General features: G+C 36.4%; 2 protein-coding genes across 7 annotated transcripts; one reads left to right on the top strand and one right to left on the bottom strand.

Annotated features, from left to right (window-relative positions):
- Positions 1-25,604: 25,604 nt before the first annotated feature.
- Positions 25,605-34,237, bottom strand: Pop4 (ribonuclease P/MRP subunit POP4). 6 transcript variants are annotated; one of them, XM_089098043.1, is made up of 4 exons: positions 34,199-34,237; positions 30,380-30,749; positions 29,482-29,657; positions 25,605-25,826 (listed from the first exon to the last, which is right to left on the bottom strand). In XM_089098043.1, the coding sequence occupies exons 2-4, from the start codon at positions 30,742-30,744 to the stop codon at positions 25,684-25,686; spliced, it is 684 nt and encodes a 227-aa protein (XP_088954169.1). In that variant the 5' UTR covers positions 30,745-30,749; positions 34,199-34,237; the 3' UTR covers positions 25,605-25,683. The 6 variants fall into 6 exon arrangements, with proteins under 6 accessions (XP_088954169.1, XP_088954170.1, XP_088954172.1 ...); XM_089098044.1 differs by having other exon boundaries at positions 34,204-34,227; XM_089098046.1 differs by lacking the exon at positions 34,199-34,237 and adding an exon at positions 34,122-34,143.
- An 85-nt stretch (positions 34,238-34,322) lies between these two features.
- LOC148946067 (ribosome biogenesis protein BOP1 homolog) lies at positions 34,323-104,012 on the top strand. Its single transcript, XM_089098040.1, has 14 exons — positions 34,323-34,411; positions 51,060-51,161; positions 59,414-59,719; positions 70,334-70,485; positions 74,171-74,288; positions 76,534-76,688; positions 81,434-81,605; positions 82,878-83,045; positions 87,465-87,639; positions 89,166-89,378; positions 93,911-94,188; positions 98,185-98,284; positions 100,507-100,702; positions 103,826-104,012. Exons 2-14 carry the CDS (start codon positions 51,120-51,122, stop codon positions 103,977-103,979), a joined length of 2,229 nt encoding a protein of 742 aa, XP_088954166.1. The 5' UTR covers positions 34,323-34,411; positions 51,060-51,119; the 3' UTR covers positions 103,980-104,012.
- The last annotated feature ends 40,167 nt before the right edge of the window (positions 104,013-144,179 follow it).

The raw sequence follows: 144,179 nt of genomic DNA, 5'->3' as shown, positions 1-144,179 counted from the left end.
AACAAAATGTAGGGTCTAAACAGACAAAACAGCGGTACTTCAGAATAAAAGATGAAACTAATCAAACAAAAATACTTCTAATTTCTGAACTGATAAAAAAAGAAGATAAAACGGAAGAGAAGGGTTCGAATCTTCCTCTGTACGTGGCTGGATTATAGCCACATAAATGTATACCCACGGAAGCTTACACTCTAAAACGTTGTCCCCTCTGAAAATAGTAACCATAAGAAAATACGTTTACTAGCATATAACATTTCCCACACGACTCTTTTGTCGTAGTTTTTTGTTTCATTGATTTTTTGGTCATCGCCAAAAGTGTCATTACTGTGTCACTTTTTTTTGGTCACTGGGGAAATTGACATTTTTTCTGTGTCGTGAAAACTAGTCATCGTTACTGTATGAAATCATTATGTCTACTGATATTAAGTTTGGCCCCGAAAGAGGTCCAATTCAGCCCCCCGCCAAGCAGGATTTTGCTTTATACAAATAATCCAAACCAAGCACAAAGGCACAATTTTTACGGTTCAAGATAAAATGGCATCCATTCCAAATAAATAAATAGAAGATTGAGCTGGAAGAAATTGCAGTGGTGCATAACAACAAAGACGAGGATTAGACTGACAAAAAGGCATATGCAAAGAATCACTTATAGTCAGTGGCGTAATTTCGTCAAAATCCTGGAGGGGGGGGGGGAGTTGGATCCAATTTTTCTAAATCAAGTGAGAATGAAAGTAAAAACTAGAAAATGAGTCATATATTACCATAAAGACAAAGACATATAAACAAAACTGACCTGTTTCTCTGGATACTTGAATTATGCAGGCTTATCTTAATTTTGACAAGATTTGTTTTTTGCAGAAACTAAATTTCATCTGGGAGGACAAACTGACGTTGGGGGGGGGGGCTTGGGCTTGAAGAGGACAGTTGCCCCCCCTGCACCATATAAAATTCCGCCCCTGCTTATAGTGATTCGAAACCAAAGAGAATTTCAATAAAGAGGAATTGCTGTCATTGGAGCATTGGAGGATGCAATTGTTCGTTTGTATCATTTCCTGTATGTGTAATATCCTTGAATAACAACTTCCGTAGATGTAATTTGGTATTAGAACTGCCTTGTCCTTCCAAAATATACGAAAAAAATATTCCACGAAACAATTACTTTTTTTCAAGAACGGCAGACACAGGCGGTTATTTCGACAATACAATGTCACTCTCATAAAAACTGAAAACTAAATAGATACCAAAAAATACGACTCGATTAACACTATACTATAAAACAACATTAAAAAAGCCTTGACATCGTCACTCCAAGGGTGTTCTGTCAAACGAATTATTAGGTAATATATAACGTTTTGACCACCGCTAGTGTTTTATTTTCCCATTGTCTTTTAATGCAAAAGATCCAAAAATTTCAGCTTTTCTACAGAGTAGGCTTACACTTTTGAAAGTATTTTTTTGAGCACAAGTTAAACTTTAGCGTAAACCGAAAAATAGTTGACCCTTTTCCCTCCTCACTGTTGCAGCAACTTTTCTTCTTTTTGTTGCCACGTCACTCTTTACTTCTATGTAATCAAAAATGTGTTATAAAACTGGATTTTACTCTAAGATGATGACAATTCTTGCAATAATACATAAAACCAATCGATGGTGTCAATTAATTACTAGTGTTTTAGGTACTGTTCTATTAGCCGGGCAACACGCGAGAATTGAAGTTTGGTTAATGCTAATGAAATAAAACAAAATAGGATAAAAATATAATAGTTTGTGAACAAATTTGGGCTATATTTGTACATTAGAGGGGAGGGGTAGGGGTAAGGCATAGCATATATTAAATACGGAACCTAACCTAACCTAGGTACCTTTATCCCCTAAACCCCCTAAACTAAACTTTAAATATAGCTTTTGATATGAGAAACCCTTGTTTATCGTCACGCATCCAATTACCGGGTTATGGCTTGAGGCCAATCAATGGCCTCAATTCAAGGGAATTTTGGAGGGAGAATATATTTTTCAAAACCAAGGAGCGCAAATTTGTCATTTTTTGCAATGAAAAGGCAAAAAATCTTTTTAAAATGAAAATACCCACAAAAATGGTATTTTTGAAGACTTAGGGGGAGGGGTAAATACAGTACAATAAGGGAGAAAATTTTTACCCATTAAAACAAAAACATTCATAGCTGTAGCAATAGTTACAGGCTAAAACATCAAGCCCTGGTCCAAAGTGAGTGAAAAAATAATAAAAATAACACATATTTGAAGCTAACTACCTATTGATCAAATTTCCAAATTGACGCTTGTTTGAAAATTATAACTATAACTTGGAGCTGACTCAAAAATATTTTATGTTCAGGATAAAAAATTTCCAAGTTTCTCAAAAAGAAGGCTGAAATCCCCCTAAAAAGGTTCCCGACCGGATATTTTTACATCTGAAGCACTATAATTAAAAATTCTACAATCGAGAGCTATAGTTCATGTAGCATCAGAAGACACAATTTCTTAAAAATTAATTTATTTTTATTATTCTAATTGTTTGGGTTGAAATTAAAACCAGATTAATCAAAACTAAACCATTAATTCACTGCCGTCTAGTCGGTTACGTGCCAGCGTACCAATGCCTTGGTTTTGCAAAGACACAATGTTAAATCTAACTGTTATTGCTCTCTTCTTACTCTACAACCACGTTTGTACATGATCAAGTTTACTGAACAGCATCTCTTAGTATTTATTGTATTTTTTCTGGTGGAATCTGTTTTTCCTCACATTAAAACACCAAATAAAAAATAGACTATTAAGACTATTTCCTCTTTTTCCAATAAAGCAAAAGTGACAATTTGTCCCTCCTGCATGAAGGAAGCCCCTCTCATTTGTGGCACAAACAAAAATATACAATACAAAAAGAATAAGAAATTAAATTTTTTAAATAAGTTTTGTTTTAAATACACGAAGAGAGCAACATTTAAATTTAAGGCGAGTATACACTACCTAAATAGAAAAGTGTTTATTCCTTCCTCATTCCCATTTATAACATTCAGAGAGTTCCATGTGCTATTTGAAAACTTACAGCTAAACAACGTGTACCTAATCGATCAGCGCAAATGTTTATAGATTTTCAAGACATAAAAGTGCTTTCGTGTTCGCAACGAAAATATCGGAAAAGTGTTGTTTCATGTAAAGTGCCAGTAGCCCCCTCGACATTACAAGTGAGGGATTAAGGGGGCAATAGTACCTCCATCTTGGCTTAATTTATGTTTTAACGCCAATCGTCATTTGTATTCGGGAAATCTTGTTATTTTAATTTTGCCAACGAAAAAACAGCACTTTCAGAAGAGACCCACAAAAACTGATGGCACTGTTTAAGACCATGGAAAAAAACACAGACCTTGTCTGCAAAGACCGATTCCTTTAGTCCGATTGCAATGATACAGAAAACATTTTAATGTGTACACGTTGGTAAAAACCTTCCCGTTGCGTCATTTTTGTCTCTATCACTCAAAAAATGTTTGTTTCATAGTTATGCAAAGTCACTACAAATAGAGGCATTGTTTTCTTCTGTACATGTAAAAAGTGTCATTGGTTTGATATGTTCAGACTACATTGTGTTATAATACGTCAACATTTTCATTTGTCATTGGGAAAATGAGTTTAACTTCTCAAAAAAAAAAAAAAAAACAATTACATATAAAATGATGACACTTCTTTGAAATGGAACATAACAGCAATGACGCTTGGACGGCTTTTTCATGACTGATACTTTTTCAATGTATGCAATGACACTTTTCCAATGAAATAAAGGAAAGATAACATTTTTATTTTTACTTATAAGAACAATGACAATTCGTCTAATGACAAAAAATGAGGGAGCTTTTTCTGTGAAAAAAAAGAAAACAAAAAACGACAGCATTTTGTCTGATGGTACAAAAACGATGGCAGTGCTTTGTCACAAAATTTCACAACACCACACCATATGCTTTGACGTGTAGATTAGATAGCATTCAAGTGCATGAGGTCAATGTCTATTCTTAAACAGAAAAAAAGGCTTTTAATTAAACAAATACATTATTTTTAAGGTAGAAAAAACAAATGGAATAGGAATATGTATGTTTTATATATATTTTGAACATACGGAGGTGCACAGTAAATATCCAGCTTCTTCTTAATTGCACCGTTGTATGTGGGTCATAAATACACACAGCTTAAAAACGACTAGAAGATGCGGAGGGTTTTTCAGAGATCTGCTTGAAAACGATTGCCAGAAAAAAAAACTCTTGGTACCCAATAGAGAAGAAAGAGAGAGGAGGAGGAGACAGGTTATGGATAAACATAAGTTCCTTTCATAAGAAAATGGGACACTTAACTGAAAGATTTATTTTTCATCTACAAAAAGACAACTGTTAAAAGCTTCTGTTAATAACATTTATTTTAATTTAATAATAATTTAATTGGTTTTTAAGTAGTATAAAATACAGTATTGTGGTGAACTTTCACCCATACTGGGTAATAAAAGAAAATGGAACAAGACAATTTACTCGTTGCTGACAAACCGTTTGTGTTTAGTTACTGAATAAAAGCAAGGTTGCCAGTTGCTTATAACTTTTATTGAAAATGAATTCCTTTTCACATTCAAACGCAAAATAGAGAATAAGGACTTTTTCAAAACAACTAGTTTATGTCTTTTTAATTCTGAAATTGACTCATACCACAAAATGAACGATAGAAAGATTTCCAAAATAACATTTGCCCTATTTCTCATATTCAGTCTTTTCATATTCAAAAACAAAACGGAGAACCAGGTTTCCTTTTCAGAACAAAAAGTTTATCTGTTTCTTTTTTTATTTTTAATCAGCCTTAAGTGAAGATACATCTGAAAAGAACAAAACAAAATCTACCCGAACTTCAGACACCGAAGCTTAGACGTTATCTTTTCAACCAAGATTTGTCCGACGGTCCCTTCCTCAAGCAAAAGCTGAAAAACAAGCGTAAAATGCTATTTTATTAATTTTAGACCCCCTGATTTAATATCTCTGCATTCACAAAAATGTACAAGGGAAGAGGCAAGGACTTCTTTCAATTTTTTGTTGAGGGAAGATACAAAAGTGTTTTTCAAAATCAAGAGGGAGTGTGATTTTTTCTTTAATGAAAATACCAAAAAAGTTGCTTTTAAAAGCTGGAGGATATTTGCCCAATGCCCTCCCCCAACTGGCATCCCTGTTCCTCTCATATTGATAAGAAATTGTTTACTGGCTTGCACCTCTGCCGGTCTCACAAAAAGATATAGTGAGGTCTCTGCTGCATAGCAACCTGTCAAACTCATAAATAGGTCATAACAACGTCATATACATAACTTTATTTGTTTCCATTTTCGTATATACATTTTACCTATTTTTCATTGGTAGGTTTGCGTTCTCTTAAAGTAGGCCACATTTACTACTATAGGCTCACACAGCCAAACCCATAAAGAAGAACTGCGACAAAGCTCTTCACATGGGTCTTAGCTTCAAATAATTACATTATGGAGTTATTTTTTTGCGATTTCATAATGATTTCCTTTTACTTATGACATTGTCAGTTTAATGTACATATACTGATATTTAGTCATCAGAATGTTAAGATTATTTGATTTATTAAAGTTATAAAAGTAAAAACATTTATATTTTTTTAAATAAAGTGCAAATTATGTTCTGGCCTTGGGAAGGCATAGGGGTTTTGAGCACAACTTATGTTAATTTCTGCTCGTTAATTTCACTTTCGACTATTAAAAAGGGCAATTTCAATTTCCAAACAAATGAGTCCTTTTTGAAATTTTTACAACAAATTTCTATATAAACCTTATATGCCCCCAGGGCATAAGTTACAACCCTTGCACTGAGGGCTCTGGGGGGGGGGGGCGGTACCATTCTAAAATACCTAATTTCCAGAACTTTCGACTACGCTGAACAAAATGGATATCTCAAAATATTGATTGGATGTGTTTGGGGAAATGATAGGCGTGAGAGGGGGGTTCGTTGCCCTTCAATCACTTTCGACAATTAAAAGGGCACTAGCCCTTTCAATTTTCAATTGAATGATCCTTCAAGACCCGATTTCCAAAACTTTTAACTACGTTGAATAAAATAGCTGTCTAAAAATCTTGATTGGATGTGTTTGGGGAAAATGTGGGCGTGAGAGGGGGGTTAGTTTCCCTCAAATCCCTTTCGACTATTAAAAAGGGCACTAGACCTTTGAATTTCCAATCGAATGAGCCCCTTTTCAAGTTTCTACGACAAACATTTCAATAAAAACTTATATACATCAGGACATAAGTGACAACATTTACGCTGAGGTCAGTAGGGGACTGACCACTCTGTAATTCAGTTTTCTGCGTGAGAATCGACTACGCTAAACAGAAGGGCTGTCTCAATATTTTGATTGGTGGTGTTTCGGGAAATTGTGGGTAGGAAAGGGGTGTTAGTCACCTTCCGTTACATCTTGACTATTAAAATTGGAACAAGCCACTCCAATCTCCAATTGAATGAGCTCTTTTCGAAGTTTCTACTACAACTTCTTCGATACGACATGCCCCGCTCTAAAGGAAAAAATATTAAATAATACACTGTGCCAACGTCGTTCTTATATACCCTCAGGGCATAACGTAAAACCCTTGCCCGAGGGTTGTGGGGGAGTGTCCTCCTCAAAAACATTTTCTATCTGGAAATCAACTACGCTGAACAAAATGGCTATCTCAGAATTTTGATTGGATGTGTTTGGGGGAATGATGTGTGTGGGGGGGGATTATTTGCCCTCCAAATACTTTCGACCATTAAAAAGAGAACTAGGCCTTTGAATTTCCAATCGAATGAGCCTTTTTTGAAGTTTCTACGACAACGCCTTCTATAAAAACTTTATATGCCCCCAGGGTATAACTTACAACCTTTGCCCTGAAGGCTTTGGGGAGTGTCCTCGTCAAAAACATAATTTCTATCTGGAAATCAACCACGCTGAGCAAAATGGCTATCTCAAAATTTTGATTGGAAGTGTTTCGTGAAATGGTGGGCGTGGAAGGGGTTTTAGTTGTCTTCCAATCTCTTTCGACTATTAAAACAAGCCACTCCAATTTCCAATTGAATGAGCCCTTTTCGAAGTTTCTACAACAACTTCTTCGATACGAAGTGCCCTGCTTTAAAGAAATAAAATAATAAATAATGCATTGTGCCAACATCTTTCTTATATGCCCTCAGGGCATAACTTAAAACCCTTGCCCCGAGGGTTCTGGGGGAGTGTCCTCCTCAAAAACATTTTTTATCTGGAAATCAACTACGCTGAACAAAATGGCTATCACAAAATTTTAATTGGATGTGTTTGGGGGAATGATGAGCGTGGGGGGGGGGGGGTTGGCTAGTTGCCCTCCAATCACTTTTGATTATTAAAAAGGGCACTAGCTCTTTGAATTTCCAATCGAATGAGCCTTTTTTGAAGTTTCTATGACAACGCCTTCTATAAGAACCTTATATGCCCCCAGGGCATAACTTACAACCCTTGCCCTGAAGGCTGTGGGGGCTCCTCAAAAACATAATTTCTATCTGGAAATCAACTACGCTGTACAAAATGGCTATTTCAAAATTTTGATTGGATGTGTTTGGGGAAATAGTGGGCGTGGAAGGGGTGATAGTTGCCTTCCAATCACTTTCGACAATTAAAAAGGGCACAAGCCACTCCAATTTCCAATTGAATGAGCCCTTTTCGAAGTTTCTGCGACAACTTCTTCGATACGAAGTGCCCTGCTCTAAAGGAAAAAAAAAATGATACATTGTGCCAACATCGTTCTTATATGCCCCCAGGGCATAACTTAAAACCCTTAACTCTAGGGTTGTGGAGGAGTGTGCTCCTTGAAAATATATTTTCTATCTGGAAATCAACTACGCTGAACAAAATGGCTATCTCAAAATTTTGATTGGATGTGTTTGGGGGAATGATAGGCGTGGGGGGGGGGTAGTTTCCCTCCAATAATTTTCGACAATTAAAAGGGGCACTAGCCCTTTGAATTTCCAATCGAATGAGCCTTTTTTGAATTTTCTACGACAACGCATTCTATAATAACCTTATATACCCCCAGGGCATAACTTACAACCTTTGCCCTGAGGGCTGTGGGGGCGTGTCCTCCTCAAAAACATAATTTCTATCAGGAAATCGACTACGCTGAACAAAATGGCTATCTCAAAATTTTGATTGGATGTAATTTGGGAAATGGTGGGCGTGAAAGGGGTGTTAATTGCCTTCCAATCACTTTCAACTATTAAAAAGGGCACAAGCCACTGCAATTTCCAATTGAATCAGCCCTTTTCGAAGTTTTTGCGACAACTTCTTTGATACGAAGTGCCCTGCTTTAAAGGAAAAATAATAAATAATACAATGTCCCAACATCGTTCTTATATGCCCTCAGGGCATAACTTAAAACCCTTGCCCCGAGGGTTGTGGGGGAGTGTCCTCCTCAAAACATATTTTCCATCTTGAAATCAACTACGCTGAATAAAATGGCTATCTAAAAATTTTGATTGGATGTGTTTGGGGGAATGATGGGTGTGTGGGGGGGGGGGCTAGTTGCCCTTCAATTACTTTCGACTATTAAAAAGGGCACTAGCTCTTTGAATTTCCAATCAAATTAGCCTTTTTTGAAGTTTATAAGACAACGCCTACTATAAAAGCCTTATATGCTCCCAGGGCATAACTTAAAACCCTTGCCCTGAAGGATGTGGGGGAGTTTCCTCCTCAAAGACCCAATTCCTATCTAGAAATCAACTACGCTGTACAAAATGGCTGTATCAAAATTTTGACTAGATTTATTTGGGGAAACGGTGGGCATCGGAGGGCAGTTAGTCGCATTCAAGTTACATTTGAATATAAGAAAATTCAAACTTCTCTCAAGTTCTGAACTGAATAAGTCCTTTTTGAAATTTCTACTACAGGTCTTACGATACGTATTGCCTTTCTATAAAGAAAAAAAAATAATAAATAATACATTGTGCCAACATAATTCTTATATGGCCTCAGGGCATAACTTAAAACCCTTGCTCCGAGGGTTGTGGGGGAGTGTCCTCCTCAATTTTTTTTTGTATTTGAAAATCAACTACGCTGAACAAAATGGCTATCTCAAAATTTTGATTGGATGCGTTTGGGGGAATGATGGGCGTGGTGGGGGGGGGGGCTAGTTACCCGCCAATCATTTTCGACTATTAAAAAGAGGACTAGCCACTCCAATTTCCAATCGAATGAGACCTTTTCGAAGATTCTACAACAACAAATTCGATACGAAATGCCTGGGAATGGAAACAAAAAAAATAATACATTGCGCCAACATCGTTCTTTACTTAGGCAGCACTATTGCGCTGCCTATGATAAGAGGGGTTTATCTCCCATGTTTATTCTTTACAGGTCTCGTTAAATAGAACTGATAATCATAGAAAGCCGAGGAAGGGTTCATTCAATAGTAAATTAGAAGGTCTAGTGCCATTTGCAAAAATTAGCTTAGCTTTAGTAGTATTACATGGTAGTAGCTTTCATCAATATTTCACTCCTATTAAATCTTTTCATTTTGAACGTACACAAAATCAGTCAGTTTAATATCACTTTCGATTTAAGAAATATATTTATGTTTCAGTAAAACCAAAATGAAACAAACCTCAAGCAAGGGGAGTTTTTGAGGGGGCGGCAACATCCCACTTGTTTGTGGTAATTCTTGTTCACTATAAGTTTGATTTATCATTGGTGTAATTTCTGTTCGTTTTATGTTTCACCTTCTAATGTGAGTTAATTTTGGCTCGCTTTTCTTTTTCTCTTGGCTCTTTTCTCTTTATAGGAAGCAAAACTTTTTTTTTTAATATAAGTTGGCCACAGCACCGCGTTCATGACAATACTAAATGCTTGTTGCTTTCAAGTGACTTGAGTATTTTTTTATATCGCAAGAATATGAAATTTTTTTAACTTAAAATATATTTGAAAAAAAAATAAAGTTACTGAAAAGAAATGAAACTAGGATTTTCAAGGTGAGATCTCTCCCTCAAACCCTGACACCCTTGCCCCCCCCACTCTAAAAATAGATAAGTTCCTAGTGACTTTATTATGAGTATTTGTAGTAAAGCTTTCTAATTTAGTTAATTATTAATTTAGTAAAAATATAGAAGACGCAAATATGAAGTTTTGAAATACCACTTTTTATTAAGATAAGGAACATATCCTGCTAAGTTCTGTTTAACGGGAAATTGAGAAATTACCACTTCCTAGCGATTACGTGGGAAGGTGTGGTTGATAAAAATGTATAAAAGATACATTTTATCGGAAGAAAAAATCTTATACTAACTTTATGCCGGACTGACCTCTGGTCCGTGGTTTTAGAAATACTTTGGGACTTTGTCTTATCATTGTAAGTGTCTAAGTATCTATTTATCTATTTAAGTATCTATTTTTTGAGACTTGTGGTCTACTTGGGACAGCCAGTCCCAGTAGACAGAATATATCCGATTATATTATATGTTAAATGAATAAAAGTATTGTATTTTAGACAACCTTTCTACAATCTACTTTTAGCTTCTCGAACATACCCAGTCGGTACGCCTCATTAGTTCGGTCATAGCCTAAGGCACGCTACCAAAGTTTAATTACCTTAGGGCCAGAGTTTATCTCCCCTATAAAGGGAGAATAAATGCATCTACGACTACAACCCCCAAATACCTTAAATAAATTCACAACAACTGGTGGTCGCTAGAAAAACTGGGTCGAGAAGGCTAGATAAAAATAGTAAATTGAAATAAAATGGCTTTACCAGAGGAAAAATTGACTTCTTTATCAACACAACTTGAAATTGCAAACATTATGCCGAAGTACACCGGGAATTCAGATGTAGATGAGTTTATCGAAAAATTAAAAATTTCGAAGAACTAACTGAATCTTTTGAGCACAAGGTCAAAGAGCAATGAGTTGAAGCCAGATTAAAGGGAAGCGCCGTTAAACATTTTGAGGCAATTAAGGAAAAAGAGCCCAAGAACATCAGTACTCTAATTAAATCATTTAAAACAAGATTCATAGAGACAAGCATCTCCGAAAGGCTAAGAACAGAGGGAGTCAAATTCGATACCTCAACTAGTATCAGAGAATATGCGGACAAAATTTTTAGATTTATGTGTATACAATTAGAGAAAGGAGGATATGACGAGACAGTACAAAAAGTAAAACTACATACTTTTACCCAAGGGTTACCGAAAAAGTTATTAAGACTAATATTATCACGGAAACCTGAAAATTTAGAGCAGGCTATAATACTAGTCGAAACAGAGGTAAAAATTGACGAGGCTATGAAAAGGTTTGATCAGATGTCAATAAATAACAAAGGAGCCCAAGAAAGTAAAAAATATGGAAGGGGACAGAAGAGGATGAACTTTGAGGAGCCGAATCGTGAACCAAAAAGGCATGAGGAAGGCCAATCCTTCCCACCATGGACTGACCCCTCCCCATTTGACGACCAATCCCATGGGATTAGATCCCTAATGACTTGGAATACCAAGTATTAGGGATACCCACCTCCTCCTCCCGAGGAAAATTATAGAGCACAAGGTGGTAGGCCAAGAATATATAGAAAGAGATATAGACCCAACGTGAGAGGGCGAATTACCAAGCAATATAGGAAAATATTCAATTGCTATAATTGTGGCAAACAAAATCACTATGCGGCAGATTTCTGGCATAAAATACCCAAAGAAGGTGAGACGTAGAAGATAAGACACCACTTCAAAACGAAGGAGGACAGAAATTTAGGAAGACAGGGAGCAAATAATAATTGGCAAACACATAACAATATTCCTGATTTTAGGCCTAGAAGGCAAAAAGTTAATAATATTCAGGGTCAAAGTAGCAGCGCTGAAGAAGACTGGGATAATCCCATAAATTTTTTGTCAAAGAGTGGGCATTTAAACGGAGAAACCAGCCTGTAAGGGTCGACAGAGCTGTTTCCTTACAAAGACCCCTATATAGTCTAGAATGTTATGATACAAATGCAAATAATAATAATCTACCAATTCTGCGTTGTTTTAAAATTGAGTGTTTTCAAAATTTACCATGTTTACTATATACAGGTGCATCTAAATCATTAATTCGAGAGAAAGTTTTTAATAGGTTTCCTCCTAGTGTCAAAAATCGAGTAAGCAGATGCCAAAATACCCTAAAATCAGTGGAGGGGCACAAGCTGACAATTTTAGGAGAATGTCCACTAAAATTTAGTGCGGGGGATAAAGAAATAACAGTAACAGTAATAATATGCAAGCAGCTACCATTTCCTTGTATTCTAGGAGTAGATGCCATCAGAAAATATGGGATTGTATGGGAACCCATATCCAATACAATTACAATAAACCAGGCAAATGAAAATAATAGGCAAATTTGTGTAACAACAAATAAAGAAAGTGAAGATTCGAATTATAACCTAAAAATAAGCGGAAAAATCACAATAGAAGGGGGAACGACATCTCAAGTTCTAGCTACATTAAATGAAAAAGAAGGAAAGGTTAAAACAATTAATGCCGTGATAGGGGGGTACACCATAAAAGAATACCCAATGATTTTCGTGGAAAATCAAGTTATAAAAATTAGAAAGGGTATAAAATACTTAAAACTATGAAATCTATGTAATGATAAAATAAAACTGAACCAGGTAGAACTTGGATCAGTAGAAAAAATTTCAAATTCAGAAATAAAATCTCTAAACAGTCCAGAATTAAGCGTAAACTTCACTTCTAGCCACGAACATTTATCCTCATTAAAACCGCAGCCACAAGAAGAGTATGGAATGTCGAAAACGGATTTTTTGCAACAATTTGATTCAAAACATTTACCGGAAAACGTAAAAACTAGGGTGGAAAATATTCTTTGGGATTTTAAATGGACTTTTGCAAGACCCAAAGCAGATTACGGATTAACTCACTTAATCACCCACAAGAAATCAACAGAGGACCCTCCAATCAAAAAGTCGCCGTATAAAACACCTTATCATTTAAAGCCATGGCTAGATAGCCAAATAAAAGAAATGGAAGATCAGGGTATAATTAAAGAAAGCAGTAGTGATTGGTGCTTTCCATTAGTAATAGTCAGAAAAAAGATAACACCTTTAGATTATGTATAAACTTTAGATCACTAAACGCCGTCACGGTTAAAGACGTGATGAAGCTACCAAGAATTGATTCGATTTTAGATTCCTTGGGGGGTTCAAAATATTACACTGGTTTTGATTTAATAGCAGGATATTGGCAAATCGCTTTAGATGCAGAAACTAAGCATAAGGCTACAGTAATCTTAGACGATGGCAGAACGTTCACATTTCAACGTATGCCATTTGGCTTATCATTTAGTCCAAATTGTTTTAGTCGCCTAATGAATTTGGTGTTAAAAGATATCGAACCAGGAAGGAAAAAATATACTTTGGCTTATTTAGATGATGTAATTCTGTTTAATGAAAACTTGGAAGACCACTTGGTCGGACTTAGAAAAATACTGGAAAAGTTTGAAAAAGCAGGCTTAAAATTAAAACTAGAAAAGTTAAAAATAGTAGTACCAAAATTAGTATTTCTTGGACACCTGATAAACCAAGGTACTATTTCACCAAATCCAGAAAAATTTACAGTCATAGAAAATTTACAGCCTCCTAAAGATCAAAAAAGCTGCAGATCAGTTTGTGGGTTGTTAAGCTATTTTAGACCATATATTAAAAATTATGCCACAATAGCACAACCTTTGACGAACCTTTGAAAGGAATCAGGTAAATTCGAATGTCCAGAGGACGCAAAACGAGTGCTAAATGAAATAAAAAGGCAATTATTACTGGCACCAATACTAAAACTACCAGATTTATCACAAGACTTCTGTTTGCAAACAGATGCTTCGGGGTACGGTACAGGGGCCATATTATTAAACATTAATTCTGAAGGAGTAGAGTCAATAGTTCAATACGCCAGTAGGTCACTGACGGAAGCAGAAAAAAATACTCGACAGTTGAAAGGGAGTGTCTAGCAGTTGTAGTATTTAGAGAATATTTTCCACAATTTTTACTTGGAAAAAAATTTATTTTACGAGTAGACAAAAAATCATTAGTTTGGCTACATACGATGCAAAATACTTCAGCCCGGCTGACACGGTGGAAACTACGTCTGCAAGCATATTCATATACTCCAATATATATAAAGGGCCGTACAAATATTTTACCAGAATATTTATCACGAAATCCAGATAAGAAAGAAAATGTAATAGCAACCATCCAGAACGAACTGGAAGGGATAGAAATACTGTCTAATGAAAATATTTCAAAGCATCAAAATAAAGATGATTTTCGTTTAGCAATGAAATCCTTTTTATCAAAAGGACTTTAAACATTAAATATTTTTTAAAGGACTTAGATAATTTTGATCTGGACGAAAGTAAAAATCTTCTAGTAAGATACCATAGACCATCTCAAGAATATAGAAAAATGACTTAAAAATTATTCCAGTAATTCCAAAATGTCTGGAAGGAGAAGTTTTACAGATGGCACATGCAACGATTGGCTGTCACATGGGAGAAGCAAAACTATGGGTAGACTGAAGGTAAATTTTAATTTTCCAAAAATGTACTCAAAAGTAAAAGCGTTTATACAAAGCTGCCACGAGTGCGCCAAACAAAAGTCGCCACCAAAGACCCCTAGGGCTGAATTAGGTCAATACCCTACCCCTTCAGGGGTAGGAGAAATAATGTCAATAGACATTTGGCGATCCGGGGAAGTTTACCATTTTCCAGGGAAGGAAACAGGTGCGTACTAACCATAGTAGACCATTTTAATTCATATTTATACGCTTTTCCAATTAAAGATGAAAAGGCAAAAACCATTGCGAAAGTTTTGGTCAATCGCCTATTTTTGAAACACGGGATTTTCCCTAGATTTTTACTTAGTGACAATGGGCCATGTTTTAGAGCCAAATTATTAGATGAAATTACAGAATATCTGGGGGTTAGACGATGGTTTACCTCGTCTTACCTGGTTGCAGCTAATGGGAAGGTTGAACGTAAGCATAGGGAATTAGCTTACATGCTGGGAATACATGCAAGAGAGGAAAATGAAAATTGGGATGAACATTTACCGTTTGTAATCTTTGCAATAAATACGGCTTTTCACGTACCTTAAAAGAAACGCCATTTTTTTGCAACACGTAAGAGATCCCAGAAGTTGTTTAGAAGAAATACAAAATGACAGAATATATTACAACCTAGACCAATATAAGCAGGAGATGGTAATGCGAATGAAAAAAGCTATGGAACAAGTTAAAGATAATCTGGAAGATGCGAAAACAGAACAAAAAGACAAATATGACAGAACAAGCAAAAATAAAACAAGTTACTGTTTAGGAGATTTGGTTTATGTTTTCAAAACGTATCTGGAAGGAACAAAAACGTTAAACCCAAAATGGGAGGGACCCTACAGGATTATAAAAATTCAACCAAATAACTTAACATATGTTCTAAAGCATCAGCATAAGGAAAAGGAAGAAATAGTGCACCATAATAGAATGAAAAAGGGATATTTTTCAAAACCGTGGAAAACAGAGCCTATACTTTCAGAAGAAGAAATAGAAGACACGATCTCATCAGTATATATCAGAAGACCATATGAATTTTATGACCTTTTTAACGACCACAACAGTTGGGAGAAGTGGAAGGAATATTTAGCCCAGTCTTGGCTGCAAACTTTCCACAACAAACAAAATAAAAAAGGAAAAGTTCAATATTCATCGGATACTAGCGATGAAAGCGACAGAGAAGAGCCTCAAACACAACCTACTGGTTTAAGACATAATAAACCAGAGGTTAAATCCAAAAAGGAAGAAAGATTGGAAGAAACCAAATAATTATCTTATTTTCATACAGTAGACTCACCAACAGTCTTAACGCAAAAATAACTTTTGGAAGAAACGCCATCTACCAGACGCGAGCTAACAGAATGCGACACCGAAAGTTCTTCTACAGAAACCGATATAGCTAAATATGGGCCATCGTCAATAAAACCTTCTTTGATAGAAAAATTATGAAGAACAGTAAAAAAACCAAAGGGGCAGAAAAAAGTTCCTTTGTCAGCAGCACAAGTCGCTAAAAGCCTCATGAAAAAGGCCAAACATCAAGAGAAACAAAGATTAAAGAGATTTGATGAGGCAATAAAACAGCACTCGGACTCAGAGCCTTGTAAGCCACACTATAGAAACCACGATAAAACTTGCCAATATTATTAGGAAAAAAAGCAAAAATTTGGAGTCCAGAGCTCGGACCAGGAAACGGAGAAAGGCAGAACAAGCACAGCCCCCAGCAGATTAATATTTGAATAAAACAATAATAACAAAAATATAAATAAATATTAAATAAAAATCAAACGAGTATAAAAGCCACTAAAGAAATATCTATATTTTCTTTTTTAATCGGTACATAGATAACATCAAGTTTTCCTTCAAATATATATCGCCAGTAAAAATTATGAACGTCACATTCCAACGCTAAATTATTAGCTCCGATCTGAAGTGACATCATAGGTTCCTGCAAAAAGTTTGTTTCTGATACGAGATAAGACTTCCCGAGTGGTATAATGTCAAGACTTGTCAAAACAAATTAGGCTTCGCTTCAAAAAAAAGGAAATAAGTAAGACCTCGTAACGTTTAAAAGAGTATAGTGAACATGACTAAATTATATATATTCAGAATTAGCATTAAAAGGCGATACTTTTGATATGTATAATGAAAAAAAAAACATTTTTTTTCTTCGGGGGGGGGATAATTAAAAAAAAATCTTTTTGTTTTGAAGAAATTTAAAAATAATTATAATTGGAAAGGCAGCGAGGGTTTACATGAATCCGGACGTGTATAAGCTAGCAGTAATCTTATTATAATTAGTTATAGTCTAAAAGAATATTTTTTTTATTAGTTACAAATGGTAAAAAGAAAAAAAAAAGAAATTTTAAAGAAGCGCTATAAAGGTTTAAGCAAAACTTAGAATAAGCTTAGAAAGCAAAAAGAGTGCTAGGTAAAGGAAACGAAAGGCGATAAAAAAATAAAATAAATTATAACCTAAAATAAAAAACTTACCAGGAGGTAAAAGCCAACGAAAAAATCCATTAAAAATCAGCCAAAAATTAACCCCATGGTCACAAGAAAACCACAGTAGTTCAAGATAATATTTTTAACTCTAGCGATGTATTGGATCTGAGAAAACGAATTGGCACAGAAGATCCCTAGTTTAAACAATCATTTTTCACCTGTGCCAACCCCAACACTCAAATCCCAAGCCGTCGAACCTCAACAGAAACTAAACGTATCCATGTTTTATTTGAAAATAAAATATAACCTTTCAGAACAAAAAAAACTCGCAGTAATGAACATAAATTCATTCTTGTAATTCTCCTAGATTCAAGCTTATCAATAAACCGCAGATAATGAGCACCGAATTCGAAGTTATTTAGCCTTACAAGGGAATTTTTGTCTTTCTTTCTTTGGCAAATAAAATAGTAATTAAAGCTAGGATAAAATTGGCAACCAGTATATCGTAAAAATTGCATTTTAAGGAAGAAATGAGAACTAGAAATTTCGGAGCAAAACTTAATTAAAAGCATTCAAAAAAAAATTATCTGAAAAACTACCGTACGTAAAAAAAAGAAAAAAATATGGAGATAAGGATGCATTCCTTGGAAAACAACCACCTTTTTATTAAAGGGAAGAGCCTATGGGTAGATTGTAGCTACAAATAAAAAGTGCAGATATACATAATATATTGTTGTGTTTCGTGTTCTTAATAAACCTATTAGATTGAACAGAATCTCAAGGAAAACTGCTGTTGAACCTACGAGACACTTTTTATGGTGATCAAGCACCAAATAGATATTACTGAGGTGAGGGCACAACAAGAAGGTAAAAAGTCAGAAAATTCCATCTCAAGCTTTTTCAAACTGATTCGCAAGCTACAAATTTAGCTATTGTTGAATATAATTTTGAAAAAAAGATATATATTCTTTTAGAAAAGGATAAACCTTGCATATGTGAATGACTACTGTTAAACCTAGTATTATGCAAAAAAAACTTGTCTCAGGGTTTTGACAACCCTTGAGCACACGTAGCGCGTAGCGCATAGACGTAGTGTGTTGCGCATCATAGCGCATAGAACTGTAATTATATTTGCAAACTCGTGTTACTAAGAAATGAACAATAAATCGCTCCCCGGAAAAAAAGACTTACCTAGATGGAAATAGAAAGAACCGCTTATTATAAAGGCTTATTAGCCTCAACTTGGGGATATTTCATAACTGCTATCGTGATCATGGTATTAATTCTGTCTGCAAAAACCATAATATATCGCAAAGAAACTAATTATTAAAAAAAAAGAAAAAAAAACCTATCTACAATCGCAGACAATTCGATTGGCACTATGATTTCATGAATATGAAAGTAAAAAAGAAATCTATAATTGATATTGAAGAGATTTTATTACTGTGTCAGCAATAATACTTGTTACTATGTAAATAAATTCGCAATTCGAGTGTTTACGGAAAAAAAGAAGAGTTATACAACTTTTTAAGTTGCTTTGCGAAAAATCGACGTTAAAAAAAAAAGAAAAAAAAGTTGATTCTTTAAAGTATTTTTGTTACTAAAGTATCTCAATTACTTGGACTATTTGTCTTGGCTTTTCTCTGTCTACAATTACCCAGCCCAGTCTTGATGCAACCTATTGCCCAAAATACTTGATAACTTCAATTCAACCCGTGCCCCAGCCATTTAAACATTTGCCTCTCAATTACTTGGACTATTTGTCTTGGCTTTTCTCTGTCTACAATTACCCAGCCCAGTCTTGATGCAACCTATTGCCCAAAATACTTGATAACTTCAATTCAAAATCAACGGATTTTTATTACACATAATTATTACACATTTTATTACTTCAATTACACATAATTTGTGTAAGTTATTACACAATGCTTATATATATATATATATATATATATATATATATATATATATATATATATATATATATATATATATATATATATATATATATATATATATATATATATATATATATATATATATATGCTATGTTTTTATCAACTTTAAGTTTTAACTAGTGATTTAATGTTATATGTAAATGTTTGACCTCGAGTCAAAGTATTAATATTTTTATTTTGAAAAGAATGATCCAGCAAGAAACATAACATTTCGATTTAAGCGAGATATTATTTTTGGAGTAATTAAAAGAGAGAAAAGTAATGAAAAGAATTAAACTTTAAAAAATTGAGTTTTTCTTTCTACTATATATGTAAAATTTCATGCTTTATATGTATATTAATGGGGATATTTATTTTAGATACAGCCTTAGCTAATTTTTTTTTTGGAAATCAAATTTTTCATAACATCTTTTTGGATCCATTTCTCAATCATTTCTTTGACGCATTTTTGGGAAGTAACAAACTTTGAAGACACTTCAAATATATCCTGATACTATCATCGCATACTCAATCAACTGAAATTTTGGAAACTATAGCAGTAATACAGACTTTACTACAAGTTCGTCAGAAAGTGAGATAAAAACAGAACTTAATTTAGGCCTAGAAAATGTACTACATAGCCAAATGGCTTATGTTATTGAAATAAGTGAAAATGCTTTGTGCTGAAAAAAAAATATATGTGAAAATTTAAAAGTCAATAATGAATGAATGAATGAATTTTATTAATAACCTGTCTTACAATAAACAGAAAAAGACAGAGCAGAAACTAGAAAAGAAAGAAAAAGCAAAAACTTGTAAGAAAAATAAATACAAACAGAAAAAACTATATAATAACATATCTATTTGAGAAGGTAGGCCCATTCGTGATCCAGGAGCTCTAGTTTTTACACATAATTCTGAATTACATCCTCCATGGCCTTCAGATGCTCAGCAATTCCATATTTCTCAACAATATGGCGGTTTCTAACAAAAGGCAGCACTAGAAGCAGATATCAGGCATACTTGAAAAATACCAACCTTATGTCTTTCTTATTTTGTGCACTCAGGAGCTTCCAAAAAGGAGACAGGTACAAGACATGAGGCAAAGCTATTGCATTATAAAGACAAGCCAGATATTTACAGCTTGAATTGCGACGGCTAGTGACAACACCCGCATAGGCAATGCGCACTTTTTTTAGAAAGGTGTTCAATAAGCAAAGACTGGGTCTCTCGAAGATTACGACCAATCGGGAGGCCAAGGTACGTACTGTGACTAGATGGTGTTACCGTAATTCCACCAAGCCTGACTGTAGCATTATCTTCAGGGCAATTAAAAAACAAAACGGCAGACTTTTCTACATTTAACTGCAAACCAATATCAGCATAACTTTTTTCAAGACACGAGAAATTATTTTCTAATGAAGAAAGCAACCAAGACAGATTTAAAAGATCATCTGCAAAACCCATAAGTGACAAGTCAATAGGCTTGCAAATATAACTCGGAGAGATAACCTGTTGTGCATCATTAACACTGTTATTATACAAAGTAGGAGACGTTATAGCCCCTTGCTTAATTCCCTTATGTACGGATATCTCCCCACTAAGCTCGCCATCTTGCAAAGGAACACGAAACTTGAGGTTCCTATACATATCACGTAGTGACCTTACAATAGAAGAACGCACGCCTCGCTTACACAGCTCAACCAAAATCTGGGCATGAATCCCAAAGTCAAAAGATCTCCTGACATCATACTGACCTAAGATCAAAGTTTCTCGCGAGAGATGAGCATCAAGAAATATGTTAGCAAGAAGATAAAGTACATGGGTGCACCCAAAGGCCTTTTCGAAAACCAAACTGGTGTGGAAGCATCTCAAACTTATCATAAATCTCATCAAACAAAACAATCTCGAATACTTTACAAAATACCGAAGATATCGTTACTGGCCGATACGAAGAAGGCTGTTCGGCTGGCTTCCCCTTCTTTAATATCGGTATAACCATACCCAGACTAAAGCAGCTCGGGACTATCCCTTGTGTCAAAATCATCTGAAACAGTAGGGCAATATGATGGTAAAGAACATAACCTCCTAAAGAAATATGTAGAGGACAAATACTATCGCAGCCTTTTGAGTATACCTTTTTCAGCTTTTTAACGGCCTGGCAAATTGTGACCGGCGACACTAAGAAATCGTCGAAGGTGTCGGTAAGCATAGAAGTCAGCTCATTCTCGTAATTAGACTGCAGAACTGGATCAGGCGCTTTGAACTCGGACTCAAAGTAAGCACTCCACTGATTAGCAGAAATATTAGACGTAGGCTTAGCTTCTTCAGGCTTAGACCGAAGCGACCAAATAAGGTTCGGATTCGTACTGAGCTTTTGCAAAAAAATTTCTTTGAGGGTTGCACGGTGGGCATCTAACGCTTAATTGAACTTTCGTTTAGTATGGATTCGAATCTCGTTCACTATTCCACTCCGTGGCTATCATACCAAACTTTCAGCCATAGCTTCGCTGACGCACAAGCCACCGCTAGCTCCCGATTTCTAGACCACCCTTTCACCTGCGATCTGTTACGGATACGCTTCACAGGAACTGCTACACTCTGAACAATCCTCAGAGCATTCGATATTTCTGCACAATACATGTTTATCTGCAGACGTATTTCACTTTCACTTCAATACGAGTTTGCATTTCTTTGCAGTAGATGGAAGTGAACTTCTATCTGACTCAGGATATCCCTACAAGTAGCTACAAAAAGATCACTTGGAATTTCTTCTTGCCAGTTTATGCTCTCCCGTGAGATTTGCATGGAACCAATACACTTAGACATTCCAGTCTTATCGACGAAGACAGAGGGAAACGGTCAAAGTATGAACCGTCAGCTGCAACTTTTACTTTGTCACTCACCGGGAAGTTCGTTAACGCATGGTCAAGATTTGAGACGGTATTGGGAACACTGATAAATGTGTAAGCTTTGTCCTTATCAACGACATTTAACTGATCAGGAAGGGAGCCTATAGCGATTTGAGTCCTTTCAGATTCGGTATTAAGTAGGTCGCAGTTGAAGTCCTCTATTAATAGAACTTTCGTTGTTCCAGAAATTTGAGCCTTCACGAAACGGCTTAGCTGAGTACATGCACCCGTAAACTTGCTATCCGAGAGGCTAGATCTATAATTAGTAGGAAGATAGATGTTTATTATGACAGTATCGCGCACTTTAACAGCGAGGAAGTGTTTACTTGATGCTAAAAGTTCAGCCTGAAGAGACTTTCTCTCCAAAATGGCTAAACCACCAGATAGCAGACATCTGGAATTCACACATGCAGCTGGCCGAATAAAACACAGGAGTGAACTTGAGAACTTGAGCAGGTTAGTATTGTCTTCGGAAAGCAGATGCTCTTGTATACAAATTACTTCATTTGTTAGGCTCATAGTATCAAGCAGAACTGTTTTCTAAAGTGCTTTCCCATTTATATTCCAAGACAGAATACTACACATTTTGGGAGCTTGATCCATCGTTCAAATTTTTTCTGTTACCAGGACAGGTAGATTAATAATATGCGTGACTAGTCAAAGTTAAATTCATGCACCGAGTAGGATTTTCACAAGGGTTATCACGGGAGCTTGTGTGGCCAATTTCTCCACAGCGGCTACAAGTTTCAGCTTCCTTACAGTCCGCCGCTATGTGTCTCACCTGATGACACAGATAAAACCTTCGAGGCAAAAAGTGGAATTCTTCTAGACGGAATAGTTCGAAACCAATTTTAATCAGGTTCGTTAAGGCAGCGGACAAATTACTTTTAGAGGGGTAATACATTTTAAACGCTTGCGAATTACCACACTTGATTGCTTTTTCACAGTCTTTTGACAGACGTTTCACTATACCGATGAGCTGGGAATTAACAAGTCGATTGTCAATTTTATGGCTAATTTTGAGGGCGGCCGAGACTTTTTCGGCGGCCTGCTTCGAAGAGACTGACAGTTGCCATTCCTTATTTCTTCGCCTGAGCACTGCATCCGCTAATGTTGTATCACCCGGTGCCAAGCTTGTTATAAAGGCCTGACGCTTTCCCGGATCGTCTAACTCAGGAGGTATATTTTTCACGACAACCGAGAATAGCTGTTTTTCCATACTTGGTGTTTTAGATACTGACGAGGAGGCTGTAGGCTGATTCTTGGAATCAGCAGTAATTTTCAATTCATTGTTCAGAGTATCTAACTTGCGGGAAAACTGTTGCAGCTCACTGTCCATTTTTCTCGTCATTTCGCTCACTTGGGTAGTAATACAGACTGCAATTTCGTCACCACACGTGGGAACAGACTCCGGTTCGAGAATAACGAAAGTCAGAAGCTCTTTACCGTCCTTAGCACAGCGCCATATGGCTTTTGCGATATCCGTCAAGTTATCACAGTCTTTTTTGCATTCGCGTAACGAACATATCAGTCTTAATACCCTTTGTCGTGCATCTAGATACAAAGTTCAAAACTTGGTTCAATACCAGCATAGTTTTCATTTCATTAATTTGGATTAAGTCCATAACGTATTCACCAATTTCTTTAATAATTAATAATATCGAAATCTAGGCAGATATTTAAGGGTTGAGCTATGTATTCAATGTTTTTCTGGTGGTTGCCTTGCGGGACCAGTAAGTGAACCGTTGAAGGCTGTCTACCTTGTCCCCGCAATTTAAGGGGCGAACCCAGCGGGTACCACGGCTCTTGCTAACAACTCTTCACCCCCCTCTGCTCACTTTTCTTTCACCAACTCAATTGAAGAGTAAATGACTCTAAATATCAGATGTCCTATTTATTTCAAATCACACTGCTTGGTGGCTAACATCCAATATTATCAGTGAAAAAAATTTCAAATTAATACAACTTTTACAAAATATAAATAAATGTCCAGAAACTAGGTTATAGGTCATATATTATAGATTATAGGTCAGGAACTATAATCCTTTGACAAATATTGCGAAATCCAATAGCTTCACTAGGATTATAATTCACTGAAAAAGCTTACTGGTTTGATAATTTCCAATTTATGACAGATACATTCACTATGAACTCTGAATCAATACTGCAATGTTATATGTAATTTACACAAGGCATTTCTAAAACAAAAAAATAAACGGTATATCAACCACATCACACAGATAAATTAAATTATTAATGGGAATTAAATTTGAACTAAAAAAATTCATAAAACTTTTCTAATATAAATCTAATTTAAGCAAAACCACTAATATTATATTTAAGCCGCTTGGGGTCAAGTAAAACAGAAGATGCATATGAAGAGGGTAAAAGAGTAATTGTCAGTCCTAGAGACAGAGAAAAAGAGAAACAAGGATGAATTTCAAACTGAAATCCTTCGACAAAAAAAAGAACATGGCCTATATTGGACTAGAAACATAACCCTAAGGAAACCCATTGAGGGTAGATGCATATAATGACCAAAGATGGCAGCATAATAGCTGTAAACGAAATTAAGTTGTTATAAAAGTGAAATATTGAGAATTGGGACAATTCTTCTTTAAATGGGGAGTATTGTGGTAAAGCTTTCTAATTTAGTTAATTATTAATTTAGTAAAAATATATAAGACGCAAATATGAAGTTTTGAAATACCACTTTTTATTAAGATAAGGAACATATCCTGACAAGTTCTGTTTAACGGGAAATTGAGAAATTACCACTTCTTAGTGACTACGTGGGAAGGTGTGGGTGATAAAAATGTACAAAAGATACATTTTATCAGAAGAAAAGATCTTATACTAGCTTTTATGCTGGACTGACCTCTGGTCCGTTGTTTTAGCAATACTTTGGAACTTTGTCTTATCATTGTAAGTGTCTAGTTATCTATTTATATATTATTGTTGTTTTTTTTAGACTTGTGGTCTACTTGGGACAGCCAGTCCCAGTAGACAGAATATATCCGATTATATTATAGGTTAAATGAATAAAAGTATTGTATTTTAGACAACCTTTCTACGATTTACTTTTAGCTTCTCGAACATACCCAGTCGGTACGCCTCATTAGTTCGGTCATGGCCTAAGGCACGCTACCAAAGTTTAATTACCTTAGGGCCAGAGTTTATCTCCCCTATAAAGGGAGAATAAAGGCATCTACGACTACAACCCCCAAATACCTTAAATAAATTCACAACATATTGAAGTAAACAGATATGTTAGATTTACACGTTGCTCAGAACTTCTTGTCTAATACGTTAGCTACATCAACACGGGTGCTTTTTTTTATAACGAAAATCTCCACTATCCATAAAGTTCAGATTCTGTATCGATCGGATCTGTCCGTTTTTTCGTATATTCTCTGATTCTCAAGATACCATAGTATTTTTTCTAATGCATTCTACCCCTCCTTTTCATTCGTATGAATAGCTATAAAATGGATTTTCTGACAAATATTTGCTGTATTCTGCACGATTAACAAAATCTTTCTTGTACAAACAAATGGATTAATATCCAAAAAAAAATAATAAATAATATCCTAACAAAAATTTGCAACACTCTTCTTAGTTTTGCCGCTCTCCTTTAAAGTTTATGTCCTACACAACACCATTTAAATGATCAAAGCCAACGTGGCGTCAAATACACGATACAAATTTAATTAGAAAACAATGTGACATATTGTAAGTTAATTTTATAAAGACTTGTTTGCATATATTTTCTTAATAAACTGAGATAGTTTTTCCTTTTTTGACCTGTCTTAAGTTAGCTCTATTGCCAGGCTTAGTTGTCATGTTTCGTCCAAACAGCGTAACTTCAAGACCAAGGAAAGTGAATCTGAAATTCGTATATAGTTTCGGTAGAACTGAAAAAAAAAATCGGATGAAGACGATCAAAGGAACACATATGTATAGAACCTTTTTTGTTCAGTTCATACAAAAAAAGAAGAAGAAATAACCGTTACTAGAACGAATAATTTCACGAATTAAATATTTTCGTAAAACTGAGAGAGGCTGCCTTCTATACTTAATCAATTCGATTGATTGATTTAGTCTGTTTTACCATACCTTATTTGGCTCCTAGGCTACAGAGCCTGGTGTTGAAAACTTACAGAAAAAGTTTAATTCTCACAGAAAATATCGCAAGAATATTTTCCCCTTTGAATGCTAAAAGTATCACCTTTTAATTACTATAGCTGAATAACGGTAGGATAATTAGTACAAACACATTTGAAAAACACTGCGAGAAAGTATAAATAAGATACATTTAGACCGTAAAGCTAATTCACGTTAATTAATGAGGATTTTCCAACATGAAAAGGCAAGTATGTAGGAAACTGTGTTGGTGGAACTAAATTTGAAAGGGAGGGGGGGGGGGGGAAAGAGTTTGTCAAAACACCATAACACATCCTATCTAAATAGAAATAATAGTCTTTCCAGGACAATTTTATGCACCATGTTTCCAGAGGAGGGTGTGGTTGGCTGCATCCCCATCCCCTACATAATCGACTGCACATAGCCAGCAATTGAAACATCAATTCAAAGCCATCGATTCGACGCCATCAATGGCCCTGGAGAATCTTTATCCTTCTTTTGCATGGTTATGCGATTCTAAGGTGTTCTCTGACAAAAGGCATTTTCTGTGGCCCAATGTGTTGCTAGTAATTGTTAGCAACAACTTTTTCGTTTTTGGACAAAACAGATTTATTAGTACGAATTGCTAGCAACAATTTTTCTTTCTCCAAAAACTTTATAAAGTTGAGTCATATTATTGCCATAGCCCCTGTAACACATAAAACCGCACCGGTGGGTAAATTAGTTACTTGTGTGTTCCGCCGGAGAAGGATGAACGCACAATGACAATAAAAAAGAATGTATCTGGAAAACCGTCACTTTAGTAGGAAATTTCCAATCTGAATCAATTTCCAACAAAAACGATCAACATTAGCGAATACTCGCTTCTGATATAAACCAAATTTAAACAGTAAACCATCGCAAAGAGTCTTGCAACTTAAAGCGATAGTCTCTCAGAACATTCATTAACTAGCGGCCTCTTTCTTCTAGGCACTTAAAATAATGCATATTGACTTTAACCAACCATAGTTCATACATTTTAGTGTACGCAAATTTTTAGTTCATTCTAATAAAAGGAGACCTGGAATTATGTCTTGGGGGAGGGAGGGACAGGGGCCTAAAAAGACAAGAAATTTGTTTTTCTCTTATCATTGCGAAAACATATATACTATCAACAGCTAAAGTAAAGGGTTTTCAAAGATGAAAGAAAATGAGTGCCCTTTTAAAAAGGCTAAATGGGGCTATCTCGGGAACGACTGGGGTAATCAACTTCAATTTTTCATAAATAAATTCCTTTCGTCCGGGGACTCGGAACATATCCCTCTGGACCCAGTTGGAAAGAGGGGGTCATAAGGTTTTCTACTTTTTTTCTGTTTATGCTGAGAGTTTAACCTGAAAATGGGTTATTTATTGGCATGAAATTCACTTGATTTTGAGTATTTTTGAAACATAGTAGGTTATTTAAGCAAGAAGAAAAATCAATGTTGAAAAACTAATAACTACCCAAATACTTCTGCCTTTGGTGGATTTAAACCTGGACAACTCTCACTCTCTGAGCACAGTTTCTATTTTTATTTATTTAGTTCAAGCGTAATGCTGTTTGAAGTTTTTTTAAACTCTTAAATGCCGATTCTGTTAAAAGCTTATTTTCATCTTATGAAGGATAAGTAAATAGATCATTGGAACAAGCATACAACTCCAAAATAACTGGAAAAAATTGATACAATTTTTACAAAATCTTACAAACTCCATAATAATTATAAAGGTTTCAAGCTCGAGTCCACTATCAATATTTGAGCTCAAATAATGAAGTTAGTCAGAGTAATATCTCATCTTTGACTGACAATTATCCCATCCATTTGCTTCAATCGACAATTTTTATGCGTATAAATAGGATAATTTATAGAAAATGTCGCAAATCACAGAAAAATACAATTACAACCAGAAGCCAATACTTTAGTAGTCCCTGAAATAAGCCTTGAGATCTTAAAGGGTGTCAGCATGGAATGCAATTATTAAGATCAGAAATCAAATGACATAGCTATCCAACTTGTTTAATTGCTGGTTTTGTTTGTCTGAGTGAATGAAATTTTATTTTTTTGGCCAGTTATTCGCTAGTAGCCGTCATGGCAGTTCTAATTTTGCATTTTGGGCAAATCGCGGATATTGGTGAATGACTTGCTTTAAGGTAGTTAAGTATTTGGTTTTAATTCTTCTAATTTTTGGCTTTTATTGAATTTTATTCAACCTTTAATTTTGTTTTTATGCATTGGTTTTTATTGGTTTGTTGCTTTTGGTTTTTTCTTTGTCTTTTTTGGCATTTTCCTTAAATACGTTTTTTAATTCGCTCCTTTCGAAATATTTGTTTTGTGTGTTTTTTCAGTATTTTCGTTTGGCCTTAAAAAAAAACATTTTTGATCGTTTCTTCTTTATACTACAACCAGCTTTGCTAGGGTTAAATGTAAAGGTCAACTGCCACTCCTGATTGATATTAAATGCAAAAATTCATTTCAAATGAAAACAAAGAGTGACACTAAAACTTAAAATGAAGAGAAATTATTCTGTATTTGAGAAGGGCTGCCCCTTCCTTAGCCATCTGCTCTTTACACTTAAGCTTTATAGTGCTTTACCGAAAACATTTGTAAGCAAAGTACATAAATTTAATGGGTAATTGCAAAGTCTTATCTAGTAACCGGCTTTTAAACATTTGAACTGAAAACTGTTCTTTTCATACTGAATGCAAGAATTGGAAAGTTATCGCTTCCCCATATTTGAGCTTTCTAATCCCATTCCAATTGCTTCTGTGTTTGAGCATACATTCTTAAAGCATTAGAAACGAAAAGTTAAAATTTAGCATAAATAGTGGGAGGCTATTGACGAAACAGTCCTTTCTTATATGGAATATTTTCTGGTCGTTTTAAATTTCAAAGTCACTCTTTAATTTTGTTTAAAAATAATCTGTTTTTCTTTTCATTTAATAATAATAGGGAATGATAAGTAACCTCAAACTCGACTCCAGCCAAGATGGCAGTAGTCGTCTTTTTCCGTTGGAGCCTAGTGGTGTCTATAAATGATTTATTTATTGATAAATAAGCCTTTAAACTTACATATTTACATATCCACCAGGATATGTAATACATATTACATATGAACCAGTTTACATATTTAGAATCATCATAATAGAATCATCAATAGCTGAGTCTTTTGATGCCTATATTGTTATCAAAACTTGTTTTTGCTGAGTTTCGTTTACTATTAGCACGAGTTGCTCCTTACTTACACTTTGTCCCAAAAACTTCTTGATTTTTGATGAGCCAATGTTGTCATGGGACATTGTGATAACTGTGTTGTATGGACAAACAACCCATATACTTTGCAATTGGGATGAAATGTTATGTGGAACGAATGGTACTAAAAAAAGATGCCGCAATGAGACCAGATACTAACTTCGAATTTGGTTATCCTTGGAGACTATCTGTATAGTATTTCTTGTTTCCAATACAACAATTCCAGTTTGGCCAAGAAGAGATGAGTTTCTTGCTTCACATACAGTTAAAAGACAGCCTTGGAAATCAGCAAGTGGGAGCACCTCATAGATCTTTTCTCGTCTGGAAACTGGGAGTCTATAAAAATCATAAAATGACCAAGTTTACTATTCATTGTTTAGATATTTTAGTTTCAATGTAACTTGATTGTACCTTTATTTTGTACATTTACAACTTCCCCAAGCGTACAGATACAAAAAATGACGAGAAAACTATTTTCTATTGAATATGATAAAAAATATTTTTTAATAAGCCAGTTGACTAGAACTCTTAAAGCCAGGTACACCATTTCTGCCTAGCTTTCAGTCAAAATTCTTTGACTTATACATTTTTCAACCAATAAAATTGAAATCTTGTTCAGCCCATTTAGGTTAAATCAAAATATACTTATCTGATTAATCTGATAATTTATCTGATTAGCTCCTTTGGCGAATTTTTCACTTCATAAAATGAGAAAGTTTTGTCAACTGCACTCGGCAAGTGCAGTTTTTTTTTCAAATCAAGGTTTTATCAAATTCAAAATGACCAAATAGACTGGACGTCAGATATAATGTCTAGGGCAGATTGAGGAGGCAGCAGCCCAATCTTAACTGTTGTATTTCCAATTGATTTTCAGCTTGGCTTAAATAATAACTTTAAAATTAATTCATTTTAAGTTTTAGTTATTCACTCATAGCAATTATTACTCATTTTAAATGTGACTTGTATGACTGTTTCTGTTTGTTTCGGGTTTTATTATTACTCAATACTTCTTTTTTTATTTAGTCTATTTAAAAGAAAAAAAAACTACGTCTACTCACTCCTTAACATCTCCTTCTATGCTCAGTAAATCTTTGAAGTAACTACACCAAATACTATGCATTTCAGTTGCCTTCTCATATGTGATAGCTCCAGTTTTAGGAAGCTTATGCAGTCCTATTTCCCGCTTCTTTCTGGAAGTAAGCTTCTTCTTCTTTTTTTTGAGGGTTGTTAGAGTTTTGCTTTTGTCATTGACAGACAAAATGACATTAAAATCATAGTAGTTGTCAAGCCCACTAGGCTGAGGTATTCGCGGGGCTAGAAATTCTTTTACTTTTTTTAAAACCTCATTTTTATCATTTGTGTTCACCAAGTATTCTGTTTGTCTTGTCCTTAGTGGCACTGGCAATTTTCTAGTTGGATCCATGGAAACTAGAAAAATATAAAAAATCCTTATGGGTGCATTGAGATTAAAAAAAAAAAAAAAGGAAGAAAAAGTTCTGTTCTCTTTTTTATACTATAGCCTGAAATTCTCCTTATGAGAATTCATTGTAGTTCTGCATTACTTACACCATTTGAAGACTTATTTTCAAATCAACAGGTCTTATCAAGATAACTTCACCAATGGCGTCGTTGGGGGGGGGGGGGGAATACCCCTCAATAATTTGGAAAAAAATTATACAGCCCATGCCCCTTGACTATCTACATATGAATCCCTCTTGCCCCCTAATAAAAACACTGGAGATTTGCCCATGAACTTCACCTTTTCCTTGGTAACATCACAAAACTAGGAATGAACTTGTGACCTTATCTATAGAAGGAAGAATTTATGTATCCCCTCGTCAACATCAAATGTGAAATTTGCAGTGAGTATTGTATAAAAAGAATATAAACCAAATTTTAAACACAGAAAAAAGAAAACAAGCAAATTAGTAGAGTTTAATTTACAACAGCCTAATCCAATTTGACATGATCTTGTTCTTTTCTGATCAGTGACAGAGCTTTATTTGATTACACCCTACTGTTTAGAATATTTCACTCTTAGCTATCTTCATCAATCCTTCTGAACATTGATTTAAAAACTTTTTCCACAAAATAAGTTCTTCAAAGAAAAGTAAAGAGCTCCATTAAACCAAAAATGAGCATGAGTAGAAATTAACATGAGTAGGACTAGAACATAATTTGCACATTACTGAAAACAAACTACACTTTAAATGTTTTCACTTTTTAAATTTTAATAAATTAAAAATTATTAAGACTTTAAGGAATAAATGTCAACAAATGTATGTAAAATTACAAACCTACATTTACTTATATTTCTTCTTTCAGTGGACTACACATCAGGTTCTCGTCTTTAGAAGGCATGGGGGGGGGGGGGGGGGGTGTCAGCCCTAATCATTGTTAATTCTGATGATCTGAAAATAAATTCCCTTATAATAAAACAGATAATAAAAATATCAACAACCAAGAAAATTCTACCCTTAGATTTATTTGCAAAATGATGCATACTTCTTTAGAGGAAAGCCTTCTAAAGAAGTAGCTTTAGAGCCTTCTTTAGAGGAAAGCTACTATTTTGTTTATTAATGAAATCATTTCTGTTACTGAATTTTCTTATCTACAAATTCCCAATGATTCCAACAATCTTTCAAAACCTTTGTTGTTAATTGGTAAATTTGTTACTGGCAACATAATTTAGCTAGGGTGAAATTGATTACATCAATTAATCCTCTTTCATAATTGCTTCTGAGGGAAATTAAATTTTGAGCCCTTAATGGGGCCCCAACTGATAAAACAGTTTATACTCCATAGTTCAAAAAGTTCAGAAGCATGTTAATAATAAAAAAACTGTCTGGTGAGCAAAAATTGCCATTTATAGCTGATTCAGGAATGGTGCCATAATTATTAATTTCCTTAGTCTTAATAGTAAAATATTATTTTGAAAACAGTTTTGTAGGAACTTTAAAGAAGAGCCTGAAACCCCTCAAAAATGACATCACATCAAAACTAATGTTATTCTTGAGGGGTTTCTGGCTCTTGTTGAAAACTTCTGTAAACTGTTTTCATAACTTATATTTTTTAAAGTAAAGGTAATCTCAAATGTTGGCCATGGCCTATTCAGAAACTTTCACTCTACATCCATCACTCACCAAGGGTGGATCCAGGATTTTTTTTTTGGGGGGGGGGGGGGCACAAAATATGTTGATACAATAAACTTGCATTAGAAGCAAGTTTAAGTAATGCAAACTTGCATTAATTAAGTAAATTAAACTAGTTTAGACTATGTTAGTGGGGCGTGCACCCCCTTGCCCCTCTCCTGGATCTGCCACTGTCATTCACTATCTTTTACACTTTCATGTCACAAAATGTAGACTAACAGTATTTTATATTTTACCTATTAGGTAGGACTGACTAGAGGTTGAGAGTAAGGGGGAGGGGGTATAAATTTAGGACCAGTCCTCATCATAAGGAGACATGTTAAAAAAAACAATTCTTACTTCATAATATGCAAAATTACCCTAGTTAACATATTTTTCTGGGGGAGCACCTTTATTCTCACTATTTTCCTTGTTTTTCAATCACATTTTTCAATATTTTGTCATTTCTCCAAGTCTTGAAAATTGTTTTATAAAATGAACACCCAAGAACCATCTAGCTAATATAAACTAAGCTAATAAAACCTAACCTAAATTTATTAATATTAGACTATTTGCATCTTTTTGTTAGATGGCAGTGATACTGTTTAACATTCATATATAGAATATGGTACTGGCACATTATGCAGGCACTGTTATATAATGTATGTGGAATGTCAAACTGGAGAGGCAGATACCTGGTTATACTGTTTTATGAGCAAATTAATAATAATTACAAGTTACAACTATGCACCCAGACTTTTTGCTTACATTGCCGCACACAACACCTCCAATATTGTCCAATATGATTCTCATACAAGTTTAAGGTCATGGCGTGTCCATTTTTGCACTCTTTTGTCTTGGGCAATAGCCCTTTATCCTGTAAAAATTTAACTGCCTCTTTTTCTATCTTTGGCAAATCCCAAATTATAATTTCAATATTCATATTAGATCAATTCCACTCTAACAACTGTTTTAGTACCAGGCATCTGTCTCTCCTGTTTGAAACTCCACATACAGTATATAGCAGTGCCCACATAATGCACCATACCTAGGATATTTTAAAGTGGATAAATGCAGTCAAATATGTTTATTTCTCACAATAAAAAAAAAAATGTACAACAGTGAAAATAGGCCTAGTGAGGATAAAAGTGCTCCCCTAGGAAAATAGCCTATGTTAACTAGGATTATTTTGCATATTAAGAAGTAAGAATTATTTTCTTAACATGTCTTCTTATGATGAAGACTGGTCCTAAATTTATACCAGGGGGGAGGACATTCCAGGTGGGAAGAGCATGGTCAGGTAACAGAAACATTCAGCTAGAAGCACATTTGTCTAAAACTTTAAAAGGTAGCCTATATGCCTGAAAAAGGACGTGTAGAGGAAAAATATGTTAAGAAAACAATTTGCACTTCATAATAAGCAGAATGATTGTAGCTAACACATTTTGCATGCAACCCTGCTATTCTTTGCCCTCAACCCCCCCCCCCCTAGTGTACAAAAAATCCTATAGCCCAAATTATATATTCCCAATTGATTCTACCACCTAGCTTTTGTTTTCTAGTTCTTGCTTTGTCAGAGTAGATTCAATTTACAGGTGCACAGGTCAAAAAAGAGAGACGCATTGGGATAATAGATGGAAAATGTAAAGCTTGTGTTATATATTTGCACATTAGGGAGGGTTGGGAACAAAGTAGGGCCTATAGTGGGGCTGCATGCAAAATGTGTTAGCTATTATTATTCTGCACGTTACGAAGGATGAATTAAGCAACAGTCTGCGATTTAAAATTTATTGACTTAAGAAGCCATCTAACTTACGATGACTCTGAAGATAGGTTCCTCTGATCTATGAAGATGAGCAGAAGAATCAAATATACATTAAGCACGTGTTCGGGATAAAAGTAACGTCATTTTCTTTCTCATTCCACCTACTATTTTGGACTTGTACAGGGGTATATTTGGTAAGTTGCTTGGTTAGGTGAATGAAACTTTCAAGAATGTATAGGCTAGACTACATAACACAAAGAGATGTGTTCCCATAAACATATGGACTCTTCTTCCTAAGGTGTATGCCTTAGGTTTTGTGAAATGCGAGATGAGCTCTTTGTATTTACCTAGAGAACTGACTGGAGAGAAGGAAACATGTTAAGAAAACAATTCTTACTCCAGCTAGGCCTATTATGCAGAAGGTTATCCACTCTTTGACTATTTGAAAAAATTAGTTTATAAGCTTAGGCCTATCCCCAGCAATACTTAATTTTGCCAACTAGCTGGAAACAAACATTGCCCCAAAAAACAATTCATTTTTCAACTACTTGACTAGTAACTTCTCTCCAACAATGCTTCATTTTTTCAATAGGCTTTCACCCTGGCCTGTTTATTAGCCTATAGACTGGGCTACTTGAAACTGTGTGTACTGATCTCTAAGAATAGAAGGGTAAAATAGTCAAATTTTCAAATATGGTGAAATTTCAGTTTAGCAGCACTTCTCAATAAACATGGTAGGCTAATAAAATAATGGTAACTATTTACCAAATCATATTATTGAGTAACAACTAAAGTGAATATACCATTCAATGCCTTTTTTATGCTGATTATGAATATAATAATAGTTTTTATCAGAAATGATTTTTAGCCCCCCCCTATTTATGTCAATTCAGGGTATATATTTCTACATTAGGGGTGGGGGGGGGGGTGGTGTTGTAAAGTTTAAACTTACCTCCCATTTACATCATAAATAAAATTTGCCACCCCCCCCCTAATTTAGAAATATATACCCTTAATTGACATATTTAGGGGGGGGGGGGGCTAAAAATAATTTACAACAGAAATTATTGTTTTATTTTTAATAAGCATAAAAAAAGGGGTAAAGTTCTACAAAATCATATTATTGAGTTAGGAATAAAGTGAATACACCATTTAATGCCTTTTTTTATGCTGATTACGAATATAATAAGCATTTTTATCGGAAATGAATTTCAGCCCCCCCCCCCCGAAATTGGCGATACCTACCAAACCCGGAATTGGCATATATAGGGGGGACTGAAATTCATTTCTAATAGAAATGCTTATTATATTCGTTATCAGCATAGAAAAAGGCATCAAATCGTGTATTCACTTTTTTCCTAACTCAATAATATGATTTCGTAGAACTTTACCAAAAAAGGCATCAAATAGTATATTCACTTTAGTTGTTACTCATTAATATGATTTGGTAAATATTTACCCTCAATGTTCTTATTGGATGCTCCTTTTCAATATATTAGTTGTTATCCTGGCAACAAAGCAACCCTCCCTCCCTGATGATCCCATCAATATGTAGCCTACAAAACTGAAAGAAAATTCCAAAAAGTGGATGACAATTTGCTAGATGTTTTCCGTAGAAATTACCTACAGATTGTTCTGGGTACCCAGATGACTGACCATATTTCAAACAGTAGGCTGTACAAAAAATGTGGTTCAATCCTGCTTTCCAGGGCTATAATAAAAGAAAGGTTAAGTTGGCTAGGGCACATTCTGTCAATGAAGAATGACACAGTACCAAAGATTTACCTTTTTGGCCAACTGTCTAGGGCTAAAAAAAAAGCAGTTTCTCCTTGTCTAGAGTGAGAGGATGTCATAAAGAAAGACTTAAAGGAAATGGAAACATCCTTCAAGGGAAGAAGTTACTAGTTTGAAAATGAATTCTTTTCTGGGGCAATGTTTGTTTCCAGCTACTTGGCAAAATTAATTTTGCTGGGGAGAAGTTACTAGTCAACAAGAAAATGAAATGTTTTCTTGGGCAAAGATTTTTTCCAGCTAGTTGGCAAAATTAAGTTTTGCTGGGGAGATGTTATTAGTCAACTAGCTGGAAAAATTCAGTTTTTTCTGGGGAGATTTTATTAGTCAACTTGATGGAAAATTAAAGTTTTACTGGGGCAACATTTATTGTCAACTAGTGGACAAATTTAAGGTTTGCTGGGGAGAAGTTATTAGTCAACAACTAGTTGAAAAAATTAATTTTTGCTGAGGAGAAGTTATTAGTCAACTAGTTGGAAAAATTAAGTTTTGCTGGGGAGAAGTTATTAGTCAACTAGTTGGAAAAGGAAAGCTTTGCTGGGGCAACATTTATTGTCAACAAGTTAGTAAATATAAATGTCTCCTATACCGATGGGCCAAATTTTCCAACTAGATGACTAAAATGGTTTAATTCTAAGGAGATTGGAAAGTACCATTCTATATAAGCTTATAAAGTAATTGTTTCCAATAGTCAAAAAGGTAGAGTTCCTATGCAGAATAATCATAATTAACACATTTTGCATCCAGCCTTGCTATAGCCTACTTTATCCCCAACTCCCCCTAATGTGCAAATATATAGCCCAAATTATATATTTCTTATCTTAAGGAAACAATTCTTACTTCATAGTTTACAGAATAATCATAGTTAACACACTTTTCATGCAGCTCTGCTATACTTTAACCCTCCCCCCCTGATATGCAAATATATAGCCTGAACTATATATTTCATATCTATTCTTCTAATGTGTCAGCTGTTTCAACCTGTGTACCTGTAAATTGAATCAACTATGATGAAACAAAAACTAGGCTAGCTAAAACAAATTGTGGGTGGCAGAATGCATTGAAAATAGCCTATATAATTTGGGCTGTGTATTTGCATATTAGGGGGAGTTGAGGGTAAAGTATAGCAAGGCTGCATGCAAATGTGTTAGCTATGAATATTCTAGATATTGTGAAGTATGAATTATTTTCTTAACATGTTTTTTTCCTCTTCAGTTGGTTCTCTAGGCAAATACTAAGATCTTTCGTATTTGTGAAAATATAGCCTAGGCTACAAGATTCCATAACTGTTAAAAAAAAGGATAAAGAATACAGCTCTGGACTTTACAGTCCCTACCAATGGTCCTGATCTCTGTTTCATGACCCCTCAGTCAGGAAACATTATTAGGGGTTGAGGGCCAACCATTCTGTGTTTTTGCTCACCCTTCCTGTTTACCTTCCCCAGGTTTCTCCAGGTACCCATTTAGAGCTGGGTCAACTCTGGCTCAGCTAACAGAGTCACATCTCTGACCCCTATTAAAACTAAATAACCAGCAGCACCAGGATTCAAACCCCTATCCTCACTGAAGCAGGATATCAAGTCTAGTGTGCTGGCATGTAGCAAGGATGGCTTTTCCTAGTTCCCATAGCTGATATAGGCTAGAGACAATGTGAACACACTACTTACCTTAAGTTGCAGCTTTGACAAAGTTAAGGATTTCAAGCCTTTATTAGTCTATGGTCTATGATGACATCTATAGGAATGGTTTTTGGTAAAGCTCTAAAATACTAAACTGCTATAAGAAATTATAGAGGTGATAGAAAATCCCCTCACTAGAATCTTCCAGACATCACTTACCTCTAGCAAGCTACCAGCAGACTAGAAAGAAGCCAATATAATGCCAGTATTCAAGAAAGGTGATTGCACCAAGTCTGAGAATTATTGACCTATTAGCCTAACTTCAGCTGTTGTTAAGATGCTTGAATACATAGTCAATGATTCAGTTCTTGAACATTTAACCACCAACAAGATCTTGTTGCCTAAGCAGCATAGATTCCAGTCAGGATGTTCAATTGAGACAAAACCTATTGAAATCATATGAAGTAAATTACCAATTTGGTTGACATCCAGTTGACCTATGCAACAATCTCAAGTATGGTAATGAGTTTATTAAACCAAGGCTCCTACAACAAAAAGCAATATAAGTGGAAGCACAGCAAGAGCAATAACAATACTAAAGCACAGGCAAGCAATCATAATATAATCTCAAACACTACATCTGCCTTTTTTTTAACCTTGAACAACATGATTCATGGGTAAATCATTTTTTTTTTTTGCTATACTGTGCCACAGAAAAATATCACTAAGAATTAATATACCTCATGAGAAGGTACCAGACTTGCTTCTCTAATGTGTACTCTGTGTACATATAACAGTTATGTGCTAATTAATTCTACTCTCGCACTTACACTCATACTCTTCTTAACAAGTTTCAAGAAGGCACTTGGCTCACTTCCCTGGTGTGTTACTCTGGTTATACACTGTGCCTACTTCCATTACATATGACTATTTACAGGTTCAATCTCTTTGGTGGGATTATCACTCTTCCAGACCATGTTCTGGCACCAGCTTGGGAACCAGGTGCTGCTTCACATGGCTGAACTGGGAATTCCTATGTGGTGATCTCTGTCCTCAGCCATCCTAGTGGCAAAGAGCAGAGTGGTGATCTGTAGAGCTGATTTACCAGTGGTGGAGGTGATTCCTGAAGCAGAACAGCCTTGTTTGGGGTAGCAAATGGGGGCAAAACCCTCCCAATTTGATCACCTGTGTCTTTTGTCTCACAGTTGTTTCCAAGGCAGTTGGAGAGATGTATTCTGTTCTGTCTGATGACAGATCCATCCTCTGTCTCAATTATGTAAGATTGTAGAGACTCAGATTGGGCAATTCCTCTTGCTGTGCTTCATTTTCCACCTGAAGCCTTCTGCACATAAACTAATTTCCCCACCTTGACTGATGGTAACAGCCTAGATTCCATGTCATAATGGTGCTTCTGTTGTCTCTGAAGAACTGTATGTTTCTTGTGTTACATGGGAAAAGAGATATCAGATGACAATTTATTAGAAGTTGAGATGGTGAGGCTAGTCCATCCACAGATGTGTTCCTGTATTTGAGCAGTCTTAAGTATGAGTCTTCATTATTTTCTGAGGCCTTTGTCAGGAGATTCTTTGCTGTCTGGACAGTTTTTTCCACAAGCCCATTAGACTGGGGGTATGTTCGACTTGATGTTCTGTGAGTGAATCCCCAAGTTTTGGCAACCTCTTGAATTTCAGTTGAGGAGTACTGAGGGCCATTGTCAGACATTAGTATAGATGGAATGCCATGTCTGGCAAAGTGGGATTTTAGTTTAGAGATGATGGCCTTTGATGTAGAGGAGCTGAGTTTGTTCACTTCAAAAAAATGGGTATGATAGTCCACTGTCAGGAGATAATCAGTATTGCTTAACTTGAATAGGTAAGATGCAACTTTTTGCCATGGCAAAATTAGTATCTCATGATTGATCATAGGCTCTTCGTGGTTTGATGACATGTTTCTGGCACAATTTTGGCATCTCTGGACATAATGCTCTATGTCTTTATTGAGGCCTGGCCAGTAAACCAGCATTGAAGCCCTTTGCTTGGTCTTTTCTATATCAAGATGTACAGCATGTAGTTGTTTCAAGATGTCTGGCTGTAATACTTCAGATATGACCAATCTCTCACCTTTGGAAATAATGCCTCTGATTGTTGACAGTTTGTGCTGGATATTCCAGAACAGGCATGCCTCTGCCTGGCACTTTTTCATACACTTTGGCCAGCCTTTGTGGATTGTTTTTGACAAAATCCTCAGTTGACTGTCTTTGACGGTTTCTTCCTGGATTTGTAGAGTTTTATCATTGCTTATATGTAGGTGTCTAGATATCAGATGTACATACATGTCTATTTCCATCTCTAGCTTCTTATTGATATCAGGAAGGTGTAGGCAAGAAAGGGCATTGGCGACTGTATTTCCAAGCCTGGTCAGAACTGCAGATAAAGATTATATGGATGGAGTTGTAGCATTAACCCCTACACCCTGGGGGGGGGGGCTTATGCATATGGTTTCTGACTATTGTCTCAAGAGGGTGGTGATCAGTTATTACGTTGATGTGTCTTCCATAGAAATAGTGGTGGAAATGCTTGCATCCATATACTATAGTGTATAACTCCTTTTCAAGTTGAGAGTACTTTTGTTCAGTTTTGCTAAGTGATGGGATGTATAGGCTACTACCTCTCCATCAGAGCAGAGGTGTGTTCCCAAGCCATGGCTGGATGCATCAACTTTCAATTCCACATTCAAGCTGCTGTAGTTGAAGAAGGAAATGCTTGACACAATAGACTGCTTGAGTTCCAACAGTGTTTGGTCATTTTCCGGACTCCAAGAAAACGGCTACAATTTGATTATGTCTTACAGGCTTTTGTTTCTAGTAGATAGATCTGGTATGTATTTTAAAAGATAGTTCAACATTCCAAGGAGAGTAAATAGCTCTTTGCCCCATTGAGGTCTGGGTATCTCTTGGATTGCTCTCAGTTTTTCTGGGTCTGGTTTCATTGCATCTTCCCTAATTATGTGCCCAAAATAGCATACACTGCTTGCACTAAACCTGCATTTGTCTTTGTTGAACTTCACACCTTTTTTTAGTGCTCTTTCCATAACAGCTCTAAGTCTTTCATTATTTTCTTCTTCACTTGCTCTATATACAACAATATCATCAATAATAATTGCTACCCCTTCCAGCCCTTCAAAGGTTTCTTCCATGTAATGCTGGAATTCATCTTGGGCTGAAAGCAGGCCAAAGGGCATTCTCAGGAACTGATAGTGACCATATATAGTGCTGAAGGTTATTTTTTCTGATGCAGTTTTGGAGAGCACTAATGACCAATACCCTGATGAAGCATCCATTTTGCTGAACACAGTTGCACGATGCACCTTGGCTGTAACATCTTCTAAAGTATGTATGGTGTAGTAAGGATGCTTTATGCATTTGTTGAGATCTACTGGATCTATGCACAGTCTCACAGTTCCATTCTTCTTTTCAATCACTCTGTGGGCTCAGTGTATTTTTTAATAGCTCCATCTCTTTCCATTCTGATAAGTTCTTTCTGTAGTTTGTCTTTTAATGCCTCTGGTACCCTTCTAGCTGGGTAAATGGTAGGTATGGACCCATCTTTTAGATGGATGTTGCATTTGCCCTCCAGTTGGCCAATACCTTTAAAAATGCTTTTGTACTCATCAACTACACTAGTTTCTTCAGAGTTGACATTTAGTACCAGTCTCATGAGGTTCAAATCTATGCTTGATTGATACCCCATCATTGGAGTTGAATCTGAATCTACCATGTAGAATTTGTGACCTGCCCTAGGATACTATTTGTTGCTGTAGGTCAGATCACAAGTGCCAATGACAGGGATCCTAACTCCACAGTAGCTGGTTAGCTGTTTGTTTGTTAGTTGTACATTTGGTCTTGGGTCCAGCTTGCCAAAAATATTCTTGGGAATAACATTGGCTTGAGCTCCTGTGTCAATTTTAAAGTTCATAGAGAGCTGGCTGTTTAAGGTCAATGGAACAAGGGCTTCATCTTTGCCACTACCTTTTCCAATGGCATACAGAAAAACGGTATCTTCATCATCAACTGCAGCTCCATGTGACTCTGTTTCTTCATCAATGGCGCTCACAGTTTTTTTACTACAACAAACCCTTGCAAAGTAGTTTGGCTTTCTGCATTGGGGGGCAGATTTTCCCTTTTGGTGGACGTGCATGATTTGTGGAGTATGGCCCACCACAAAAGTAGCATTCTTTACCCTTGAGGGGGCTATTGGTAGGACGTTTCTGATTTCAGGCACTGTTCCAGCTTGTACCACATGTTATTGCATCAAGTTCCTGCTTAATGGGTATTGGTTTGCTTCCATTAAATGGTTTCAGCTGAGCCTGGGTCGTTTCATGGGTTCTACATTTTGACACTGCACCATATAGGATTAATGGATCTCCTTCTGCCAACATCTTTTCTCAAATGGCTTGATTTCGAATTCTGCAGACAATTCAGTCCCATATAATTTTGTCTTGTTCTGTTTACAGACATGATTTTGCCAATGTTTTTAGTTCTGTGATGTATCTTTCAATGGTTTAGTTTTCTAACTGGTCCCTTTTTTGAAAGATTTATCTTGCAAACACAGTGTTCTTCTTTGGGCTTGCATAATCCTTAAAGTATTTGATAAGGGGTTCAACTTTATTGACTTTATCTTTTTCTAACTCAAATGTTTTGAAAATCTCTCTGCCCTTTCCTCCTGTCCAAATGAGAAGGTAGGCACACTGTGATTTTTTAGTTTTTTCTGCCAATGGTCCTGTAAGTATCAACCAAACATGCTGTTCAAACTCATTCCATTTGTCTTCTAAGGAGGTGGAATCCCAGTTGATGGATAGCAGTTGGACTTCCATAATAGTATTAGATTACAATGCCCAATCCCAATTCTGACTCCATGCAACAATCTCAAGTAATGAGTTTATTCAACCTGGCTCCTACAACAAATAACAATATAAGTGGAAGCACAGCACAAGCAATAACAATACAACCTTCTGCTGCTAGACTTTGCCAAGGCAAAGTCTTCAAGGTACAACAAGGTACCCCTTAGTTGGCAGCACTCCAAATTAACTGCTACCAGCCTCAATTCAGCCATTATATACTGGCTAATGAATTTTGTTATCAACTGCAAGGAGAAAGTCCATTTATTTGAGATGGGTGGCTGGCCAATCAACTATAATGGAGGTCATGGTAATGAGTGGGGTACCACAAGGAACTGTACTAGGCCCAACCCTTTTCCTGATGCACATCAATAACATTTTCAATCATGTGGATAATAATATGCACTTGTTTGGTTATGATGCCAAACATTTTGGTTTTACAAACCCCAGAACATCCAACACAACATAGACAGGCTACAGGGTTGGACTCAAAACTGGCTTCTCCAATTCAATACAACCAAATGCTGTATTTTGCACCTTGGACCATAAATCCAATGGCTACCTGCTCAATTTTTAATCCCTTCACTAAAATAAGGGAGCATCTAGAGAATAGAGAAGAAGAAATAGACTGCAGTGTAATTGTTGATGACAAGTTGAGGTTCCACAGCCATGTTCAGCATCTTGTTTCCCAAGCAAATTCCACCCTTGGCCTATTGAAATGGACCATCAGTAGCTAAGAGGCACCAATATTCATAAAACTGTATAAAGCTCTTGTTACACCTCATCTTGATTTTGGTATGTGCCTTGCTGGTCCCTCTTATTGGCAAGACTTAAGGCACATCAAAAATGTTGAGAGACAAGCAACAAAGTCTGATGTCCCGCGGCCCTATCATCACTAACTGGCGTACACTGGACTCGTCCATATCGCTAGCAAGTGCGATTTAAGGTAATTTAAGGTAAAGTGCATGAAAAGCCTAAAATCAGCTTCACATGAGGACTGTCTCAAGTAGTTTAAGCTACCTAGTCTACATATGTCTGCATAGCAATATGATGCTGACTTTACTTCAAAAGGAAAACTCTACCATCTTCATTGGTAGCCATAGTACAAGCCATCAACACACAAGACGACACTCCAAGAAGTTGCCAAAGTTAGGCTCCAGATGAAGAATCTGTCAAATGTACCTCTCAAGAGGAGTCATAAACCACTGGAATCAATTGAAGGACTCAAATGTCAGCACTTCCACCATCCAGTCTTTCAAATAATAACTTGACAAGGAGTGGGAGAAGAGGCAGTGGAGGTTTGACTGGGAGTCAGCAACTCAAGATTAATACAGGTCAGGATCAGGAGGACCTTAAAGCTCTCAAATGAGTTAAGGTGATTAAGTGTAATGCTTGTCAATCAGAATGATTTATTTGACCCAAGCTACCTATAATACAAAAGACACAATAAACAAGCAAAGCAAAGGACTTGCATTAACAGCATTAGCACTTGCAAGGAGGGGGGGGGGAAATACATCACACCATAAGAATGCTGCATTAAGGTTAAGATGAATAGCAGCTCTCCAGCAGGATGCATACTAGAATAAAAAGAGCATACTAGAATTATAATTTTATGTTCATTTTTGTGATTTTGTTTGTGTTTTTGATCATTCAACACTAACCTCCCTTTAATGGTCTCATATAGCTGCAGACTATAAAAATAGTGATTTATTTGCCCACCATCAAAACATTGTCTATTCAGTATTGCTTTTTTATCTCAGACTTCTCACAGATTCTCAACCACTCTTTGATTGGATTCATAATTCAATTTTTTTTTTTACCTACTAAATTTCACCAAACAAAACCAAAATTCTAACGACAGGTCTCCCAAACTAGTGGCTGTAAACTGGTGTTTAATCTGTTTCTATATACTATACCTTCAGCCTCCAAAAATCAATTTTTTCAATTATGTTTTCTTGAAATTTGAAAAACTGTAGATACAACCTTTTCCCTATTAACCAGCAAGTTATAGGGTCTTTTGTGTATATTCACCTTTCTATCTTGGACAATAGTTGAGGTAGGTGAACAAAATTTACAGGATATTTCTTGTCTATAATAAGGGTAACCTAAATTGTCAGGTATTTTGATTAATTTACTAGCCCAGCTGAAAGATGAACATATCACTTAATATCTCTTTCAATGTTGATTCCAAAAACACTAATCACTAGCCTTGCAAATGTATCACAGCTCGTCTTTCCACCCCCTCCCCCAATTGGGTAAGATATAACCCTTGGCTGTATAGGCCAAAAAACTATTAATTTTGGGTAAATTTAGTGACAATTCCATTATTTACATAGGAACAAGATGGACACACTGCATGATGCCTTTTTTATGTTATTTCCAAATATAATAATCGTTTCACTTGTAAATTCAATGAAGGCTGTTAAATGGGCCCTAAAGTGACATCTAATTCCCACCTTTCCATCAAATTACTTTAAATTACCTAATAGGCAAGGGGGTTTTCATGAGTCAAGAATTCAGCAATCCTGGATTAAATAAAAATGCATTATGGATCACAAGACAATAAACAATGAAGAAAAATATTATTTAGAACTATAGATGGAACTATCATGGGGGAAATAGAATGCATTGTCATGGTAATAACTATTATTTTAAAAAGGAGCATAAAGTAAGGAATATAACGGCATTATTTTTTACTGTCAAGTAGTGACAGAAAATGGGTGTCACTTTAGAGTCCATTTAAGGGCTTGAAATTGGACTTCCAAGTGAAAGGATTATCATATTTGGAAAGAGCATAAGAAAAGGCATTGAGTAGTGCATTCCCTTTTTCCCTAAGAAAGTAATAGAATTGTCTCCAAACTTACCTTAGTTTTGTTTGTTTGTATTATTTTCAATGCTTATTCCTCATCAACAACTGGTTGCAATGGCAAATAAAGTAAATTTAGCTAAAAGAAAAATAAAATAAAGCAAAGTTTTGTAGCTTGAAGCTACGTCTGGCCCCATAAGGGCCATATTATATCCTCTTAGGGGGGGGGGGTAGGGTCTATTTACAAGGGTAGCAATCAGTATGTTTGGAATCAGTGTTAAAAGATGCGTTGAGGGGTATTTTTAAATTTTAGCTAGTAAATTAATCAAAACATCAGACAATTTACCAAATAAGCTTATGCCCTCACCTAGGAAAGTCTTCTAGGCTAATGAATTTAATGTTGGTCACAGTTGTTTTCTGAGTAAAACATGAATATGCCACTCTGCACTGTTTAACACCCTTTCCAAATATACTAATTGCTACTTTTGCAAACTAATGTAAAAGTTTTGTCTATGACTACTGAACTAATCATCATAATGAAAAAGAGCAGCAACATTTGATTCCTTATTCAACACTGTTTTCGAACATAATGGTCACTACCATGACGTCCAAGTCATCTCCCACCCTAACAGGGTCAAATGTAGTCATAGGCTATATACCAAACTTTGCTGTTTTTTTTTGTTTTTTTTTTATTTTTTTTAGTGTTATCTTGCATTATGAGTTGACTCTTGATGGGAAATAAGTACAAAAAATAGTGTAAACCAGTAGAATCAGTTTTTGTTTATACCCTAGGCTGGAATGTATGCAGGATTTATTTTGGTAAGAGGGGGGGGGGGTGTAGAATTCGTAATATTCGAGTTGATTTAGCTCTTTAATATGACCCAAGCACCTGTAAATACAACAATATAAGCACACAAGCAGAGCAAAGCAGCACTAAATATAAGCACATAACAAAAACAACACTTAAGCTAATAAGCAAGCAAGCTCAGCGGGATGGTACATCTTCCTTCTTCCGAGCGTGCTGTTGTCTCTATAAGTTCAACCTGATGGGTTTGGTTATCGTTCTACCAGATCTTGTTTGTGTCACTCCGCCTCTGTCCGGGACTGATCTCGTCTGTTGTTGCGCTACAGCGCTAGTAGGGGCGGTGGCACTATTTCCGTTGTGTTCAGTGGGGGCTGCCAAGCTGGGTGAGGCTCGGCGCTCAACAGGGTTGACTTCGGGTACCACCTCGGACGGTTCAGTGGTTTCTGCATTTTGGTAGTATTGTTCTGAATGGATTGCTTCGTCTGATTTCCTTTGGGAAAGTCTAACCCTGTTACATCGGAGCGTCGATCCGTCGTCGGTAGCAATTGTGTACGATTGTGGCTGCGAGCAAACTTCGACAATGGTTCCTCTCTTCCAAGGACTTCTGGGTGTCACCTGGACACTCACTCTCGACCCTACCTGGATTTCGGGCAGGGATTTAGCGGTCCTGTCATAGTACTCCTTCTGTCGCACTCTAGATTTCTCTCTGTGTGTCCGAAAGCTTGCTTCGGAGACAATATTCTTCTCTAGGTGCTGCTGCGTGACAGGGAGGACTGATCGCAGCTGCCTGTTCATGAGCAGCTGGGCTGGAGCTGCCCTACCGTCTACGGGCGTGTTTCAGTATTCTAGGATGCCGATGTATGGGTCCTGTCTACTGATCTTGGACTTGTTCAAGATTCTCTTGAAGGTTTGCACGCATTTCTCGACGAGCCCATTTGCGGTTGGGTGATAAGGGCTAGAGGTTTGATGTTCGATGCCCCACTTTTTCGTGAATAGCCTAAATTTGCTTGAACTGAACTGTTGCTTATTATCAGATGTGAGAATGGCTGGTATTTCATGCCAAGCAAACTGGCCTGTGAGTTTAGTGACCACTTAAGAAGTACTGTTGGAGGCTAGGTTGTCCAGCTCAAAATAGCGGCTGTAATAGTCGACCGTTATTGCATACTGCCTCCCATTCCATTCGAACAAATCGCATCCCATGTGCTGCCATGGTAGTGACGGGATTGGCATGGGAATCATTGGCTCTTTTTGATTGTTCGACATCGTGTGAGTGCAGGCATCGCATCTTCGGATAAATGTTTCAATGTCTTTTCCGATACCTGGCCAGTAAACGATCATTCGGGCTCTTTGCTTGTTTTTTTTCTGGGCCCAAATGAGCGGAATGTAGTCCCTTTAAGACGTCATCTCGTAGAGTGGTAGGAATGACGATTCTCGAACCTTTGAAGATCAGATCGTCGTGCGTTGAGAGATCTTGGCGAATACTCCAGTACTGGACTATGGTGTTATGGCATCGTCTCCTGTTGTCGGGCCATCCCTCCAAGATGACAGTCTTCAGCGCTTGGAGTTCGTGATCTGTCAAGGTCCCCTGTTTGTTTCCTCAAGTCTGCTGCCCGTGGCAGGTATGGATTTTACGAACGAATGTACAAAGATTTTGATCTCTTTGTGTAATTCTTTGTCAATGTCTGGAAGGTGTAGTCTTGAGAGTGCATCTGCGACAGCGATTTCCTTACCAGCCCGGTACTTGAAAGTCAAGTCATAAGGCTGCATGTACATCATCAGGCGTTGAATCCTTGGTGGTGCTGTATGGAGGGGTTTGATTAGTATGGATTCGAGTGGTCGATGATCCGTGATGACCTGTACTTTCCTTCCGTATAGGTAGTGGTGGTAATGACGGCAGCCATAGACTATGGCAAAGAGTTCTTTCTCCAGCTGTGAGTAGTTCTGTTCGGATTTACTCAGCGATCTTGATCTCGCGTCTGCTGGTTTCGGTTGTTTCCGGTATACTACATCCATTTCCTGTTTGATCGGGGGATGGTGGGAATTGTTGTCGAATGACTTCAGCTGTGCTTGGGTCGTTTCATAGATCCTACAAACTTCTACTGCTCTCTCCAGTGTTAAGCTGTTGCCTTCAGCTAAAAGTTTCTCTCGTATTCTTGGATTTCTGATGCCACATACGATTTTATCTCTGGTCATCTCTCTTTGGTCATGGTATTCGCGTGGCTTGACTAGTAACTTCAGTTCTATTATATATTTCTCAAGTGTCTCTCCATCACGCTGGTCACGTTTCTGAAAGATATATCTGGCAAACACTTTGTTCTTCTTTGGAGCAGCATATTCACGAAATTTCGAAAGGTAAGGCTGGATTTAATTTGCCTCATCCGCTTCAATGTCAAAAGTTTTGAAAATGTCTCTTCCTTTTTCGCCAATCCATTTGAGTAGATAGGCACACTGAACCTCCTCTGATTTACCAGAGAAAGGGCCTAGAAACATAAGTTTTGCATGCTCTTCAAAATTCAACCATTCTTCATCAAGATTTTCAGATTCCCAGTTGATTGCTGGAGGGGTTACTCCATCCATGTTTGCTCTTCAATATTCCGCTTCTGAAACCATGTAGAATTCGAGTTGATTTAGCTCTTTAATATGACCCAAGCACCTGTAAATACAACAATATAAGCACACAAGCAGAGCAAAGCAAAGCAGCACTAAATATAAGCACATAACAAAAACAACACTTAAACTAATAAGCAAGCGAGCTCAGCGGGATGCTACAGGGGGGATAATATGAAAACTATTTTTTTGATAATTTGGATAAGAAGTATCCATAAATTCAGGAAAACTTAGAATTTCAGGGGGGGGGGCTATGTCCAAATATCCTCCTCTCTGCTGACATCCCTGAGCCTAAGGTTATATCTGAGTGAAAAGATGCAACTGTCATCATAGCAGCCATTATATTATGAAACAGTGGTGAATTGGATGGTACCATTTTTTGTTTCATTTCAGTGTTTAGTTAAGAAGAGGCCATGCAGAAGAGTGCTGCCAAAAAGAGAAAAGTAAAAATACCTTACTTAAATTGTGCCAAGTTTCAGGTTACTTTTTTGCAACAAAATGGACAGATAATTGAATTAGTAATGTTGGTGCAGAGATGAAGTTTTGAAGAATTTTGATAAATTTGTTATAAATATGAATAAATATCCTAATTTGGCATAAAATCCTACTTAAATTACTAGTTTTGGGTTTTGAAACTTGGAATCAAAGAAAAAAACCGACTCAAACAATTCAAACCAGAATTAAGGGGAAATATATTTTTTTAATGTTAGAACCTGTCCTTTATACAGTTTTCTAAGCCATAAGAAATAGGGAAGTAGTGGAGATAGGAGCTCAAAAACACCTTACTAGGGCAAATTGGGTGTCTGAATTCATTCCAGAAATTTTCATTATTCTAATCCTTTTTAAGGACTGAAAGTGATTTGGAGGGGGGGGGGTGTGACTAGCTGTTATTTAGTGGGCTTTGTTTACCCTGGGTAAACTCCCATGGCATTGGGCCAAAATTAAACTCCCATGGTATTTGGCCACAATTTCCAGATAGCCATTTTGCTGAAAATAGGGGAGAGATCCAGTAAATATGCTTTGACAGATAACACAACCCATGCAGTCCCAGGGGCAGGCACTCTAGATTTTGTAAATTGACCATCATTCACTGATCATCTATATTGTAGAAAAATTGTTGGGCTTTTTGATAAGCTTAAAACTTTCAGGACATGTTTTTTTGGCCAAGGAAACCTCAAATATTCGTTAGAAGGGAGCTAAGAGACCCAAAATGGGTTAAAATACTTTCTGTCTCTGACCAATTTGAAATTTACTTCTATTTGTCTTTGGATCACAGGGACCTAAATACACAAAATAAATTTTAGGTTGGGAACATAGGAAAAGAAAATTTTCTTGCCTGATTGGCCAAGACACCAGAAAATGCACAAAGAAAAAGAAATTGGAAAATAAATATTAGTTTGCCCCCTAAGTTTTTTTCTGAATAGCTTAGAATCTGCACCCATAAGTCTCTAGGCCAAGGGGCCCTAATGCACAGAACAAAATTAGGTTAAGAGCTTCCCGAAAATGGCACAAAATTGTCTTTTTCTGACCAGCTAGGAAATTGTATGTATGATTATTAGGTCCAAAGGGGACACCAGTACGCAAAAAAAGAAAGGAAAAATTATCTTAGCTCAAAAATTGAGCCTGAAGAGGACCAAGAACTCTTTTCCAAACAGTTGAGGAATTAAATCTGTTTCCCTCTAGGGAAGGGGATCCTTATATTTGAATAAAGGTTTGATTTGGAGATGTGCCCCCCAAATATAAACCAAAACTTGTATATTTTTTTCAGTCAGCATGAGACTTTCAGGGATTGGGATATCTATCATTTGTGTTGAAGAAAAGGGACAAAAACTGCTTCTTTTCTATCAGATGGAACTTCGTCTATTTGATCTGCGTGACCAAAAGGAAGCACTAGACTTGAAATAGTTTTCATGAGCTCAGACTGAGACAATAAGATCTGTAACATCTAAAATTTTTGTATAACACAAAATTACATCCATAAACTCCTGGGCAAAGTGAAACCCAGTGTATAAAGAAATTATGACTAATTTTAGCTGGATTGATTTGTGGTCCAACAAAATGAGCCCCAATTTTTTTTGTCTCCTATTGGCCTCATGTTTACAGAACACATAAATTAGCCAAGATGAACCTTGTTGAGACAAATTATTTTGAAGAAAATTAGGTTAAACTGATTTATGACCCCTATAAATAGACCAAAAAGTTTTGTTTTCTCTGATTGGCTTAAACTTTCAAAACGTGTAGACTGAACCAAGGGAACCTAAATGAAATTTATGTATCCAAAATATATTTTATTTTTCTATTAAAGTCTTACTTTTCTAGTATCTTCTGCTGACCTAACAACCTTATAAGAGCCATACACGTTTATTTTATCTATTAGAAATGAAGAGGATGAATATCCATGAAGGTATTGTTGAAGATGAGGTAAGCATTGATCAAGAACCAAGATATTGGTCTCTTAGTGCAAACTTAGCTTCTTCTATTGTAAGCGATAAATCCTTTTATCACTATTACTTGCTATAATATAAAAGAGTCCTTTTCTATAACTCATTTAGTAAAAGCTAACTATTTGAAGCAAAGGAAATTTACTTGGCACATTATAATGTATTTGGTAACAATTTAGTCTTTCTAGACCAGTGCTACCATTTTCAACTGCGGCATTATGTGTGAATGGGTGTACAGGCTGCCATGACCCTTAGCCCCCTACCCCAAATAAGATTGATATCTCCCTTTTCATAATTTGAATCTTGCTTTACACTTGGATAGTTTTTGCGTTATTTTTGATTGTTTACAAATCTTGTTTTACTTTTATTCATCTTTCTGTATTCTATACCATTAATATCCTCCATGCTTTCGTAACCAGAAGATGCCAAATTAAAAGCTGATAAGGTACAACAAGGTTTATGTTTTATTCATGGACCCCCTAATACCCTCACTTAGCCTAGGGGAAGATCCTTGAAAGTTTCAAGCCAGTGAGGAGAAATGATTTTTGGGTATCATGATTTAAGGAGCCCCTGCTCGATTGGAAATTTTTTTAGGCTCTTTCTGGACCCTGTTTTTGGCAAAGCAAATTTCGTTTTCGATTCTTTCTTGTGCAGGGGGTCCAATTTTGACCCTTTTTCGAGCCCATTTTCACCCAAACCAATATTTTAATTTTTTTATTATTATATATATATTTTTTTTTATAAATTAAGGTCCTTTTGGCCCATAAAAGTACGGCTGTAAGTTTCAAGCTGTTCGGCAAAAAGTTTTTGGCCCTCTGTTGGGCCCTGTTCTGGGGGAACAGTTTTTTTTTTCTATTTTTCCGGGGCCTGGTTCCCAAAGCATCTTTTTTGTGAACCAAAAAAGTTGGCCGAAGCAATTATGAGTGTAAGTTTCAAACTGATCACAAATAAATTGTTTAGCTCATTTCTGGGCCCCCTAAAATCGTTCTCTCCCCCAAAAAATGCATGTTCCTCTAATTGTGTTAAACACACAATGACGTATATTGACTAAATTGTACTTGCAGCGATAGCTGAAATCTAGTAAAAGACGAACACGGCCCGTAGTAAAAAAAAAAAGTCTGAAATTCCCTAAAAACGGTGTCGGATGCAAACACAAAGTGCACATTCATTGGTACATTTACATACAGAACTGAACACTGGTACATCATGGTTGCAGTGGTAGCTCCAAACTAGTAAAAGAGGTACACGGCCATAGTAAAACAAATAGCCTTAACCCTCCCCCCACCCCAATAATGTTGGTTCGAAACAAAAAGTATACCGTCGGAATCACTTTTGCGGAAAACCTTATCCAGGAAAACTACAGTCTCTTGGCTTGAACAACAAGGAAAATCACTTTTTGAATGGGAAGCATCCTTTTTTCCGTTTTCTCCTTCTCCGCAGCTAGCGGGGCACTGGAACATCATAGAGAGCTGTTTAAGCCCTCGTGTTAAAGGAAATTGCTACATCTGCTCACTTTTGTAATAAAAAAAACATGATATTAAAAATAAAATTAATTTTTTGACAAAAAAAAATGCGTTTTTGTATACAATATGATGAATGATCTACTTGAGAAGCGACTTTCTTTACTAGTAACTTCAAATCATTTCTAAGAGGAAAATGGATTTTCTATTAAAAGAAACAGTTGTGTAACTCCTTGATATTTCTAAATCGGAACAAAACGAAAGAAATAAAAAAAAATTCTAGGTAAGAAAAAGAAAAATCAGACACGTCTTATGCACTTGCCATGGAAAATAATCTCGGAAAGTGACTGAATTTCTTATTTCTTAATGTGTATCTTTGGATTTAGCACTCAATCATGGTTGCAGCAGTAGCTGCAACCTAGTAAGATTCCTATCACAATCCATAGTAACAAAAAGAGCCTGAAAACCCCAAAAACGGCGTCGGATTAAAACCAAAAGTAGACCTTTGGAATCGCCTTGGACAGAAACCCTATGCAGGCAACTTTGATTCTCTTGGCTTGAACAACAAGGAAAATCTTTTTTTTTTTTTGCATGAGAATCAACATCAATGTCCTCTTTTGTCTTTCTCCGCAGCTAGCGGGGCACTGGAACATCATAAAGAGCTGTTAAAGGCTCATTTTAAAGGAAATTACTACATCTAGTGCCTTTTGTAATCCGTGGTTGCAGCAGTAGCTGCAACCTAGTAAATTTCGAATCACAGCCCATAGTAACAAAGAAAAAAAAGAGCCTGAAAAACCCTTAAAATGGCGTCGGATAAAAACCAAAAGTAGACCGTTGCAATCGCGTTGGACAAAAACCCTATGCAGATAATTTAGATTCCCTTGGCTTGAACAACAAGGAAAATCTTTTTTTTGCATGAGAATCAACATCAATGTCCTCTTTTGTCTTTCTCCGCAGCTAGCGGGGCACTTGAACATCATAGAGAGGTATTAAAGGGCCCATTTTAAAGGAAATTACTACATCTAGTGCCTTTTTTAATCCATGGTCGTAGCGGCAGCTGCAACCTAGTAAAGTACGAATCACAGCCCATAGTAACAAAGAAAAAAAAGGGCCTGAAAAGTTTTTCTCTGCAGCTAGCGGGCACTGGAGCATCATAGAGAGCTGTTAAAGGGCTCATTTTAAAGGAAATTACTAAATCTAGTGTCTTTTGTAATCCATGATTGCAGCCGCAGCTGTAACCTAGTAAAGCACGAATCACAGCCCATTGTAACAAAGAAAAAAGAGCCTGAAAACCCTAAAAATGGCGTCGGATCGAAACCAAAGATAGACCGTTGGAATTGCCTTGGACAAAAACCCTATGCAGGAAAATTAGATTCCCTTGGCTTGAACAACAAAAAAAAATCTTTTTTTTTTGCATGAGAATCAACATCAATGTCCTCTTTTGTTTTTCTGTGCAGGTAGCGAGGTACTGGAACATCATAGAGGGCTCATTTTAAAGGAAATTACTACATATAGTGCCTTTTGTAATCCATGGTTGCAGCGGCAGCTGTAACCTAGTAAAGCACAAATCACGGCACAACACAGCCCTTGTTAAACAACAAGGGAAATCATTTCTTATTTGTTTATTTATTTTTTTGCATGACAATCAACATCGATGTCCTCTTTGTTTTTTTTTCCGCAGCTAGCAGTGCACTGGAACATCATAGAGAGTTGTTAAAGGGCTCGTTTTAAAGGAAATCGCTTCATCTAGTGCCTTTTGTAATTATATAATCTTTGGAAAATTATATCTTTGGCATTTTAGCATGGCTTTTTGTTAAAACACAGGAAAAAGCTTATCACTTTTTCTTAGTTGGAATAATAAAAACCGAACCACAGGGAATCAGGCAGCGAAGTCAGTCAAATATGGTATCATATCCCAGAGAAGCAACTTTTCAAAAGATGTTGTATTCTTAGTGTTATTAAACGTGTTGCATTATCATGTATGTGGTAATTTTGTTTTTGTCCAAAATTGTATTTTATTTTAATAGTTCAGTTACTATGGGATAGATTGTTCTTTACTGTAACTTTTTAACGAGGAATTGTGTATTTATATATATAAACACCTATGGCTTTTTCTTGGTTTGAATAGCAAAAGACATATCTCAAGGCATCAGACAGTAAAGTCAGTCAATTCTTCAAAACTGAGGACAAACAGACTTCAAAACAGAAGTGACGTGCTGCATGTGAGCAGAAAAGGCGATTAGTTCACGTTCTCTTTTGTCAGTTGTACGATTAGTATTCGAACGTAGTCGATCTTTATACTTCTGCAGCGTTTTTGCCTTTTCTCGTTTCAGTTGGGTTTGCATTTTTCTGAAAGAAATCAACGACTAAGTGAAACTGGTTATCATCTTAAAAAAGAAAATCAATCAAAACTATCCAATATCACCCAGCGAAATCATATAGATAACTATAAAAACCTATATAAACTGTTTTAAATGTATCCGTCCGACTGACCGTATTTCAAACAGTAAACTCAACGAAAAAAAGGGTTCAATCCGGCCTTTTAGGGCTACGGATGACAGATTGCCAAAGATGGTCCTTGTCAGCCAACCATCTAGGGCCAAGCAACAATGAGGTCATCCCAGAAGGAGGTGGGAGATGATGAGATGAGATGAGAGGAGATGATTTTTATTTTCAACTTATAATTACATCATACTTAACTGGCACTTACCACATTTTTCGAATAACATTATCAACAAACGTAGAAATGGTAAGAACGTATGACGTTTTATTGAGCCACTATTTTGGCTTGAGCAGCGTCACACAATCTTTCATCATAAACCAAACTCATTCACTCTTCCAACTCTTTTCATACCACTCAATACAATTTAATTCTCCCGAATAAAAAACAAAAACAAAAAACAAACAAACAACAATCAAAAATATTTAATTCCCACCCAACAAAAACTTTTTTAATGTAATTTCAAACTGATTGCAACCTATGCAATAGGTTGCATAGGTTGCATCAAGACGCTGGGTAATTGTAGACAGAGAAAAGCCAAGACAGATAGTTCAAGTAATTGAGAGGCAAATGTTTAAATGGCTGGGGCACGGGTAAATGGCAAGAGTATGCATGATTCTCTTATTGGACATCATCCTATGATGATGATAATCAGAATTAAACTTAAAAAAATCTCTAAAATATTCTGGAGATAATCTTGGTAATCTTGGTAATCTTGGGTCGTGGAGATAAGCACTTGGTAAGTAAACACTCCCGCCTGATGGTCCCTGATCTGATGAACATTTAAAATTCTAAAACTGATAAAACATTCACGCGTATGCTCATACTGAACAAACTCACCCAGTACTCGAAGTGCCTTATTCTGAAGAATCTGCAGTCTTTTAATATTTGAAGTAAAATTAGATGCATAAATACAGCAACCATAAACAATAAAAGGATGAAAAAGAGTATGATATATATTTCTTAAAACACTTAAGGGTAACACGTGTTTCAAACGCCGCATCACTCCAAGACCTCGTGCAAGTTTAGAAGAAATCATATTTTCTTATGAGAAGGTCGCAAGGAAAGGTTTAAGGGAAATCGGAACTCCTTTGGATGGTGTAAAAAGGGAGGCTTTCAATATGTTGTGATGGAGAAGGAGTGTGCTTAGCTGTGTGGCCTCAGGTGGCATGGTGCTGCAGTGAGTTGTTAGCAGTAATACTAGTAGTAAACAAAATTTTAATCAGCTTAATTTATTTTACCTCTTTTACTTCATCTCCTTCGTATTAACTTTTGCTGTACGTTCGGCAAATGATAAGATAGCCAATTTGCAACCTCTTCAAATTAAATTATACCCCTTTGTGATTATTTTTACTCCAGCCCCATTTGGGATGGCACCTCGCATTCCGAAGGAGAGGGCTGGAGAGATTTAAATGAATATCTCTCCTCCCCCCTCTATTTTTTTTTCTTCTCTCTTATAAATGCATGTTTATAATAATGTTTGTTTAAATGTTTAATAGTTTAATGTTCTAATAATTTAGTGTTTCAAAGTTTTGTTTCATTGTTCCCTCCTGTACAGACCATGGAGCCTTTGTAAGGATTTGTGATCGTATTTATTGAATTATTTTGTTGTTTTTGGTTGAAATATATCTTATTATTTATCTTAGATCGCTTTTAAAAATCATTACAAATCTTCGTACAGGCTAAGGCACATAAATGAGAATTTGAAAAAAGGGAGAGGGGTGGAGTTGAAAAGAAAACAAATTAAATGAAAACTACTGGAAATTGTTGGTTGTTTTTCTGAACAAGTCTCCATATTAAAAGGTGTAGCTTCTGTAAAGATAGCTTGCCTAAAAGTGCCAAATTTTCAGAAGGAGAAAAGCAATGTATCACTTTTTCTGTCAATCATCAATATAAACAATAAATCAAACAATAGAGGATATGTCACAAATATACCTCAACAAAGGTCAGCAATAGAAAGTAGACCGTTTGTAATAAATATTTCATATTGAGTACAAATATTTCTAAAAAGAAAAGAAAAAAACTTAAAATTCAGCTTGTGGTGTTTTTGTTTTTTGTTTTTGTAGAAACAACGTATATCTTTTTCTTGAAAAACTGCGCAAGGCAAACCAAGTTAGTGCGTTGGGAGTGGACTTTCGGACCCGTCTTTCCCTCAAATTTCAAGATTTTTACGGTGTTCCCAGTGAGTTTTTTCAGCTGATATTTGGATTTTCTCGATCTAGCCGCATCCCTTGAATTAAATTCGAACTTTGACACACTGACGCAAATGACATTGTAGCTTTTAGAGGACTTAAGGGGTGGTAGCGCAACTTACTTGTGGTAATTTCTGTTCATTAAAGTTCAACTTGTTTTTTCGTTTGAGGTTTCAGCTTTCAATTTATAGTAATTGTGTGCTATTTTTAAGTTGTACATGATTGTTTATGTTAATTTGCTGGTTTTAAGTTTGACTTAGCATGTGACTCTACTTCTGCTCACTTTAGTTTTTAATATTGCTCTTTACTTCTTTTTGTTTGTTTTTTGGAAACGTTTATCAATTTAATTTATATGAAAAAGAAGTTTTAAGCGGTAGGATTTAATACCAGAACAGTTTATTCATTTTTTTGGATCCTTGAATTGTTATTGCTTCTATTTGATTTGAATTGTGTAGTGTGTTTTTACTATAAGGAGCTATTCAGAAATTTTGTAAAACTGCTTGTAAAACAGCTTTAGCAGTTTTCAGACCTGAGTTTCTTAGTATTTTTTCTCTTTTCTTCTTTATGTATAGTTTTTCATTTTTACTTAAAGATTAAGTTTTTTTCAAATGAAATTAAAGAGCCACATTGAAACTGAAAACTAAAGAGTGTAATCGTATTTGAGGGGAACTGCCTACCTGCTAAATCCTAACTCTTTTTGCAAATGTTTTATAGTGTTGCCTATAGGAGCACTTGCCTATTGGAACATAGGAACTGAAAATTATTTTGTCTAAAGCGGTGATTCCCGACATGGGGCGCATCACCCAACCGATGGGGCACGGCAATATTTTGGTGGGTCATGGGCAGGTCCTGCACCCTTCGGCTGACTATACCTTAGGTCCTTAATTTCGAAAAAAAAAATATTTTTCATGTGAACGACGCCTTATTCCTATGTATTTAAAGAGCAAAAAAGATGTATGATAGTAGGGCAATGACGTGATACGCTGTTTAAAAGGTGTTGTATTCGCATAATATTTTTCATTAGTATAAAATATGCTTAGAGAACGACCCGCAAAAAAATACCAGGTTAATAGCCCTTTTAAGTTTCCTTCAAGTGAATACATATTAAATTTTGAATAACATAATTTTAATATCACGAGCGGGACACCAGGAATTAAAGTTTCAAGTCAATCAGAAACCCAAAATCAAACATGCCTCCCTCTGTGGCCATTAAAACCTATCTGTAAACAATTGGCAATTTGTATAATTATGGCCCTTGCCTTGGGCGGGAGGGGGGGCTATGGGGATATGCCATCTTCAATGGCTAATATGCTTTTGAATCTTCTGAACAAGATGGCTGTTTCAAGTTCTGATTTTATATCACGATTCTTTATGCAGGATAAGGATTCAAAAAAGGCACGGAAGGATTAAAAAAGGGCACGGGATATGGTTAATTGCACTTCAATCACTTTCGGCCCTTGAAAAGGACACTATTAATTTTAATTTCCAGTCGAAGGAGCCCCCTCCCAAAGTCCCGCAACCACCGCCTCCATATAAAGTAGCCAGAAAAAAAAACATTACCACATGAATGGCGTACGGGTCTTTACTATAGGCAAAACTAGAGTGTTGCGTCTGATTTAGCCACAAAAAAAAGCATTTTCAAAAGACAGACAAGGGGTCTTCGAGATTCAGAAGTAGCTAAAGTCCTGTTAATGAACAGCTTTATTTTTTGAATTATATATTTGAGTACAAGTAGAATGCGCATGCAAAACCAAAAATAAGCTTAGGTAAAATTCAAAAAACATTTATTAACCAATAACTAATGACAAAATTACGATCATTTGATAAGACTTATTGTAAGGATCAAATTATTGTTTATTGTAAGATAGGCTGTGAACCATGTGATTGTTTTTTTTTCGGGGGGGGGTCGCGACAGTAAAACTAAACGATGCTTTAAACATTTCTTGAATATTGCAATACTTCACAGCTCCGGCATTTCTGAATTACAGTGTCGGCATATTATTGTTTGTTTTTTCATTTCTTAGTTAATTTTCCTCAAAAATTGTTTTTTAGTTTTCTTTTAATTTTTTTTTTAAACCAGGACGACTATTTAAAAACTGAAATACCTGACAATTCCGGAGATGAAACAGATTCTGGCGAAGAAGATGAGTCTTCGGTTGATGAAGACGCTGGTTCAGACGAAGGTGACTCTGTTGAAGAAGAAACAGAGGAAGACTATCTCGATTCAGAATATGAAGAAAGAGAAGGTTCAGACGGAAGTGTTTCTGGTGATGAAAACCCCAAGGCAAATATTTATGTCTCCAGTCAGTCACTTGAAGGTGGGAAAAGCGAGGCATCTAGCAGTGGTATTGGTGATGAATATGAATACGATTCATCAGATGAAGAGGTAAGAATGAACTTAATTTGACCTTAGGTGGATTCAGGCGAGAGTTATTGGCAAGTTTAAGCAAAAAATATTTAGAAGAAGTTAAAAATAGACTCTTTTTTTACCAAGCCAAAACTCGATGTTGAACTTGAATTGAAGAACTCTACAAGTTGTGCAATGTTTAAGAAACTATAGATTATCAAAGGAAATCACTCACAGTTGAATTTGAACTAAAAAAGGGTAGAATTTGAGGTGAAGATTTACTGTTTTTGCTCGTTCCAAAAAAAATTCAAGGCTTGGTTGGTTATTTGATATGTTTTTCATATATATTGATGGGATTATTTTGTTAGTTTTTATTTTAGAGTGTTACGCTATCTGTTTTTAGGTAGTATTTCTCCTTTTTGTTCAAAACATTTACAATATTTCTCGGACTTTTTAATCTTTTCATTCATTTAAACCTCAGCGACACTTGAGTAATATTTCATTAAATAATATTTCCTGAATAATATAACAAAAGAAAGAAGAAAAAAAGGAAAAAAATTGACGCAGAGTGTTTGATGTTGCTCCTTGCTTTCAGTTGAACAAAAACTTGTTTTTTTTATTTAATTTCTGATATTTTTTTTTTAAAATGCTGGGAAATCCGAGCCCCCCTTCATAGAAATACCCCTTCCCCATGAAAAGACCCTCCCACGTTACCCCCTCCTCTGCCCCCCCCTCCAGAAAAAAATCCCTCCTGAAAACGTCTATGCTTTCCAATAACCAATACTATATGTAAACAATGGGCAAAGTTCATAACTTGCAGCCCTCATCAGGTGACTTCGGGAAAAAAATGAGCGTGGGAGGGGGCCTGGTTGCTCTCCAATTTTTTTGTCACTTAAAAAGGGCACTAGAACTTTTAATTTCCGTTCTAATGAGTCTTTTCACGATATTCTAGGACCACTGGATCGATACGATAACCCCTGAAAAAAAAAAAAAAATAAACACGCATCCTTGATGTTTCTTCTGGCAAAAAATACAAAATTCCACATTTTCGCAGATAGGAACTTGAAACCTCTACAGTAGGGTTTTCTGGTACACTTAATCTGATGGTGTAATTTTCATTAAGATTCTACCACCTTTATGCGGTTTTCTCCCTTTTTTCGAAAATAAGTAAATTTTTTTCAGGCTCGTAACTTTTGACGGGTAAGACTAAATTTGGTGAAACTTATATTTGAAATCAGCATAAAAATCCAATTGTTTTGATGTATCTACTCGTATCAAAATTCCCTTTTTTAGAGTTTCGGTTACTATTGAGCCGGGTCGCTCCTTACTTACAATTCGTTACCATGAGCTGTTTGATGGTTGCAAATGAATGCATTGAAGAAGAAAAAGTCCTCAAAAGAGCTTGTGAACATTGGAACGTGTAACATCCATGTTGTGCACAACGGATTCATGAAAGGGCTCAAGGAATTTGGAGAGGAGTCATTCGACTTTTTTGTCATCTTAGGGCATTTTTTCCTTGACTTGCCTGCAAGATGCGAGGATTTTCGAGAATGCCTGAAAAAGAGAGGCGTCCAATACAATAGTTTCATTCAACACGTCTCAACAAGGTGGCTGAAGTCGGGTCCTGCTATTTGCCGAGTGATTGATCAGTGGTCGGCACTCTTGAAGTATTTTTTACATTACGTGCCATCATAGAAACATTTGGAGAATGTCACGTCGTCAGCAAAGTGCCTCAAGATTGTAGGCTACATAAAAAGGAAATATATGCTTGGAGAACTTGGAATTCGTGTATTCATCGTCTTTTCCTTATCTGAGCTTTCTATGAAATTCCCAGCAGCGTTTCAGAAGAACGAACCCCTGGTGCACGCTCTTCATGCTGATCTGAGAAACTTACTTCTCATTGTCTTGGCAAGACTTCTGAACCTGACATTCTCATTTCTGCCTATGAAATTTCTGTAGGTGAGCAGGTTGAGCTTGTGTTAGATGCTAGAAACTCACCTTAGCAGAAAGACAAGAGTTCCGTCAAAGAGCGTGAAGGCATTTCAGTGCAGCTGCCAAACACTTGATCAAGAAGTGCCTCATCTCTTCTAATAGCCTTCTCGAAGCGCTTAGGTGCCTGGATCCCAAGGAAAGGAAAAGAGCTAGATGTCTATCAGATATAGTTGTGCTTGCTGGAGAGATGGCTCCCAGTAGGAGTAAGTGTTGACGATGTTAGAAGTGAGTGGATATTGCTGCAAGCCGAAAACTCAGTAGAACCAACGCCATCACGCCAACCATTACTGGCATCAAAACTTCTCTATGACGGATGCTTTTGGTGGGCAAAAATATACGCTTTTATTGAAGCTTGTAAAAGCTGAGCTGACATTATCATATTGCAGTGCTTACGTTAAGAGGGGCTTTTCGCTCTCGGGAAGACTTCTTCTGAGGATAGAGCCTTCATGTCAGAAAGAGTCCTGAACGCTAAGCAATGTGTGATTGACGAATTGAACACATATGGAGGCAAACCCAAAAGGTTTCCTATTTCCAAAGAGGTGTTGACTTTGATTAGGTTGGCTTGGCCAAAATAATAAGACTAAACCTAGTTGACGTCTCTAGCAAAAAAAGAGCTAGATAGACTTGGTGAATCTTTGCAAGAAAAGCCTCTGAAAAACAAAAACGAACAATTGTTGATGCCCTCTTGAAAGAGCGCTGATCGCTTACAGAGAGTAGTGACTTTAAAGGATTTTGTGGACATCGCCTTGGCCAATTCCCTACTAGAGAGTACTGTGAAAACGCGAGAAGATGGAAAAACGAAATAGACGGGCCGGTAAGGACATACGAAAGAGGAAGTGGGACCTGATAAGCAAGTTCACCAATCTCTAAAAAGCACAAGCGAATAAGTTAGCTTGCAAGCTGAAGTCCTCTGGATTGTTTATATTTGTTTCTAATCTTGAAGTTGCTTTCCTTTTTTTTTTTTTTTTTTTAAATAAACATGAAAGTTCTAGTTTTAGCTAAAAGTTTTAGTAAATGGAAAAAAACAAAGAAAACTCACCCGTCTCCATGGAAAATGAGTTCCTTCCAAGGCTCAGGAATATGATGGTTCTTTGGGTGATTTGGCCACCGTTTCTGATTCATGAGCAAGGGATTGTTTTGACCATGAATAGCAATCAAAATCCCTTCCCACTTATGGTCCCTTATTTCGCCCCTAAAATTCCCTTGACAAGTCGTCAAGTCCCTTTTCTAATTAGCAAGAATCATTCCGAGCCCTGTGTGCTTATTCTCGCTACTATAGTAAGTGGTGTCTCAATTTGCAACATGGATACATGAATTTCGCTTACCATACAAAAAGATTGTATCCTATTAATCTATTAATCAAATACTATCCTATTAATCAAACAATTCGTGGTAACGAACCGTAAGTAAGGAGCGACTCGGCTCAATAGTAACCGAAACTCTAAAAACGGGATTTTGAGACCAATAGATACAGCAAACGAATCAGCTTATAATACTGATACCAAATATATAAGATTCAATAAGTTTAGTTATACCCATCAAAAGTTACGCGAGAAAATTTGGCTGATTTTTGAAAAAAGGGGAAAGACCCCCCTAAAAGTTATAGAACCTTAATGAAAATCACTATCAGATTTAGAGTATCAGAGAACCCTACTGTTGAGATTTCAAGCTCCTATCTGCAAAAATGGGGAATTTTGTATTTTTTGCCAGAAGAAAGATCACGGATGCGTATTTATTTGTTTTTTTTTGTTTGTTTTTTTTGTTTTTTTCTCAGGGATGATCGTATTGAGGTGATCGTGTCGACCCAGTGGTTCTAGAATATCGTGGCTCAGGCTCATTAGAGGCTTGTTGGAACGGAAATTAAAAGTTCTAGTGCCCTTTTTAAGTGACCAAAAAAATGGAGGGTAACTAGGCCCCCTCCCACGCTCATTTTTTCCCCAAAGTCACCCGATCAAAATTTTGAGATAGCCATTTTGTTGAGCATGGTCGAAAATATGATAGCTATGTCTTTTAGAATGACTTAATTCCCCAAAGTCCCCGGGGGGAGGGTTGAAAGTTATGAACTTTACCCAATGTTAACATATATTATTGGTTATTGGAAAGTATACAGAAGTTTTCAGGGGGGACTTTTTCTGGTAGTTGGGGGGGGGGTTGAGGGTTACGTAGGAGGATCTTTCCATGGGGGAAGGGACATTGCTATGAAGGGGGCGCCGGATTTCCCATCATTATTAAAAAAAAGATCAGAAATTAAATTAAAAAAAACAAGTCTTTCAACTTAAAGTAAGGAGCAACATCAAAACTTAAAAGGAACAGAAAATATTACGTATATGATTGGGTTCGCCCCCTAGTCAATACCTCGCTCTTTAAGCCAAAGATTTTTTAGTACTTTCATAAAAGCTATTTATTCGTATTAATGGCCTTTGTGATTAAGGGGTTATTATTAAAGAATTGGGACAAAAATTCGGACTTTAGCGTAAAGAGTTATGTATTAACTAGGGGGGCGAACCTCCCTAGTATACATAATAAAAATATACGAACATAGAAGATCGTTACGAACGTTAATTTGTAAGTTACGCATATTTATTACTAATAAAAACGTTCATAAATAAAATTAAACAACTTTCGAGAAAGCCATATAATCAAATAAAAGTAAAATTAATATGCAATTTTTTTTTTAATTATTCATGTATGGTGAGCTAAAATCAAAACCTGCATTCATTCAAAAACGTTCAAAAATTAAATAAAAAAGGTTTTTTTAACTGAAAGTAAGGAGCGACGTTTAAACGTAAAACGAACAGAAATTATTACGTATATGAAAGGGGCTGTCCCCTCCTCAACGCCTCGCTCTTTGCTCTAAAGTTTGACTTTCTCACATCTCTGTTTTTTTTTAACAATAAAAAGCATTAGCGTAAAGAGCGAGGCGTTATACAGAATAATTTCTGTTCATTTTAAGTTTTAACGTCGCTCCTTACTTTCAGTTAAAAAACTTGTTTTTTTTTTCTTTAATTTAGATTAAAGTTTGGCCAAGAGTGGTTTTTCATCGAACTTCAATCTGTCTTTCTAAACATAGGTGATTTACGAGAAAAATGCCACATTAATTTGCCAATGGAGAAAACAGCTGTCTTGTAACGTAAACTTTTTTATAATGATTCATTCATCTAGATATTGTTCTTCTTCATCTAGTGGTCGTTCGATTCCTTTTAACAGCCCAAGTTTTATCGAAGATAAGTTTAATATTTAGGGTCAAGGTACATTTTTCGAAAATCTATTCTAAAGATCCAGTAATCAGTCAAATTTGTAATCGTAAACGGTAAGTAAAGGGTTCCGTGTGGTGTGACAATGAACGTAAACTAATTCTTGTGTGTGGTATGATAATGACTCATCTTTTCTACTGGTAAGTTCTGTTCTAGCCTTCACAACAAGCAGACTGAATAGGATAACAAAAACATAATATCCAGTTTTTGCACATAATGGCGTGTGTCTAGATTTTTGAAGTTTAAAAGGAGCCAAGGTGCAAATGGACTTCTCTAAATTCCTGTAAATTAAAATCATTTATCCTTTTCTTGATTTTTATAATATTCCTAAGCTTTCAGTAATTTTGCTCATTTATATTTGTATTGCTAACATCAGTGACTTCGGTAAATTAGGCCACAAGTCATTGGAAACGCCGAGTTAGGTCTTGATAACAAGCCTTATGAAAATCAAGTATTTTCGAATCGAAGTCTAGTTCAAGTTTATCAGAGGCAACGCTATAGCGTTGCCTATAGTAAAGGCCATACGGCTCCAATGTTTTATTATTTACTTTTTTCCAGAGGCACTTCATATGGAAGGGGTTGTCGTATAAAACTCAAAGGGGGCTCATTCGATTGAAAATCAAGAGTTCTAGTGCCCTTTTTAAGGGTCAAAAGTGATTGGAAGGCAACTAACACCCCTTCCATGCCCACCATTTCCCCAAACACATCCAATTAAAAATTTTGAGATAGCCATTTTGTTCTACGTAGTTGATTTCCAGATAAAAATTATGTGTTTGAGGAGGACACTCCTCCCACAGCCCTCAGTGCATGGGTTGTAAGCTATGTCCTGGTGGCATATAAGGTTTTTATAGAAAGTTTTGTCGTAGAAACTTCAAATAGGAATCTTTCGATTGGAAATTGAAACGGTTAGTTCCCTTTTTAATAGTCGAAAGTGATTGGAAGGCAGCTAACACCCCTTCCACGCCCACCATTTCCCCAGACATATCCAATCAAAATTTTGAGATAGCCATTTTGTTCAACGTTGTTGAAAGTTCTGGAAGTTATATATTTGAACAGGACACTCCCCCCACAGTCTTCAGGGCAAGGGTTATAAGTTATGCCCTGGGGACGTATAGGGTTCTTAGGGAGGAACACTCGTATAAACTTCAAAGAGGGCCCATTTAGTTGAAAATTAAAATTTCTAATTCACCTTCTCAGAGTCAAAAGTTGTCGAAGGGCAACTACCTCCCCCCCAAGCCTTTTTTCCTCAAACCCATCCGATAAGAACTATGAGATGGCCATTTTTTAAAAAACAGTTCAAAGACGATGTAATGAAAACTCCGCGGCGGACACAGCCCCCCAGGGCCCGAGGGTAGGTGTTGTAAGTTATGCCCTAGGGGAATATATGGTTCTTATGGAAGGGATCCTCGTAAAAACTTCAGGCAGGGCTCATTTGATTAGAAATTCACATTTCTAGTTCAGTTTTTGAGAGTCAAAAGAGATTGGAGGGCAACTAGCCCCCCCCCACGCACATTTTCCTCAAATGCATCCGATAAAAATTTTGAGATAGTCATTAAGTTAAAAATTGTTCAAACGTCAGATATCAAAAACTCAGGTGTCGACACAACCTCCCAGGGCCCGGGGCAGGCGTTGTAAGTTATGCCCTGGGGCATACATGGTTCTTACGAAGGGATGCTCGCATAAACTTCAGAGAGGGCTCATTTGATTGGAAATTGAAAGCTCGACCTCACTTTTTAATAGTCAAAAGAGATCCAAGGGCAACTACCCCCCCCCCCCACGCCTTATTTTTTCAAACCCATCTGATGAAAATTTTGAGATAGCTAATTTGTTAGAAATATTTCAAACACTGGATAAATATAATTCCGGCGTCAATACAGCCTCCTATGTCCCAGGAGAAGGCGTTCTAAGTTATGCCCTAAAAGCATATATGGTTCTTATGAAAGGGGTGATCGTATAAACTTAATAGAGGGCTCATTTGATTGGAAATTGAAAGTTCTAGTTCAATTTTTAAGAGTCAAAAGATATCCGAGGGCAACTACCCCCCCCTTCCCCACACACCCTTTTTTCCCCAAACCCATCCGATACTATTTTGAGCTAGTCTTTTTTTTTAAATAGTTCAAAGGTCAGATAACAAAACTCCGGTGTCGACATAACCCCCCTGGGCCCGGGGGCAGGCATTGTAAGCTATGTCCTGGGGCCGTATATGGTTCTTATGAAAGGGATGCTCGTATAAACTTCAGAGAGGGCTGATTTGAATGGAAATTAAAAGTTCTAGTTCACTTTGAGAGTTAAAAGAGATTGGACGGCACCTAGCCCCCCCCCCCACGTCCCTTTTTCCTCAAATGCATCCGATAAAAATTTTGAGATAGATATTTGGTTAGAAATAGTTCAAAGGTCGGATAAGAAAAAACTCCGGTGTCAATACAACCCCCCAGGGCCCGGGGGAAGTCGTTCTAAGTTATACCCTAAAGGCATGTATGGTTCTTATGAAAGGGGTGCTCGTATAAACTTAATAAAGGGCTCATTTGATTGGAAACTAAAAGTTCTAGTTCAGTTTTTAAGATTCAAAAGATATCCGAGGGCAACTACCCCCCCCTTCCCCACACACCCTTTTTTCCCCAAATCCATCCGATACTATTTTGAGCTAGTCTTTTTTTTTAAATACTTCAAAGGTCAGATAACATAAAAACTCCGGTGTTGACAAAACCCCCCAGGGCCCAGGGAACAGGCATTCCAAGCTATGTCCTGGAGCCGTACATGGTTCTTATGAAAGGGATGCTGGTATAAACTTCAGAGAGGGCTCATTTGAATGGAAATGAAAAGTTCTAGTTCACTTTGAGAGTTAAAAGAGATTGGAAGGCAACTAGCCCCCCCCCCACGTCCCTTTTTCCTCAAATGCATCCGATAAAAATTTTGAGATAGATATTTTGTTAAAAATAGTTCAAAGGTTGGATAAGAAAAACTCCGGTGTCCATACAACCCCCCAGGGCCCGGGGGAAGGCGTTGTAAGCTATTTTCTAGAGGAATGTATTATTCTTATGAAAGGGGTGATCGTATAAACTTAAAAGAGAACTCATTTGATCGGAAACTGAAAGCTCTATCTACCTTATTAATAGTCAAAAGATATCGGAGAGCAACTAGCCCCCCCTCCCCCACATACCCTTTTTCCCCAAACCTATCCGATACATATTTTGAGATTTTTATAAATAGTTCAAAGGTCAGATAACAAAACTCCGATATCGACACACCCCCCCCCCCTGGGCCCGGGGGCAGGCATTGTAAGCTATGTCCTGGGGCCGTATATGGTTCTTATGAAGGGGATGCTCTTATAAACTTCAGAGAGGGCTCATTTGAATGGAAATTAAAAGCTCTAGTTCATTTTCTCTGAGTAAAAAAAATCGGAGGACAACTAGCCCCTCCCGCCCTCCACGCCTTTGGTTTTATCGGATGGATAGCCCCATTCAATAGAAATTTTAGGAGACCATTTTTTTAAAAGTATTCCAAAAATCAGATATTAAAACTCTGTGGTCAACACAACCCCCCAGGGACCCGGGACAGGAGTTGTAAATTATATTATTGGGGTATACATCTTTTTTATAGATGATAAGCTTGCATAAGTTTCAGACAGGGCCCATTCGACTGGAAATTGAAAGTTCTAGTTCACTTTTAAAGAGTCAAATGAGATCAAAGGGCAATTAGCCCCCTCCCCACGCCCTTTTCCCCCAAACCCATCCGATAAAAATTTTGAGATAGCCATTTTGTACAAAATAGTTCAAATATCAGCTAATAAGAACTCCGAGGTTGACCCAAACCCATTTTTTCACTTTGATATTGTAACTTTGATACCAGTTTTGATACTTTGATGAACATTTGATTTTAAAAAAAAAATTGATTTTGGAAAAAAGAAGTCCTAAGAACCTGAGACATTTGGCAATCGAAAACGGACAAAAAATAATTAAAAAACTTTCCGAAAAATAAGTCTTTCAAAGATAAGTAAAGGTCATTTTAAGCTTAAGCTCAGCAGATCCAATTACCTGTTAAAATTCAAACTCAAAACGACCAGAAATTACTATTAAAGAATAAATTAAACCCAATATGAACAAGAAATTAAATAAACAATCATAGCAAAAAACATCCAACAAGTAATAATATAAATGAATAGATAGATCTTAAAGCGAGTAATGCTCAGATTGAATATGAAAATCAAGCTTAAAACGAAGCAACATATTTTGCTGTTAAAGTATAAATGAAACTTAAACGCACAGAAATTAAATAGACAATAATGCAAACAAAAATACTATAGATATTAATGTAAATGAATAAATAAATCTTAAAACGAGTGAAACTTAGATTGAATATGCAAATCAAGCTTGAAACGAACAGAAATCACTACAAACAAGAGTTTGGGTATCGCCTCCTTCTCTCACTGTAAAAGTCGAAAACCTACTGCGTCATTGGAGCTTCACTGAAAACTATATGTGTCTTGAACGGTCTTGGAAAGTATAAACAACATCAAATTGAATATTTGATGTATAATGATATTAATTGTTGAAAGATCCACCAGTTCAAGAATTTATTTCACCGTAAATTTATTTTTATTTTCAATGCTGTAAGAACTAGAAAAGAAAATATTTGTAATATAATTCGTTTTCAGTTAAGCGCTAATGACGCTGTAGGCTTCTGGTTTTTATTTACAGTTAAGGAAGGGGGCAGTATCCAAACTCTTGTTTGTAGTTAAACTATTTTCGTCTTGAACAGCTTTAGAAAGAGCTAATAAATTAAACTCAATATTTGATGTATAATGATATTAATTGCTGAAAGCTCATCAGTTCAAAATTTTACTATAGTTTTAATGTTTATATTCAATATTAAGTAACAAAAGAAAATATTTGTCATAAAATTGGTTACTACTTCCATAGCAAAATATTTTTTTTTTCGTTTTAAGCTTGATTTTTATATTCAATCTCAGCATTACTCGCTTTAAGATCTATTTATTCATTTATATTATTACTTGTTGTATGTTTTTTGCTATGATTGTTTATTTAATGTCTGTTCGTTTTCAGTTTCATTATTCTTTGATAGTAATTTCTGGTTATTTTAAGTTTGAGTTTTAACAGGTATTTGTATCTGCTGGGCTTAAGTTTAAAATGGCTTTTACTTTTCTTTGAAAAACTTATTTTTCAGAAAGTTTTTTTTAATTAATCCATAGAAAATCAGTGAATAAATATAGGGTAAACGTTATGGTGCAGTCAGCAGGGTTTTGTCTTCGGAGATTGGCGCTAGTCAGTTTTTTTGCCGAAGAATCAAACCAAAAATACTAAATTTTGAATCCGTATGCAATTAATAATTCAATGTTTTACCTCTGTCTTTTGAAACTCTCATTTATCGTTGCTTATCTTATTGCTAGGATATCCGGAATACTGTGGGAAATATTCCTTTGAAGTGGTATGACGAATATTCCCATGTTGGCTACGACTTGGAAGGAAAGCCCATAGCCAAGCCGCAAAGAGGAGATCAACTCGATCGTTTCCTGAAGAAAATGGAAGATCCAGACTCTTGGTAAACGGAGAAATTATATTCGATTTTCACTTACCCCTTTTTTTCTTTTTTTTATGTACACGATATAAGTGTAATGTTTTTAGTACTCCTTTGAAACCACTCTGCTCATGGTTTTGGGAGGGCAAACCTCGAGTGTAGGTTTATTAAAACCAATGTGCCAAACTGAAAAAATGAACAAGCGTAAATAAATTCAAACAAACTAAATAGGTAAAAATGATGAATATCACTGAGGGCAACAAAACTTTATTAATGTTTGATACTTGTTGTCTCATGACCTCAGTTGACAAATTAGAACAATTTACTAGTCCCAAAAGTATAGGCCGAGCATGATTTTTTATGAAGTAATGCGTCATCTTAAAATACTCTTTCTTAAATCACGAAACTTCTTATAAGATAGTTGCGTATATATTAATTAGAATTTTATTGTGTGTGTTTTTGTTCTGAAGAGTCTTCTTTGAGGCTTATTTTTGTTTCGGCAATACACCTTGTTCTCAATTAAAAAAAAAAAAAATTCGTTTTTCTTCAACCAATCTATCTAGGCAGTTCTCTGGCGACGAGCCCAGCTAGGTAAGCATCTTGTATGCATCTTGATATGAAAGAAGGCAAATTAAATAAGCTTTGATTAAAAGAAAAAAGACGAGCAGTTTAATTTTAGACTAAAAATCCATCTCTGGTGCATTCCATTAAACAAGGAATCATTTGAGTATTCTGTGCAACCTAGAGCTGAAAGACCTGCCAACTTAACCAGGTTGGATAAATTAAAAAAATGTGGTTGAAATACTAAAAGCCGCTTAACCAGGACAGATCACCGACGACAAAACAATTTTCTGTTTGGTCAATCTTGTTTCCCATCACTACTCATATTAGAAATTTTTTCACTACAAAGTTTTTTTTTCACGCTATTTTTTTTTTTTTTTTTATTTCGGAACCTATTCTTAAGTGCGTTTCCTCTCAGCATAATCATTTGCTTTATGTCCAGTCTTACCCTCTAAATGACTCTCTAAAACAGCTCAAGGGTGTTTAAATTTACAGCGCTTAAATTCATCACTTTCACCAGCAAATTGAAGCTAGTGCTCAAACTATTGAATTGCATATCACAAATAGGGTTCAGATTGTACCTGGAATTAACTTCTGGCTAATTTTGCTTTCGCTGAAACTATTCAATTAGACATGTGCGATTGGTTTGTTTAGCTCTTAGAACAAAACTACATGGGATGGGAATGCTGGCTACAAATTTTCTGTATTTAAGTGAAGTATATAACCGTCTTTCCCATGTTATTTTATAGAACAGTTGAAGCCCTGTAATGTAGACCGAACCCATTTTTCACGATTCTTTTACAATAAATTCAACTGACTGTATTTCAAACAGTAGGCTGTAAGAAAATTGTGGCTCAATTCCGCTTTCTAGGGCTATAATGAGATAAAGGCTGAGGTGGCTAGGGCACGTTCTGCGGATGAAGGATGACAGATTGCCGAAGATTTTTCTTTCGGTCAACCGTCTAGGGCTAAACGGAAAGCAGGTCGTCTGTGGCTGGGGTGGGAGGATGTCATAAAGAAAGTTTCAAGGGAAATGGGAACCTTCTGGGGGGTTCTAAAGAGGGAGGCTTTGAGTAGATTGAGATTGGGGGAGGAGTCTGCGTAGTTGTGTTGGCCTCAGTCGGCTTGGTGTTGCAGTGAGTTGTTAGTAGTTAGTAGTAGTTTCCATTACTTTTGTTAGGCAGAATATGAATATACCAATATGTGCGTCTTTTTATATTCTTCCCCAATATTCTAATCGCTCCCTTCGCAACTTTATATTGGACTCTGTAAGTGACACCTTGTTCTTTATTATATGCCAGCAGAAAATGGCTACCAAAAATTTTGAAAACTACTTTAAAACCATCATAATTTCTAACTTAAACTAATAATAAACTTGCATTGCTTTATTTAAGCCCACCTCCCGTGATTGCTAAATATGCAGCTCGCTATAAATATTCGCACTATTTTTTACAATAGCGCGACTCTTTTCTTCGCGCTGATTAATTAGCGTTCTTTCCGTTTATCCATCAGGGGGGGGGGGATAAAGTGAAGTAATATGCTTTTAGGAATAAGATAAGTAAAATATTTATGATTGTTTTAAGGTAGTTTTTAGAATTGATGCTAACAATTTTCTAATATGGGACAAGGTGTCACATTAATGGTCCCTTTAAGGCGTCAAAATCAAAATTTGTGAAGGAAGCGATTAATATATTTGGAAAGAGCGTAAAAGGAGCATCGAGTGGCATGTAAAAGCATCGAGTGGCATCGAGGAGCATCGTAAAAGGAGCATCGAGTGGCATCGAGTGGCACCAAGCTCACTAACGAAAAAACAATTACTAGTTCACTAATATTTGCTGTGAATTAGTCTGATTTCAAAGTCATGAAAATATTAAATAAGTTCTTTCTTAGGTTATTTCTTCTTCCCTTAGTATGTGGTCGAAAAGCCTTATAGTATCCGAGGCTATTAGACTTAGAATACTAACAAGTACAGTGAGATCAAGTTTGAGTATGGCCTTGCTGCCCATTTTTCGAAAAACTGTCTTGTGGTTGATTTTCTTGCGAAATCAACGTGTTGAACAAAAACTGTAGACATCTTCATACTGCCTTATACTGTTATACAGGTAATAGCGAATAACGCTTCCAGATATATAAGTTTAAATAAAATAATAAATACCCCTTAAGCAGATTATATAAGGCTGATAATCTTTTCTTACTCTAAAGGTTTTTTGGCTGACGATATCAAGAACAATTATTTTGTCCATTACCGAAACCCTTGGGTGTCATAATGAAATCAGGTTAGGTGTTAGAAGTACGAAAGCCCTTTAAGAAAAAGAGAAAATGTTGACTATATTTACCGTTTCTATGCCCTAAAAAAGTTCAATATTACCAGTGTCTCAGTGAGATTTCCCATTTTGGTTGATGGATATAGGCTATTTCATTGCAACAGGCTTGTTGTCATTCCTTTAATATCCTTTATGAACGATTAATTAATAAAAGTTGGTTCACACTACCCCAAGTTACCTTGGAGCTTGCAATATAAGAAAAGGAAACGATCAAAAATGGGGTTTTTAAGGCCAAACGAGAATACTGAATAAACAAACAAAATATATTTCGACAGGACAAACGCCTCTCTTCTTCAGCGCGAAACGAAATAATATATTCAAGAAAAGTGCCGAAGAAAAAAAAACAAAAACAAACGCGGAACAAAAACAAAAACAAACCCATATATTGCAAGCTTTTAGTTTAGAGATTGTAATATACTTCAAATCTTCAGAATTAGTTCCACAATTCAAACTTGCGAAATGAATTTGAGTTAACTTAATTCATTCCCTTTCAACTATAAATTGGCATTGAAAAGGTTTATCTTAGATTAGAATTTTAGTCTCGTATGTGTTGGTCTTGGGAGAAGAGATAATCTGACTATTAGCAGAAGTTTTAAGGTGGATTTTGGCAGTATGGGTGAGATAAATATGAAAAAAAAGACATAAAACTTAGATCTTAGAATAAAAGTCAATAAACGAGAAGGACTCTTTAGGTTGGGAAGAAATGCTTTCTAGTAGAAAACTGGTGGCAGGGCTAGCTCTACCATGTAGTAATAAACCATCATGTCTGGACAAAATAGAAAGCTATATTATCTTTACCCTTTTGACTTTTTACAATCTCGTAGGAGAACGGTGATTGATCCATCAACTGGAGCTGAAATGAAATTAAGCGATGAGGATGTACAGCTTCTGGAACGGCTAACTGAGAATCGAGTGCCTGATGGCGGAGTAAATGATACAGAGGTATTTATATAGGCTATATTTACCATGGACGATCTGTGTTAAGGAAATTAAATAAAAAACCAAGTTTCTTCAACTGAAAGTAAAGAGCAACATTAAAATTTAAACATCAGAAATTAATCCGTATATGAGGATTTCAATCCGTATCCTCAATCCTCGCTCTTTACGCTAATGTATGAAAACTCTTTAAAAATACTTCTCAATCAAATTTAACGACCCTTGTGTTTGAGTGGTCTTTTTTAGGGAAATGTGACAAAAAGTCTAACTTTAGCGTAAAGAGCGAGAGATTGAGGAGGGGATAGTCCCCCTCATATGCGGAATAATTTCTGTGCGTTTTCAGTTTTAATGCTGCTATTTACTTTCGGTCGAAAAACTTGGTTTTTATTTAATTTCTGACCGTTTTTCAAGTCATCGCAGAAAATCCTCTTTCATCCTCACCCTTTTATAGTTTTGCCTGAAAAATTTCCCTCTGAAACTTTCCTCTCAAAAGAATATTATCCTGTGGAAAATCCTCCCCTTCAGGAAAGCCATCCCCCCCCAAAAAAAATACGTCACTGAAAAACGGCACTAGAAATATGATCTATCTTTGGCCAAAAATACAAAATTTCACATTTTTGTAGGTAGGAACTGGAAACCTCTACACTACAGTAAGGTTGTCTGATATGTTGATGATGTGATTTTGTTAAGATCCCTTGACTTTTTGGGGTTGTTTCCTCCCTTTTTGGAAAATCAGGCAAATTTTCTCAGGGTCGTAGCTCTTGATGGGTAAAATTAAACCTAATGGATTTTATTTATTTGGAATCAGTATGAAAACCGAATTAATTATTATTATCAAAAATACAGTCTATAGAGTTTTGGTTACTGTAGGGCCGAGTCGCTCTTTACTTCCAGTTCGTTACCACAAACTGTTTAATCGATACGCAATATCTTTTGTTGTATATTCCTTTTACCTAATTTACTTTAATTTTCCAAGGCTCGAGTGATATTATTGCTTAAAGATACTGCAAAGTGAACTTCAGATCAAATATTATTTTTGAAAAGAATCACTTGAATTTTATTACTCACAATATGTATAACATACTTACACAGTGGAGAAGGGGGTTGTAAAATTAGTCTTAGCTTAGCGTTTTCTGTTTCGCTCAAAGTCAGTCCGTTTCAACTTCAAATGTATGAAAGTGAATGTCAAAAAACATTCGAAGTCTTCATAGCCATTCCGACATTCCTAATCCATGCCTTCTTCTAGCTGTGATCTTTAATCTTCGATTTATTTAATTTTAATTTATTTTTTCCTTTTTTTATTCATTGCTGTTTTGTTTGACTCCATTTCTGTTTTCCAAATGCTTATGCTCTCTATAATGTTTAAGTTTTCTCTTCTATCTTATCCGGCGGTTGGTTTATCTTGGCAATTTTTGGTGCAAAATGCAATGTTTTACCAGTTTAATATGTGATACTTGTTCGTTATTTTTGATAAACTTTTAATTTTTGTCATGTAGTCACATCTGTATTAATGACACAAGGCTGTTTTCCCTCGGTTTTAATTTACATCTTGTAAATTAAATAGGTCATGAAACAAGTTACCCCATCATTATAGCACGTAATGATTTGCGTAGCCTTTGATGAGTAATACTAAACTTAATAAAATTCATATATTTAGAATCAGCATTATAAGCCCATTCTTTTGATACATTTATTGACATCAAAGTTCCGTTTTTAAAATTTTCGATTACTATTGAGCCGTATCGCTTGTTTTTTTTTTTTTTATTACGTATATGTTATTATATATATGATGGGGTTCTCAGTATTACTCATGACTTGTTCATCAAGTATTACTCAGTAGCCTTGGCTGAGGCCTAGGGGTGGTCAGCCATTAGGAGCCTATTCATAGTTTCACCTGAGACCTGGTCACCTTTTTGTTAAGAAATCAGCTAAACCATGGTTAATTCTGACCTATTTATTTTTCAGATGTTATGAATTTTAAGGAGACCCAACCCCTCCTTAAATGCGAACACACGGGCAAGATAATTGAATTTGTCGTTGTATAGCCACATGAGATATTCTACTTTGATAACTTGTATCCTCCCTTGGCCACCAGCCAGAAGGACATCATTGCTCCTCTTCCTGGAAAAAGTCAACTTTGTATATGTTTAACCCTCCTAAGGATTAGAACTGTGGGCATCAGTGTTTTAGTTCTAATTACATGGTGTTGAACTTAAGTAATTGCTCTAATGATTTGTTTCAAATTTTCTAGCCTTGGAACTATTGGTTCTCGTCACAAGATGTCATGGAAACTCCAATTGTTAATGTACCGCCTCACAAAAGATCTTTCTTACCTTCTAAGGATGAAGCTAAAAGGGTGGCGAAACTTATTCATATGATGAAAATGGGTGCATTGAAGCCTTTGAGGTATGCACATCAAAGTTACCTTTTTTAAATCCAAATCGAAGCAAATAGAAATGAATAGAGTTACGTGTTAGGTACTTTGGCAGGGGTGTTACGAAGAATTAAAAGCGACTAGTGTTATTACCAGTATATTGTTGCCCAGTTGAGAAAATTAAAATTTTGAAAATTGAAAATTAAAAGTTTACAAAAAAGCTTTAAAAAAATGCATCGACAATTTATTTATTTCCATTTTTGTTATGTTTTTACGAGTCGGGCAAACATTTCATGGGGGGGGGGGGGGTTCAAATCCATCACCCTGGATACGGCCTTGAGTGTCACTGAGAGTGTAGCGCTACCCAGTTGATTAAAATTAAAATTCGTTAATGCCATAAGCAGTAGACCTGCGTAAAAATATTTTAAGTGTAGGGGATTTTTCGGAGGATTTGTCCCTAATCACGCATTGCACTACCGGCCGAAGGTAGAAAATCGAGAGATTGGTAGAAGGTAGAAAATTAGTGGAAGGTAGAAAATCGAGAGATTGGTACCTGTCCTACGCAGATCATTGGTCAGCCTGCGAAAATGTTTAGAGGATTTTTTTCGGAAATGTTAATTGGCTTTGGAAAATTCCTTGTCGTCAATGACAGTGTTGTTTCAACTTGCTGAATTAGAAAACGCTGATGGCGCAACCAGGTAAAAATAGAGTAGTATAGCAGGTTTTACTTGGAAATGGTCGATTTTTTTTTTTTTTTTTTTTTTTTTATCAGAGTGCGTCTTGTGTTGCACCCTTGTGAGTCTTTAGTATTCATCGATCAAAATATTCAGTTAATCCTGTTTGCCATTCTAAAATTCTATTGTTCGTATTCTACTTTTTCCTTATTCCTTAAATATTCTTTTTACCTAAAGCGATGTAATTAACAAATATTTTGAAAATAAGACAATATCTAGCAAACAAGTAAATATAAATTAAAATTAGACTAAAGGCTAATTAAAATACTGACAAAAAAAATATAGTGTTCAAAAAGAGTCCAGAAACATGTGATCACAATTTAGAATATGAAGTCATAAACTACTCCGAAGAGTCAAAAACAAAAACAATTTTTAAACCCGAAGAACGGCTTTTTTGGTTGACTCTGGTGTTCAGATTTAAAAACAAAAATAAAAACTACTGTGTCCAGTCAAAATACTGTGTACTGTGAAGAGTCAAAAAAAAAATTTTGAATCGGGAGGTTCATTGATAGGCTTTCCTGGACATTCTAAGCTAGTAAATTGAAAAGTCCAAGAGCTTAAATCTTTGATTCAATTCTTGATGTTTAAAGAAAAAATGTTGAAACCTACAACGCAATTACTTTGCTGGTAGGGGACATGTTGTTTAATTCTGACTAACAAACTGCATTAGGAGCTTCAGGAACAGGTTTGGAAAGAGAAAAGTAATTTCATAATTCTGACTAACAAGCTGCATTAGGAGCTTCAGGAACAGTTTTGGAAAGAGAAAAGTAATTTCATAATTCTGACTAACAAGCTGCATCAGGAGCTTCAGGAACAGTTTTGTAAAGAGAAAAGTAATTTCATAATTCTGACTAACAAGCTGTATTAGGAGCTTCAGGAACAGTTTTGGAAAGAGAAAAGTAATTTCATAATTCTGACTAACAAGCTGCATTAGGAGCTTCAGGAACAGTTTTGGAAAGAGAAAAGTAATTGCATAATTCTGACTAACAAGCTGCATTAGGAGCTTCAGGACCAGTTTTGGAAAGAGAAAAGTAATTGCATAATTCTGACTAACAAGCTGCATTAGGAGCTTCAGGAACAGTTTTGGAAAGAGAAAAGTAATTTCATAATTCTGACTAACAAGCTGCATTAGGAGCTTCAGGAACAGGTTTGGAAAGAGAAAAGTAATTGCATAATTCTGACTAACAAGCTGCATTAGGAGCTTCAGGAACAGTTTTGGAAAGAGAAAAGTAATTGCATAATTCTGATTAACAAGCTGCATGAGGAGCTTCAGGAACAGTTTTGGAAAGAGAAAAGTAATTGCATAATTCTGACTAACAAGCTGCATTAGGAGCTTCAGGAACAGTTTTGGAAAGAGAAAAGTAATTGCATAATTCTGACTAACAAGCTGCATTAGGAGCTTCAGGAACAGTTTTGGAAAGAGAAAAGTAATTGCATAATTCTGACTAACAAGCTGCATTAGGAGCTTCAGGAACAGTTTTGGAAAGAGAAAAGTAATTGCATAATTCTGACTAACAAGCTGCATTAGGAGCTTCAGGAACAGGTTTGGAAAGAGAAAAGTAATTGCATAATTCTGACTAACAAGCTGCATTAGGAGCTTCAGGAACAGTTTTGGAAAGAGAAAAGTAATTGCATAATTCTGACTAACAAGCTGCATTAGGAGCTTCAGGAACAGTTTTGGAAAGAGAAAAGTAATTTCATAATTCTTACAGATAAATTATGGGTGGTGGAAATTGTTATATTTTTAAGCTCATCATTGACCGTTGTATTTTAAACACAACGAAACTTACCTGAAGCAAGAATATATCTCGAGTTTTATACCTTTTCTCGTTTTTACCTCTTCTGGGTCCTTGGACGAATCCCATAGTCCCTTATTATTACTTTTTGCTTCATATCCTACCTAACTGGACAGTTTCCTTTGAAGTTCTTAGCTTTAATCAATCCATTTTGCCACCGGAAGGTGTAAAAAATTTAATGTTAAAGCTTGTCAAGTGAATATATTCCTTCTTTCTTCTAATTTCTGCAGCGGTGTATACTTTAAATGGAGAAAATTACACTTTAATGAAAGTGTCCCTAAATTTGTCGAAAATAGACGTTTCGCCTCCGTGTGTTGAATTGGGCAATATTGCACTCAATGCTTACCACCTGATATTACTTTCAATTTATCGAGCGGAATGAAAATGTTCGGTGACTTGTCAGGGCTAGTTTTATGCCGATGATTTAAGCATCCTAGATGAAAGTGTGAGCAAAATGAATGAACTTTTAGAGGTTTTGCGAGTTCAGGATTCTAGATTGGGTTTAAAAATTAAAGTTAAGAAGACTAAGTCACTAAGGCTAGGAATAAGTGACGATGAAAAGGTGACGTTGGATAACGAAAAGATTGATGAGGTGGGCAGCTTCACTTACCTTGGTAGTTTTATTAGTAAAGATGGTGGGAGTACTGAAGATGTTAAAAGTAGAATAGCCAAGGCTCAGGGTGTTTTTTTCACAGTTAAAAAAAAGTTTGGAAGAATGGGAAGGTAAGTCTACAAACCAAAATTAGAATATTAGAAGCTACAGTGATGACAGTGGTCAAATATAGCTCTGAAGCATGGGTGCTCCGAAAAGCGGATGAAGATTTGCTAGATGTTTTCCACAGAAATTGCTTACCGATTTTTCTGGGTACCCGGCTGACTGACTGTATTTCAAACAACAGGCTGTACGAAAAATTTGGTTCAATACCGCTCTCTAGGGCTATAATGAAAGTACGTTTGAGGTGACTAAGGCATGTTGTGCAGATGAAAGATGACAGATTGCCGAAGATTGTCCTTTTCGGCCAACCGTCTAGGGCTAAACGGAAAGCAGGTCGTTCTCTTCTGGGGTGGCAGAACGTCATAAAGAAAGATTTAAAGGAATGGGAACCTTCTGGGAGGGTGTAAAGAGGGAGGTTTGAATAAATTAGGACAGAGGAGGAGCGTGCGTAGCTGTATTGGCCTCAGGTGGCTTGGTGCTGTAGAGAGTTGTTAGTAGTAGTAGTAGTAAGTGCTAAATAAAATAAGAGGCCGTTCTCTCTGACAAACCAGATTTTTCAGACAGGTTTCAGAATTTTGAGTGGAACAAAGAAGTTGGTAAAACTAGATTGTTGAATTGTAAACTGTGAACCAGCAGGATATATAAACCCACGAACTGGCAAAATCAACAGTCACATTCCATGATTTTTCTTTCGAGCTAAGTTTTTGAATTCACGATCTAGAATGTGAACTCGAGAACCCAATTGTCTGTAAAATAGCATTTTTTTTATGTCTGGATTGTCAATGGAAGTGTATATTTACAATCCTGAGTATGAATATATGATCTGGTCTGTCAGTGGAAATGTTCCAAGTTATCGCATTAAGTCGGATTGGTAAAGAATACGTCAGGTTAGCATCGTTCCGTTGTTTATCATATATTTGAAGAATATTAAGAATTACGAAGGAATAAAAGAATAATTTTAAGATAATAAAAATAATAAAGACTTTCAGGATATCCTGAAAAAAATCTATTCAGTTTACCTATGAGATATCACATGTACTTAGTAAGCCTGCTTTATTGAAACCTCGGGACCCTAAGCGACATCGTGACTTTCTAAATCGTTGTAACTCTTACAAATTGTGACAGGGTATGGAATGAACTTAGTCAAAATAACTCTGTATGTATCCAGATTATCACAAGACCATATCTGGAATATCTCAGGAACGGCTAGGTTAAAACAGGTTTGTAAGATTGCTAAGGTTAATAAAACTGCATGTGCTTAAACGCGCTTAGTATTCTTTATGCTCTGTATTTCTGTAATGTGATAGATGAATTGTATATTGTTTCTAGTGCCGAGTATGTTTGTTAAGAAACGCTGTTTTTCATTCGTTGGATTTCGATGCTATCGCAAAGTCAGTAATTCTGATGTTCTGTTCCTACCTCTATTGTCGACTTTTCGCTTTGGGTTGCTGTCCCTCGGATTCAGTATTTTCAGTCACTAAGATCGTTTTTTAGGCCTCTCTCTGTTTTCTATATTCTTTTACATCTTTCAGTATGGTTAAACCAAAACTGGAAGGACCACAATTTTACATGCTTTGGGATTCAGATGATAAAGCTGAAGACATCAAAAGGATCGAGAGCCATATTGCTGCTCCTAAGATAAGACTTCCTGGTCACGCAGAATCTTACAACCCACCACCAGAGTATCTTTTCACTGAAAAAGAGGTAATAGACATTAATCATATCTCTCTTTCTCTCTTTCTCTCTCTCTCTCTCTCTCTCTCTCTCTCTCTCTCTCTCTCTCTCTCTCTCTCTCTCTCTCTCTCTCTCTATTTCTCTCTATTTCTCTCTCTCTAGCTAAAGACCTTTGTTTCTTCGATTTGTGTTTGTTTGCTAGAAACCATAGCTTTTAATGGGAACATCGTCAAAGATCTTCTAACAGCTCATTCAACGCCATTACGCAGTTTAGCGTAAGAAAACATTGAAGATTCTTCGAATAGTTGAAATACACAGAAAAATTTCATTGCCAGAAAATGTCAAATCTCATAAAACGAACAAGAATATGTTGAATCTTTGAGGTGATTTATCTTTTTCTCTTTTACTCGTTCTTTTTCTAATTTGATTAAAGCCATTTCTATTTATTTGTTTCTGTTAATTATCAAAAACACCTCGGAGACAGGAAGAACTTGCTCTTGTTACGGTCACTAAGTGGTATAAACAATGTAAGGCCTTGTGCCTGAGATATCCACAACCCGTACAAATGCGTTAAGTCAATATTTGGCTGCCCAATACAAATAAAACGAACTTAGTTTTGTAAAATGACTAGCCTCAAAAATTAAAATCTATGCTACCGTCTGTTTCTCGTTCTTTTTTAGTTGCTCGGAATAATAAGCCACTAAAATTACGGTGATTTTGCGCGTCTAATTTTTCTGGAAATGCAAATGGAAGAAGTACTCTGTGAATGGGCGTGACTTGGTTTTGCCGAAAAAAAAAATGAAAGAGTAGATCAGTAGCACAGTTCTAAATTGGTCCCAGTGAACTATATTCTTTTTAGTGTGTAATATAAGGAACTGTGTATTCTATGTGGACAAATCTGTGTATGGATTTGTGGACTAATCTCCCCCCTCTCTCTGTTAGAGGGGGCGGGGATCCTTCAAAAGAACAAAAAAATGAATTATATGAGAATGTTGAGGAAATGTTCTGGAATTTTTTTTAAATCTAAGTGCCTGGAGCCCCCACCGTGTATACATCTGTATATGTACATGCAATAGCCTAATCATTGCATATGGCATGGTTTATCGAAAATAAAACATTAAACACAGCTTTTGACGGATAGGGATGAAAGGAGGGGGTACTAACACAAAACTCCTTTGGTAATGTCTATGAATCTTTGCTATACTATCGGTTGTGGTTCGTCTCTTACTACGTTGCAGCAACTGCTGCAACCATTATTATGTTTTTTTTTTTTTTTTTTTTTTTTTTATCCTTTTATTTTAGCTTGAAACATGGAAGAGTCTCGATGAAGAACCGTGGAAAAGAAAATACCCGTTTATACCCCGAAAGTATTCGAATTTGCGGTCTGTGCCGGGTTACGGGTCCTTTGTCAAAGAGAGATTTGAAAGATGCATGGATCTATATTTAGCACCAAGAGCTCGAAAAAATAGAGTAAGCCCATATTGTTTTACTTTACTTATGTTTAAATTTTGAGTAAAAACTCTTTATACTTGCTTTTCCATTTTAAAAATAAAGCGGTTTCATTAAATACTTTATTCCAGTAAAAATTCTTATTGTTACAAAAATAATCAGGAAAAAGCAAAGAATAGACAAAACATTCAAATAGAATCGGGATGGGAGTGAAGAAGGAGCAGTGTGGGATCTTTAATTTTTATTTTATTTTTGTATTTGCTTTGACAAAGTCTAAAACTAACCTATATTTTTTCTCTTTTTATTTGTCAGGAAAAACGAACTGACGTTGAAATCATCAAAATTTACACAATAATAATAATAAGGATTTATTTGTGCCTGCTCATACAATATAAAGAAAGCAAGAAAAGAGGAGTAATGGAAAAAGAAGGAAAGGAAAGAAAAGAACACTTCAACACGCAAGGAATAAAATCAAACATCGACTTTTTCATTGAAACTCGTAGATAAGGTCGCACAAGGCTAAAAAGCTAAAAGTCGCACAAGGACTCAGCTGTCCTTTTTTCGGCCCTTCTTTTACAGGACGGCACAATGTCAATCGGGTCCACCATATAATGGGATCTTAGAACAAAAGTGTTTCTTTCACTGAGCGGGTATCTACAGGACCGGATTGAATAGATGCGGGGCCTGATTGGATTTTTTTGCGGGGCCCTCTCTATATATTAAATACTGAACAAAATATACCTGCATAGTAGTTTTTGTACGAAAAGTAGTTGAAGGACGTAATGTGAAATTTCTCTAATAAAGGACTATCCCGATTAAATTCAATAAATTTGATATGAACTTTTACGGATATCAGTTTACTATATTATAAAGTTTATGTTATATGACAATAAATACATTAATAAATCTCATCCAGCAATACAAAATTAAAATAAACATACTTCTAATTTTTTGAACAACTTATAATTTACCCCTCATCATCAAAAACAATTTGCTTTAAATTTCAAAATCCTTTTTTTTGTTCGTTTCGATGGTAACGCGGGGCCCTTTTGAATGCGTGACCCTTTTGGGCCTAATTGCCCTTTATTCGGCCCTAGATATCTAAGAAAAAGGTCCAAATATTTGTAGCAAACAGACCAGAATTTTAGTATCGGTGACGCATACAGCAGGTGAGGGAGAGCAGTTGCTACGTAAAGCTTTGCAAGAATATTCCTGTTCCGACTAAACTTCAAAGAGACAAGCTTGCCATAACTTGATCGAATACTTTTGGTAATTTTATCAATTATCAATAAACGTGAACTTTAAATATCTTGTCCGTATGTTATTCCCAGATACTATATAGATTTTCCAGGGAGAATTTTTGTTCGCTCAATTGTCACATATAATTTTCACTGCCTTGCTGCATAAGGAGTAAATTCCGAAAACTCAGTCTTCAGTGCGCTAACTCTTAAACTAATACTTTCATATCCGGTAATCAGACGGTGAATATTCTCTTGCAAAGAAGTAAGATTGCAACTTAGCATTAGTAAGTCGTTTGCATACGAAAGCAGACCAGAGGCGGTTTTGGGGAGGGACAGAGCACTTGCCCCGGGTGCAGAAATTTTAAGGGCAAAAAATTTTAAATAAGTAGTCTAACGATTGCAATCATTCCGTAATTTTATTTTATTTCTATTAAAATAAAGTAGAGGGCGCAGTTGGCAGTAAGTATAAGCAAATTAAATCTGAAATTTCATTTGTTTCGTTTCATGTCTTCATCACCATTTCTTGAAAATTAAAGCAAGTAGAATGAATTTAAGCAATTTCAATGTTTGTTGTGATATTCTCTATTCAAATTTTGATAATAAATGCAAATTTTTTTACAAGTTGATGCGTAGGTTGGGCTTCGCTGATCGCCAACTCTGACTGGCGTATACAACCTACATCAGGCCTATCCTCGAGTTTTGCTATCCCGTTTGGGGTCCTAAACACCGATCTATTTTTCCACCATCTGTACAGATAAACTCCTTCGTGCCATATTTTGTAAATATATTTAATAAGTGACCTTATTATTATTTTTTTTTTTCTATTTCTTTTGTGATTGTAAAAGTAGCGTAATTTGGCGTTCATTTTTTAGTACTACGATAGCTATTTAAATAAAAGAATTATTTACTTACTTACTTGCTTATTAACAATTTGCGAAACATTCACTGAAGATGGGTACTTGCATTATCGTGAAAAATCAAAAACTAGTAACAAACTCTAACCCTATCGTCCAAAGAATTCACTATTCGACACAGTATTGGGGCCAAAAAACTTTTTGTATTTGATCTTTTTACGATGAGCTCGAAAACACGCTGAGGTTTTTTTTTCAGGTATCGAAGTGTGTTTGTGATAATTTTCTAGTTTACTTTTTTCTCTTACCTTGAGGACCTTTTAATGCTTTGATTTTTTAAAGGGGGAAAAATTATTATCTAGGGTAGTTCTGTTACCCTAGCAACTTCTTATGCTGAGTTGAAAATGTGGTCAGGTTTTATCTAACGCCAATATTTTGTCATATAAGCTCTTCTAAATATTTGAAAAAGGAATATTTTAGTTAATACCCAAACTAAACGCTCTGGGGAAAAAAAAGATAATTTAGCTTCAGATCATGGTTGCAGCGGCAGCTGCAACTTAGTAAAGAGCGAACCACAATTCATAGTAATTAAAAGTTAGAAAACGTGTTTTGAAAAAAAAAATGCCTAGTGAAAAAAAAAAATTGCCGTCTGACACTGATTCAGGAATGGTAACTATTATTTCTTTTCGTCTTAAAAAGTAAAAGTTTATTGAATTGAAATTTATGGTGATTTCGAAAAAAAAGCCTGAAACCCCTCGAAAATGGCGTCTGATCAAAATGAAAAATGTACCACTGGAATCCCCCTCCTTGAACAACAAGGAAAATCTTTTTTTGTATCGGTAGCACTGAGCTGTCTCCCGTTTTTTTTTTGTTTTTTTTTAAGTCCAATAGATATGGTTTTAATGATGATATTGCCCACCATAGTCCCTGGGGAAGGGTTGTACGTGGTATCGGACGTGTAAATATTGCATGTATCGGTAGCGAACCACAGCCCATAGTAACCAAAAGTTAAGAAACGCGTTTTGAAAAAAAAAACTACCTTGTGAAAAAAATTGCCATCTGACACCGACTCAGGAATGGTAACTATTATTTAGGTTCGTCTAAAAGTAAAATTTCATTGCGAAAAGAACAAAAGACTTAATTATTTTTATCAATTAAGTGTAAAAGGCCAACATTTTTTGGAAAGTTATAATGTACGATTTTAGGCTCATTTTCTTCTACTTTTTTAACGATGGAAATAACTGCGAAGATCACATATCTATATCCATATCCATATCTATCAAAATAAATCCAAAATAAACAAGTCCCCATTTTTTCAGCTGAGGTGAAACTCAGATGTTTTCTCACAATTGTGCGTGTGTCTGTCAGCTTAAGTCTTTTTATTGTCAAAATCCGCTTCTATAGTTTATATCGGTTGAATGGTCGACAAAAATAAACGATTCGCCATTTCTCAGCTTGGATGAAAGTCAAATGGCGGCTCTCAATATTGTGCATGTGTTTATCTGCTTAAGTCTTTCTATTCTTAATTCCGCTTCTGTATTTTATATTGGTTGGAAGGTCGACAAAAATAAACTATTCACCATTTCTCAGCTTGGATGAAAGTCAAATAGTGGCTCACAATTGTGCATGTATAGATGAGCTTAGGCCTTATTCGTCTTAAAGCCTAATTTTGGTATTCTAGATTGATTTAGCGGTCGATGATGAACATTGGAGTACATATCGCCCTGAGTAATTGGACTGGTAAATGTTGTATCTTTCGGAAAAATTAGATTTATATGTTATTTCTTAAATGTAGTGCACTGTGTTAATTGGTTCATTATTGTTTTTTTTTTCCAATAATTCCTTTTGTTCTTAAAATATTTAATTTTGTCTTAATTTTCAAATTGTCCCTAATTTTCTTTTTTTGCTTGCGATAGAAATCTGAACGTAGATCATTTAATATCTAAGCTGTTCTTCCCATCTTTTGAAGACCTAAAAACAGTACCCTTGTTAGAGTAATTATAATTACTAACAGGGAAAAAGCCTTTTAGTTTTCTCATCTCCTGTAAAACGTACGTGTTTTAACATAATTCCTTTTGTATTCCAGCAAGTAATATTTTTTGAATATTGGATAGTTAATTCATTATTTTTTAATTTCTGACTATTTTCAAAAAAGAATGTTCATGTTTGTTTTGTATTTTTCTTTCTTTCGCTAATTTTTTTCTGTTAAAAACATTTAAAAAGCAAATTTGCTAAAGTACGAAGTACAACGGGCTCTTATGGTTTTCGGTGCATTTTGGATGTTTTATTAATATCTATCATGTTGACAAGAGATCAAGAGAGTGGTAATAATGAATATATTGTTTCAGTTAATGATTCAACCAGAGGATTTGATACCACAACTGCCTAAACCGAAGGACCTCCAACCATTCCCTACCGTTTGCACTATTATATTCAAGGGACATACTGGCTATGTACGGTCAATTGGAACAGATCCAAAAGGACAATTTTTACTTTCTGGCTCAGATGATGGTCTTGTCAAAGGTGAAAGGGTTAATTATTTTATTAATTGTGCTAATTAGATCAGTTGTACTACTTGGTTGCTGTCTCTGTTACTTATTTCCTGATTATTTTTTTTTCAACCCTCTTTCTCCTTACCGTCTGTAATTTGTTTTTTGGAAACTCTTTATGATTTTGAACCTCTTTAATTAGTATGGATCAGGGCTCCTGTTTTTTTTTTTTTTTTTTTTTTTTTTTTTTTTTTTTTTTTTTTTTTTTTACAGTTGTATTATGATGGTGCTTTTCTTTGCTGCTTTTAATCACAGAAGAAAAACTTACGTGCGCGTACACGCGGAGGAATTTGTTATGAATGGGGTTGGAATTTCTGAAAAGGGGAGGGGGCTGATTAAAAAAAACCCACTTAAATAGGTAAATTTAATAGAAAGTACATGAATCTATAAGAAAAGAGTAAAAGTCTCAAGGTTACTGCGGGGGGGGGGGGACACCTAATGTCTCCGTCCCTTATATATGCCTGTTAACTTGTACTCTTTGTTTGTTAGTTTCTTTTTACTTGGTTCGATTCGAGCGTCAATCTAGGCTTTTTTTCTTCCAAAGGCTAAGAGACTGAAGATTGAATTAAATGTAAGAAGATTTTACTGGGATATACCCAAAGGAAAATCAGGGAAAACCAAAGTCTTGATTTTTAAACCGTAAAGATTTTAGGTTAGATAGCTCAAACTGAGTAAATAAAAAGGATAAGCATAAAATGTGCTGGAATTTAACGTTAGCCTAGACATATTTATAGTAATTTTTATTGTTGTTTTGAGTTGGAGGATGTCTATTGCAGAGCTAAAACCACACTAAGTTTCATTTCAATATTTTATTTTAACATTAAAATAGAAATCTTTGTCTTGAGCGTCCATGCTTCAAGAATTTAAAATAGATGTCGTAGGTTAGCTGGTTTTATTCTTTGTAAAATCGCCGGCTAATCAATTTCACGCGCGCAATACTTTAGCGCTCAGTGATGTATATACGCTTCTTTAATTTGCTAGTGCCGAGAGACCAATCTTCGCTTGCTCCCTGATAACTAGTCTGCGGCAGGCTAATATTACTAGTAAAGCCTGCACATTGATAAGAAATGCATATGAATATCATTTGTATGAAATTTTTTTTTTCCAAAATTAAAGTTCTTGACTAATTTTCCCTAAGTCGTAACAAATGAAGATCATCTTTTCAGACCGAAAAATGCTAGTGTACGAATTTTCAGAAAAAATAATCAAATCGTTTTCGAGAAAAAATAGATACATACATATGCAATTATTGTTGTCTTAATGAGAGTAGATTGATCATCTAGCTTGTAATTTCCAATGTTCTTTCGTCTTAAAATTGGAGAGATATGTGATCCTCATATCTTAAAGTCCCTAGAAATGGGTCCGAGTCCCATTCTCATATATGCTTGGACTTGCAAATAGTCTGCTCCAGTTGAATCAGAGTCAGCCATGTTAAATCTTTATTCTATGATTTCTTTATTCTTTCCAACTATAAGTGTATGATACAGTTACTATTTATAGTTTGGGAAGTATCTACTGGTCGTTGTTTGAAGACTTTCGATATTGGAACTTCTGTGCGCAGCGTAGCTTGGTGCCCGAATACTGCTCTCTCGTTGGTAGCTGTTGCTGCCGGACATAAGGTGTTTCTTTTGAATCCTGGAGTTGGAGACAAACTAGTCGTAACTAACACTGATCAAATTTTGAAAGAAGAACCAGATCAAGGCGATTATGTGGGTAAGGTGTTTTTCGAGTTTGAGTATGGGCTGCTAAAATAAATAATTTAAGATTAACATAAAACAAAAGAGTCAAACCACTTTTTATTACTTGCTTATATAATATTTTGCAAAATAACTTCTAAAGTTTTAAGAGGTTTAAATACTTTTTTTAAGAATTGAATATTAAAAATTAATGTAACTTTGTCTCTGTCTCTAATTTTTCGTTTGTACTTTAATTATTTTACTTTATTCAAATATGTTTACTCCCTCGGATTCCTGTAATCACTATTTTTTGTTTTTTTCCTTGCTCTTTCTTACTTTTACTCTCTTTTAAAAATTCTCTCTTTTAACCTTGCATGCATACAGTAGCATAATTTCGTCAAAGTTCTGGGGGAGGGGAGATAGGGCCAATTTTCCCAAATCAAGTGAAAATGACAGTGAAAACTGAAAAATGAGCTATATAGTAACAAAAAAAGACGTAAAGATATACTAAAGAAAACTGGCCCGTTTCTTTGAATTATGGAGGCTTATATTAGTTTTGACAAGATTTTTGGAGAAACTAAATTTCAGCTGGGGGGAGGGGGGGCAACTGAGGTCTGGAAGGGGCAGTTGCCCCCCCTCCCCCTTTCTCCATAGCAAATTACGCTGTATGCATGCATTTTCTTTGTTCAATAGAACAGTATAATTTTTGGAATAAAGTAGACTTCGTTTATATTCACTGCCATCTTTTCTTTTTCTATGATACTACTTTATTCTAACTATGTAAGTAAATAGGTAAAATTCTGCAGCAAATAAAAGTAATTTAAAAGTTATTGTACTATCACTTTCAAAATTTGACGTGTTGTTGTATTATGTATTACTATCGATCAGCTGGACCAGCCGTTATTAGGCTTATGGACTTAATAATTAACTTTCAACAAGTTATGGCGCACTGCTGAGGATGTAAGGTCTAGTTGAGTGTCGAATGCTCTTAGATCAGCTTTCTTATGCTTTCCTTTTTCATCTTATTTTTTGTGGTGCTTGTCACCATTTGTACAAATCGATGGTCCAAAAAATAATGATTTAAACAGTTTTGTTTTGTCATGCGTAGAAAGGGATAGTAGTACAACAATATATGTGCTCGTACTCAGGACATTCATGATCTGAGACGAAATGATGATGTTGGCAGAAACGAGTGACATTATTTAAAAATCAGTTATTATCAGTGTGTATCTATGAATTCAAAATCGTATTTAGCTTTTATTCTAAGACACTGCACATTGAGGATCCCGAAAATAATTCATCAAGTAGTTTCCGTTTGGTCCGTGTTTAGGAAGGGACAAAACGGACAAAACCTATTTTAGGGGGATTTGAGAAAATTCTATTAAATAAAAAAAGTAATTGTGCTATTACATCAATAGTTGTGTTCAAATTCGGGATCTTTGTGATCTTGGACAAAAATTAGGAGCTTTTGGGAACGGGTAATTTGTAATTTTGGGTAACGGGTAACGGCACCCAAAATTGGGTACTTTTGGGAACCGGTAACATTATTTTGTTATCGGATATTGTCATCGTGAAGAGTGAGTTTCGAACCTTATATTTCTTTTTTTCTTTTTTTTAAGTAATCTTACTGTAGAATACAGATTGCACTGACTGATTCTGGGAGCTCATTAAAGATAGCCGCAGTATTTGAGGTAAATAAAGGGTAAACTGCCTTCAAGGTCATGTGTTTTTCAGTAGGACTTGTAAATTCTACGATTGGTTAAGGACCTAATAATGCACTACTAAATGAGCACCGAGTCTGAAGCTAATAACAGCTTCGATTTGATGTAAAAATTCAGAAGCATAACCACAAACCTTAATGAAACTTCGATTTTCTGAGTCATTGAGATCGTTTTTTTTCCTTTTCCCGATTTTTTTTTTACAATTTGAATCGAAATATTCTCAGTGTCATTAATTTTTTCTCATCTCACAATAACTTGATAAGCATTATAAAGTACTTAATGCATGGTTCAAAGGCTATAAAATGTAGTTTTCATGTATGAAGCAATAGTGCTGCTGAAAGATGATAGATAGATATATTTAAATAGATGGATTTATTCACATGAAAGCTCTGTTGGGCCAATGTAACATACACAAAACAAGCGAAAAAAATATGACAGTAAAACGTAAACTGAAAAAACACTAAAACTGATTATTTAAGAATATCATCATGATGCCTCATACCTACCCGGACGAACTTTCCAATATTATTTGTAACTAAGTAACACCTACTTTTCAAAATTTCCAAAATCCAAGCTCCCCCCGACCTCCCTACCGAGTATTCCCAGGCGTAATTCCCTCAATTCCTTACATTCTCCTAAAAATGTTGCAAAGACTCCTCCATCTCTCCACAGATAGGGCAACTGTAAGGACCATCCCTCAATCTATCCCTCCCTAAATATTTCCTAAGTTCTCCAAGAGGTATAAAATTGCCCTTTACATACATTACCCATTTTAAATCTTCCGAACTTAAACCCATTTTTTGTAAATTTCTTCGTCCCAGTTCTCCTTGACCTCTGCATATAACCCCAGGGGCGGCGAGGTGGCCTTCTCAGCTTGCCAAACCTGAACCTCCTGAGATCCTAACATAGTAGCGACGAACCTAGATACAGTCCCTACCATCCCTCATATCTCCTTTTCCCTCATTTCAATAATTACCTTCCCCTGCACGGTCTAATCTATTCTTCACCTGGCTTGGCCACGAATCCATCCTCCTATCCTTAATCATTGTTAAAAATGCCTGTTTAACTAGCCTATTTTCTTATATCGATAACACCCTTTCCCAATATTTAACCATACTAATTAACCTACTCTGTCTCATATACTATATTCCTATATCCCCTCTCAGCACTAACCATTAAACTTATTATCAAGACCTAACATACGCTTAAAAAACCTCAACTGGATTCTATCTCAATTTACCCCCTTATCAAACCCCCAAAGCTTTGCCCCATAATAAAAAGCCGATCTAGCCCTAGCATTAAAAATATACTTTAGCAATCCTATATCCCTAATCTCCTTAATACTCCTTTTACTTAACATTCCTAGTAGTCTATTTCCTTTACTTTCTACCATCTTTAGATGTTTCTTCCACTTCCCATCTGACGATGGCCTACAAACTAAGTACTGAAATTCATCTACACGGTCTAGTGTCCTACCTTCATACGTAAACTGACATCGCGGAATCTATCTATTCTCCACTTTTCCAAAAAAAAAACATAACCATCGACTTCTTTACGTTTAATTCTAGTTTCTTATTTCTACAATAAGAAGATGCTAGATCTAGCAGTTGCTGCAAATGTTCTGTACTATCTGCTACTCGTGCTATGTCGTCCGCAAAAGTAATACAAGAACACTTACCCTTGAAAGCTTAGTTATTGGGGCCCCTCTGCCTATCAAATGTTCTTCAAAATAATTAATGTAAAATGAAAATAGCCTTGGAGAAATTATATATCCCTGCTTAGCACCAAATCTACTCCTACTAGCCCTAGAAAAATCATTAACTACCCGTACTACAATCTTAGTGTATTATACATAGTTGCTTTAATCTTAGCAATGGCTAACAACGACTCTATCATTAAGCTTCTATTCCCTCCACGAAACGCCCCTTTTAAATCCAAAAATGCAACAAATAGTCTGCCCTCTTTTCTCCTAACTTGTTTCCTAGTCATCCCTAACAAAATGAAAATCTGATCTATAGGACTATAGCCTTTTCTGAAGTCTGCCTGTGAATCTGATAAAGTTCTATTTTGCTCTATCCAACTATCTATCCTACGACATAATTATATTAGCGAAAACCTTACTAAATAGATTACCTAGGCTTATGCCTCTATAATTTCCATGGTCTAATCTATCCCCATTTTTGATTAATGGCACTAGAATAGACGAAGCGCAAGACATGGGTCATTCTGCACTATCCAATATACCAGAAAGTGCAGCTCTAGTGTTTAGATTAATCAAATATAGTTTTAACGCTAATTAAGCAAAATTTTGTCGTCTTGATAATTTAAGTCAAAGTCCTCTATTGGGTTAATTAGTACATTTCAAGTTCATCCAAACGGGATGCAAAACATTTCATACTGTCCTACTAAATTCCCCTAAGTTGCTCTGGTGGATCTTGAGCTGCTGCAGTGTCCAGTAAATTCAGATCCAACGCTTGTCATTTACCAGTAACTTAAGAAAAACGAAAAAAGAAGTAAAACCTTTATTTTGTTCCAAATTTTTTGATGTATATATTTGTATTTCAGTTTTGAATGCTAAGCCCCATTTTGGAGGCAAAATATTTCTTTAACACAGAAATACTAGTTTCGGCTTACTAACACCAAGTGTTTTACTAAAGAGGATCCTCATAAAGTCGAACTCCAAGCCCTCCACGGTCGATGGCCGGAATCAAGAACATTGTCCTCTTTGTTTCAACTTTACATTTTGCCCTACAGTGCGTAATGTCGTAAGAGGTGAGATAGCTTGCCTGAGTAATTAGTTGTTCATTGGTAACAAAACCTAAATAAACTTATTATTATTGCATTACAGCGCCACCTAAAATCAAGACTGCCGTTACTTGGGAAGTGCCAGAACATCAATATTGGGATAAAGGAATCAGGATAGCCATAACCCATTTTAAGGAAGTGAAGCAGGTCACGTGGCATCCTCGTGGGGATTATTTTTCATCTGTTATGCCGGAAGGCGCAAACCGATCTGTGGTTATTCACCAGTTGTCTAAAAGGAGGTCGCAAGTGCCTTTAAGCAGGCCAAAGGGAATTGTGCAATGCGTCCTCTTCCATCCTATTCGACCATATTTCTTTGTTGCTGTAAGTATTTTTCTTAACATTTCTGGAAATTTATTTGCCCGTCTAATATTATCTTGTTTATAGATAGGTAGATAAGTGTGTTCAAAACCAAAGGGTCAAGACATAGATACAAAGTCTAAAAATAAAATACTTATGAAATTAAAAGATAAAAACACAAAATGGATGATCTTTTTCTCTGAGTTATGTTTTTATTGGCAATTTTTTTTTATTTTTTCAACTACTTGGGGATTTGAAGAATCCAAGATATACGGTAGAAGCACTGTTATATCCTCTAAAAACTGTCTAGGCCGATCCTGGCATGTGCAATGCCACCTTCAGTTGTAAATTACTACCAATAATATTGCTTGATTTTCTCTTCTAACGATATAGGGATAGAAATACTTCTTTCAATATAAGTCTGTTTTCAACTTCAGCTCAAATGTGCTGTGTGAATTTTTTTTTTAGAAGTTAATTGCATTGTCACTTGAAGTGAACTTGATAATGTGGGCGAGTACTTAATATCTTTAAGGCAATGTTTCATTTAAAAAAATAGTAGGAGGATTTCACATCGCAAATTATATATTGCTGCGTTTCACATCGCTGGATTTTATGTTGCGAATTATACATCGCTACGGTTCTAAAAAATAAAGTTACACAAGAATGATGTCTAAGATAGAGCTTGAAAAGATAGCAAAAACCGCTGGAAAAGATTGTTGTTTTCAAGAATTAAATATGCCTAGATCTTAAGAAGAAGTTTGTACCTTAAAATAAAAGCATTGCCAAAGTGCCTGCCAATTATTTCTACGTATCTAATATAATTTACCAGCTAGTATATATTTATGCACAAAAGTGTCAAACATTTTGTGCAGACGAGAATATATGATAATTATGTAATTTAGCGGGCGGGGCCTAAATCTAAACATAAATCTTTTTGTATGTTTAAGGCGAAAGTACTTTAGCTAAGTGAATGTCAAGAATTAGATGATATTTGAGTGGGTTCTTAAAAGTTTCTTTTTCATACTACTACTACTACTGCTGCTATTAACAACTTACTGCAGCATCAAGCTGCCTAAGGCCAACACAGCTGCGTAAGCTCCTCCTCTACCCAAATCTATTCAGATCTTCTTTCTTACCACCTGCCATAAAATTCTAATTTCCTTTAAATTCTTTCTTATGCCAGTCTTTGGTAAAGACTGTGCTTTTGGTAAAGGCATTTGGTAATTCTTTTTGGTAAAGACATCCATAAAATGTAGTTTAGCCTTCTAAGTCTTTATTTCATTCATAGCCCTCTTTCTTTCATAGCCCTAGAAACCCAGATCAAACCTCCTTATTGTTGGATATACGTTCAAACGAGTGCCCAAAACTATCATTAGAGAATTCCCCTGAAAAGCATTTAACAAATCTTCCACTACCTTTCGAAATGCTCACGTTTCACGGCCAATGTTGATCATTGTCATTACTGAGGCTATCAATACCTAACTGAAACAAGTCAAGAAAGCCATTGGACTATCATAACACATAAGCATGCAGCGAAACCGGATGAAATCCAACCAAAAAAAGTAATTACTTTTCCCACGAAATTACAGCTGTGTAAACCTAGGGCTATATGTTACTATCTAGGGCTGCTTAAACCATTAAACTCTAAATCTGAGAAAAGTTAAAAAAAATAGCTTCAAAAACTTTGATTACAAGAAGATAGCAATAAAAAGATGGTCTCAAATCCTTCGAAAATTCCTTCATTCTGTTGATATTTTATCTAGGATATTCGAATTGTTTGCATAATCATGGTAATGGTAGCTGCGACCTAATAATGAAGGAACCACGGTTCATGGTAAAAACAAAAAAACTAGCTAGTGAGAAAAAAATTCGTCATTTGCAGCTAATTCAGGGATGATAACTATTACCTCGATTAGCTTTAATATTAAAATGTTATTTTCAAAGCCAATTTATGGGAATTTTGAAAAAAAAAACCATGAAATCCCAAGAAAATGGTGTCAGGTCGAAACGAAATATAAATAATTGAAGCCGCCTTTTCCCAAAACTTTAAACCGGAAATTTAAAGCCCGCTTGGTCGAACATCAAGGAAAATCACGTTTTTTGCATGGGTAGCACTGATTTGTCCTTTTTTTCCTTTCTTTTTTCTTCACTGCTAGTGGGGACTGGAATATCATAGAGAGCTGTTTAAGGGCTACCAATGCAATTGCTATATATACGTGCTTTTGTAAGTACCGAAACATAATATTAAAAATAGAATGCAATTTTTGACAAAACTGCTCCTTTTTATGCAGGAATGGTATTTGATGCTCAGATAATACATGTATTTTTTGATAAGAGATGATATAACACACAGTATCTTTTGAAAATTGCTTTCCTTGGGTATGATGTCATGTTTGAGGGATTTTTTTACCTTTGGTTTGTTCTTTACTACATTCCATTGAAGAAAAAGCCGAAGGATTTTTTTTTTCTGCATGATATATAATTTAAAAAATTATGTTCTAATATGTATGTAGGACGCAGTCAAATCAAGAAGAGTTTAAGTTTTAAAAATGCTTAAAGGACGACCCAAAAGACACAAATTCGCAGTGGTTGAAAATGATGTGTTGTTGGAAGAACGAGAACATGGACAATCAAATGTCCAAAATTCAATGAGAAAGAATTCCAGGACAATGAGTATCGAGTGCAATGTCAATTTAAAACATCCAATTAAAGAAATTTGTGTCCAACAACCTGAACTATCCAACGCGACAAGACATATTCGAGCAGCTAAAGCAAGAGGCATGATAAAAATGTCTGAGGTAATGATGATACTTAATGAATATAAATCCCAAAAACACTTTGAAGACAAACATCAACAAGAATCGCAACGATTTGCAAACGGAAATGATGCACAACGAAATCTGTGACTAGAAAAACGACTCAATCGCAATGTTTGACGACAACGAGCTTTGGCACAGAATCCAGTACTAACCTACAAATTAAAACAAGCCCATGACCGTAGAGAGCTGCAAGAAAGTGTGTGAAATCAAAGGACTTCAGTGCTATTCGATGCCTAGAGAAATTCCAGTCCTCTAGAGAAGGAACTGAAAAAAAACAAAACATCAGAGTAAAACTGAAACACAGCCAATCGGAGAATCTTCCCCCGAAATGATTAAACTTATCGCTAAATATTCAAAAATCAAAGGTGCTAATATTTTGGCTAGTGCCTTACATATAAGAGCGGAATATGTTTTATAAGTGTACTTAATGTTTTGTGGTAATCTTCTTTAGTATCCGTAAACTTTTCGATTCTTTCATAACATTGAAATTTATACCTGGGAATTATACGGACCCCTGTTATACAGTTGAACCTTTATTTGTATCCTGGCCTGAAGAAACGATCTACATAGGTCACGACTTTGCGTCATAATTTTGGAACACTTTCTTCATATAAATGGCGTGGTATTCATAGGCATTTAGAGAGCAACTTTCGTATGCACAACAGAATTTGCGATTGGAAGAACAATGCTGTCGAATGTTTGACGACGACAATATTTTTTTGTTAGAAAGTCTAAAATTGTCTATTTTAAGTAATAGTGAATTTTAAGTTTTTATGAAATTTATAGGGAAATTTAAGGAAGTTTTAATATTCGTTTGTTTTGAATCGTATCTTGTTAGCAGCGGACGTACCATTTAAAGATTTATACCCTTTAAAGAGCATGCCGGATCATAGACTATTAAAATGCTCCTCTATTGGCAACCGGCAGGCACCCGTTACAGAGGAGGACCAAAGAACACGCTCTTTAGGACGTACAAATGTGACGGAAGCGCCCTTCAGACGAGTCTCATCCCAGAATGGGAGATCTACATCCCAGACGGTTATCTTCGCTGCTGCCCACTCGAGGGAAGATTGGGGACTTCTCACTAACGCCCTGAACGACCAAAGGTCTGAGCTGAGATACGGTTTAGGTCCAAAAACCTCCTCCTCTTTTATTAGTCTTGATTTTTATTCATTCTGAAAAAACTGAACTTTTTTTCTAGACACAACGGTATGTAAAGATCTACAATCTAGCCAAGCAAGAACTTTCAAAGAAGTTAATGACGGGAGCTCGATGGATTTCTAGTATAGCAGTACATCCAGGTATGGATTCCTTCTTTCTTTTACCCCTATAACCATCGATTTCTCCGATTTCTTTTACCCCGATGGATTCCAAATAATACAAAAAAAGATTTATTTAGAAAAGATTTAAAAAACAGTTAAACCGAACACAGTTATAGTCCGGACAATGCTCAACAAATCTAGTCCTACTGAGATAAGTCGTATTACAGAAAGCACAGGTTTTCAACATTCTGTCCTTTCAAAGACCTTTATCCATTATTATATACGTTCCTAATTTTGCTGATAACTATGTCGATTGGGTCAGGAGAGGACGGACAAAATAGATACTTTCGAGCAAATTATGGCAATCTCTTGAAGCGTATGCTGTTATTTCGCCATCACTCTAACGGCCAGCTTTTTCTCCTGTCAATAACAGCCTCACTCATGTCCCTTTCTAGGTCCTGATCAATATTATCGGCTTACTCTACTTCCTCAATTGTTGAAGCTGTAACAATATTAACAAACAGGCAGTGAATCAAACTTGCTGTGCCTACTCTCCTTTGTCTTGGGTTTTCCTCTTCTTCTGTTGCAGTGGCTTATTTTATTTCTTCCAATGTCTGACTCTATGTAGCCACCTTTTAGCATTAATGAATGCCTCTTGGTTTAGGGGTCGGTGCCTGTATCTGGGATCCAGGAGACAAGCTAGAACAACTTCTATGGTTGTGCGTTCTTGAACTCACCATATATTGACAATACTTGACAAGTATTGACAACAAACATACTTTGACTTCATTTGACTGCCCTCTTCTGCTCTCTCCACCATGGTCGGACTTAGCTGGTGGCTCCGTCTCCAAGAACTTGACAAGCAAAAATTACCTGAGGAAATCTGGTGCCATCCTCTGGATAAGTTGCGAATAAAAAAAAAAAACAACGGTGGATATCCGATATTTTTTTTTTCCGATATCCAACAACGGCACTGACCCCCAAATCGGACCGATAGTATCAGTCGGGCCCTATTTTTAACCAAAAGAGATGTTAAAAGATTATGAAAGATTACATATTTCTGTATTTTATATTTGAATCTCCGTAAATTAAGAGCGTCTTTTTTTCTTGCTTTTTTCATCTTGTTGAAGATCATGGAAAACTAAAGGAGAAAAACCGTATTTCAATAGTAGTTATGACCAGACATCTGTTCCGGAATTTATTTTTGTGGCTGAGACAAATTATTTAAAAAAGTAAAAGGCAGTTGATACATGAGAATTGTTGGAAAATCGTAAAAATAAGTTTTTGAGAGAGAGAGACTAATAGAAATAAGTTAAATAGGATTATTTACTTTATATTAATTAATATAGAAGATAAATAAAAAGTGAAATGATGATGTTTGCTCTGAAGATAAAAACACGAGGGATCAGTTTTCTAGCGATTTGCCTGGTGAGCGTAAGTTCAATTTTCTAAATATTTACTGGAAAGTAAAACGAATCAATCATCCAGGAATGACTAAACTCGTTTCTCTCCTTTCAATATTTCCTTAGCTGTTATAGGTTACAAGCAGTAAAACGCATGACCGTTTTTAGATTAGTGATTGGCCGGTAATTACCGACATTACCGATTATATAGGTAAGCTGGATGATTTCTTTCCTATTTTGTACTTGTTCAATTGCTTAAATTTAGACATTCGTAGGATTGTCTCAGAATTGGTCTTCTTCTTTAAAAGGTTTCTTTCTGGGTTTCAGGCTGCACTAAAGACCTGTAAAGACTTAAGAAACATGATTATTCTTGAAGATGACTGAAAATGTGGCGTCAGATAGAATTGGATGTTAGAGGAGTGTATGCATGTGGGTTGTTACTAGTCCAAAATAAATCAATTAGCAAAGCGTGGAAAATTTACTAGACTAGAGAGAAAAAAAACTGAAGACGGAGACCCCTTAAAACCGGTTGGTCACATCTATTCACAGCAATCTAATTAGTAGGCTATACATGTTTTTGGAAGTAAAATGACAATGTTTGATTGTTATTTTGAATTTGTGGTCATTAGTATACAATTTTTCGCTGTTGGCTCCACAGTAAACTCGGAATGCGTGTTTGGCTTTGCGTTGGAGTCAATGCGACTTGAAAACGCTGCATAGAAATCTCTGTAAGATGAATCATCACTTGAAAGAGAAATCATCCTTTCATACGCAGCTGTCCAGTTAGCCATCTAGTCCAACGAATTATTTATTACATTTAGTAGCCTAGTTTACTTTATAATGGTAGTTCATTTGTAGGTGGGGACAACGTACTTGTTGGGACCTATGATCGAAAGCTCCAATGGTTTGATTTAGATTTATCCAGCCAGGCTTACCAGACACTGAGACATCACTCCAAAGGCATTCGATGTGTTGCCTACCATAGACGATACCCGCTTTTCGCATCTGGGTCTGATGATGGCTCAGCTATTGTTTGCCATGGCATGGTCTATAAGTAAGACTTTTCTGCTTTTTTCCTTCTTTCTAATGTCTTTTATCTCTCTTTTCTCTCTGTTTCTCTCTTTCTCTTTCTCTCTCTTCTTTTTTCTCCCAACACTTGACAAGTTTGAGTGAGAGGCTTCGGGGTGCTACTGCCCGTGACGTTACATTGCATATGGATGAACATTTTGCCAGACAGTAATATTTTTTATCTGTTTCTTAAAAAATTAATCTTTTTCTTAAATTTTATTTTTATATTATAATCTTTTTCTTAAATTTTATTTTTATATTATAATCTTTTTCTTAAAAAATTAATATTTTAGTTATATGGATGTTCCTGTTATGCCAGAACCAGTCCTTCTATGTTTGGTTTCCTTTTAGCCAGGACCACGCTCTGATCATTTGTTGCCGCTAGTTTGTTTTGCGAGTCAATTAGAGCCAATTTTTATTCATCGGGATAGCGTTTTGCTCTTGTAATTGTTGGTGGTGAAGAGAGGCGAAATAAGTTTTGCAAACTCATTTCTCATTAAATTAATGGACTATCCTTGAGCTAAATTTTCCTTTGAAGATAAATCACTCAGTGATAGAATAAATGAATCTTTAATAAATCCATAGGATTTTTCAAACTCTTGCACATAGTAAACGAGACAAGAATTTTCTTGCATCTGCCATTTTATCCCCATTATGCCATGTTATGAAAAACTGCCTCCTAAAGTTTTTAAATCATGAGGTAAGAGCATAATTCTACTCGGGAAGTCCAGTTCTGTGATCTGGGTAGTCCGTTGTAGATAAGGCAATATATTAGTTAAGTCTTGTTTGAAACAGGAATCATGTTTTTACAAATCCTTTGAGAACTGGACAATGGATCACTGGAAAATGAAGAACCTTTTCAGTTAGACTGGATCACTTAACTCATAATTTTTAAAACTAAAGGTGCTGCAGTTTTTAATTGTCTTTAAATCGAACTCTTTGCATTATTATTGCCTACCATTGGATAATTTTTAAAACACGGTAAAGAAATGTAGGTCTTAGAGCAAGGGTGAGAGCTTCTTCTATTGGATTTTTTTAACTAGAGTTAAACTTTTTTAACTCCACTTTTTTAACCAACTTTTTTTTTTATTTGGAGTCTTTGACAAGAATAATGACTTTGTCTAAGCTACATAATAAATAAAAATACAGCAAAATATAGCAAAGATTTGTTTGTTGTGCTACTAAAAACCCAATATTGGATATTTAATAGTAGGATATTCATTTAACCATCAAAAACTATGATCTTTCAAGGCAAATTTGAGGACAACAAGGAAGAGCCGTCCATGGATCAAAATTTCTAGTATATTAAATTGTTCTACATCTATCTATTTGAAGCCTTAATGAACTTGAATGACTCTGCCGCTTTTTTGAATATTATTCTTTTTCTTGTAAAAATATAAAAAGCAAAATAACCTTATAGAGGTAAAATAAAAAATCTGCAATTAAGCTTTATGTTCCCTATGCAATTTTTAGTATGTTGTCTTTCCTTTTCTACGGTTTGGTGTAGCGACGCATATATATATATATATATATATATATATATATATATATATATATATAATATATATGTAAATATATACATGATAATTTTTCTTTTTTTCGGGCTCTAGTAGTGATATGTATCTTATGATGCAGTTTTCTTTGCAACAACTGTTGTTGCAAAGACTATGACTATGTATGTATGTATGTATGTATGTATTTGCAAAAAAAGCCGTCGGGCCATAGGAAAACAAAACAGAACATAAACATAGCAAAACCAACAAAAAAACACAAATAAATTAAAAAGAGAAACGTACATATATATATGAATCTTCACGAAATTATTTAAAAAAAAGACACATCTTTCACGATGTAGCAGCCCTTCATCAGCATACTTAGCCAGATTCATTCACATCATTTTAACTCGTGATCCTACAATCCCTTCCACCCACCTTTTATCTGTCAACACTAATGAAAAGCACTCATTTCTCAAATCCGCCAATTCCTTAAAATTCCCCAAAAACTGAAAAATATCCTCTTCATCTTCCCTACACATTGGACAAGGGACTGGGTTAACACTATGACCCCTAAATTTCATCTCTCTTTCCCCAATATCAATTGACCCTTCCATTAAATTCAAAATCCATTTGTGATTTTGTTACATGTTACATAGTCAGAGCTTAATTTTGAGAAGATTCGACTTGTTTTGAGAGTGTGGGCAAGCCTTTCATCTTTTCAATTCTTATCAATCTTTAAGCAATTATTGCAAAATTTGTGGAAAAAAAATAAAAATTTACTGCTATAACCTGTGTTCCCATGCCAAGGATGAGATGCCATGCCATGTCAAGGAATGAGGACAAGAATTAAACTTATTCTTTCATTACCTACTTCACCTATCTATATCAAGTTGTGTGTACTGTGTTGTATACAGTTTTTCCACTTCGTACATTGTAGGGCACGTCCCACACAAGGCTGTATGAGGTCAAACTTTCAACCACGGGAAAGAGAGGGTGTTTACTAATTAATTAATCTAACTTAGATGAAGTATCTTTAAAATTGTACAGACAACACACTACACAGCACAGTCACAGTGTAACAACAAACCGCCAAATCTTGACTGATCTGATCACTTGTTACAACACATGCATCGTTATGAGCAGAGCAGGGATTGCAACAGCGCCTATTCACGTAGAAACATCAAACTTTCATTCAAGGTCAAGCGGTTACTCTGAGAGTACGTGGTGGCTGCCGCGCCCCCTCCCTGCCCCCCCAATCCCTGCACAGAACACAGTGCCGAACCGCGCCTCTTCCCCTTCCTCAGTGCACAACCGACACTGTCGAGTGTATTCATAAAGTTTTATTCTGAAATTAGTTTGTTTTTTTTTTATCTTTACCGCCCTCTCCAGGCTACCGCCTAGTTTGCCTAGTGGACGCACTGCCACTGATGTCAACCACTGCTTTTATCATGATAGAAAAATTCAATGACTCGATTGTATGGGGCGAATTTTGCCGTGCTTAATTGCGTAGAAACTTAAAATAATACTTCCTCAGCCACCATTTAACTCCTCTCCCAATTCACTTAGTACTTAGGCTTAAGATACTGAATCTGACTCAATGTTTTAAATTTCAGTGACTTGCTGCAAAATCCTTTGATAGTGCCCGTGAAGATTTTGAGGGGACATGAAAAAGTGGATGATTTTGGATTATTTGACGTATTGTTTCACCCACATCAGCCGTGGCTTTTTACAAGTGGTGCAGATGCTACAATTCGACTGTTCTCTTGATTTCTTTATTGGAAATATAATGTTCCCTCTAAACGATTGTCCAAAAATATAGCTTGACTTTCTTTTTTTAGGAGCAAAATTAATGTGGTTATGTAACCACAGAGGCAGTTGGAAGCCGAATTTTCGTTGTCATATTCTTTGATATTCAGTTAAAATATTTTGTCATATTCTATATTTTTTTCTGTTCTTATATATGATTAGAGTGAGAAAAATTACAGTCTATACACCAATCCTCGGATTCTAAAATCTTCAGTTCCGTACTTATTAGAAATTGTTCCCAAATGTGTAAAACTTCTCTCAGCCCCTCCATCCGCCTTTCATATAAGTATTAGGAAAAGTATATATGAAATCAAAATACATTAAAGAAAAAATCCCCTCTTTTGCTAAAACTTCCCAAAATATTCAAACACAGTTTTCAACAGCCATTATCTCGATATGATCAAACTATCCTAGGAATACCATAGAAATAAGATTAGTCATACAAGCCCCTGACCTGTCGAAAAAATAATGACCTGAAATGTAATTTTGGGCATTTCAGAATGAATTCTTAACTAAATATTTTTTTGGTTTTGCCTTTTCATCAGATGCAGAACATGTTAGAATAGTTATGTCAGCTCTAAAAAAAAGAAGTTTCTTCTCTCATCTTTTACATTAAAAATTCCAAGGTTTACTGCATTAAGTCGTAAGTTTGTTAACATCTTGGTCTCTTAGTTTTGTGACGTAACAGAAGTAGTTCGTTTGCGCAAAGTTTAGTTAGACAATTCGAAACTACATTTTCAGAACTATTTTCCATGTTGCTGATTCAATAGCATTTATTCACTTAGAAATAAATTTCTATATATTCATCGTTTTTTTTTGCAATAAAATAAAATGAAAAAGAAGCTGTATATCCATGGACGTAAGTAGAGAAATATACCTTCGAGGGTGCGTGCCCCAAACAACCTCGAGATTTTAATGATTTTCCCAATGATTTCTCATTTTTCTATATATGACTCACTTACGTCAATAGATCTCATATTCTCATAATTTCTCATACATCCTCCCCAGACAAATTTGTATGTAGCTGTGCTTCTCTGTACCTAAGCAGTTGAATATAATGGTCAGCATTGCACCTTAAACCTGTCTTGGACAAATGAGGGTATTAAAAAAAAAAATTTATTATGCCTAACTTTTGTACAATGTTTCTTAACAGAATAAACCAGAAAGCTCGCTGTTCTAAAAATGTGTTGTCTTTTGAATGGCTCGGGTCAAAACATTTTTGAACCGAGAAAGGAGATTTGATTCCAGATGTCTTGTCAGCTTTGATTGCTCCAATGGAAGTCGATCACTTTTAAACTGCTCAATCCTGATGAGGACTGAAGACTCAGCGATTGAAGATGTATTTTGAAAAAGAACGGACAGACAAATTTGAAAGAATATATTCGGCACCGACAGTAGTTTCAAAAGTGAATGGAAGACACAAGACACGCAACAAAAGTAAATCTAAAAAGAGGCCTGTTGCAAGGGAGCCGTGAAGAGTGTGTTAGGGCTTGCAGTTGGACGAGGAAGAATTTTCCCTGAAAATACACAGGAAAAGGTGCAGTGTATTACCCTTGTAGAAATCTGCAAATTATCATGACATACAAAGAATCTGTTGGCACCCTCTCTTTGAAAAAGGATGAATATTGGGATTGATTTTTGAAAAATTGCTGAGCACAAAAAAAGTTTCGGGGTGAAAAATTAACAAAATAGTCCGTATATTAAGTAAACCCAGAAAAAGTCTTTTAAAAACAATATTCGAAAGGGCTCTGTATGTCAATACATATTGCCTCACAGACAGGGCTGCCAGGGGTAGTACCAAAGTACTATTTTAATACTTTTTGATCAAATTAGTACTTTTTTCGAAAGTAGTATTTTTTTTAGCACTGTTTGTTAAAACTACTTTTTCGATGCTTTTTGTTAAAAGTAGTGACTTTTTAAAATTTAGCGTTCAAGAAATCAACTTGCTCATTACCAATTTGTTTCCCCGTAAAAAAAGGAACCTTTTCCGGTTTTGTTGACAAGAATTTTCGGAACAGGATGCAACAGGTAACTGGTTACATACAGTATTTTGGTTTTTGTTCAGTCGTATATTAGACAGCTACAAAGAAAGAAATATAATTGTATAGGTATACAAAACATAGATAAACATTATTATGAAAAGGATAGGTAGTAAAGATTATAAGAAGTTATTTTAAAGTAAGACATTATAAGATAGGCAATACACTATTGAAATAAGGGGGGAGCTTTGGGGACCACCATCTTCCTGAAATCCTAGACTAAAAAAGACACTCTTAAAATCAAAGATCTTAAAACAAGTTGTTATATAGGCAGGGGCATAGCTCCAGCATTTTTATTGGGGAGGGGGCAAGAGGGGTCTGTATCCGGGTAGTCAAGGGGCAGGGTCTATATAATAATTTTTTCTTCAAATTATTGGGGGGCAACTGCTCCCTTGCCCCCCCCCCCAATGACGCCCCTGTATATAGGATACCGCTGTTTGTTTTGTTGGAAAATGTTTTACAATGTATTTTTAACATTATTTAGCTAGATAGGTCTAATAAAATGATTACTGCACTATATTCAGGAAATGTTTTTCTCGACATTTGCTTTAGTCAGGTTTTTTTAGTCCCTTCCAGTTTAACTGTTTACCTCCTCTCCCCCTAACTTAATGCTTCGATATAATCTAAGGTCATAAGCAAAGGTTTATTATTTTTATTTGGCATTATGGACAGCTGCTAGCTGCTAGTGAGGAATATGCTAACTACAAAAGTGGTGGAAACTGTCAAAATGGGTTAATTTTCGTTTATAGAAAAGGCTATATTCAGGTGTCAATAAAGTAAATTGAAGAACAGGCTATTCCCCCTTCATTCTTTGCCCCCTTAGATTTTGAAAAAAAAAACATTTTAGAGGGATACTTTTATTGAAAAATCCTTTTTGAATATTCACTATAAACATTAAAGGCAAATTTGCTCCCCCCCCCCCCGTCTCTAGAACTTGAAAGGTAAGCATTGTGCTCCCTCTATATTTTTTGATTTAAAATCACTTCCAAGCATTATTGGGTGGGGGGGGGGAGTTTCTAAACCTGAAGTGACTTTAAAACAAATTGATAGCAATTTTGTGGATATAAGTATAGAATTGGGAATATTGAGAAGGAAAAACGTTACGAAAACAATTCTTACTTCATAATATGCAGAAAAATTGTTGTTAATACGTTTTGAATTCTCTTTCACTATATTTTGCCCCCATTACCTCCTAATGTGCAAATATATAGGCAAAATTATATATTTTCCATGAATTTTCGTATTCGGCACTCTTGTTTCATCCTTTTTAGCCGTAAATTGAATCAACGCTGACGAAATCAATGAACGGAAAAACACATGGGAAATATATAATTTGGGCTACATATTAGCACATTAGGGGGGGGGGGATAAATGTAGTGGGAGTTTATTTAAAATCTGTTAGCCACAAGTTTTCTGCATATTCTGAAGCACAAAATGTTTTCCTAGCATGTTTCCTTCTCAATAGACCAAGTCCAAGTTTACGCACTTTTTTGAATGTAAAGGAATTAGAATTTTTCTGGAATAGTATTTAGTTCAGAAGGACGCATAAAACAGACTAGTACTCTTTAACAAAAAATAAATAGGCTTGGATTTGCTTAGGGACGAACACGGGAGGAGGGGAGCCCTGGGCTCTATAATCCTAAAACTCTAAATTTCTTGAACTTCTGAATCAATTTCTCAGACCTCTTTTTTTGCCATGGCCCCTCCCCTCGCCTGCAAATGAAAGTCATTTGTGACTTCCAATTTAGAAATTTTATGGAATACACAATTCCTCACTATTTAAGCTTTCAACTGCGAAAGGAAAAAAACTCACGTAGGAAGTTAATGCCCTACTAATTATTATCACTAATAGCTAAAAATTCTCTAACTTAAATTTTTAGATGTTTTTACAGCTAATTTTACGGTAATAAAGAATAAATATTGTATATCCTACTGATTTTCGGCTCTTGAAAAGTCCACTCGAAATTTTGGTTTATGACTAAATGAGCCCCCTCCCATGGGGGCTCCATATACGGTCATTAAATTGTTTGCAGTGACTAAGAAAAAAGAGGACGGGAATTATTGGCTTTCAACAAAGCCCTGGAAATGTCTCAAATAATAATTGCTTTAATAGAAAGACAAATGTAAACAGTTGTGAAGGAGAATTTAGGTAATTCTTCCCAAAATTTTTGAAATGAAAACAAATTTAATTTATAATACCATTTATCGTACCAACACAAGAAATGATTTTTTTTTGAAATTCCGATTCATTTCTAAGTAATGAGTAGCTTTTCTATTTAGGGACGGGTCAAATAACTCCCTAAGCCTAAAGGCACATTTCTGTTGAGCTAGCGAAATTTTCCACAAGCATGTCGATGTGCAAACCTGTTCGCTTAATTAATCTTTTGTGTCGAAGTTACTCGCCTGGAGCTACTGTCTTAAGTGCTACTAAACTTAATTTTTTCAAAACATTAAGGGTCTATTTCTTCTTTATTTTTTTTTTTTTTTACTAAAAGAAACGAAACTATGTTTCTCTAGATTGGAGGTGATTAGAAATTATCATTAATTAACTTTAACTTGCATTATCATTACTTTAGAATTCTTAAGTAACCAAGCAACTGACGAAGAAACCAGTTTGTTCTCGAGTTTTATACGTCGTAAACTTGAGTGAGTGGCGTATAATACGCAAGTACCAGAATTTTTTATGAGGAGAGCCGGATTTTTCGGTATTATTTAAAAACGATCAGAAATTAAATTTAAAAAACAATTTTTTTTCAACTGAAAGTAAGGAGCAACATCAAAACTTAAAACGAAATTATTTAAAATTATTATAATTTAAACGAAATTATTAAAAAGAAATTATTACGTATATAAAAGCAGTTGCTCCTTCCACAAGACCTTACTCTCGACGCTAAAGTTTTGACTCTTTGTCCGAATTCTTTAAGAATGATTCCCGAAACACAATGGCCGTTTAATTAGAACAATAAGCTTTGTTCTTAAATTCTATAAAAAAAAAAAGCGTAAAGAGCGAGGTCTTGAGAAGGAGCCAACCCCTTTCATATACGTAATAATATCTGTTCGTTTACTTTTCTTTAAAAAAAACTTATGTTTCCCATTAACAAATACTATTTGTATGTAATTAAACGAAAAAAAAGTTTTTGAACTGAAAGTAGGGGAGATTGGGGTAATAGCGGTCACTATGATTTCTCGTAAAGTAAACGCAGATTCATACCGATGGGTGCTGCCATCTCAAGACAGTTTATGGAAATACTGCTTGAGCGCTCGGCATCTTGCCAGTCTGTTGTGTACTCAAAGTCAAAATAGTTACCCATAGTTGCCAGGTTACTGAAAAATATAGATGTTTTTACTTTCATAACTTTAATAAATCAACTAATATTAACATCTTGATTGCTAAATATCAGTATATGAATATCAAACTGACAATGCACATTCGTTTGTATTTTTTTAAGTAAAGTGCAAATTATGTTCTGGCCTTGGGAAGGCATAGGGGTTTTGAGCCCAACTTATGATAATTTCTGCTCGTTTTGAGTTTGACTCGGTTATTTATTGTAATTTCTGTTTGTTTTGGGTTTAATTTATTTATCAATACAGATTTGTGGTAGTTTCACGCTTGGTAGATTATTTGATTTTATTTTTGCTCATTTTTTGTTTAATGGAGTTCTTTACTTTTCTTTGAAAAACTTATTTTGTGGAAAAAGTTTTTTTTAATTAATTTTTGTTCGTTTTATATTGACATAGTCTTTTCAGGGAAAAAGAAAATAATGCTTTAAATATTTTCGTTTTTTAAGACTCTATAGTTTGGCCAGCTATTTGTATGCTGGAGAAAATTTTTCAGCAATTTTTAATAAAATACACCCTTTTAAAAATCTGGACACAAATAGAACTGTTTAATTTAGTTTCATACCTCCTCTTGTTGACCTGAAATAGAAAGCTTGATACCATTCGCAAAAAAATCTGTTTACTTCCTTTGATAGCTTGGATACACTTATGCTATTTTGATCATCCTCAAAGACCTAATTTCCAGAAATTTCTACTACGTTGAACACCATGGCTATCTGAAAATTTTCATCGGATGTGTTTGGGGGAATGGTGCACGTCAGAAGGTGGTTAGTTACCCTCCAATCACTTTCGACTATTAAAAAGGGCACTAGCCCTCTCAATTCCCAATTGAATGAGCCCCTTTTGAAGTTTTTACGACAACTCTATCTATAAAAACCTTCTATGCCCCCAGGGCATAATTTACAGTCTTTGCCCTGGGGACTCTGGGGGGTTGACATCCTTAAATACATAATTTCCAGAACTTTCAACTATGTTGAACAAAATTGCTATCTCTAAAATTTGATTGAATGTGTCTGGGGAAATGGTGGGCTACGAGGGGGGTCAATTACTCTCCACTCACTTTCGACTATTAAAAAGGGCAATTTCAATGTCCAAACAAATGAGCCCTTTTTGAAATTTTCAATAGGGCATAGCTTACAACCCTTGCACTGAGGGCTCTGATGGGGTTATCATCCTAAAAGACCTAATTTCCAGAAGTTTCGACTACGTTGAACAGAATGGATCTCTCAAAATTTTGATTGGATGTAGTTGGGGGAATGCTGGGCGTAAGATGGGGGTTAGTTGCCCTTCAATCACTTTCGACTATTAAAAGGGCACTAGCCCTTTCAATTTTTAGTTGAATCAGCCGTTTTGGAAGTCTCAATAACATCGCTTTCTATAAAAACCTTACTTGCTCCCAGAGCATAACTTACAACCCTTTCCCTGAGGGTTGTGGAGAGGATGGGTTGTCATCCTTAGACACCTAATTTCCTTAGACTCTCAACTACGTTTAACAAAATGGCTATCTAAAAATTTTGATTGGATGTGTTTGAGGAAAAAGTGGGCGTGAGAGGTGGGTTAGTTGCCCTCAAATCACTTTCGACTATCAAAAAGGGCACTAGCCCTTTGAATTTCCAATCGAATGAGATCTTTTACAATTTTTTACGCCAAAGATTTCAATAAAAGCTTATATGCCCCCAGGGCATAAATTATAACCCTTGCCCTGAAAACTGTGGGGGCAAATGTCCTGCTCAAAGGTATAATTTTCTGAACTTTAAATTGGGTGGAACAAAATGGCTATCTCAAAATTTTGATTGGATATGTTTGGGGAAAAGGTGGGCGTGGAAAGAGTGTTAGTTGCCTTCCAATCACTTTCAACTATTAAAAAGGCCACTAGCCATTTCAATTTCCAATCGAATGAGCCCTTTTTGACGTCTCTACGACAATACGTTCTATAAAAACCTTATATGCCCCAGGGCATAACTTACAACCCTTGCCCTGAGGGCTATGGGGAGTGTCCTCCTCAAAAACATAATTTCTATCTGAAAATCCACAACACTGAACAAAATGTCTATCTAAAAGTTTCGATTGGATGTGTTTGGGGAAAAGGTGGGCGAGAGAGGGGGATTAGTTGCCCTCAACTCACTTTCGACTATTAAAAAGGGCACAGGGCACTAGACCTTTGAATTTCCAATCGAATTAGCCCTTTTTCAAGTTTCTAAGACAAAGATTTCAATAAAAACTTATATGCCCCCAGGGCATAACTTATAGCCCTTGCCCTGAAGACTGTGGGGCGTTTTTCAACCTCAAAATATAATATCTATAATCTTGAACTACGTAAAACAAAGTGGCTATATTACAATGTTGATTGGATGTCTTCAGGGACATAGTGGGAGTTGAAGTGTTGTTTGCTGTTTTCCAATCACTTTTGACTATTAAAAAGGGCACTGGGCTTTTCAACTTACAATCGAATGAGCCCTTTTTAAAGTTTCTACGACAATGCGTTCTATAAAAACCTTATATGGCGCCAGAGCATAACTTACAACCCTTGCCCTGAGGGCTGTGAGGGCGTTGTCGTCCTCAAAGACCTAATTTATAGAACTTAAAACTGCGTTGAATAAAATGGCTATCTAAAAATTTTGATTGGATGGGTTTGGGGAAAAGGTGGGCGTGAGAGGGGGGTTAGTAGTCGTCTCATCACTTTCGACTATTAAAAAGGGCACTAGCCCTTTGAATTTACGATCGAATGAGCCTTTTTTGAAGTTCCTACGACAACACCTTCTATAAGAACCTTATATGCCCTCAGGGCATAACTTACAACTCCTGCGCTGAGGGCTTTGGGGGATGGACGTCCTCAAAAATACCATTTCTATCTGGAAATCAACTATGCTGAAGAAAATGACAGTCTCAAGATTTTTATTGGATGTGTTTGGGGAAATGGTGAGCGTAGAAGGGGTGCTAGTTGCTTTCCAATTACTTTCGACAATTAAAGAGGGCACAAGCCACTCCAATTTCCAATTGAATTAGCCTTTTTCGAAGTGTCTACGGCAACATCTTCGATACGAAGTGCCCTACTCTAAACGAAAAAATAATAAATAATACATTGTGTCAACATCTTTCTTATATGCCCTCAGGGCATAGTTTAAAACCCTTGCCCTGAGGGTTGTGGGAGAGTTTCCTCCTCAAAAACATATTTTCTATCTGGAAATCAACTACGCTGAACAAAATGGCTTTCTCAAAGTTTTGATTGGATGTGTTTGGGAGACTGATGGGCGGGGGGGCTAGTTGCCCTCCAATCACTTTTGACAAGTAAAAAGGGCACTAGCCCTTTGAATTTCCAATCAAATGAGCCTTTTTTGAAGTTTCTACGACAACGCCTTCTATAAAAACCTTATATGCCCCCAGGGCATAACTTAAAGCCCTTGTCCTGAAGGCTGTGGGGGAGTGGCCTCCTCAAAAACATAATTTCTGTCTGGAAATCAAATACGCTAAACAAAATGGCTATCTAAAAATTTTGATTGGGTGTGTTTGGGGAATTGTTGGGCGAGGAAAGGGTTTTAGTCGGATTCAATTAACTTTTGACCATTAAGAAGGGCTCAAGCCCGTCCAGTTTCTCATTGAATGAGCCCTTTTCGTAGTTTCTACGATAGCTTCTTCGATACGAAGTGCCCTGCTCTAAAGGAAAAAAAAATAATAAATAATACATTGTGCCAACATAGTTATTATATGCCCTGAGGGCATAACTTAAAACCCTTGCCCCGACGGTTGTGGGGGAGTGTCCTCCTCAAAAAAATATTTTCTATCTGAAAATCGACTACACTGAACAAAAAGGCTATCTCAAAATTTTAATTGGATGTGTTTGGGGGAAGGATGAGCGTGGGGGGCCTATTTGCTCTCCAATCACTTTCGGCTGTTGGAAATGGCACTAGTCACTGCAATGTCTAAGCGAATTAGCCCTTTTCTGATTTTTTACGACAACTCCATCGATAGTAAGAGCCCTGGTATGGAAAAAAAATAAAACGCTATGCCAACATCGTTCTTTACTTAGGCAGTGCTATTGCGCTGCCTATGATAGCTCAAGCAGCTATTTCTGTCTTAAGCTTACCCATCAGCAACCCCTTCGTCGAGAGACTGTTTTCTGTTATGAATCTTGTCAAGTACAAAGTTCGAAACAGGATGCACCTTAAAATGCTTAACTCTAATGTGACCATCCGACTTAGGCTACATTGCCAGGGAAAGTTCTGGAGGGATTTTGATCCTACACCCGCTATGCTGAATAGATTTACCATTGACATGTATGACATCAAAAAACCATCCAGTGACAATGAAAATGAAATTCTTGAGTAAATTTTGGCCTATATAGAAGGAGGGTTTGCTGTTTAACTTTGAAAATGATCTTGAATACTAGTCGAAGATAAATTCAATATATGATTCAAAATTTACAAAACTAATTCGAAGTTTATTAAAAGGAAAACACAAATAAAATAACAATCGAAACTTTTGAAGGACCTTGCCAAATACAATTTTATCTCATACGTATGTCTTTGGTTTCTGTTTCATGACTAAATCTCAGAACATTGTCTTTAGCCAGCAATTTTATAGATAGTTGTATTAATAACGGCAGGTCTAATTTCTTGTCTTTGACTTGGTCGTTCTTGTCGTTCTAATTTATATTTTGAAAGCTACGAGACATTTTGTTTTCATAACTAAGTTTGAGAATTTACATCTTTTTGAAGCTTAGAATTGCAATGTCATAAAAATATTGTATAAACAAGTAAACTTTGACGTCACGTACCTAAATGACATTTCGGAGAGAGGTAACCTTCAAGGGTCATGCTTCTCTTTAGTTATACATTAGAAAATCCCATCTATGAGTTATCTTTGTCAAGCGCGCGTTTAACTTCTAAGTTTTTGTATAACTTAAGTACATTACAAGACCAGTATACACAGTACCTATTTCTTTTTTTAGTTCTTTAATCACAATTTCTATTGTTGATAGGGAATAACTCAGCATTTTAGCCAGAAAGTAATGTAAAATACCACCTTAGAGATTGGCAAGTATTTTTTTTGTATACCTTCTTTAATTCCCCTTTTTATTTAATTCTCTGACATACCAGAGCACTAAGGAAAATATATTTTTGTCAAGCCAGAGACTGAGAACAGAAAATTTCGACCACAAAAGCGCATGTAATCAGTCAAAAATGCTTTACTGTTTCAGATTTCGGATTATGGAGCCGAAATCAGTCAATGAAGACTGAATCCTACCAAATGTGAGTTCTACTATTCTGAAAAGCAAAATTCACACTATCTCGTAACACTGTCTCTGAATTTTTTTTTTTTTTTTTTTTTTTTTTTTTTTTTTTTTTTGCACTCATCCCTGCAAGATCTAATTTCTGCTGAATTTCCAACTCTACCCAAAAAAAATATAGTAAAAATGTGCGGATGTCGCTTCTCTTTCGATTGCGCATTTTCGCTTCCCTTGGTGCGCTATCTAATGTCTGGCACCTGACATCACTGGTTTCACCTTATAAGACAGACAATAGGGTCGTTTTTTCACTCATAAATGTGCTAAGATCTTACATCTTTTGTCAGAAAACGTTTAAACGTGAAATCTTTGAACTAAGATCTTACATCTTTGGTCATTTTTATGCAAACGCCTTTCGTCATTCTGCTCTGATCAGCGGTCTGAGAAGAATGATGAGTAGATAATCAAAGTTCTCTCATCTTTGTTCTATATGGCAGAACAGTGGCGGTCTTCACACTTTTTGCTAACATCAGTGAGCTGTAAGATCTTAGAACAAAGATGAGTTAAAAAACGATAATCTTTGCAGAAAGATGCAAGATCTTAGATGTAAAATCTTAGTGCTAAAAAATAGGCCTAATAGTTTAATCCACTATCAGCTTTTTCTGTTTACATTTCACGGAACGAGACTTATCTCGCAATAATAAGGTAAGTTATATTGTTGTATCATGTAGCAATTTATTAAGGTTTAACCACTGGTATCCTGATTTTTAGCCACTAAATAATAACCATGCAGTTGGGGTAATGGTGGTAACCGCACTAGGGGTAATGACAGTTAGAACCAGCACTACCCTAGTAGTACTCATTTTTTTCTATGTTTCAGATGCCTAGAAAATACATAAGGAAAACAGATAAAGCTAAATGGACAGCAGAGGAATTAACGAAAGCAGACAGCCATTTCTAGACGATTATCGATTCGAAAGGCTGCTGATCAATTCAAAATACCATTCAGCACGTTGCAAGAACTAATGAAGAGTGGGATTGATTCTGATCCAAGCTTAGGTAGGAAGTATGTTTTCCCCCCTGTTCATGAATCAGCTCTAGCTGACCATGTAAAGAGTTTATCGAAGATTTCCTACAGCATCACTACACTGAAATTAAGAAAAATTGCATTCGAATATGCAGAAAGAAACCTATTAAGCCATAGATTTCATAAAGAAACAAAAAAGGCTGGCTTGGAAGTACGAATTTCTGGACAGAAACAAAATTAGTGTGCGCAAACCTGAAGCCACAAGCATTGGAAGAGCCATTGGGTTTAACAAAGAGGAAGTAAATCGTTTTTTCAAAAATTTAACAGGCTATGGACAAATACAAGTTTATAGATACCAATTATTGGAACGTAGATGAAACAGAGATCACCACTGTAAAGGACCCTGGTCTAATACTGGCAGAATGGGGCCAAAAGCGTGTGGGTTCTATAACAAGTTGGGAAAGGGGAAAAAACATTACAGTTGTGTGCGCAATGAGTTCGGGAGGGCTTTATGAGTAGTGGGGGTCAATCTATTCTATGGCAGCCATAGGGAAATTAGCATTGGATTTCAAACGAACAGATAGGGAAATTAACATTGAGTTTCAAAGGCAGCCCTCTGACGTCACACGACACACCTGTTTCTAGCTGGAAAGAGTTCAATGTCCTTGACAAGAGTTCAAAGGTTAGGTCAGGTGTTTATTCCATAACACACCCCCTTTGTTTTTCTACAACACACATATCCCTTTCCCATAGTATTTCTGCAACATGCCCTCAGACGTCACGGCAGCCATAGGGAAATTAGCATTGGATTTCTACCGCAGCCCTCAGACGTAACGCGACACACCTGTTTCTAGCTGGAAAGAGATCAATGTCCTTGGAAGGAGTTGAAAGGTTAGGTCAGGAGTTTATTCCATAACACAACCCCTTTGTTTTTCTACAACACACAGATCCCTTTCCAATATTATTTCTACAACGCCCTCTGCGCGGCGCCGTAATGTATCGGCACGTAATGTATGCGCACGTATTTGTATGTGTTTTTGTCTCTCTCACTCTTTTTGCTTGTTTGTCTGGGAAAGGGTATGCTTAGTCAATTGCAAGTGTTTCCCGTCTTATGCGTCTGAGTCTACGTTTTTGTGTTCGTTCCTGTCTCTCTCACTCTTTCTGCGTTAATTTCTTGGTGGGTGGTTGCTTATTCTAGTCAATGTCTTTCCCGGTGTGTATGATTGAATCTACGTACTTGTATGTGTTTTTGTTTCTCTCACTCTTTTTGCCTGTGTGTCTGGGCGGGTGTTTACTTATCCCACTGCATGTCTTTCTCGGTTTGTGTGTCTGAATCTACGTATTTATGTGTGTTTTTGTCTCTCTCACTCTTTTTTCCTATGTGTCTGGGCGGGTGTTTGCTTATTCCAAAGCATGTCTTTCTCGGTTTGTGTGTCTGAATCTACGTATTCGTATGTGTTTTTGTCTCTCTCACTCTTTTTGCCTGTGTGTCTTGGCGGGTATTTGCTTATTCCATTGCATGTCTTTCTCGGTTTGTTTGATCGAATCGACGCATTTTTATTTGTTTTTTGTCGATATTACTCTTAATGCCCTAGTGTTAGAGTAGTTGCTTACTTATTCCAATGCATGATTTGGTTGGTTAGCGCGATTGGCTCTAAGTATTTTTACGAGTTTTTGTATCTTTATCTCTTTATTCCTAAGATTCTTGGTGGGTGTTTTATTATTCAAATGCATGTCTTTCTCGGGTAGTGTGACAGAATCAACGTATATGTATGTGTTTTTGTCTCTCTCAATCTTTATGCCTGTGTGTCTGGGCGGGTGTTTGCTTATTCCAATGTATCTCTTTGTCGGTTTGCGCGTCTGAATCTACGTATTTGTATGTGTTTTTGTCTCTCTCACACTTTTTGCCTGTGTGTCTGGGCGGGTGTTTGCTTATTCCAATGCATGTCTTTCTCGGTTTGTGGGTCTGAATCTATGTATTTGTATGTGTTTTTGTCTCTCTCATTGTTTCTGCCTGTGTGTCTGGGCGGGTGTTTACTTATTCCAATGCATGTCTTTCTCGGTTTGTGTATCTGACTCTATGTTTTTGTATGTATTTTTGTCTCTCTCACTCTTTTTGACTGTGTGTCCGGGCGGGTGTTTGCTTATTCCAATGAATGTCTTTATCGTTTGTGTGTCTGAATCTACGTATTTGTATGTTTTTTTGTCTCTCTCACTCTTTTTGTCTGTGTATCGGGGCAGGTGTTTGCTTATTTCAATGCATGTCTTTCTCGGTTTTTGTGTCTGAATCTAAGTATTTGTATGTGTTTTTGTCTCTCTCACTCTTTTTGCTTGTGTGTCTGGGCGGGTGTTTGCTTATTCCAATGAATTTCTTTCTCGATTTACTTGATTTAATCTACGTATTTCTATGTGTTTTTGTCTCTCTAACTCTTTTTGCTTATATGTCTGGGCGGGGGTTTCATTATTGAAATGCGTTTCTTTCTCAGGTAATGTGTCTGAATCCACTTATTTGTATATGGTTTTGTTTTTCTTACTCTTATGTCTTGTGTGTCTATGCGGATGCTTGCTTATTCAAGTAACTGTCTATGTCGGTGGTTTTGTCTGAATTAGGTATTTATATGTGTTGTTTTGTCTTTCTTACTCTTTTTGCCTTTGTTTCTGGGCAGGTGTTTGCTTATTCCAATGCATGTCTTTCTCGGTTTGTGTGTCTGAATCTACGTATTTGTATGTGCTTTTGCTTGTTTGTTCCAATGCATGTCTTGTTCCAATGCAATTCTTGTTCTCTGCTTGTTCCAATGCATGTCTTTCTCGGTTTGTGTGTCTGAATCTATGTATTTGTATGTGTTTTTGTCTCTCTCACTCTTTTTGTCTGTGTTTCTGGGCGGGTGTTTGCTTAGTCCAATGTATATCTTTCTTGGTATGTGTTACTGACTCAACGTATTTTTATTCGTTTTTTTCTCTCTCACTGTTTTTGTCTGTATATCTCGGCGGCTCCTTGATTAGTAAAACACTTGTCTGTCTCTTTAAGTTTGGTACAATCAAAGTATTTTTTTATGTTTTTGTCTCTCACTCTCTCTCTCTTTTTGCCTGTGTGTCTGGGTGGGTGTTTGCTTATTCCAAATGCATTTCTTTCTCGGTTTGTGTGTCTGAATTTACGTATGTGTATGTTTTTTTGTCTCTCTCATTCTTTTTGTCTGTGTGTCTGGGCGGGTGTTTGCTAATTCCTGTGCATTCCTTTCTCGGTATATGCGACTGAAAATAATTCTGTTCATGTGTTTTTGTCTCTCTCACTCTTTTTGCCTGTGTGTCTGGGTAGATGTTTGCTTATTCCAATGCATGTTTTTCTTGATTTGATTGTTTGACTCTATGTATTTGTTAATGTTTTTGTCTTTCTTATTCATTTTGTCTTTTGACTTTAGCAGGTGTTTGCTTATTCTATATACACGTCTTTCTCGGTTTGTTCTATTGAATTTTGATAGTTTTGTTTGTTTTTGTCTCTCTCTCTCTATTTTAGAGTGTTTCTTGGTAGTTGTTCGCTTATTACAATGAATATCTGTCTTGGTATGTGTGACTGAATCTATGTACTTGTATGTGTGTTTGTCTCTTTCACTCTTTTTGCCTGTGTGTCTGGGCGAGTGTTTGCTTATTTCAATGCATGTCTTTCTTTGTTTGTGTGACAGAATCCACGTATATGTATGTGTTTTTGTCTCTCTCACTCTTTCTGCCTGTGTGTCTGGGCGGGTGTTTGCTTATTCAAATGCATATCTTTCTCGGTTTGTGTGACTGAATCTACGTATTTGTATGTGTTTTTGTCTCTCACTCTTTTTGCCTGTGTGTCTAGGCGGGTGTTTTCTTATTCCAATGCATGTCTTTCTCGGTTTGTGTGTCTGAATCTACGTATTTGTATGTGTTTTTGTTTCTCTCAGTCTTTGTGCCTGTGTGTCTGGGCGGGTGTTATCTTAGTCCAATCCATGTCTTTTTCGGTGTGTGTGTCTGAATCTATGTATTTGTATGTGTTTTTGTCGCTCTCACTCTTTTTGCCTTTGTGTCTGGACGGGTGTTCGCTAATTTCAAATGCATGTCTCTCTCGTTTGTGCGTCTGAATCTACGTATTTGTATGTTTTTTTGTCTCTCACACTCTTTTTGTCTGTTTATCGGGGCAGGTGTTTGCTTATTCCAATGCATGTCTTTCTCGGTTTGTGTGTCTGAATCTACGTATTTGTATGTGTTTTTGTCTCTCTCACTCTTTTTGCTTGTGTGTCTGGGCGGGTGTTTGCTTATTCCTATGCATTTCTTTCTCGGTTTTTGTGTCTGAATCTATGTATTTGTATGTGTTTTTGTCTCTCTCACTCTTTTTGCCTGTGTGGCTGGGTGGGTGTTTGCTTATTCCAATGCATGTCTTTCTCGGTTTGTGTGAATATACGTATTTGTATGTGTTTTTGCTTGTTTGTTCCAATGCATGTCTTGTTCTAATGCATGTCTTGTTCTCTGCTTGTTCCAATGCATGTCTTTCTCGGTTTGTGTGTCTGAATTTACGTATTTGTATGTGTTTTTGTCTCTCTCACTCTTTTTGCCTGTGTGTCTGGGCGGGCGTTTGCTCATTCTAATGCATGTCTTTCTCGATTTTTGTGTCTAAATTTACGTGTTTGCACGTGTTTTTGTCTCTCTTACTCTTTGCGCCTGTGTTTCTGGGCGGGTGTTTGCTTATTCCAAAGCATATCTTTCTTGGTTTGTGTTTCTGAATCTACGTATTTGTTTGTGTTTTTGTCTCTCTCACTCTTTTTGCCTGTGTGTCTGGGCGGGCGTTTGATAATTCAAATGCTTATCTTACTCTGTATGTGAATTCGAATCAATGCATATTGAATCGTTTTTATCTCTTAATCTCCTTTTGTTCTTGTCGCTGGGTGGACGTGTGTTATCTTTGTCCAATGCAGTCTTTTATCGGTTTTGTGCGTCTCAAGATACATATCTTTTCGTGTTTTTGTATATATCACAGTTTCTGCCTTTGTGTCATGGCAGGTGTTTTCTTATTCAAGTACATGTCTTTCTCGGTTTGTGTGTCTGAATCTACGTATTTGTATGTGTTTTTGTCTCTCTCACTCTTTCTGCCTGTGTGTCTGGGCGGGTGTTTGCTTATTCCAATGCACCTCTTTCTCGGTTTGTGTGACTGAATCTACGTATTTGTATGTGTTTTTGTCTCTCAATCTTTTTGGCTGTGTGTCTAGGCGGGTGTTTGCTCTTTCCAATGCATGGATTACTTGGTTTGTGTGACTGAATCCAAGTTCTTTGTTGCGTTTTTGTCTATGTCACTCTTATAAGACCTGCGTCTGGATCGATGCTTGCTTATTCCAATGCATTTCTTTTTCATTTTGGGTGTCTGAATCTATGTATTTGAATGTGTTTTTGTCTCTCTCACTCTTTTTTTGTCTGTGCGTCTGGGCGGGTGTGTGCTTATTTCAATGCATGTCTTTCTCGGTTTGTGTGACTGAATCTACGTATTTGTATGTGTTTTTGTCTCTCTCACTCTTTTTGCCTGTGTGTTTGGGCGGGTGTTTGCTTATTCAAATGCATCTCTTTCTCGGTTTGCGTGTCTGAATCTACGTATTTGTATTTGTTTTGTCTCTCTCACTCTTTTTGCCTGTGTGTCTGGGCGGGTGTTTGCTTATTGCAATGCATGTCTTTCTCGGGTAGTGTGTCTGAATCGACGTATATGTATGTGTTTTTGTCTCTCTCACTCTTTCTGCCTGTGTGTCTGGGCGGGTGTTTGCTTATTCCAATGCATCTCTTTCTCGGTTTGTGTGACTGAATCTACGTATTTGTATGTGTTTTTGTCTCTCAATCTTTTTGCCTGTGTGTCTAGGCGGGTGTTTGCTTATTCCAATGCATGTCTTTCTCGGTTTGTGTGTCTGAATCTACGTATTTGTATGTGTTTTTGTTTCTCTCACTCTTTTTGTCTGAATCTACGTATTTGTATGTGTTTTTGTCTCTCTCACGCTTTTTTTGTCTGTGTGTCTGGGCGGGTGTTTGCTTACTCCAATGCATGTCTTTCTCGGTTTGTGTGTCTGAATCGAAGTGTTTGTATTTGTTTTTGTCTCTCTCACTCTTTTTGCCTGTGTGTCTGGGCGGGTATTTGCTTATTCCAATGCATGTCATTCTCGGTTTGAGTGTCTGAATCTACGTATTTGTATATGTTTTTGTGTCTCTCACTCTTTTTGCCTGTGTGTCTGGGCGGGTGTTTGCTTATTGCAATGCATGTCTTTCTCGGTTTGTGTGACAGAATCAACGTATTTGTATGTGTTTTAATCTCTCTCACTCTTTGTTACCGTGTGTCTGGGTGTGTATTTGCTCATTCCAGTGGAAGGCTTTTTCCGTTTTCGTCACATATTCTACGTAGGTTTATGTGTTTTTGTCTCTCACCTTGTTCCTTTGAGTCATGGTAGGAGTATGTTTAGTACAATGAATGTATTTCTCGGGGGGTGTGTCTGAATCTACGTCTTTGTTTTTGTTTTTGATTGTTTGTTCCAATTCATGTCTTGTTCCAATGCATGTCTTGTTCTCTGCTTGTTCCAATGCATGTCTTTCTCGGTTTGTGTGTCTGAATCTATGTATTTGTATGTGTTTTTGTCTCTCTTACTCTTTTTGTCTGTGTGTCTGGGCGGGTGTTTGCTTATTCCAATGCATGTGTTTCTCGGTTTTTATGACTGAATCTACGTATTTGTATGTGTTTTTGTCTCTCTCACTCTTTTTGCCTTTGTGTTTGGGTGGGTTTTTGCTTATTCCAATGCATGTTTAGTTGATTTGTGTGTCTAAATTTACGTATTTGTACGTGCTTTTGTCTCTTTCACTCTTTGTGCCTGTTTTTCTGTGCGGGTGTTTGCATATTCCAAAGCATATCTGTCTTGGTTTGTGTGTCTGAATCTACGTATTTGTATGTGTTTTTGTCTCTCTCACTCTTTTTGACTGTGTGTCTGGGTGGCTGTTTGCATATTCCAATGTATGTGTTTCTCGGTTTGTGTGTCTGAATCTATGTATTTGTATGTGTTTTTGTATCTCTCTCTCTATTTTTGACTGTGTGTCTGGGTGGGTGTTTGCTTATTCCAATGCATATCTTTCTCGGTTTGTATGACTGAATCTACGTATTTGTATGTGTTTTTGTCTCTCTCACTCTTTTTGTCTGTGCGTTTGGGCGGATGTTTGCTTATTCCAATGCAAGTCTTTCTCGGTTTGTGAGACTGAATGTACGTATTTATATGAGTTTTTGTATCTCTCACTCTTTTTGTCTGTGTGTCTGGGCGGGTGTTTGCTTATTCCAATGCATGTCTTTCTCGGTTTGTGTGCCTGAATCTACGTATTTGTATGTGTGTGTTTTTTTGTCTCTCTTACTCTTTCGGCCTTGGATTCGGGTTAGGTGTTCGCTTGGTCCTATGCATGTCTTTCGCGGTTTGTGTGTCTGAATCTTGGTATGTGTTTGTGTTTTTGTCTCTCTCAATCTTTTTAACTTTGAGTCTGGGCGGGTGTTTACTTAATCCAATGCATGTCTTTCTCGGTTTGTGTGTCTTAATCTACGTATTTGTATGTGTTTTTATCTCTCTCACTCTTTCTGCCTGTGTGTCTGGGCGGGTGTTTGCTTATTCCAATGCATCTCTTTCTCGGTTTGTGTGACTTAATCAACGTATTTGTATGTTTTTTTGTCTCTCACTATATTTGCCTGTGTGTCTTGGCGGGTGTTTGCTTATTCCAAAGTATGTCTTTCTCGGTTTGTGTGACTGAATCAACGTTTTTTTATGTGCTTTTAAATCTCTCACTATTTTTCCCTGTGTGTCTCTGATGGTGCTTCCTTATTACAATGAATGTCTTTCTCGGTTTGTTTGAATGAATCTACGTATTTGTATGTGTTTTTGTCTCTCTCACGCTTTTTTTGTCTATGTGTCTGGGCAGGTGTTTGCTTATTCAAATGCATGTCTTTCTCGGTTTGTATGACTGATTCTACGTATTTGTATTTGTTTTTGTCTCTCTCACTGTTTTTGTCTGTGTATCTGGGAGGGTGTTTGCTTATTCCAATGCATGTCTTTCTCGGTTTGTGTGTCTGAAACTACGTATTTGTATATGTTTTTATCTCTCTCACTCTTTTTGCTTGTGTGTCTAGGCGGGTGTTTGCTTATTCCGATGCATTTCTTTCTCGGTTTGTATGTCTGAATCTACGTATTTGTATGTAGTATTGTCTTTCTCACTCTTTTTGCCTGTGTGTCTGGGTGGGGGTTTGATTATTCCAATGGTTGTCTTTCTCGGTTTATGTGACAGAATCCACGTATATGTATGTGTTTTTGTCTCTCTCATTCTTTTTGCCTGTGTGTCTGGGCGGGTGTTTGCTTGTTCGCTTACATGTCTATGTCGGTTGGTGTGTCTGAATTGCGTATTTATATGTGTTGTTTTGTCTTTCTTACTCTTTTTGCCTGTGTGTCTGGGTGGGTGTTTGCTTATTACAATGCATGTCACTCTAGGTTTGTGTGTCTGAATATACGTATTTGTATGTGTTTTTGCTTGTTTGTTCCAATGCATGTCTTGTTCCAATGCATGTCTTGTTCTCTGCTTGTTCCAATGCATGTCTTTTTTGGTTTGTGTGTCTGAATATACGTATTTGTATGGTGTTTTTTGTCTCTCTCACTCTTTTTGTCAGTGTGTCTGGGCGGGTGTTTGCTTATTCCAATGCATGTCTTTCTCGGTTTTTGTGTCTGAACTTACGTATTTTAATGTGTTTTTGTCTCTCTCACTCTTTTTGTTTGTGTGTCTGGGCGGATGCTTGCTAATTCCACTGCATGTCGTTCTCGGTTTATGTGACTGATTCTATGTATTTGCATGCGTTTTTGTCTCTCTTACTCTTTTCGCCAGTGTGTCTGGGCGGGTGTTTGCTTATTCCAATGCATGCCTTTCTTGGTTTGTGTTTCTGAATCTACGTATTTGTATGTGTTTTTTTCTCTCTCACTGTTTTTGTCTGTGTATCTGGGCGGGTGTTTACTTATTCCAATGCATGTCTTTCTCGGTTTGTGTGTCTGAATCTATGTATTTGTATGTGTTTTTGTCTCTCTCTCTCTCTTTTTGCCTGTGTGTCTGGGCGGGTGTTTGCTTATTCCAATACATCTCTTTCTCGGTTTTTGTGTCTTAATCTAGTTATGTGTATATTTTTTTGTCTCTCAATCTTTTTTCCTGTGTTTCTAGGTGGGTGTTTGCTTATTCCAATTCATGTCTTTTTCGGTTTGTGTGACTGAATCTACGTATTTGTATGTGTTTTTGTCTCTCTCACGCTTTTTTTGCCTATGTGTCAGGGTAGGTGTTTGCTTATTCCAATGCATGTCTTTCTCGGTTTGTGTGTCTGAATCTAATTTTTTTTATTTGTTTTTGTCTCTCTCACTCTTTTTGTCTGAGTGTCTGGGCGGGTGTTTGCTTATTCCAATGTATGTCTTTGTCGGTTTGCGTGTCTGAATCTACGTATTTTTATGTGTTATTGTTTCTCTTACTCTTTTTGCCTGTGTGTCTGGGCGGGTGTTTGCTTATTGCACTGCATGTCTTTCTCGGTTTGTGTGACAGAATCCACGTATTTGTATGTGTTTTTGTCTCTCTCACTCTTTATGACTGTGTGTCTGGGCGGGTGTTTTCTTATTCCAATACATCTCTTTCTCGGTTTGTGTGTCTGAATCTACGTATTTGTATGTGTTTTTGTCTCTCACTTTTTGCCTGTGTGTCTTGGCGGGTGTTTACTTATTCCAATGCATGTCTTTCTTGGTTTGTGCGTTTGAATCTACGTATTTGTATGTGTTTTTGTCTCTCTCACTCTTTTTGCCTGTTTGTCTGGGTGGGTGTTTGCTTATTCCAATGCATGTCTTTCTCGGTTGGTGTGTCTGAATCTTCGTCTTTGTATGTGTTTTTGCTTGTTTGTTCCAATGCATGTCTTGTTCCAATGCATGTCTTGTTCTCTGCTTGTTCCAATGCATGTCTTTCTCGGTTTGTGTGTCTGAATCTATGTATTTGTATGTGTTTTTGTCTCTCTTACTCTTTTTGCCTGTGTGTCTTGGCGGATGTTTGCTTATTCCAATGCAAGTCTTTATCATTTTGTATGACTAATTTTACGTATTTGTATGTGTTTTTTTCTCTCTCACTCTTTTTGCATATGTGTCAGAGTGGCTGTGTGCTTAGTCCAATGCATGTCTTTCTTGGTTTTTTTGTCTAAATCTTCGGATTTGTATTTGTTTTTGTCTCTCTCACTCTTTTTGCCTGTTTTTCTGGGCGGGTGTTTGCATATTCCAAAGCATATCTTTCTCGGTTTGTTTGTCTGAATATAAGTAGTTGTATTTGTTTTTGTATTTCTGACTCTTTTTTGTCTGTGTGCCTGGGCGGATGTTTGCTTTTTCCAATGCATGTCTTTCTCGGTTTGTTTGTCTGAATCTATGAATTTTTATGTGTTTTTGTCGCTCTCACTCTCTTTTTTCCTGTGTGTCTGGGTGGGTGTTTGCTTATTCCAACGCATGTCTTTCTAGGTTTGTGTAACTGAATCGACGTATTTGTATGTGTTTTTGTCTCTCTCACTCTTTTTGCCTGTGTGTCTAGGCAGGTGCTTGCTTATTCCAATGCATCTCTTTCTCGGTTTGTGTGTCTGAATCTACGTATTTTTATGTGTTTTTGTCTCTCTCACTCTTTTTGTCTGTGTGTCTGGGCGGGTGTTTGCTTATTCCAATGCATCTCTTTCTCGGTTTGTGTGCCTGAATCTACTTATTTGTATTTGTATGTGTTTTTGTCACTCACTCTTTTTGCTTGTGTGTCTGGGCGGGTGTATGCTTATTCCAATGCATGTCTTTCTTGGTTTGTGCGTCTGAATCTACGTATTTGTATGTGTTTTTGTCTCTCTCACTCTTTTCACCTGTGTTTCTGGGCGGGGTGTTTACTTAATCCAATGCATGTCTTTCTCGGTTTGTCTGTCTTAATCTACGTATTTGTATGTGTTTTTGTCTCTCTCACTCTTTCTGCCTGTGTGTCTGGGCGGGTGTTTGCTTATTCCAATGCATGTCTTTTTCGATTTGTGTGACTGAATCTAGGTATTTGTATGTGTTTTTGTCTCTCAATCTATTTGCCTGTGTATTTTGGCGGGTGTTTGCTTATTCCAATGCATGTCTTTCTCGGTTTGTGTGTCTGAATCTATATATTTGTGTGTGCTTTTGACTCTCTCACTCTTTTTCGCTGTGTGTCTGGGCGGGTGCTTCCTGATTCCAAATGCATGTCTTTCTCGGTTTGTGTGTCTGAATCTACGTATTTGTATGTGTTTGTGTCTCTCTCTCGCTTTTTTTGTCTCTGTGTCTGGGCAGGTGTTTGATTATTCAAATGAATGTCTTTCTCGGTTTGTGTGACTGAATCTACGTATTTTTATGTTTTTTTGTCTCTCTCACTCTTTTTGTCTGTGTGTCTGAGTGGTTGTTTACTTATTGAAATGCATGTCTTTCTCGGTTTGTGTGTCTGAATCTAAGTATTTGTATATGTTTTTGTCTCTCTCGCTCTTTTTGCTTGTTTGTCTAGGCGGGTGTTTGCTTATTCCAATGCATTTCTTTCTCGGTTTGTATGTCTGAATCTACGTATTTGTATGTATTTTTGTCTCTCTCACTCTTTTTGCCTGTTTGTCTGGGCGGGTGTTTGATTATTCCAATGCATGTCTTTCTCGGTTTATGTGACAGAATCCACGTATATGTATGTTTTTTTGTCTCTCTCATTCTTTTTGCCTGTGTGTCTGGGCGGGTGTTTGCTTGTTCCAATGCATGTCTTTCTCGGTTTGTGTGTTTGAATCTATGTATTTGTATGCGTTTTTTGTCTCTCTCACTCTTCTTGTCTGAGTGTCTGGGCGGGTGTTTGCTTATTCCAATGTATATCTTTGTCGGTTTGCGTGTCTGAATCTACGTATTTGTATGTGTTTTTGCTTGTTTGTTCCAATGCATGTCTTGTTCCAATGCATGTCTTGTTCTCTGCTTATTCCAATGAATGTCTTTCTCAGTTTTTGTGTCTGAATCTACGTATTTGTATGTTTTTTTGTCTCTCTGACGCTTTTTTTGCCACTGTGTCGGGGTGGGTGTATTACTTTCTTTGTCTGTTTGTGTGTCTGAATTCACGTTTTTGTATGTGTTTTCTCTATCTCACTCCTTTTGCCTGTGTGTCTGGGTGGGTGTTTGCTCATTCCAATGCATGTCTTTCTCGGTTTGTGTGTCTGAATCTATGTATTTGAATGTGTTTTTGTCTCTCTCACTCTTTGCGACTGTGTGTCTGTGCGGGTGTTTGCTTATTCCAATGCATTTCTTTCTGGGTATGTGAGACTGTATCTACGTATTTGTATGCTTTTTTTACTCTCTCTCTCTTTTTGCCTGTGTATCTGGGAGGGTGTTTTCTTATTACAATTCTTGTATGTCTCAGTTATTTTCTCTGAATCTATGTATTTTTATGTGTTTTTGTCTCTCTCTCTCTCTCTCTTTTTGCCTGTGTGTCTGGGCGTGTGTTTGCTTATTCCAATGCATTTCTTTCTCGGTATGTGTGTCTGAATCTACGTATGTGTATGTGTTTTTGTCTCTCTCACTCTTTTTGTCTGTGTGTCTGGGCGGGTGTTTGCTTATTCCAATGCACGTCTTTCACGGTTTGTTTCTCTGAATCTACGTATTTGTATGTGTTTTTGTCTCTCTCACTCTTTTTGCACGTGTGTCTGGGCGGGTGTTTGCTTAATCTAATGCAGGTCTTTATTGGTGTTATTGTTAGAATCTACCAATTTGTATGTGTTTTTGTCTCTCTCACTGATTTTGTTTGTGGGTTTTAGCAGGTATTTGCTTATTGAATATGCACGTCTTTCTATGGTTGTGCTTTTTAATCTACGTAGTTGTGTTTTTTCTTTTATCTCTCACTCTTTTTTCATTTTTGTCTGGGCGGGTGTTTGCTTATTCCAATGCATGTCTTTCTCGGTTTGTGTGTCTGAATCTTCGTAGTCGCATTTTTTTGTTCCTCCTTCACTCTTTTTGCCTTTTTGTTGAGGTAGGTACAGATCAATTCCAGTACATGTTATATTTAGCACTTGCGACTTAGTCTATATATTTTGGTGTGTGTTTGTCTCTCACTCTATTTGTTGGTTCGTCTGGGCGGGTGTTTGCTTATTCCAATGCATGTCTTTCGCGGTTTGTGTGTCTTAATCTACGAATTTGTTTGTATTTTTGTCTCTTTCACTCTTTTTGCGTGTGGATCTGGGCGGGTGTTTGCTTGTTCCAACGAATGTCTTTATCGGTTTGTGTGACTGAATCGACATATTTGTTTGTGTTTTTTTCTCTCTCACTCTTTTTTTGTCTGTGTGTCCTGGCGGGTGTTTGCTTATTCCAATGCATTTCTTTCTCGGATTATGTGTTTGAATCTACATATTTTTTTGCGTTTTTTGTCTCTCTCACTGTTCTTCTATGATTGTCAGGGCGGGTGCTTGCTTAGTCCAAATGTAAGTCTTGCACGATTTGTGTGACAGAATCGGCGTATTTGTATATTTTTTTGTCTCTATCATTCTTTGTGCCAGAATGTCTTAGTGGGTGTTTGCTTATTAAAATGAATGTCTTTCTCGGTTTGTGTGACAGAATCCACGTATTTGTATGTGTTTTTATCTCTCTCACTCTTTTTGCCTGTGTGTCTGGGCGGGTGTTTGCTTATTCCAATACATCTCTTTCTCGGTTTGTGTTTCTGAATCTTCGTCTTTTTTTGTTTTTTTGTCTCTCTCACTCTATTTCAATGTGTGTCTAGGCGGGTGTTTTCTTATTCCAATGCATGTCTTTCTCGGTTTGTGTGTCTGAATCTACGTATTTGTATGTGTTTTTGTCTCTCTCACTCTTTGTGCCTGTGTGTCTGGGCGGGTGTTTTCTTATTCCAATGCATGTCTTTCTCGGTTTGTGTGTCTGAATCTAAGTATATGTATGTGTTTTTGTCGCTCTCACTCTTTTTGCCTGTGTATCTGGGTGGGTGTATGCTTATTCCAATGCATGTCTTTCTCGGTTTGTGTGTCTGAATCTACGTAGTTGTATTTGTTTTTGTATCTCTCACTCTTTTTTGTCTGTTTGTCTGGGCGGGTGTTATCTTAGTCCAATCCATTTCTTTTTCGGTTTGTGTTTCTGAATCTACGTATTTGTATGTGTTTTTGTCTCTCTCACTCTTTTTGCCTGAGTGTCCGGGCGGGTGTTTGCTTATTCCAATCCATGTCTTTCTCGGTTTGTGTGTCTGAATCAACGTATTTGTATGTGTTTTTATCTCTCCCACTCTTTTGGTCTGTGTGTCTTGGCAGGTGTTTGCTTATTCTAATGCATTTCTCTCTCAGCATTTCTAATGGAATCTACGCATTTGTATATGCTTTTGTCTCTCTCACTGTTTTTGCCTGTGTTTGTTGGCGGTTCTTTGCTTATGCCAATGCAAGCCTTTCTCGGTCTGTATGTCTGAATCTGGGAATTTGTATGTGTTTTTGTCTCCCTCACTGTTTTTGCCTGTGTGGCTGGGTGGGTGTTTGCTTATTCCAATGCATGTCTTTCTCGGTTTGTGTGTCGGAATCCACGTATTTTTATGTGTTTTTGTCGCTCTCACTCTTTTTGCCTATGTTTCTGGGTGGGTGTTTGCTTATTCCAATGCATATCTTTCTTGGTTTGTGTGTCTGAATCTACGTATTTGTATTTGTTTTTGTCTCTCTCACTCTTTTTGTCTGTGTGTCTGGGCGGGTGTTTGCTTATTCCAATGCATGTCTTTCTCGGTTTGTGTGTCTGAATCTATGTATTTGTATGTGTTTTTGTCGGTCTCACTCTCTCTTTTTGCCTGTGTGTCTGGGTGGGTGTTTGCTTATTCCAATGCATTTCTTTCTCGGTATGTGTGTCTGAATCTACGTATTGGGAAGTTATTTTGTCTCTCTAACTCTTTTTGCCTGTGTGTCTGGGCGGGTTGTTTGCTTAGTCTAAAGCATGTCTTTCTTAGTTTGTTTCTGAATCTACGCATTCTTAAATTTTTTCGTCTATCTCACTCTTTGTGCCTTTGTGTCTAGGTAGGTGTTTGCTTATTACAATGCATGCCTTTCTGGGTTTGTGTGTTTGAATCTTTGTCTTTGTATGTGTTTTTGTCTCTCTCACTCTTTTTACCTCTGTGTCTGGGCAGGTGTTTACTAATTCCAATGCTTGTCTTTTTCGGTTTGTGTGTCTTAATCTACTTGCTTGTATTTGTTTTTGTCTATCTTACTCTTTTTGGGTGTGTTTCTAGGTGGGTGTTTGCTTATGCAAATGCATGTCTTTATCGGTTTGTGTGTCAGAATCTAGATATTTGTTTGTGTTTTTGTCTCTCAATCTATTTTCATGTGTGTGTGGGAGGGTGTTTGCTTATTCCAATGCATGTCTTTCTCGGTTTGTGTGTCTGAATCTACGTATTTGTATATGTTTTTGTCTCTCTCACTCTTTTTGCCTGTGTGTCTGGGCGGGTGTTTGCTTATTCCAATGCATGTCTTTCTCAGTTTGAGTGACTGAATCTACGTATTTGTATGTGTTTTTGTCTCTCTCACGCTTTTTTTGCCTGTTTGTCTGGGCGGGAGCTTGCTTATTTCAATGCATGTCTTTCTTGGTTTGTGTGTCTGAATATATGTATTTGTATGTGTCTTTGTCTCTTTCACTCTTTTTGCCTGTGTGTGTGGGCGGGAGTTTGCTTATTCCAATGCAAGTCTTTATCGGTTTGTTTGGCTTAATTTACGTATTTGTATGTGTTTTTGTCTCTCTCACTCCTTTTGCCTGAATCTACGTATTTGTATGTGTTTTTGTCTCTTTCACTCTTTTTGCCTATGTGACTGGGTGGGTGTTTGCTTATTCCAATGCATTTCTTTTTCGGTCTGTGTGTCTGAATCTACGTATTTGTATGTGTTTTTGTGTCTCTGACTGTTTTTGCCTGTGTGTCTGGGCGGGTGTTTGCTTATTGCAATGCATGTCTTTCTCGGTTTGTGTGACAGAATCCACGTATATGTATGTGTTTTTGTCTCTCTCACTCTTTGTGCCTGTGTGTCTGGGCGGGTGTTTGCTTATTCCAATGCATCTCTTTCTCGGTTTGTGTGTCTGAATCTTGGTATTTGTTTGTTTTTGTGTCTCTCAATCTTTTTGACTGTGTGTCTTGGCGGGTGTTTTCTTATTCCAATGCATGTCTTTCTCGGTTTGTGTGTCTGAATCTACGTATTTGTATGTGTTTTTGTCTCTCTCACTCTTTTTGTCTGAATCTACGTATTTGTATGTGTTGTTGTCTCTTTCACTCTTTTTGCCTGTGTGACTGGGTGGGTGTTTGCCTATTCCAATGCATGTCTATCTCGGTTTGTCTGTCTGAATCTATGTATTTGTATGTGTTTTTTTTCCTCTCACATTTTGTGCCTGTGTGTCTGGGTAGGTGTAAACTTATTTCAATGCATGTCTTTCTCGGTTTGTGTGTCTGAATCTACGTATTTGTATGTGTTTTTGTCTCTCTCACTCTTTTTGCCTGTGTGTCCGGGCGGGTGTTTTCTTACTCCAATGCATGTCTTTTTCGGTTTGTGTGTCTGAATCTACGTTTTTGTATGTGTTTTTGTCTCTCCAACTCTTATTGTTTGTTTATCTGGGCAGGTGTTTTCTTATTCCAATGCATGTCTTTCTGGGTTTGTGTTGTCTGAATCTACGTATTTGTATGTGTTTTTGTCTCTCTCACTCTTTTTGCCTGTGTGTCTGGGCGGGTGTTTGCTTATTCCAATGCATTTCTTTCTCTGTTTGTATGTCTGAATCTACGCATTTGTGTGTGTTTCTGTCTCTCTCACTCTTTTTGCTTGTGTGTCTTGGCGGGGGTTTGCTTATTCCAATGCATGTCTTTCTTGGTTTATGTGTCTGAATCCACGTATTTGTATTTTTTTTTGTCTCTCTTACTCTTTTTGCCTGTATGTCTGGGCGGGTGTTTGCTTATTGCAATGCATCTCTTTCTCGGGTAGTGTGACTGAATCAACGAAATTGTATGTGTTTTTGTTTCTCTCAATATTTCTGACTGTGTGTCTAGGCGGGTGTGTTATTAGTCCAATACATGTCTTTCTCGGTTTGTGTGTCTGAATCTACGTTTTTGTATGTGTTTTTGTCTCTTTCACTCTTTTTGCCTGTGTGACTAGGCGGGTGTTTGCTTATTCCCATGGATGTCTTTCTAGGTTTGTGTGACTGAATCTACGTAGTTGTTTATGTATTTATCTCTCTTATTGTTTCTGCATGTGTGTATGGGCGGGTGTTAGCTTATCCCAATGCATGTCTTTCTCGGTTTGTGTGTCTGAATCTACGTATTTATGTGTATTTTTGTCTCTCTCACTCTCTCTGCCTCTGTGTGGGCGGGTGTTTGCTTATTCCGATGCATGTCTTTCTCGGTTTGTGTGTCTGAATCTACGTATTTGTATGTGTTTTTGTATCTCTCACTCTTTTTTGTCTGTTTGTCTGGGTGGGTGTTAACTTATTCCAATGCATGTGTTTCTCGGTTTGTGTGTCTGAATCTACGTATTTGTATGTGTTTTTGTTGCTCTCACTCTTTTTGCCTGAGTGTCCGGGCGGGTGTTTGCTTATTCCAATCCATGTCTTTCTCGGTTTGTGTGTCTGAATCAACGTATTTGTATGTGTTTTTATCTCTCCCACTCTTTTTGTTTGTGTATCGGGGCAGGTTTTTGCTTATTGTTATACACGTTTTTGTCGGTTTTACGGACTTAGTCTTTGCATTTTTATATGTTTTTTTCTCTCTAACTCTTTTTGATTGTGTGTCTGGTTGGGTATTTGCTTACCCCAATTCATTTATGTCTAGGCTTGTGTGTATGAATCTACTTATTTTTTTGTGTTTTTGTCTCTCTCACTCTTTTTGCCTGTGTGTCTGGGTGGGTGTTTGCTTATTCCAATGCATGTCTTTCTCGGTTTGTGTGTCAGAATCCACGTATATGTATGTGTTTTTGTCTCTCTCACTCTTTTTGCCTGTGTTTCTGGGCGGGTGTTTGCTTATTCCAAAGCATATCTTTCTTGGTTTGTGTGTCTGAATCTACGTATTTGTATTTGTTTTTGTCTCTCTCACTCTTTTTGTCTGTGTGCCTGGGCGGGTGTTTGCTTATTACAATCCATGTCTTTCTCTGTTTGTGTGTCTGAATCTATGTATTTGTATATGTTTGTGTCTCTCTCTCTCTCTCTGTTTGCGTGTTTGTCTGGGTGGGTGTTTGCTTATTCCAATGCATTTCTTTCTCTGTGTGTGTGTATGAATCTAAGAATTGGTTAGTGTTTTTGTCTCTCTCACTCTATTTGCCTGTGAGTGTGGGCGGGTGCTTGCTTATTCTAATGCTTGTCTTTCTGGGTTTGTGTGTCTGAATCCACACATTTGTAAATGTGTTTTGTCTATCTCACTCTTTTTGCCTTTGTGTCTGGATGGATTCTTGTTTATTCCAATGCATGTCTTTCTGGGTTTGTGTGTCTGAATCTACGTATTTGTATGTGTTTTTGTCTCTCTCACTCTTCTTTCCTCTGTGTCTGGGCGGGTGTTTGCTTAATCCAATGCATGTCTTTCTCGGTTTGTGTGTCTTAATCTACGTATTTGTATGTGTTTTTGTCTCTCTCACTCTTTATGCCTGTGTGTCTGGGCGGGTGTTTGCTTATTCCAATGCATGTCTTTCTCGGTTTGTGTGACTGAATCTACGTATTTGTATGTGTTTTTGTCTCTCAATCTTTTTGCCTGAGTGTCTAGGGGGGTGGTTCCTGATTCCAATGCATGTCTTTCTCGGTATGTGTTTCTGAATCTACATATTTGTATATGTTTTTATCTCTCTCACTATGTTTGCTTGTGTGTCTGGACGGGTGTGTGCTTATTACAATTCATGTCTTTCTCTGTTTGTGTGACTGAATCTACGTATTTGTTTTTGTTTTTGTCTCTCTCACTCTTTTTTTGTCTGTGTGTCTGGGCGGGTGTTTGATTATTCAAATGCATGTCTTTCTCGGTTTGTGTGTCTGAATCTAAGTGTTTGTATGTGTTTTTGTCTCTCTCACTCTTCTTGCCTGTGTGTGTGGGCTGGTGTTTGCTTATTCCAATGCACGTCGTTCTCGGTTTGTGTGACTGAATCTACGTATTTGCATGTGTTTTTGTTTGTCTCATTCTTTGTGTCTGAATCTACGTATTTGTATGTGTTTTTGTCTCTTTCACTCTTTTTGCCTGTGTGTCTGTGTGGGCGTTTGCTTATTCCAATGCATGTCTATCTCGGTTTGTGTGACTGAATCTACGTATTTGTATGTGTTTTTGTCTCTCTCACTCTTTTTGACTTTTTGTTTGGGCAGGTGTTTGCTTATTCCAATGCATGTCTTTCTTGGTTTTTGTGACAGAATCAACGTATATGTATGTGTTTTTGTATCTCTCACTCTTTCTGCCTGTGGGTCTGGGCAGGTGTTTGCTTATTCCAATGCATGTCTTTCTCGGTTTGTGTGACTGAATCTACGTATTTGTATGTGTTTTTGTCTCTCACTTTTTGCCTGTGTGTCTAGGCAGGTGTTTGCTTATTCCAATGCATGTCTTTCTTGGTTTGTGTGTCTGAATCTACGTATTTGTTTGTGTTTTAGTTTCTCTCACTCTTTTTGTCTGAATCTACGTATTTGTATGTGTTTTTGTCTCTTTCACTCTTTTTGCCTGTGTGACTGGGTGGGTGTTTGCTTATTTCAGTGCATGTCTTTCTTGGTTTTTGTGAACGAATCTATGTATTTGTATGTGTATTTGTTCCTCACTTTGTGCCTGTGTATCTGGGCAGGTGTTTACTTATTCCAATGCTCGCCTTTATTTGTTTGTGTGTCTTAATCTACGTATTTGTATATAGTATTGTCTTTCTCACTGTTTTTGCCTGTTTGTCTTGGCGGGTGTTTGCTTATTCCAATGCATTTCTTTCTCGGTTTTTGTGTCTGAATCGACGTATTTGTATTTTTTTTTGTCTCTCACACTCTTTTTGACTGTTTGTCGGGGCAGGTGTTTGCTTATTCCAATGCATGTCTTTCTCGGTTTGTGTTGTCTGAATCTAAGTATTTGTATATTTTTTTGTCTCTCTAACTCTTTTTGCCTGTGTGTCTGGGTGGGTATTTGCTTATTCCTATGCATTTCTTTCTCGGTTTTTCTGTCTGAATCTACGTATTTGTATGTTTTTTTTTCTCTCTCACTCTTTTTGCGTGTGTGGCTGGGTGGGGGTTTGCTTATTCTAATGCATGTCTTTCTCTGTTTGTGTGACAGAATCCACGTATTTGTATGTGGTTGTGTCGCTCTGACTCTGTTTTCCTGTGTGTCAGTGCGGAGGTTTGCTTATTCTAATGCACATTTTCCGCGGTTTGTCTGTCTGAATCTACGTATTTTTATGTGTTATTGTCTCTCTCACTCTTTTTGGCTTTGTGTCTTGGCGGGTGTTTGCTTATTCCAATTCATGTCTTTCTAGGTTTGTGTGTCTGAATATACGTATTTGTATGTGTTTTTGCTTGTTTGTTCCAATGCATGTCTTGTTCCAATGCATGTCTTGTTCTCTGCTTGTTCCAATGCATGTCTTTCTCGGTTTGTGTGTCTGAATCTATGTATTTGTATGTGTTTTTGTCTCTCTCACTCTTTTTGTCAGTGTGTCTGGGCGGGTGTTTGCTTATTCCAATGCATGTCTTTCTCGGTTTTTGTTTCTGAATCTACGTATGTGTATGTGTTTTTGTCTCTCTCACTCTTTTTGTCTGTGTGTCTGGGTGGGTGTTTGCTCATTCCAATGCATGTCTTTCCCGGTTTGTGTCTGAATCTACGTATTTGCATGTGTTTTTGTCTCTCTCACTCTTTTTGCCTGTTTGTCTGGGCGGGTGTTTGCTTATTCCAAAGCATGTCTTTCTTAGTTTTTGAGTCTAAATCTACGTATTTGTATTTGTTTTTGTCTCTCTCACTCTTTTTGCCTGTGTATCTGGGCGGGTGTTTGCTTATTCCAATGCATGTCTGTCTCGGTTTGTGTGTCTGAATCTATGTATTTGTATGTGTTTTTTTCTCTCTCTCTCTCTTTTTGACTGTGTGTCTGGGCGGTTGTTTCCTTATTCCAATGAATGTCTTTCTCGGTTTGTGTGTCTGATTCGACACATTTGTATGTGTTTTTGTCTCTATCACTCTTTTTGACTGTGTGTCCGGGTGGGTATTTGCTTATTCCAATACACGTTTGTCTCGGTTTGTGCGCCTGAATCTACTTATTTTTATGTGTTTTTTTCTCTCTCACTCTTTTTGTCTGTGTGTCTGGGCGGGTGGTTGCTTAGTTCAATGCATGTCTTTCTTGGTTTGTACGACGGTATCTATGTATTTTTATTTGTTTTTGTCACTCATCCTTTTAGCCTGTGTGCCTGGGTGGGTATATGCTTATTCCAATGCATGTCTTTCTTGGTATGTGTGTCTGTATCTACGTATATTTTTGTATTTTTATCTCCCTCAGTCCCTCTGTCTGTTTTTATGGGCGGGTTTTTTCTTATTCCAATTCATAACTTTGTCAGTATTTGCGATTTAATATTCGTTTTTGTGTTTGTTTTTGTCTATTTCACTCTGTTTTCTGGAGTGTCCTTGCGGTTTCTGACTTAGTCCAACGCACGTCTTTATTGGTTTGTGTGTCTGAATCTACGTATTTGTATGTGTTTTTGTCTCTCAGTCTTTTGCCTGAGTGTCTAGGCGGTTGTTTTCTTATTCCAATGCATGTGTTTCTCGGTTTGTGTGTTTGAATCTACGTATTTGTATGTGTTTTTGTCTCCCTCACTCTTTTTGTCTGGGCGGGTTTTTGCTTATTCCAATACATGTCTTTCTCGGTTTGTGTGTCTGAATCTACGTATTTGTATGTGTTTTTGTCTCTCTCACTCTTTTTGACTGTGTGTCTGGGCGGGTGTTTGCTTATTCCTATGCATTTCTTTCTCGGTTTGTGTGTCTGAATCTACCTATTTGTATGTGTTTTTGTCTCTCTCACTCTTTTTGCTTGTGGGTCTGGGTATGTGTTTGCGTATTTCAATGGAGGTCTCTCTTGGTTTTTGCTTCTGAATCTTTGTTTTTATATGTGTTTTTGTCACTCACGTTTTGCCTGTCTGTCTTATCAGGTGTAAGCTTACTCCCATGCATGTCTTTTTTGGTTTGTGCGTCGCTATATACCCATTTGTATGTTTTTTTGTCTCTCTCACTCTTTTTTCCTGTGTGTCTGGGCGGGTGTTTACTTAATCCAATGCATGTCTTTCTCGGTTTGTGTGTCTTAATCTACGTTTTTGTATGTGTATGTGTCTCTCTCACTCTTTCTGCCTGTGTGTCTGGGCGGGTGTTTGCTTATTCCAATGCATTTCTTTCTCGGTTTCTATGACTGAATCTACGTATTTGTATGTGTTTTTGTCTCTCACTCTTTTAGCCGGTGTGCCTGGGCGGGTATTTGCTTATTCCAATGCATGTCTTTCTCGGTTTGTGTGTCTGAATCTACGTATTTGTATGTGTTTTTGTCTCTCTCACGCTTTTTTTGTCTATGTGTCTGGGCTGGTGTTTGCTTATTCCAATGCGTGTCTTTCTTGGTTTGTGTGACTGAATATACGTATTTGTATGTGTTTTTGTCTCTCTCACTCTTTTCGTCTGTTTGTCTGGGCGGGTGTTTGCTTATTTCAATGCATTTCAATCTCAGTTTGTGTGTCTGAATTTACGTATGTTTATGTGTTTTTGTCTCTCTCACTCTTTTTGCCTGTGTATCTGGGCGGGTGTTTGCTTATTGCGATGCATTTCTTTCTCGGTTTGTGTGTCTGAATCTACGTATTTGTTTGTGTTTTTGTCTCTCTCACTCTTTTTGTGCTTGTGTGTCTGGGCGGGTATTTGCTTATTCCAATGCATGTCTTTCTCGGTTTCTGTGTCTGAATCTACGTATTTGTATGTGTTTTTGTCTCTCTCACTCTTTTTGCATGTGTTTTTTGGCGGGTGTTTACTTATTCCAATGCATGTCTTTCTCGGTTTGTGTGTCTGAATCTATGTATTTGCATGTGTTTTTGTCTCTCTCACTCTTTTTGCCTGTGTGTCTGGGTGGGTGTTTGCTTATTCCAATGCACGTCTTTCTTGGTTTGTCTGTCTTAATCTACGTATTTGTATGTGTTTTTGTTTTTCTCACTCTTTTTGCCTGTGTGTGTAGCGATGAAAAAAATTTAGACTGCGGCGATTGTGGTAATAAAGATTGACCGCGTCAAACATAATATTATGCTTTAAAGCTTTGAACTTACACCTTACAAGTTCTCCAATAGCGCCACTTATAGCGCTAAAGACTGTGCCATGCGTAATACTATTCTTTAAAGCTGTGGCGATTAAGATGCGCCAAATGTGGCAATGAAATTTGGGGCCACAAATGTAATACTATGATTAAAAGCGGTATACCGATCGCTCCACTCGCGAGAAAAAAAAATACGTAGCTATAGTAGGTTAGAAATTCTCCAACTATCAATTCGGGAGCATAACCTCGCTTCCTCGGGTTAGCGCCATGTCGATTACCTCTAATGTTATGTAGAAATCAGATTCCTGGAAGCGCTACCGATGGAGACCTACGAACTAATTACCTGCCGTGCGATTAGATACAGACATAAAAAATAAAATTAACACAAATAGAAAAACAATAGTTTTATCGAGACTTACATTTAGGTGTACAACAGTGCTTCACTTCAACTGACAACGACAAAGGCAAGGATTAAATTGGCTCTCAAAAATAATGATGATGGCAATAGAGACAATCCATACTTGAAAACGAAAGAACAGTTTTTTTTCACTATATCACACAAATACAGCTTCTGCGCTCTGCTAGCCTTTTCACGATTGGCCCAAGTCCTGTGGAGGGGGTCGCTACCTTGAACTTATGTTTGCAAACTCACTTCATTATGCTCACTAATCATCCAATAATTTGTTTTAAATATATCTGATGATTAAACGTTATAACTTAAGCTTCCTGAGAAACTTTGTCACTAGCATTTTTTTTATTACCAAATATCTTAGCGAAATTCAAAACCGAATAGCGTCGTTTTTTCTATTATCTCCTATGAGATATTTTAAAAGGATTTCCTATTATAGCTTAGCGATTATAGGCCTAATTACTTTTTTTTATATGTCTGTTTCTCTCCAATGATTAAATTTAAGTTACAAAGTTTATAGACTAACTAGTTCGCATGTTTTCCTCCAAATTTCCGACCGTGTCATATGTAGCGATGTAAAAACTAGACTGTGTGTTATTTGTGGTAATAAAGATTGACCGTGTCAAACGTAATATTATGCTTTAAAGCTGTGAACTTACACCTTACAAGTTCTCCAATAGCGCCACTTATAGCGCTAAAGACTGTGCCATGCGTAATATTATTATTTAAAGCTGTGGCGATTAAGATGTGCCAAATGTGGCAATGAAGTCTGGGGCCACAAATGTAATACTATGATTAAAAGCGGTGTACCGATCGCGCCACTCGCTGAAAGAGATAAAAAAACTTCGTAGCTATAGTAGGTTAGAAATTCTCCAGCTATCAATTCGGGAGCGTAACCTCGCTTCATCGGGTTATCGCCGTGTCGATTACCTCTAATGTTGTGTAGAAATCAGATTCCTGGGAGTGCTACCGATGGAGACCTACGAACTGATTACCTGCCGTGCGATTAGATACAGATATATAAAAAAAAATAAACACAAATAGAAAAGCAATAGTTTTATTAAGACTTACATTTAGGTGTATAACAGTGCATCACTTCAACTGACAACGACAAAGGCAAGGATTAAATTGGCTCTAAAAAATAATGATGATGGCAATAGAGACAATCCATACTTGAAAACGAAAGAACAGTTTTTTTTCACTATATCACACAAATACAGCTTCTGCGCTCTACTAGCTTTTTCACGATTGGCCCAAGTCCTGTGGAGGGGGCCGCTACCCCCTCAACAGGACTGTTTGCAAATGTTTGCAAACTCACTTCATTATGCTCACTAACCGTCCAATAATTTGTTTTAAATATATCTGATGATTAAACGTTATAACTTAAGCTTCCTGAGAAACTTTGTCTTTACCATTTTTTTACTACCAAATATCTTAGCGAAATTCAAAACTGAATAGCTTCGATTTTTGGCTGAGGCTAAAACGCAATTTCTCTTTTTGCTGATTAAGAATTTTTATTTTTTTGAAGCTAGATTTAAACTTGATTAGAGGAAGTCGGAATTATCTTTAGAAAGAAAAAGATTTTATTTTTTTGTATTTTAAATATATCACATTTTACTCACGGTACATGTGTCTGGGCGGGTGTTTGCTTATTCCAATGCATGTCTTTATCGGTTTGTGTGTCTGAATCTACATATTTGTATGTGTTTTGTCTCTCACACTCTTTTTGCCTGTGTTTCTGGTGGGTATTTGCTAATTCCAATGCATGTCTTTCTCGGTTTGTGTGTCTGAATCCACGTATTTGGATGTTTTTGTCTCTCTCACTCTTTTTGCCTGTACGTCTGGGCGGGTGTTTGCTTATTCCAATGCATGTCTTTCTCGATTTGTGTGACTGAATCTACGTATTTGCATGCGTTGTTATCTCTCTCACTCTTTTTTGCCTGTAGGTCTGGGCGGATGTTTGCTTATTCCAATGCATGTCTTTCTCGGTTTTTGTGTCTGAATCTACGTATTTTTATGTGTTTTTGTCTCTCTCACTATTTTGCCTGTGTGTCTGGGCGGGTGTTTGCTTATTCTAGTGTATGTCTTTCTCGGTCTGTGTGTCTGAATCTACGTATTTTTATGTGTTTTTGTCTCTCTCACTCTTTTTGCCTGTGTGTCTGGGTGGGTGTTTGCTTATTCGAATGCATGTCTTTTTCGGTTGGTGTGTCTGAATCTACGTATTTGTACGTGTTTTTGTATCTCTCACTGTTTTGCCTGCGTGTCTGGGTGTGTGTTTGCTTATTCCAATACATGTCTTTCTCAATTTTTGTGTCTGAATCTACGTATTTGTATATGTTTTTGCCTCTCTCACTCTTTCTGCCTGTGTGTCTGGACGGATGTTTGCTTATTCTAATTCAATGTGAATTTTCTATGTTTTAAGTATGTTTCATGTCATTCTAAGAGATGTAAAAAAAGGTTTAAAAAAATACCATGTTAAAAAATAAAAAAAATTCAAAAAAGGTATAAAAAATGGGGGGCCCATAAAGTTGTAGGAGAGGGGGCGCCTTCGAGGTTGGGGTAGAAGGCCCTTGGAGGTTGAAGTCCTTGGTGGTTAGGGTCATTGGTGGTTGCGGTCCTTGATGGTTCAAATCCATAACCATCTCACTAGTTTATTTCTAAGGATTCTAAGGACTGTTCTGAATTTCTATATTAAAATTCTTTTCTTAGCATCAACAAATTTATTAGTTTCAACTTTTTAGCAAGCTCCATTGTTAAAAGCATATTTTATATTGGCAACATTGCTCGATTGGTATTTGTGTATTATACCGAACACAACAGTGAAGTAAAGCCAATTTAAGTCGCAAGATCTTCTTGTCACCGTTAACCGTTTCCAAAGATTGATACTAGTGTTGTTATTCTAATATTTATTCCAAGTTGCGTTATAAAGGCTTCGAAATAATAACAATTCCAGAATTAATCTCTATACCTATAGAATTTTAATTTACATATCGCATATATACTGTAAACTAAATGCTTCATCTCTCCCCCTAAGTGAAGCCATAATCATTCCGCTCTGTATCTGTTGCACATAGAAACATCTTAAATCTAGGTTATCCAAGAGATGAATTCAAGAGCCAAGACGCGTTATAAAGGCTTCGAAAGAATATTAATTCCTGAATTTATCGCTAAGCCTAAAGAAAATGAAGCTTTATTAAAACAGAATATCTTTCTCTTTAGAGTCCCACATAATTCCTAGAAATCAAGTGATGTCATTTCTAAGTCCCTGGATCAATAACATTGTCATGCTCGTATTCAGTGCGCATGTGCATTCTCCCGTCAGTATTCTTTGCCCATATATGGCCTAGAAATAACACTTTTACCAAGGACATTAAATCACGTACCACGTTTTTACCAAGGACATTAAATCTCGTACCAAGTTTTTACCAAGGACATTAAATCTCGTACAGCATCTCGTACCGGAGTCAATAACGGGTTTTTACTTATGATAGAGAACTGGGGGCTTCTAGCCTACAACCCCGGCGGGTCGGGGGGGGGGAGCGATATTAGATGCATTTTAAACCATATTAAGAGCTTTTAAGGAAATATGCCTTTTTCATTAAGATAACTTATGAATATTAGAAAATATCCTAACAATAGGTTCCACTTCCTGCCTTATCCTTAAGCACTAGAGTATACTAGTAAGAGACATTGCTTACCACCTTGGTAAATTTTGAATGATATTAAACACCCCCATGACATCGCTACATCTTCCCCAAGAAATCTTTCAGCCATTTCCTAATAAAAATTATGGGTCTGAATCCCGTGATTCAACCCCCCTCCCCCATCCCCTACGTGACCTGATATCAGTGAGATTTCCTATTTTTGGCAGTCGTTAGGGCGGCATGTTTACTGCAAAATTTAATAGACTCTAGGGGGTATTTGCTTTCAAGATATGAATAAAGGGAAAATGCGTGTCTTACTCGTCCCAAACATTCAATCTTAAAAACACAGACAATGAAAATAAAAACAAATTGAAAAAGAAATAAAACAGAAAAAAAAACACGACAAAAAATAAAAGATGAAAATGTCATATTATCATATACGCAAAAAAGAACCATCTATTATAGAAAACTGGAGGCTTCTAGTCTGCAACCCCCGGGAGGAGGGGAGGGGGGGGGCGATATTACATACAATTTAAACCATATTAATAGATTTTAAGGAAATATAATTTTCATTAAGATAAATCCCCCCTCCCTGCCTAGTAGCGTTCATTTTCAGAGGATGCATTGATAATAGATGTAGTTTTTAGGCGTTATTGTATATTTAAAAATAATAAAGAATATGCCGAATTTAACCATGGAATACTGTCGCTTCGTAAATTTTACGACCGCCAAACCGTTTTTCGAGATTCCCGTGTAGACGGTAACACATAACCAGACGTGACTTCAAGTAAATTCCATTTCGAGACGCCAGTTATTGGGCAAGATCAGACTTGAACGGATCCCTGCTCGTTTCCGAGATAACGAGGGTAGGTAGTAAATTTTACGAAGCGACAGTAATAGTGTAACTTTTTTTGTGAAAATCAGAATTAGAACATTCAGTTTCTTCTTGGATTTGTGTCAGTTTTCTTGTGACAAAAGTTGTTAAAATTCTAATTTCAACATCTGCCTAGGTAGGAATGTGCATGTGTCCTCAGGAGAGGAAACGTTACAGACACTACAGCTTTTCTTCTCTTTTTCTCTTCGTTTTTTTTCTTTTAGATGTTTTGTTTTCTTTTAGATGACTTCTAGAAGGCTTACAGAAAAACAGATCCAAGAATTACTCTATGGAAGTGACGAAGAGGATAACATCTCACCTCTTAGTGAC

This window comes from Artemia sp. Qi Xiang Cuo, chromosome 12 (assembly GCF_049724085.1).
Source record: "Artemia sp. Qi Xiang Cuo chromosome 12, ASM4972408v1, whole genome shotgun sequence".
NCBI lineage: Eukaryota > Metazoa > Arthropoda > Branchiopoda > Anostraca > Artemiidae > Artemia > Artemia sp. Qi Xiang Cuo.
This window is presented reverse-complemented; position numbering and strand designations above follow the sequence as displayed.

Coding starts and splice junctions, on each gene's coding strand:
- Pop4 (XM_089098041.1), bottom strand. CDS start 33,765: ATGTTTCTGTTACCTGACCATGCTCTTCCCACCTGGAATGTCCTCCCC. Junction 30,750..33,713: donor CTGGAATGTCCTCCCCCCTG/GTATAAATTTAG, acceptor ATATTTTTCTAG/TTTCCATGGATCCAACTAGA. Junction 25,827..29,481: donor CAAGGATAACCAAATTCGAA/GTTAGTATCTGG, acceptor TTTTTTTTTCAG/TTCTACCGAAACTATATACG.
- LOC148946067 (XM_089098040.1), top strand. CDS start 51,120: ATGAAGAGGATGAATATCCATGAAGGTATTGTTGAAGATGAG. Junction 59,720..70,333: donor ACGATTCATCAGATGAAGAG/GTAAGAATGAAC, acceptor TCTTATTGCTAG/GATATCCGGAATACTGTGGG. Junction 70,486..74,170: donor ATGGAAGATCCAGACTCTTG/GTAAACGGAGAA, acceptor ACAATCTCGTAG/GAGAACGGTGATTGATCCAT.